Source organism: Balaenoptera physalus, assembly GCF_965194825.1.
Source record: "Balaenoptera physalus genome assembly, chromosome: 16".
Lineage (NCBI taxonomy): Eukaryota > Metazoa > Chordata > Mammalia > Artiodactyla > Balaenopteridae > Balaenoptera > Balaenoptera physalus.
In genome coordinates this window covers 84,428,007-84,547,444 of record NC_138898.1, presented here as the reverse complement: position 1 = coordinate 84,547,444, position 119,438 = coordinate 84,428,007, and the positions used below count along the sequence as shown (strand labels likewise).

At 54.1% G+C, this 119,438-nt stretch overlaps 6 protein-coding genes across 9 annotated transcripts; 2 read left to right on the top strand and 4 right to left on the bottom strand.

Moving 5' to 3' along the window:
• Window positions 1-33,476: 33,476 nt before the first annotated feature.
• Window positions 33,477-44,331, top strand: ORAI2 (ORAI calcium release-activated calcium modulator 2). Of its 2 annotated transcripts, none has more exons than XM_082431245.1 (3): window positions 33,477-33,634; window positions 36,911-37,148; window positions 40,945-44,331. In XM_082431245.1, the coding sequence occupies exons 2-3, from the start codon at window positions 36,924-36,926 to the stop codon at window positions 41,482-41,484; spliced, it is 765 nt and encodes a 254-aa protein (XP_082287371.1). In that variant the 5' UTR covers window positions 33,477-33,634; window positions 36,911-36,923; the 3' UTR covers window positions 41,485-44,331. The 2 variants fall into 2 exon arrangements, with proteins under 2 accessions (XP_082287371.1, XP_082287370.1); XM_082431244.1 differs by having other exon boundaries at window positions 33,480-33,634; window positions 36,863-37,148.
• A 395-nt stretch (window positions 44,332-44,726) lies between these two features.
• On the bottom strand, window positions 44,727-52,120 carry ALKBH4 (alkB homolog 4, lysine demethylase). Of its 2 annotated transcripts, XM_082431246.1 has the most exons (4): window positions 51,871-52,120; window positions 48,995-49,192; window positions 47,749-47,790; window positions 44,727-45,670 (listed from the first exon to the last, which is right to left on the bottom strand). In XM_082431246.1, exons 1-4 carry the CDS (start codon window positions 51,991-51,993, stop codon window positions 45,083-45,085), a joined length of 951 nt encoding a protein of 316 aa, XP_082287372.1. In that variant the 5' UTR covers window positions 51,994-52,120; the 3' UTR covers window positions 44,727-45,082. The 2 variants fall into 2 exon arrangements, with proteins under 2 accessions (XP_082287372.1, XP_082287373.1); XM_082431247.1 differs by lacking the exon at window positions 47,749-47,790.
• A 37-nt stretch (window positions 52,121-52,157) lies between these two features.
• On the top strand, window positions 52,158-58,757 carry LRWD1 (leucine rich repeats and WD repeat domain containing 1). The gene is made up of 15 exons (XM_082431235.1): window positions 52,158-52,292; window positions 52,803-53,037; window positions 53,135-53,251; window positions 53,724-53,864; window positions 54,110-54,214; window positions 54,482-54,604; window positions 54,683-54,797; window positions 55,016-55,125; window positions 55,332-55,539; window positions 56,036-56,108; window positions 56,201-56,341; window positions 57,799-57,890; window positions 58,078-58,233; window positions 58,315-58,427; window positions 58,520-58,757. Exons 1-15 carry the CDS (start codon window positions 52,213-52,215, stop codon window positions 58,664-58,666), a joined length of 1,956 nt encoding a protein of 651 aa, XP_082287361.1. The 5' UTR covers window positions 52,158-52,212; the 3' UTR covers window positions 58,667-58,757.
• A 319-nt stretch (window positions 58,758-59,076) lies between these two features.
• On the bottom strand, window positions 59,077-63,123 carry POLR2J (RNA polymerase II subunit J). The gene is made up of 4 exons (XM_082431253.1): window positions 62,967-63,123; window positions 61,662-61,751; window positions 60,053-60,227; window positions 59,077-59,269 (listed from the first exon to the last, which is right to left on the bottom strand). The coding sequence occupies exons 1-4, from the start codon at window positions 63,017-63,019 to the stop codon at window positions 59,234-59,236; spliced, it is 354 nt and encodes a 117-aa protein (XP_082287379.1). The 5' UTR covers window positions 63,020-63,123; the 3' UTR covers window positions 59,077-59,233.
• Window positions 63,124-70,376: 7,253 nt separating this feature from the next.
• Window positions 70,377-93,581, bottom strand: RASA4B (RAS p21 protein activator 4B). Of its 2 annotated transcripts, none has more exons than XM_082431233.1 (21): window positions 93,381-93,581; window positions 88,482-88,568; window positions 86,967-87,080; window positions 86,405-86,466; window positions 84,823-84,952; window positions 82,845-82,926; window positions 82,137-82,268; window positions 81,810-81,901; window positions 80,378-80,495; window positions 79,976-80,126; window positions 79,595-79,659; window positions 79,169-79,281; window positions 78,728-78,920; window positions 78,361-78,498; window positions 77,626-77,770; window positions 77,251-77,420; window positions 75,453-75,590; window positions 74,142-74,277; window positions 72,167-72,287; window positions 70,755-70,819; window positions 70,377-70,630 (listed from the first exon to the last, which is right to left on the bottom strand). In XM_082431233.1, exons 1-21 carry the CDS (start codon window positions 93,443-93,445, stop codon window positions 70,509-70,511), a joined length of 2,439 nt encoding a protein of 812 aa, XP_082287359.1. In that variant the 5' UTR covers window positions 93,446-93,581; the 3' UTR covers window positions 70,377-70,508. The 2 variants fall into 2 exon arrangements, with proteins under 2 accessions (XP_082287359.1, XP_082287360.1); XM_082431234.1 differs by having other exon boundaries at window positions 88,512-88,568.
• Window positions 93,582-110,943: 17,362 nt separating this feature from the next.
• LOC309644903 (uroplakin-3b-like protein 1) lies at window positions 110,944-115,424 on the bottom strand (the record flags this gene model as incomplete). The annotated part of the gene is made up of 6 exons (XM_082429166.1): window positions 110,944-111,052; window positions 111,914-112,034; window positions 112,328-112,404; window positions 112,972-113,190; window positions 113,356-113,512; window positions 115,343-115,424. The coding sequence occupies 6 exons, from the start codon at window positions 115,422-115,424 to the stop codon at window positions 110,944-110,946; spliced, it is 765 nt and encodes a 254-aa protein (XP_082285292.1).
• Window positions 115,425-119,438: the final 4,014 nt, after the last annotated feature.

Here is a 119,438-nt window from a genome sequence, read left to right as displayed (position 1 = left end):
CTGACTGTACGTCTTGAAAGCCGCGTTTCTCTTTCATCGGGGACTGGCTGGTTAGTTTTGTGTCCGCCTATCTTTGAACTAACTGTTGGTTTCTTTCTCTCTCCCCAGAGTCAAAGTAAGAGTTATGACACACACTTGAGTGAGTCTCTCACACTGGAGGCACTCCCTGCCTCTGCCCAGTGCCCCTGGCCAAGAGCTCAGTGAGATACCAGAGCACATATGTGCTGGACAGGTGGGCAAATGACTAGACAAATGGGAGGGTGCCAGACTGGATCGTTGTTTTTACCTTTACTAGATGTCAGGAGATGATGTTCAGGAAGAAAATGTCCTCCAACGGTTTCTGATGATATTTAGGGGGTTATCAGTACCTTAGGTTGAATGACTCTTAGTATTTCTGGTAGCAACCAGAAACTTGGATCAGGTCACCCAACACTCAGCAACTAACGATGTACTTTCTATTATCACAACCCAGTTTATTGCAGGATGCCAAGCAAGGAGAACGGGCAGCTTGTGCTCAAAAGACCCAAACTCCCCAACGGCTTTCAGAGAAGGGCTTTTGAAGACTGAGGGAGAGGTCACAGGCTGGGCCATCAGCTCATACAATTCTGATTGGTTAATGGTGAATAATTGGGTGATGTTTAGGGAATCTCAGCCTTTTGGTTCCAACCAGTCTGGGGTCTACGTGCTGGTAGTCAGCATGCAGTTAACTTCTTTCACCTGGTGGGGGTCTTGATATCAGCAAAACAACTCAAGGGAATGGCTCAGGATACTATTTATAGCCCTTGAGGCACTAGAGGTCCTTGACTTTGTTTTATGGCTAAATTATTATTTTGCCTTAGTTGACTGCTTTCCTTTGTTTCTGCATTTTCTTACTTCTAATTAAATTTGCTCTTTGGAACTCAGGGAAGGCCTAGGAGGCTAAAACAGGGGACATTGGGCGGGGGGGTCTTTCTTTCTCTAGGAAGGCCCACAGGGTCCTGCTTGGTTTTAGTCAGCCTTTTTCTTTGATATACCTCAAGCCTGAGGGGAAGAGAGGCGGCAGCCTTTTTCAGGAGAGAGTCACTGACTTTTTTAATATATGTTTATTTATTTTTTATTTATTTATCTGCACTGGGTCTTAGTTGCAGCATGTGTGATCTAGTTCCCTGCATTGGGAGCACGGGGTCTTAGCCACTGGACCACCAGGGAAGTCCCGAGTCCCTGACTTTTCATTTTTAAAGAATTCTCAAGTTGCTTAGCATCAATATTTTGTATTATGAAAACATTACCTCTCTTTGCTTTGTCACAGCACCTGGACACACATTTGAAAATTAGTAGACATATTGCAATGAGGATAATGATCAAAATGCACCCCTGTAGTAAACCCCAGAAGTCTTCCTGTTACAGATGGCAGCCAGGAAAACAAGTTTCAGAGCGGGTCCTTTTTTATGTAAATTCTGTAAGTAGGATTTTGAATTAACTCTATTTATTTGTGTTTCAGCTTCTCCAGGGGTATGAACATATACATAGCAGGAGTTACTGGCCACTACACGTCTTTTTTGTTGTCAAAATACAATGTAAAGCAATTTTAGCATCTAGTACTCTTCTGCCTAAAGAATCCAGTGCCTTCTGCTGGGAGGCTACAGCTTGAGCTGTCTCGCTTGTTACCATTCCTAAAGAGAAAGGTTTCAAAGCAGCTGATAGTGTCCTTGAGTCTGATACAGTTCAGAAAGTTCAAGTTCTCAGTGATACAGGAATGTGTCTGAAACCATGTCCGTACTAGGCACCCAGATCCATTTGGGATGCCTGAACCACAGTTAATTCATTTTGATTTTTTAAATGCGTTCTTTAATGGTTAAAGCAGATGTACAATGTATGTTTGATGATAAACCAGAACGGCCTTACCTTATAAGCCAGAATGACTTCTCCATACCTCAATATGTGAAAGTTTCCTCCATCATTTTCCCCTTTTTGTTTGCAGATCTTTCAGTAGCAAGCAGTGATACACATCGTGAGTAGTTATTCAGCTTCACTGGAGAATTTCCTTTCTATCCTGAACATTGGAGTCAGAAGTATATTAGAAGTAAAACAAAAACTTTCCATTTTGATAGGGAGACACATTTGGTAAACAGTTCCGTTGAATTAGGATGGCTCTTAACAGACCTGGTCCAGATTCTCGGGTCAGCTGTCTACCACTGCTGTTGTCTTTTTCTCATGTGGGTGTTGTTTGTTTGAGGTCAGCAGTCCTTTCTTTCGACCAGTCCAGTACAGAAGCCCTTGAGTGGGAAATATTAATTCAAGAGTTAGTTTCTTTCAGTTTCACTGTGCGTGAGCTATTTAATACCTGATAAGGGCTCTTTCATTTAGGTTGGAGAGAGTCTTATAAGCAATGTCCTTTCCAGTATGTATAATCTCCTGGTTGTGGATCAGGGGGCATCTGATCTTCATCCAAAGATAGATTACTGATTACTGTGATCAGTTTCAGAAACAAGCTTAGAATATTCCTTTAATAACTTAATTAAAATACTTTACAATATAGCAACAAGGTCATCTTGGATGTAGATAATACAAAAACCTCAGTATATACAAAACCTCAGTATCCACAAAGGTACATTATCAAAACAATCTCTCCCTAATTTATCCTTATTTCTACCAAATTGGGCCAAATTAAGTCTAGTTTCAGTAAACAGCCTGATTTACCTACGTGTAACTGGTCGTATAGGCTCTTTTCAATTGGCTGTGCTAGAACTTTTCATAAGGAGTATCAATTGAACTTTTTAAAAACCTCTTGAGGCCAGGAAAATCATATCAATGACTTGCCATCAGATTTTGCCTGCAGTATCTGTAGATTTGAGAGAATTCCTCCCTTCTCAAGGTTCCTAAAATATCTCAATATTCCTGCTCCTGTCAGGAGGTGACCTTCCTTATTCAGCTGATAAAAGCTGTTGGGACTCTGAGTTTCCAACTCCTGGAGGGATCAGGTCAAGAGAAAAGATAAATGTTTCAATTCCACTTACAAAGGTAAAACTTACCAAGTTGTTATAAAGGGAAAGGTTTCCTTATGTCTAGAAAACAGACTAAAAGCCAGCAATGTTTCAGACAAAAACCATAAAACATAACCATATTCATTAGTTCACTCAGTACTATGTAACTAATACCTAATCTTGTTAACAGTTTTATGAAACAATCAGGGTTTCCATTAGAATTTCTTAACTAGTTCAGCAGTATGATCTGGAAGTTATCAGAATCTTTTACTTGCCAAAAATTCCTTTCTATGAATCTTAAGAAGATTTTGCAAAAGCATGAGTGAAATATCTGTGAATGACAAAAGACTTGAAAAGGCACAGTTAAGGATCTTCTTACAATGCAATTGACAAAGAAGCTTCACCAAGTTGCTGTGACATACAATATTTTAAGATAACTAGAATTAAGACTGATAACAATCCAGGACATATCCAAATTTTAGGAACTTCATATAATTTTTAGAACACTTAATGATGTTTACCCATACAGTATTACCTAAGAAGGTTTTATCACCACTCATTTGATAAGGCTTCTCATGTAATTTAACATACCAAATAATCTGAATTAGTTTAATATTAGTCTCAGATGCCTCAGGGGCCTTTGAAAGGTCCCAAATTAGAGGTCAAAAGAACTTCAGTTTAGAATTTGATTTGAGGAAGTTTGTCAAAAATAAAGTTTTACTGGGACTCCCCTGGTGGTCCAGTGGTAAAGAATCTGCCTTCCAATGCAGGGGACACGGGTTCGATCCCTGGTTAGGGAACTAAGATCCCGCGTGCTGCAACTATTGAGCTCACATGCCTCAACAAGAGAGCCCGCGTGCCACATACACAGCCCGCGCACTCTGGAGCCCGCATGCCACAACGAGAGAGAAACCCGAGCAGACCATGCGCCAAAACGAAAAAGATCCCATATTCCTCAACAAAGATGCCGCAACTAAGACCCAATGCAGCCAAAAATAAGGAAAATATAAATAATATTTAAAAACTAAAGTTTTACGAAAAGACAACTTACAGAATGGGAAAAAATATTTGCAAATGATGAGACTGGCAAGGGCATACAGCTCAATATCCAAAAAAACAACCCAATCAAAAAACGGGCAGAAGATTTAAATAGACATTTCTCGAAAGAAGACATACAGATGGCTGACAGCTACATGAAAAGATGTTCAGTATCACTAATTATTAGAGAAATGCAAATCAAAACTATAATGAGGTGTCACCTCACGCCAGTCACATTGGCTATCATCAAGAAGTCTACAGGGGGGCTTCCCTGGTGGCGCAGTGGTTGAGAGTCTGCCTGCTAACGCAGGGGACATGGGTTCGAGCCCTGGTCTGGGAAGATCCCACATGCCGCGGAGCAACTGGGCCCGTGAGCCATAACTGCTGAGCCTGTGCGTCTGGAGCCTGTGCTCCACAACAAGAGAGGCCATGATAGTGAGAGGCCCACGCACCGCGATGAAGAGTGGCCCCCACTTGCTGCAGCTAGAGGAAGCCCTCGCACAGAAACGAAGTCCCAACACAGCCCAAAAAATAAATAAATAATAATTAAAGGTGCTAAAAAATAAATAAATGTATTAATCTAAAAAAAAAAAGAAGTCTACAGGGACGTGCCTGGTAGTCCAGGGTTAAGACTCCATGTGCCCAATGCAGGGGACCCAGATTCCATCCTGGTCAGGGAACTAAGATCCCACATACCACAACTAAGCCCATGTGCCGCAACTACTGAGCCCATGCACTCTAGAGCCCGCATGCCACAACTAGAGAAGCCAGTGTGCCACAATGAAGAGCCCACAGAGCCATAATTTAATTAATTAATTTTTTAAAGTCTACAAATAATAAATGCTGGAGAGGGTGTGGAGGAAAAGGAACCCCCTTACACTGTTGGTAGGAATGTAAATTGGTGCAGCCACTATGGAGAACAGTGTGGAGTTCCTTCAAAGAGACTTAATAAGAGAGCATATGATCCGGTGATCTGGAGAAAGTAATTCAAAAAGATACACACACTCTAATGTTCATAGCAGCACTATTCACAATAGCCAAGACATGGAAATAACCTAAGTGTCCATTGACAGATGAATGAATGAAGATGATGTGGTATATATATACACAATGGAATATTAGCCATAAAAAAGAATGAGACAATGCCATTTGCAGCAACATGGATGGACCTAGAGATTATTATACTAAATGAAGGCAGAGAAAGACATATATGATATTGCTTATATGTGGAATCTAAAAAAACCCCACAAATGAACTTATTTTACAAACAGACTCACAAACAGAGAACACAAACTTATGGTTACCAAAAGAGAAATGGAGTGGGGGGATACATTAGGAGTTTGGGATTAAAATATATATACACTACTATATATAGTATATAAAATATATATACACTACTATCTACAATATAAAATAGATAACCAACAAGGACCTACTGTATAGTACAGGAAACTATACTCAATATCTTGTAATAGGGCCTCCCTGGTGGTGCAGTGGTTAAAGAATCCGCCTGCCAATGCAGGGGACACGGGTTCAAGCCCTGGTCCGGGAAGATCCCGCATGCCGCAGAGCAACTAAGCCCGTGCACCACAACTACTGAGCCTGCGCTCTAGAGCCCATGAGCCACAACTACTGAAGCCCATGAGCCACAACTACTGAAGTCTGTGCACCTAGAGCCCATGCTCCGCAACAAGAGAAGCCACCGCAATGAGAAGCCTGCACACCGCAATGAAGACTAGCCCCCGCTCACCACAACGAAGACCCAACGCAGCCAAGAATAAATAAAAATTAATTAAAATACCTTGTAATAACTATAATGAAAAAGAATCTAAGAATACGTATTCATACATATATTTGTATGTATACACACACGTATAACTGAATCACTTTGCTGTACACCTGAAACTAACACAGCATTGTAAATCAACTATATTTCCATAAAGCTTTTTTTAAATAAAGTTTTAAAACACTTGGTCAAGTAGAATCGTAAGTATTGGTGAAAGTATTCACTTAAGTGACAGTGAAGATTTCAAAGGCAAACACAGAAGGTTACAACAGATCACTTAAACAGTATTATTGGGAGTTCCCTGGTGGCCTAGTGGTTAGGATTCAGCACTGTCACTGCTGTGGCCCAGGCTCAATCCCTGGTCAGGGAACTGAGATCCCATAAGCCGCATGGTGCGGACAAAGTATTAAAAAATAATAAAAGACAGTCTTACTTAAAGCAGCTAAATATTCCAAGAAAACTTTCTCATAACAAAAAACCAAACTCCAGTCTTGTATCAGCTTAAATAAATAATTTTTAAAATAATTTTATTTTTGGCTGCATTGGGTCTTCGTTGCTGCGTGCAGGCTTTCTCTAGTTGCGGTGATGTGGGCTACTCTTCTTTGCAGTGCATGGGCTTCTCATTGCAGTTACTTCTCTTTGCAGAGCACAGGCTCTAGGAACATGGGCTTCAGTAGTTGTGGCTCACGGGCTCTAGAGCACGGGCTCAGTAGTTGTGGCACACAGGCTTAGTTGCTCCGTGGCATGTGGGATCTTCCTGGACCAGGGCTCAACCCCATGTCCCCTGCATGGGCAGGCGGATTCTTAACCACCACGCCACCAGGGAAGCCCTATCAGTTTACTTTTAATAACAAAATTAATTTACTTAGATTGAATTCACTCTAATCTTATCCAGTTCTGACCATGAACAAAACTTTTCTCAAGGTTCCTCTTCCACAACTTCCTATTTCCATATGAGTTTGTCCCTTATTCTTTCCCCATCCAGAAACAACCAGCTCTAGGACAAATCTACTCTTGAACAAAAATATCTCCATTTTTCATACCTTCTTGCCAACAACATATATCCTACTTTCTTTACATACTGAAATGTTTCCCTTATTTCTAGTAGTTTTTAATTACCTATTACAATTTTTAACCCTTAAAAACTTTAATCTCTAGCAAAAACCAAGAGGCAAACAACTGTGAAATGTTTATCATACCAGTATTTTCTGATTAGCAAACTTATGAACATCTTCTATAACATAAAAACACTTTCTCATAGCATAATTTCTTCAGTGTGGTACAAGACGTGTTGGTTTATTAGACATATCTCTTGTCCTCTTGTTAGAGAAAAACTAAATTAGGTAAACAAACTTGTTTAGCAAGTGTTCCAGTATTTCATCTTATTTAAAAATGATTTACACATTCAATTAATTTTCATCATTTTACCTTCATTTAGGAAAACTCAAGTTACCAAAAATCTGGAAAAATGAACAATTATTCCTAAAGAGTTCACCTAAAAGCTTTTATCCCATTTATCTCTATTACTTATGACAATATCATACCAAGTTAATCTTTTCTTGCTGACAAATTTTGCAGCAGGGATAATGAGAATTTATTGATTTTCAGTAAACCTAAGTACAATAAAAGTATTATACTTAATACTGATGACTCTAAAGACAGGTCTGTATTAAACCAAACTTAATGTCTGGTATTAAAGTTACTTTAATACTGAATATTCCCCCAGATCACATGAACTTGAAATTCATTTGGGTTAATTTCTGTTGTATTCCTGAGAATTTATATAAGCACCTAACTTCCTTTGAGCCAATCAATTAGAGCTCATTTACAAATTAATTTTTAAAGAGAGAACTAGAGATCTCATAGTTTCATTTTAAAACAGTCATGAATTAGACATCTAAAACACATTAATTTATAACAGTTGCAATAAGTTTACTTGAGTTTTAAAACGCTTCTTTTCCCACTTCCTCTCAGTTTTAGGTTCTACCAAGTAAGCTAAGACCATAGTCTCAGGCAATGTGAGCTGTGTTTGCATTTCAAGGAAATAAGAGTTATAACTTAACCTTTTACCTTTTACCTTTTACTTTTGCTCTCTCAGGGCCAGAATTTTGAAAACAATTTTTTTTGAATTTTATTTTTTTATACAGCAGGTTATTAGTTATCTATTGCATACATATTAGTGTATATATGTCAATCCCAATCTCCCAATTCATCCCACCACCATCCCCCTCAAAAAAAGAATTTTTTTTTTTAAATCAAGCCAGACTTCTCTAACTGCATATGCAAAAAAAAAAAAAAAAAAGTTTTGGGGCTTCCCTGGTGGCGCAGTGATTAAGAATCCGCCTGCCGATGCAGGAGACACGGGTTCAAGCCCTGCTCCGGGAAGATCCCACATGCCACAGAACAACTCAGCCCGTGCGCCACAACTACTGAGCCTGCGTTCTGGAGCCCACGAGCCACAGCTACTGAGCCCGTGTGCCACAACTACTGAAGCCCACACGCCTAGAGCCCATGCTCCCAACAAGAGCGGCCAACACAATGCGAAGCCTGCACGCCACAATGAAGAGTAACCCCCGCTCACCACAACCAGAGAAAAGCCCACGTGCAGCAACAAAGACCTAATGCAGCCAAAAATAAACTAAACTAAAATAAAATAATATATTTTTTAAAAAGTTTGAAATGTCAAGAGTTTTATCTTGGCCATTTTTCTCCAGTCTAAACATTCTGGCCATGTGGTATTATAACAGTCATCTTTCTTTTCATAGAAACATAGCTGAAGATTTCCCAGTTTTGTATAATACACCCCAGGGGACTAGAAGATGCAGTAGAGCTCTGATTTCCCAGTTTTTCATACAGCTGGTATTACCAGAAACAGATCAGAGCCAGGCAACCCAGTGCTCAGAGGCCTCTCAGGATCACAGTTCCCTAGCACAAGAATGGAAGATTTCCTACCTGTTGTTCCAGATAGGGGTACCAACGAGCCTTGGATGAACAGGGAGTTTCCCAATCACCGCAAGGGCAGTGTGGGATGGCTGAAGGATTCCTCAACCCAAAAGAGAAGACTCCAATTAAAGCAGCATTTTGGGGACTTCCCTGGTGGTCCAGTGGGTAAGACTCCGTGCTCCCAGTGCCGGGGCCCTGGGTTCGATCCCTGGTTGGGAACTAGATCCCCCACGCATGCTGCAACTAAGAGTCTGTGTGCCACAACTAAAGTTCCCGCAGGCCACAACAAAGACCTGGTGCAGCCAAAATAAATAAAATAAATATTTTTTTCAAAAAAGCATTTTGCTCAAAACCAGACCACCAAGTCCTATGCTTTCTCCCACCCCACCCCCCAAAGGAAAAATTCCATTCAAGGCAACCCAGTAGGGAAGAATGTCCTGGTGTGGTCACACGCAAGGTTCCACTACTTACCAGACATCCCACAGACCAGAAGCAGAGCCTTGTTTCCTTCACCATGGAATTGAAAGTGCCATGGGTCAGTGACACCAAGTCAGCAGTAAGCACTCAGCACCGTCCCTGAGACAAAGGTGCTCAGACAGCTGCTGTACAGGATCTGAGAGCTGCAACCAGCCAGGGGCCTATGTGCCACAGGCAAGACACCCCCACTCCGGATGGGAATTCCATCTGGGTCACCAAAATTGTTACTGAACTAAGCCAATCTACTGATACCTAGTTGTGGTGAAGGAAAGTCAGTATTTATTGAAGGGCACCAAGCAAGGAGAAAGGGCAGCTCGTGCCCAAAAGACCCAAACTCCCTGATGGCTTTCAGAGAAGGTTTTTTAAAAAACAGTGTGAGGGGAAAGGTCACAGGTGGGTAATCAGCTCCTGTACAATTCTCTGGTTGGTGATGAGATAAACAGGATGATGTTTTGAGAATCTCAGTTATCAACCTTCTGGTTCCAACTGGTCTGGGGTCTATGTGCTGGTGGTCAGCATGCAGTTAACTTCCTCCACCTGGTGGGGGTTTAGTTTCTGCAAAACAACTCAAGGGTATGGCTCAGGACATTATCTGTATCCCTTGAGGAGGAACTAAAGGTTCTCGACGTTGTTTTATGGCTAAACTATTATTTTGTCTTGCTTGACTGGTTTCCTTTGTTTCTGCATTTTCTCAATCTGATTAGATTTGCTCTTTGGAAAAGCGAATGCTCCTACACTGTTGGTGGGAATGTAAGTTGGTGCAGCCACTGTGGAAAACAGCATGGAGGTTCCTCAGAAAACTAAAAACTAGAATTACCATATATGTGAGGGACTTCCCTGGCAGTCCAGTGGTTACGACTCTGCACTTCCACTGCCGGGGGCACAGGTTCAACCCCTGGTCAGGGAACTAAGATCCCACATAGCACAACTAAGCCCATGTGCCGCAACTACTGAGCCCACGCGCTCTAGAGCCCATGCACTCTAAAGCCCGCGTGCCACAACTAGAGAAGCCAGTGCCCCGCAATGAAGAGCCCGCAGAGCAATAATTTAATTAATTAATTTTTAAAGGCTACAAATAATAAATGCTGGAGAGGGTGTGGAGAAAAAGGAACCCCCTTACACCGTTGGTAGGAATGTAAATTGGTGCAGCCACTATGGAGAACAGTATGGAGGTTCCTTAAAAGAGACTAAATAATAGAGTTACCATATGATCCGGTGATCTGGAGAAAGTAATTCAAAAAGATACACACACTCTAATGTTAATAGCAGCACTATTCACAATAGCCAAGACATGGAAATAACCTAAGTGTCCATTGACAGATGAATGGATAAAGATGATGTGGTATATATATACACAGTGGAATATTTGCTGTAAAAAATAATGAGACAATGTCATTTGCAGCAACATGGATGGACCTAGAGATTATTATACTAAATGAAGGCACAGAAAGACAAACATATGATATTGCTTATATGTGGAATCTAAAAAAATCCCACAAATGAACTTATTTTACAAATACACAAACATAGAAAACAAACTTATGGTTACCAAAGGGGAAATGGAGTGGGGGGATACATTAGGAGTTTGGGATTAAAATATATACACTACTAGGTATAATATAAAATAGATAACCAACAAGGACCTACTGTATAGTACAGGGAACTATACTCAATATCTTGTAATAGGGCTTCCCTACTGGCGCAGTGGTGAAGAATCCGCCTGCCAATGCAGGGGACACGGGTTCAAGCCCTGGTCCGGGAAGATCCCACATGCCGCAGAGCAACTAAGCCCATGCACCACAACTACTGAGCCTGCACTCTAGAGCCCACGAGCCACAACTAGTGAAGTCCGCGCACCTAGACCCCATTCTCTGCAACAAGAGAAGCCACCACAATGAAAAGCCTGTGCAGCGCAATGAAGAGTAGCCCCCGGTCACCACAATGAAGACCCAATGCAGCCAAAAATAAATAAATACAATTAATTAATTAATTAATTAAAATACCTTGTAATAACTATAATGGAAAAGAATCTAAAAAAGAATACACATGTATTCATACATATATTTGTATATATACACACCACATATATAACTGAAACACTTTGCTGTACACCTGAAACTAACACAGCATTGTAAATCAACTATACTTCAATAAAGTTTTTTTAAATAAAGTTTTAAAATACTTCGTCAAGTAGAATCATAAGTACTGTGAAAGTATTCACTTAACTAAAGTGACAGTGAAGATTTCAAAGGCAAATACAGAAGGTTACAACAGATCACTTAAACAGTCTTATTGGGAGTTCCCTGGTGGCCTAGTGGTTAGGATTCAGCACTGTCACTGCTGTGGCCCGGGCTCAATCCCTGGTCAGGGAACTGAGATCCCATAGGCCGCATGGTGCGGACAAAATATTTAAAAATAATAAAAGTAAGTCTTACTTAAAGCAGCTCAATAGTCCAAGAAAACTTTCTCATAACAAAAAACCAAACTCCAGTCTTGTATCAGTTTAAATAAATAAAATACTTTTTAAAATAAATGTATTTTTGGCTGCATTGGGTCTTTGCTGCTGCGTGAAGGCTTTCTCTAGTTGCGGCGATGGGGGACTACTCTTCGTTGTGCTGCATGGGCTTCTCATTGCAGTTACTTCTCGTTGCAGAGCACAGGCTCTAGGCACAGGGGCTTCAGTAGTTGTGGCTCACGGGCTGAGCAGTTGTGGCTCATGGGCTCTAGAGCACAGGCTCACTAGTTGCGGCACACAGGCTTAGTTGCTCCGCGGCATGTGGGCTCTTCCTGGACCAGGGCTCGAACCCGTGTCCCCTGCATTGGCAGGCGGATTCTTAACCACCATGCCACCAGGGAAGCCCTATCAGCTTACCTTTAATAACAACATTAATTTACTTAGATTGAATTCAATCTAATCTTATCCAGTTCTGACCATGAACAAAATTCTTTTGTCAAGGTTCCTCTTCCACAACTTCCTGTATCCACATGAGTTTGTCCCTTATTCTTTCCCCATCCAGAAACAACCAGCTCTAGGACAAATCTACACTTGAACAAAAATATCTCCATTTTTCATACCTTCTTGCCAACAACATATATCCTACTTTCTTTACATACTGAAATGTTTCCCTTATTTCTAGTAGTTTTTAATTACCTATCACATAGGAGCACCTCAATACATAAGGCAACTGCTAACAGCTATAAAAGGAAATCGACAGTAACACAATACTAGTGGGGGACTTTAACACCTCACTTACACCAATGGACAGATCATCCAAAATGAAAATAAATAAGGAAACAGAAGCTTTAAATGACACAATAGACCAGATAGATTTAATTGATATTTATAGGACATTCCATCCACAAACAGCAGATTACACTTTCTTCTCAAGGGCGCACGGAACATTCTCCAGGATAGATCACATCTTGGGTCACAAATCACGCCTCAGTAAATTTAAGAAAACTGAAATCATATCAAGCATCTTTTCCGACCACAACGCTATGAGATTAGAAATGAATTACAGGGGAAAAAATTAAAAAAAAAAAAAAACACATGGAGGCTAAACAATACATTACTAAATAACCAAGAGATCACTGAAGAAATCAAAGAGGAAATCAAAAAGTACCTAGAGACAAATGACAATGAAAACACGACGACCCAAAACCTATGGGATGCAGCAAAAGCAGTTCTAAGAGGGAAGTTTATAGCTATACAAACCTACCTCAAGAAACAAGAAAAATCTCAAGTAAACAATCTAACCTTACACCTACAGGAACTAGAGAAAGAAGAACAAACAAAACCCAAAGTTAGCAGAAGGAAAGAAATCATAAAGGTCAGAGCAGAAATAAATGAAATAGAAACAAAGAAAACAATAGCAAAGATCAATAAAACTAAAAGCTGGTTTCTTTGAGAAGATAAACAAAATTGATAAGCCATTAGCCAGACTCATCAAGAAAAAGAGGGAGAGGACTCAAATCAATAAAATTAGAAATGAAAAAGGAGAAGTTACAACAGACACTGCAGAAATACAAAGCATCCTAAGAGACCAATACAAGCAACTCTATGCCAATAAAATGGACAACCTGGAAGAAATGGACAAATTCTTAGAAAGGTATAACCTTCCAAGACTGAACCAGGAAGAAATAGAAGATATGAACAGACCAATCACAAGTAATGAAATTGAAACTGTGATTAAAAATCCTCCAACAAACAAAAGTCCAGGACCAGATGGCTTCACAGGTGAATTCTATCAAACATTTAGAGAACAGCTAACACCCATCCTTCTCAAACTCTTCCAAAGAATTGCAGAGGAAGGAACACTCCCAAACTCGTTCTATGAGGCCACCATCACCCTGATACCAAAACCAGACAAAGACACTACAAAAAAAGAAAATTACAGACCAATATCACTGATGAATATAGATACAAAAATCCTCAACAAAATACTAGCAAACAGAATCCAACAACACATTAAATGGATCATACACCATGATCAAGTGGGATTTACCCCAGGGATGCAAGGATTCTTCAATATATGCAAATCAATCACTGTGATACACCATATTAACAAATGGAAGAATAAAAGCCATATGATCATCTCAATAGATGCAGAAAAAGCTTTTGACAAAATTCAACACCCATTTATGACAAAAACTCTCCAGAAGGTGGGCAGAGAGGGAACCTACCTCAACATAATAAAGGCCATATAGGACAAACCCACAGCAAACATCATTCTCAATGGTGAAAAACTGAAACCATTTCCTCTAAGATCAGGAATGACACAAGGATGTCCACTCTCACCACTATTATTCAACATAGTTTGGAAGTCCTAGCTACGGCAATCAGAAAAGAAAAAGAAATAAAAGGAATACAAATTGGAGAAGAAGAAGTAAAACTGTCACTGTTTGCAGATGACATGATACTATACATAGAGAATCCTAAAAATGCCACCAGAAAACTACTACAGCTAATCAATGAATTTGGTAAAGTTGCAGGATACAAAATTAATGCACAGAAATCTCTTGTGGGCTTCCCTGGTGGCGCAGTGGTTGAGAATCTGCCTGCTAATGCAGGGGACACGTGTTCGAGCCCTGATCTGGGAAGATCCCACATGCCGCGGAGCAACTAGGCCCGTGAGCCACAACTACTGAGCCTGCGCGTCTGGAGCCTGTGCTCCACAACAAGAGAGGCCGCGATAGTGAGAGGCCCGCGCACCACAATGAAGAGTGGCCCCCGCTTGCCACAACTAGAGTAAGCCCTCGCACAGAAACGAAGACCCAACACAGCCAAAAATAAATAAATAAATAAGTAGATTAAAAAAAAAAAAAGGAAATCTCTTGCATTCCTATATACTAATGATGAAAAATCTGAAAGAAATTATGGAAACGCTCCCATTTACCACTGAAACAAAAAGAATAAAATACCTAGGAATAAACCTACCTAGGGAAACAAAAGACCTGTATGCAGAAAACTGTAAGACACTGATGAAAGAAATTAAAGATGATACCAACAGATGGAGAGACGTACCATGTTCTTGGATTGGAAGAATCAATATTGGGAAAATGACTATACTACCCAAAGCAATCTACAGATTCAATGCAATCCCTATCAAATTACCAATGGCATTTTTTACGGAACTAGAACAAATCATCTCAAAATTTATATGGAGACACAAAAGACTCCGAATAGCCAAAGCAGTCTTGAGGGGAAAAAACGGAGCTGGAGGAATCAGACTCCCTGACTTCAGACTATACTACAAAGCTACAGTAATCAAGACAATATGGTACTGGCACAAAAACAGAAACATAGATCAATGGAACAAGATAGAAAGCCCAGAAGATAAACCCACGCACCTATGGTCAACTAATCTATGACAAAGGAGGCAAAGAGATACAGTGGAGAAAAGACAGTCTCTTCAATAAGTGGTGCTGGGAAAACTGGACAGCGTCGTGTAAAAGAATGAAATTAGAACACTCCCTAACACCATACACAAAAATAAACTCAAAATGGATTCAAGACCTAAATGTAAGACCGGACACTGTAAAACTCTTAGAGGAAAACATAGGAAGAACACTCTTTGACATAAATCACAGCAAGATCTTTTTTGATCCACCTCCTAGAGTAATGGAAATAAAAACAAAAATAAACAAATGGGACCTAATGAAACTTCAAAGCGTTTGCACAGCAAAGGAAACCATAAACAAGACGAAAAGACAACCCTCAGAATGGGAGAAAATATTTGCAAACGAATCAACGGACAAAGGATTCATCTCCAAAATATATAAACAGCTCATGCAGCTCAATATTAAAGAAACAAACAACCCAATCCAAAATTGGGCAGAAGACCTAAATAGACATTTCTCCAAAGAAGACATACAGATGGCCAAGAAGCACATGAAAAGCTGCTCAGCATCACTAATTATTAGAGAAATGCAAATCAAAACTACAATGAGGTATTACCTCACACCAGTTAGAATGGGCATCATCAGAAAATCTACAAACAACAAATGCTGGAGAGGGTGTGGAGAAAAGGGAACCCTCTTGCACTGTCGCTGGGAATGTAAATTGATACAGCCACTATGGAGAACCGTATGGAGGTTCCTTAAAAAACTAAAAATAGAATTACCATATGATCCAGCAATCCCACTACTGGGCATATACCCAGAGAAAACCGTAATTCAAAAAGACACATGCGGGCTTCCCTGGTGGCGCAGTGGTTGAGAATCTGCCTGCCAATGCAGGGGACACGGGTTCGAGCCCCGGTCTGGGAAGATCCCACATGCCGCGGAGCAACTAAGCCCGTGAGCCACAACTACGGAGCCTGCGCGTCTGAAGCCTGTGCTCCGCAACGGGAGAGGCCACGATAGTGAGAGGCCCGCGCACCGCGATGAAGAGTGGCCCCCGCTTGCCGCAACTGGAGAAGGCCCTCACACAGAGACGAAGACCCAACACAGCCAAAAATAAATAAATTAATTAAAAAAAAAAATAGTAAAAAAAAAAAAAAAAAAGACACATGCACCCCAATGTTCACTGCAGCACTACTTACAGTAGCCAGGTCATGGAAGCAACCTAAATGCCCATCGACAGACGAATGGATAAAGAAGGTGTGGTACATATATACAATGGAATATTACTCAGCCATAAAATGGAAAGAAATTGAGACATTTGTTGAGACGTGGATGGATCTAGAGACTGTCATACAGAGTGAAGTAAGTCAGAAAGAGAAAAACAAATATCGTATATTAATGCATGTATGAGGAACCTAGAAAAATGGTACAGATGAACGGGTTTGCAGGGCAGAAGTTCAGACACAGATGTAGAGAACAAACGTATACACACCAAGGGGGCAATACCACGGTGGGGTGGGGATGGTGGTGCGCTGAATTGGGCAATTGGGATTGACATGTATACACTGATGTGTATAAAACTGATGACTAATAATAATCTGCAGTATAAAAAAAAAAAAACCAACAACTAATACTAAACTTTCTTTGGGTCATTTGTATGGAAATATGTTAATATAAATGTTTCAGACATTACATGAAATTTCTAAAAATCTTATATGTTCTGGTATAATGTTATAAGTCATAATTCTAGTTATTACTTTAAAATGTATATCTCAGAAATAACTAAAAGAAAAAAACCATAATGGAAGAGAATATTAAAAAAGAATGTGTATATATATATATATATATATATATATGAATCACTTTGCTGTACAGCAGTAATTAACACAGCATTGTAAATCAACTATATTTCAATAGTTTTTTTTAAGTAAAGTTTTAAAATACTTGGTCAAGTAGAATCGTAAGTATTATGAAAGTATTCACTTAACTAAAGTGATAGTGAAGATTTCAAAGGCAAACACAGAAGGTTACAACAGATCACTTAAACAGTCTTACTGGGAGTTCCCTGGTGGCCTAGTGGTTAGGATTCAGCACTGTCACTGCTGTGGCCCGGGCTCAATCCCTGGTCAGGGAACTGAGATCCCATAAGCCGCGTGGTGCGGACAAAATATTAAAAAATAATAAAAGAAAGTCTTACTTAAAGCAGCTCAATATTCCAAGAAAACCTTCTCATAACAGAAAACCAAACTCCAGTCTTGTATCAGCTTAAATAAATAAAATACTTTTTTAAAATAAATTTATTTTTGGCTGCATTTGGTCTTCGTTGCTGTGTGCAGGCTTTCTCTAGTTGCGGCAATAGTGGGTTACTCTTCATTGCGGTGTATGGGCTTCTCATTGCAGTGGCTTCTCATTGCAGAGCATGGGTGTCTCACTGCAGTGGCTTCTCGTTGCAGAGCACGGGCTCTAGGCACATGGGCTTCAGTAGTTGTGGCTCACGGGCTCAGTAGTTGTGGCTCACGGGCTCTAGAGCACAGGCTCAGTAGTTGTGGCACACAGGCTTAGCTGCTCCATGGCATGTGGGATCTTCCTGGACCAGGGCTCGAACCCGTGTCCCCTGCATTGGCAGGCGGATTCTTAACCACCATGCCACCAGGGAAGCCCTATCAGCTTACTTCTAATAAGAAAATTAATTTACTTAGATTGAATTCAATCTAATCTTATCCAGTTCTGATCATGAACAAAACTCTTTTCTCAAGGTTCCTCTTCCACAACGTCCTATGAGTTCCATATGAGTTTGTCCCTTATTCTTTCCCCATCCAGAAACAACCAGCTCTAGGACAAATCTACTCTTGAACAAAAGTATCTCCATTTTTCATATCTTCTTGCCAACAACATATATCCTACTTTCTTTACATACTGAAATGTTTCCCTTATTTCTAGTAGTTTTTAATTACCTATCACAATTTTTAACCCTTAAAAACTTTAATCTCTGGCAAAAACCAAGAGGCAAGCAACTGTGAAATGTTTATCATACCAGCATTTTCTGATTAGCAAACTTAGGAACATCTTCTAAAACCTAAAAACACTTTCACATAGCATAATTTCTTCAATGTGGTACAAGACATGTTTGGGTTTATTAGACATATCTTTTGTCCTCTTGTTAGAGAAAAACTAAATTAGGTAAACAGACTTGTTTAGCAAGTGTTCCAGTATTTCATCTTATTTAAAAATGATTTAGACATTCAATTAATTTTCATCATTTTACCTTCATTTAGGAAAACTCAAGTTACCAAAAATCTGGAAAAACAAACAATTATTCCTAAAGAGTTCACCTAAAAGCTTTTATCCCATTTATCTCTATTACTTATGACAATATCATACCAAGTTAATCTTTTCTTGCTGACAGATTTTGCAGCAGGGATAATGAGAATTTATTGATTTTCAGTAAACCTAAGTACAATAAAAGTATTATACTTAATACTGATGACTCTAAAGACAGGTCTGTATTAAACCAAACTTAATGTCTGGTATTAAAGTTACTTTAATACTGAATATTCCCCCAGATCACATGAACTTGAAGTTCATTTGGGTTAATTTCTGTTGTATTCCTGAGAATTTATATAAGCACCTAATTTCCTTTGAGCCAATCAATTAGAGCTCATTTACAAATTAATTTTTAAAGACAGAACTAGAGATCTCATAGTTTCATTTTAAAACAGTCATGAATTAGATGTCTAAAACACATTAATTTATAACAGTTGGAATAAGTTTACTTGAGTTTTAAAACGCTTCTTTTCCCATTTCCTCTCAGTTTCAGGTTCTACCAAGTAAGCTAAGACCATAGTCTCAGACAATGTGAGCTGTGTTTGCACTTCAAGGAAATAAGAGTTATAACTTAACCTTTTACCTAGGAGTACTTTTGCTCTCTCAGGGCCAGAATTTTGAAAAGAAGGTTTTTTTGAATTTTATTTTTTTTATACAGTGGGTTATTAGTTATCTGTTGTACACATATTAGTGTATATATGTCAATCCCAATCTCCCAATTCATCCCACCACCATCCCCCCCAAAAAAAGAATTTTTTTTTTTAAATCAAGCCAGACTTCTCTAACTGCATATGCAAAAAAAAAAAAAAACAAAAAAAAGGTTTTGGGGCTTCCCTGGTGGCGCAGTGATTAAGAATCCGCCTGCCGATGCAGGAGACACGGGTTCGAGCCCTGGTCCGGGAAGATCCCACATGCCACAGAACAACTAAGTCTGTGCGCCACAACTACTGAGCCTGTGTTCTGGAGACCACGAGCCACAGCTACTGAGCCCGTGTGCCACAGCTACTGAAGCCCACGCACCTAGAGCCCATGCTCCCAACAAGAGAGGCAGTATATATACATTGTATGTATGTATGTGTATACACATACATACATACAATGGAATACTATTCAGCCATTAAAAAGAATGAAATAATGCCATTTGCAGCAACATGGATGGACCTAGAGATTATCATACTAAGTGAAGGAAGTCAGAAAGCCAAATACCATATGATACCACTTATATCTGGAATCTAAAATATGACACAAAGAAACCTATCCATGAAACAGAATCACGGACATAGAGAACAGACTGGTGGTTGGGCTAAGTGGGGGGTTGGGGGAGGGATGGAGTGGGAGGTTGGGGTTAGGGGATGTATTATATACAGGATGGATAAACACCAAGGTCCTACTGTATAGCACAGGGAACTATATTCAATATCCTATGATAAACCATAATGGAAGAAAATATTAAAGAAGAATGTATAGGGCTGCCCTGGTGGCGCAGTGGTTGAGAATCTGCCTGCCAATGCAGGGGACACCGGTTCGAGCCCTGGTCTGGGAAGATCCCACATGCCGCGGAGCAGCTGGGCCCGTGAGCTACAATTACTGAGCCTGCGCGTCTGGAGCCTGTGCTCCGCAACAAGAGAGGCTGCGATAGTGAGAGGCCCGCGTACCGCAATGAAGAGTGGCCCCCGCTTGCCACAACTAGAGAAAGCCCTTGCACAGAAACGAAGACCCAACACAACCATAAAAATAATTAAAAAAAAAAAAAGAATGTATATACATAAGTGAATCACTTTGCTGTACAGCAGTAATTAACACAACATTGTAAATCAACTATACTTCAATAAAATTTGAAAAATAATTTTAAAAATTAAAAAATACAATTTTGGAGACAAAAAAAATACTTGCTCTTTGGAACTCAGGGAAGGCCTAGGAGACTAAAGCTTTTCTACACACAAGAGGTGGGAGACGGGGGTGTGTCTGTCCCCAGGAACACCCCCCCAGGGTCCTGCTCAATTTCATTTCTTCAGGGTATTATTTGTTTAGGAAAAGGGAACAATTAAATGTCAGTGAGAAGGGAGAGACACTCACTGGCTTAAAAAAAAAAAAAAAAAGATTGGGGGAGAATCTAAGTAATGCCCTTGTGACTGTTACCAAACCAGGATCATTTTGCCCAACATGCAGCAAGCCAAAACGCTGAGATGCCAGGGTTTGCAGCAAAAAGAGGGTTTATTCACAAGGCAGCCAAGCAAGGAGACACAAGTCTCAGATTCACCTCCTGGAAGGCAAGGGACTCCAGGTGTTTATGGAATAAAGAAGCAAGGCAGTCTGAGGTGTGGGGGCAGTGAGGATGGGTAATTGGAAAAAGCTGCGGTGACTGTCATTCTGCACAGGTGTAACTAAGCTACAGACCTCTGCACATGCAAAAATGGAGGTGCTTAGCATGATCTGAGGGTTACCCTTTGATGTCAAAAGGTCACCAAGTGGACACGTGGGCAGGCCCCGTTGGAGGGTCAGTGGTTCTACCCAGTCTTAACCAGATCAGCTCAAACTAGACACAGCTGACTCCAAGCTCCTAGAAAGCAACTGGGACAAACATTGTTTAGGCTACATGCTGCTTGGAGGACATGCAAGTCTCAAAATGAATGACCTTGATTAGTGAAGGCAGATGAAATGGATTAGACTGATAATTACCCAGTTTTACCACCACCCCACCATCTTTTGATTATTCCTCAATCTCGAGGGAAGAGGGGGCCATGACTGATTTGGCTATTTCCTGCTGATAAGAGGCATAGGGCTAACACAGCACTGTATTCAATGAATCAACTATACTCCAATTAAAAAAAAAAAAAAAAGCATAGGGCTAACAAAAGCTTCAGGAATGCAACTGTTTTGTGCTCACTTGAAAACATTCTCTTGTTCCCAGTTTCAAGTTAGCACTTTGATCCCAATAAACAGATACCACCTATGTGCCAGCTGTCATAGGCCCAAGATTGATAATTGAAACGGCAGACAAAGATGTACCCTGAAGGGGCACACACTGTTAAAATTTAGGCTTTTTTTTTTAGGGATTTTATCTAGGACACGGTCAAGCCAGGGATCAGTGTCCTACCTTTTACATATTGGAGAGTCCCAATCATTATCAGTTTGGCTGAAACACTTAAATATGGAAGGAACACAGGCTGGGGAAAAATAAGTATGTTTTCTATCCTCACCTAATATAACCTTGACAAGGGTAGACTGCAGTCTTTTTTTTTTTTTTTTTTTTTTTTTTTAAATCGGAGGTCCCAAGGACCAAATTTCATCTTAGACAAGGAAAAACAGGACAGGAAATTCTGTTGATTAGCCTAATCTGATATGTTACAGTGAAGTTAGGGACAGTCAAAAAATTAATGACAGGGCTTCCCTGGTGGCGCAGTGGTTAAGAATCCACCTGCCAATGCAGGGGACACGGGTTCGTGCCCCGGTCTGGGAAGATCCCACATGCCGTGGAGCAACTAGGCCCGTGAGCCACAACTACTGAGCCTGCGTGTCTGGAGCCTGTGCTCCGCAACAAGAGAGGTCGCGATAGTGAGAGGCCTGCGCACCGCAATGAAGAGTGGGCCCCGCTTGCCACAACTAGAGAAAGCCCTTGCACAGAAATGAAGACCCAACAGAGCCAAAAATAAATAATAAATAAAATTTTTAAAAAATAAAAGAATTCCTTTAAAAAAAACAACAAAAAAACTGTATTCTGGTCTCAGGTGTCCTTTGCTTTACTGGCAATCAGAATGATACCATCCACATGCTGGAACAGGGCTCCCTTGTTTAGTTGAAGGGCCTTCAAATATTTTGCCAGGATTTCTACAAACATCATGGGGGAATTTTTAAGTCCCTGAGGACTTACTGTCCAGCAATACTGTTGTTTAACTCTTGTATCTAGATCTTCCCATTAAAAGCAAACAATTCTTGGGATTCAAATCTCAAGGGTATGCAAAACAAACAAACAAACAAACCCCCAAACATCCTTCAGATCCAGTACAGTAAACCAACAAAAATCTCTGGTGAGCAGTAGTGAGGAGAGTGTATGGATTAGAGACTCCTGGATGAGTATCTTCCACAATTCGATTAATTGCTTTTAAGTAATGCACAAACCAATATTCCTCTCTACCTGGTTCTAGACCGGTAAAACTGGAGTATAAGGTGACTCGCAGGGACGCATTACATCATATTCGAGGAAGGCTGTTAGCAGGGGATGAATTCCATGCTTTGCCTGCTCCTTTACTGGGTACTGCATTAAGTTTGGAGTTTTTGCCCCAGGGCAGAGCCTCACCTGTACAGGTGTAGCTGTCTTTGCTTTTCCCGGCCTCCCATCTGCCCATACCTCTGGACTCACCTTCTGCAGTACCTCTTCCAGAATGGCTGCCGGCTGTTCTCTTTGAGGTCGGAGCAGTAGACCCTGCGATGTACAAGCCAGCTCTGGCGGAACTTTGGGTGTCCACTCCTCCAGGTGCAAAGGTAACCTTGGCATTTACTTTAGTTAGTAAATCTCATCCCGGAAGGGGACTGGGGCATTCAGGCTTGTACAGAAAGCTATACTTCAGGTGGGTCCTGCTCTATCTGAGAGTCTAGCAGCTGGAGAAAAGGCTTTTTCAAGGTTTCTCTGGACACCCCAGTTGCTAACATAAGACTCAGAAGAAAATTTAGTAAGTCTTGTATTTTAAACCGAGTAAGTGGCCCCCTGCCATAGTCACCCAGGGCTCCATGTGGGAGATATGGAGACACTCGGGATTTAAAGGAGCCTCTGGGCCCTGTCTTTCTTGGTCACTGTCTTTCTCAGTTAACTCTGGCACCTGATGTGCCACCTGTTTACCTTCTTCAAGAGTCTTACTTAGGATGTCCCTCCTGTTTGCAATATGCACATTGGCGGGATCCCACCATCAGATGCCCTGTTACCTTTGGCCGAGTCCCTCGTGGGGGTCCTTCGTTTGGTCCAGCTCTTCCCTCTGCTAAGGCAGCCGCCAGCAGAGCGGTCAGCTGTCTCATTCTCCAGTGTCCCCTTTTCTCCTGAACCTGCTCCCTGCCATTAGAAACTTTAAAGGCAATTTCAACAAGTTGAGACAAAGACATCCCTAAAGTCCCTCCCAGCTTTGCAGTTTCTTCTGTATGCTGGGAGCACTGATCAAGAAGTCGTATTAACCATCCTTAAATTCTTTGGCGCCTCAGGGTCTCTATCTGTATATTGCCTATAAGCTTTAAAGACCCTTTCTAGAAATTCTGAAGGATCCTCATTCAGTTTCCGTCTTACCTCCTGTACTTTACTGAGGCTTCGCTGTCTTGGCGCCCCTCTTCGTAAGCCTGCAGGAACGCAGTCTCCATGATGCTTAAGTTTTAGCCCATCTCCAGCATTCACAGTCCAATTAGGATCCACTGTTGGTACAGCTACGCTCGCAGCCGCCCATAGGGGGTTGCCAGGGGTTTCTGTATGAAGCCGATCTGCCTCCTCAGCACCACTCAACATTCTTCTGAAGTGAGGAGGGTATTTATTCAATGTTGAACATCTGCCCAAGTTGGGCTGTGGGTTGCAAATACCGATGAAAAAAGATTTTCCATTCTCTTCGGGTCATCTCTGGAAGGCGGCATACTGTTCTTCCAAGGAAATAAATCCGAAGTTGCAAAGGGGGGATGGACCCAGAGCCACCCCATCAGCTGCCCAGTCCCGGTGTCCACACCCCATCGGGGACTTACCTGAATGGATATTGCCCTGCCTGAGTATGGGTAGCTCCCTGGCCAAATCCAGTGCCCTGGAGGGTATGAGCGGGGAGACCATGCCTATTTCTCCATCCTCAGAGACTAGGAGGGCGCCCTCCACCCCAAGCGGGAGGCTGTGGCTCAGGCACCAGCAACGAAGGAGCGGCGGCGCCATCATATGGGGGCGGGGGAGGAGCAGTCGGAGTGTCCAACTGAACCCACAGCAAGTCCCCCTCCTCCTGAATCAAGCAGAACAGGTTTCTTTGCCTTCCCTTCCTGTTGGGCCGTCATCTTCTCTGCACATGGTTTTTTCTGATACAATAACATAAAGGACTGTACATAAGGTATTTCATCCCATTTTTCTTCCCATTTACAAAATAAATCTAGTTGCAAAAGTGTATTGTAACCTAAGGATTCATTTTTAGGCCATTATGCTCCAGAGCCTAAAGGATATCGTGGCACAAACAAACCAGACCAAAAACAAGACTGAACCCAGCACCCTGGGCCTCCAACCCAGGTATAGAGCACCTGAGCAGCTGGAACCTTTTATATTTTCTACCAAAATCCTGCCAGGTGGGCCTCCACCCTCCATGCCCTCCCCACCCCCCAATCTGGACGGGAATGCCAAACAACCTAGGCACAGGTGTGTTACTCACCCAAAAGACGTCTTCCAAACCCAAAACCGTTTCTTTGCTGCAAAACAAAACTAGGCGCCGAAGGCCCACAGCGTCTCACTGAGGAAATCCGGGGCACAGTCCCCGGAACAAAAGGACGAGGCAGCTGCTTGGACTCAAAATACCAGCAAGGGGCCGACCAGCCACGGGCAAGAGGTCCGTCCGGACTCACCCCTGGCCGGCTCACCATATTTGTCACCGAACCTTTTGCCTGACGTGCAGCAGGCCAAATCGCTGAGACGCCGAGGCTTGCAGCAGAGAGGGTTTAGTTCACAAGGCAGCCACGCGGGGAGACAGAAGAGCAAGGCTCAGACCTACCTCCCCAAAGGCAAGATGCTCGGGGTATATTATGGGATGACCAATAAAGCAGCAGGGTGGTCCGAGGGGTGGGGAGAGTGGGGATAGGTGATTGGGAAAAGGCGTGGTCATCGTCATCCTGAGCAGGTGTGGCTCAGCTACAGGCCTCTGCACCTTCAAAACTGGAGGCGTGGGAATTCCCTGGCGGTCCAGCGGTTAGGACTCCGCGCTTCCACTGCAGGAGGCACGGGTCCCATCCCTGGTCGGAGAACTAAGATCCTGCAAGCCGCGTGGCGTGGCCAAAGAGGCGCTCAGCACGATCTGAGGGTGGCTCTCTGACGTCAAAAGGTCACCCATGTGGAGGGTCAGTGGTCCTATCCAGTCTTAACCAGCTCAGCTCAAACTAGACACAGCTGACTCCAAGCTCCTGGAAAACAACTCCGGGAAACATCTTTATTGTGTAGGCTCTGTGCTGCTTGGAGGACTGCAAGTCTTAAATGACCTTGATTAGTGAAGGCAGGTGAACTGGGTTTGACCAATAATCACCCAGCAAGGAAGTGTTAGGGCTGCCACATGAACCCAGCCAGTATGACTGCAGAGTCCATCCTCCGGGTCCCAGCCCCACAGGGCTGTGCCGCTTCAGGGAGAGGCATGCGGAGCCCAAACCTGGCAGGGAGGGTGCCAGACAGAAGGCCGTTCCTTTAATGAGCCCCCTGTGTGTTGTGTGCGTGTGTTCGCATAATAATATAATAATGTGTCATAATATCTAATAGTTTTAAATACAGTCGCTACTGATGGTCCACCGGTTCTATTTTTGTGAATTGGCCTATTCACTCAATTTTATTCGTAACCCCAAAATCAATACTCCTGGTGCTTTTGCTGCCGTTTGCATGCGCAAAGTAGCAAAATTTTGAGTTGCCCGATGCACGTGTTCCCGGCTGAGGCCAAACGAGGCGACACTCGGCCTTCTTGTTTTAGCTCAAACCTACTTAATCGCAGGCCTTTTTTGCATTTTTGAGCTTTTTCTTGATGATTTTGCCATTTAAACAAAATGGCCCCCAGGCATCGTGCGGAAAGCTCCAGCTAGTGTTTCTAAGCACACGGAGGTTGGGGTGTGTCTTAGAGCAGCTTCGCTCAGGCCTGAGTCATGATGCTGTGAGTTCAACACTAGTGAATCAGTCATGTATACTAATGAAAGTGTCTTGAAACAAAAAACACACATAAAACAAGGCTGTATGTTGATTGGTTGACGTGGCCCGAGGCTCACGGAAACCTCGCCCTGTGTTTCCCCGGGCAGGAATGGTTCCGTGTCTGCTAATCCGGTGTCTGCGGCCGCTTTATGGAACCTCACTGCCATGAACGAGAGTTAACCATGTGTGTGTTCGGAGAATGAGTGGACGCGGGTGTGCAGCCCTGCCATGACGGGGACAGATGTTCCCTAAGGCGAGGAATGGCACTTCAGAGCACAGTGTCTGGGGCTGTCAATCCTTTCCCTCACCCGGAGAAACAGGCACCAGTCCCAGGTGAATGTGGGATCACGGGGGGTCGCACAGGAACCCAGCACTCCCCTCCTCTCCTGAGATCTTATACTACCCTCGTCGAGTCGCTCTCCCACTTGCTAAAAGGCATTTTTTCGTGTCCTCCCTCCCCAGGCCTCTCCCTTTCCCCGCCCCCTGCGGTAACTGTTTCACAGAAGCACTTCATCCCGGGTCTCCTGGCCCCTTCCCATTCGGCAGCAAGCAGCCCGGTGCCTCCAACTGTGAAGCAACAGAAGAGAAGCCCTTGTCCCCATGCTCTCCTGCCACTGCCACCCCGCTCACCTCCTCCCCTTCTCGGCTAAACTCCCCCAGGGTTCTCTGCGTTTGCTTCCACCTCTTCGCTCTCATCCTTCTGCGAGCTTTCCTCCCCGTAACCCCACTGAAATCTTTCTAGTCTTGCCCAATCCGGCCCCTCGGGGACATTCTATTCAGTTTCCCACTCTTCTGTTAGCATTCCTAACAGCACTGCCTCCTGGCTTGCTTTCTGCCTTTCCCTTGCTTGCTTCCCTGCCGCTCAAACTCTGAATATTGGGGTGACCCAGAGCACAGTCTTCTATTGTCAATATGCAGGCCCCAGGAGATCATTTCTAATAGGTGGCTTTAAATACTAGCTTCACTGATGTCTTCTGAGTTTGTGGCTTCAGCTTCCTTTTGGAGCCCAGACTCGTGTCCACCCACCCACCCGATGTCTCCCCTTGGATATCTAATGAGCACCGTGAGCTCAGCATAAGAAAACCTTGATTTCACCCCCTAAGCACGTGCCTCCTCTATCTTCCCACCTTGGTGAATTGCACCACTTTCCACCCAGTTGCTTGAGCCCCTAACCTAGGAGTCAGGGTCACCGCTGGTTCCTGTTTTGCTCACCCCTTCCCCACGTCCATCCATCTCACTGGACCTGCTCACTCTCATGGTCTCTGCCTCGTTCACCCTAGTCCACACCACCAGCATCTCTAGCTTGGATGGATGCTGTAGCCTCTTTCTACTCATGCCCCGCTGAAACCAACTCCCCCAAAAACCAAGTGCTTCCGCCGAGTTTATGATTAACCTCTCTACCCAAAACTTTAAACCCTTTCTGTCCTGCTCCTGTTCCTCTCAAGATTGAGGAGAATCAAAGAAAAGGGGGGATTGAAGTCAATCAGGACCCTACAGGGCCCTCCTGGATACAAAAGCCTTTCCATGTCTCCTGTTTCTTGTTTGTAGAAAAAGGTTTTAGTCTCCTAGACTTTCCCTGAGTTCCAAAGAGCAGATTCAAGCAGTTACTAATTAGGGAAGTGAGGGAACACAGAGACAAAGGAAAGAGCAGACCCAAAAGGTCTTAAAGAAAACAGCAGGGTCTGAGAGGGAACTGAAAGTCTTAACCAGTCACATAGGCTCTAAGTAAATAATAAAACACCTCAACCATTACTTTTGCTCTCTCTGAGAGAGAAATTAAGGGATCACAAGACCATGACTTATTAGTTTGCTTTGCAGGAACACACAGGTTGATCACCAGTGACACATGGGGTCACAAGACAGATGAGTGCCAGGAGGTTGCAACTAAGGTCTTATCAGGAAGCTGAAATCACAAAGACCCTCTTTACCTTTTTTTTTTTTTTTTTGCCTTTAAAAACCTTGCGCCCCAGCCAGCCAGCAAGATGGATCTGAGACAAGCCTAGGTCTCTCATCTGCCAGGTTGGCACCTCCTGGACTAATTAACCTTTCTCTGCTCCAAACTCTGACGTTTCGGTTTGTTTGGGCCTCACTGCGTGTCAGGCACAACAACTTGAATTTGACAACACCCCACTCCCCAGCTTTGTCCTCCACAAAGCAGCCAGGGTGATCTTTTAAAAGCAGAAACCAGGAACTTCCCTGGCAGTCTAGTGGTTAAGACTTCCAATGCAGGGGGCACGGGTTCGATCCCTGGTCAGGGAACTAAGATCCCACATGCCTTGTGGCGTGGCCAAAAAAGAAAAAAAAAAAAAGCAAACCAGATCTTGCCATCCCTCTGGGTTAAGTCCCCAAGGGCTTCCCTCACACTTACAATAGGAGCTGAAGGCCTTCAATCCAGCCCCTGCCTGCTTCTCTCTCGTGCCGGGTCCCCTCCCTCCTTCTTGCTCCCCATGGCCCCACCCCGGGAAGCAGTTCCTGCCTCAGGAACACTGGCTCTGCCTCTTCCTCCCCCGTGGGGCTCAGCTTTCCACCCACCCACCCCATTTCATTTCTTCCACGGCCCCATCACTCGTTCCCCCGCCTGGGCCCCGCCATACTAGCAGCCCGCAGGCCCCCAGACTCAGCTGAGCTCGTGACAGTGAGGACTTGCTAGTCCCGTTCCTTGCTGACCCCTAGCGCCAGCACAGTGCTTGGGACGTAATAGGTGCTCAATAAATGTCACTGAGCAAATCTCAGTGACTGAGAGCAAGCCGGTAAGTCGTTCACACCTGAAAAACTGCTCCTACGGCAGGAAGGACCTACAAGTAGACACAGTTAGTCCCCTTCGCTGCCTTGATGCCCGCAGTGCAGCAGCAGCGGAGGAGCCTGCCTAAAAAATCCAGACCCCGGGGACTTCCCTGGTGGTCCAGTGGGTAAGACTCTGCGCTCCCAATGCAGGGGGCCGGGGTTTGGTCCCTGGATGGGGGAGAACTAGATCCCGCATGCCACAACTAAAGATCCCACGTGCTGCAACGAAGATCCTGTATGGTGCAACTCAAGACCCGGGGAAGCCAAATAAATAAATAAATAAATATTTTTTAAAAATCCAGACCCCGGACACGCCCCCGAGACTGACTCATTACAGTTCAGGCCCTAATTAGGCATTTTAAGCAGGTACCTCAGGGGATTCCACTATGGATCCCCTCCCCCTCCATACCTTGAGCAACACTGGTTTGGAGCATACAAAGTACCATCACTGTTTTGAAATTTCTGCTTTCAACATTTATCTTTTGGGGAAAAAAATAAATTGTGTTAGAGGAGTGATGTTCTATTGACTTTTGGAAATAGGAATGTAACTAAACCTGGTTTCCAGGCTGCGTGGAAGCAGAGCTGTGTGGGAACCATTTCTTTTGCCATCATCACTGGAAACAGGCATGTTTTCTTCTCCTCCTCTTTTGGAAGTTTGTTTACTGTTTGGCATACTTGACTAAAGTGAGCTACAATAACTATATATTAACCTAGTTCAGGAAGGAGAATACTCTTAGAAATTAACCTGGGGCAAGTCCTCAGGCGGTTTTCTTACTCCCTAGAATGTAGCAAACGTTTACTGAGCAGAACTCAGGGCTAAATCCAAGGGTTCCTCAGTGCACTTTGCTAGGTAACACAGCCCTCACCTTCAAGGAGCTCCAGATCTGGTCAGGGACACAGACGAGAGGAAGGTCAGTGCCACGTTGCACAGGGTGCTGCGTGGGCATGGGACCCAGGACTTCGGGACGAGGGGAGGGTAGCTCAGTGACGCAGACCAGGGATGAGGACAGCCTGAGTTAGAATAGAGACCAGGTGGTGCAGTGGTTAAGAATCCTCCTGCCAATGCAGGGGACACGGGTTCGAGCCCTGGTCCGGGAAGATCCCACATGCCGCGGAGCAACTAAGCCCATGCGCCACAACTACTGAGCCTGCGCTCTAGAGCCCGTGAGCCACAACTACTGAGCCCATGCGCCACAACTACTGAAGCCTGCGTGTCTGGAGCACGTGCTCCGCAACAAGAGAAGGCACCACAATGAGAAGCCCGCGCACCACAACGAAGAATAGCCCCCACTCTCTACAACTAGAGAAAGCCCGTACTCAGCAACGAAGACCCAACACAGCCAAAAATAAATAAATAAATTTATTTTTAAAAAAAGAATAGAGATGGGGGAGGGGGCAGGGGAGGGGGAAGGGAGGGGGAGGGGAGGGGAGGGGGCGGGGGAGGGGAGGGGGAGGGGAGGGGGCGGGGGAGGGGAGGGGGAGGGGAGGGGGAAGTGTGTGGAAGAGGGGGATGCAGGGGCAGGAGGGGGACGCAGGGGTGGGAGGGGGTATTTCAGAGACATGTAGGTGGGAGAATTCACAGGACTTGATGGGGAGGAGGGGAGTCAGGAATGACATCAGCTCTACAGTCACCAGTTGGGCGGGTGGTAGAACTCTCCCTGGGACAGGTGACCAGGAGGTGGAGCAGGTATGTGAGGGAAAGAGGAGGAATTCAGCTGAGGGCGTGGTGACGCTGGCGGGCCTTGGGACACGCCCTGCCAGGCTGGGAGGAGACCGGGGTTGTAGGTGATGATCTGGGAGCTCTCAGGCAAAACGGGGGTGGGTGAGACCACTCAGATAGAAATGTGGAGAGAGGGACCCAGACAGGACCCTGGGAAACAGCCGTATCTAGTGGACAGATGGCAGAGGAGAAGCCTGCACCGGGGAATGTCCGGTGGCCTCACCGGAGAAGGAAGGAGTGTTTCCAGATGGAAGGAGGGGGACCCGGTGACAGGGCAGTGGCCGAGACATCTGGACTTAGCAGCACAAAGGGCAGCAGACTGCAGATGGCTGAGGAGGAAACAAAGGAAGTGATGACAGCTCTCTGAGAAGTGGGGAGAGGTGTCAGTAGGAGAAGCCGAAAGGAGGCTGAGAGGGAGAAAAATAGGTGTCAGAGTCAGGGAAGAGATGGGGGACTGAGTGAGGAAGAAGCGTCCGAAAGTGGGATATTTGAATTTAAGCGCTCACACTGGGAATTCCCCGGCGGTCCAGTGATTAGGACTCGGAGTTTTCACTGCCGGGGCCTGGGTTCGATCCCTGGTCGGGGGAGTTCACAGAAGGTGACGATAATAAGGGCTAGGCCATAGGAGCGAATGGCCAAGGGGACAGAACTGCCGTGTCAGGGGACTGGATACACTGTCCATACCAGGTGCGAGGCCATCCTGGGGGAGAGAGGAAAACAGCAAGGACCACAGCATTCACTGAATGAGGGGGCGCGCGTGGATGAGGCAACTAGAAAGTGGCTGACCCCTGGGATATGCCTCCCAGAGTTGGTCTTTTTCAAATGTGGGGCAGCCGAGGCCTCGGGAGAGGAAGCGACTTGCCGAGAATGACAGCACCAACTGGAGCCCAGACATCCCGGCTGAGTGGCTGGTACCGTGGACCTGTACCTGAACCTTCTTGCCCTCTGTGTAGCCCCTACTCAACTACCTGGGCGCCTGAGGGGGGCCTGCAACTACTCGTTTTGTGATCATTAAATCTCTCTCCTTTCAACACAGTCACCACCCTTAATCTTCCAGGGTGGGGAAAGCCATTTTCTGGGTTTGGTTAGGAAACGAGCTCTGAACAGCCCTGGTAACTGACTTACCTTCTGCTTCTGCCCAGACATGCTGGATAAATGTGCTCAGGGGTGGGGGCATGGCTAACTGGCCCAGGAAGCTTTCTAAAGGATGTGCAGTCAGGGTTCAAGGGTGAGAACGCAAGTGAATGACTCTGCTGAAAGAATGTTCATCTATGAGGCAACTACTGCCGTTTACAAAGTGTTCAAAGTGTTTTCTTCCTGTTTTCCAGTCCACTTTTCCAGCTGCTTGAGGTGTGGAAGCCACACTATGCTTTCTGAGGACTTTGCTCCCTGAAATCCAGTGATCTCTTTCCTGTAGCCATGTGAGCGGGGCGGTAATCAGACCCTGGGATTTTCCTCCGCCCTTTGTTAGGGGGGTAACCCGGGGGAAACTGGCTTAGTCTGCTCTTTAAGTGTCCTCCTGGATTAAAAGGTATCATCCTGGCTCTCAGCAATGGCCCCTAAGATGCGTCTTGCAGTATAAATGGATTTGGCCTGGCATCTGCTAACGTTTACTCTTCCAATTGTCAGAAAACTTGGACTGGTTGCCACGAGTGGAATTTTTCTCTCTTTTTTCTTTCGTTTGGATAAATGTGTCACGGTCCAATGTTGTGACAGATGGAAAAATCCTATGTAGGGCACGCAGGAAGTACTCTGAGGGCCCGTGTGGCACGGTGGGTTGACAGGAACCCATCTCTCCTCTTAGTGAATTATTCACGTGTACTTCCCGAAAAGACCCTTCCTGTTTGAAGGTCTCGGTTGTAAAACCGGAGAGTTCACCATTCCCGGGGTGTCGGACGGAAGGAGCCCGAGGCACCGCAGAAACACTTTCTCCCCCAGCGCTCTGCCCACTGAGAACAGCTCTCGGCGCGCCAAGCATGCTGCACCCGGGTTAGGACCCGGCAGGTCTCGCTGGGCCTTTGGGTGAGGGTGCAGTCTGGGCGACCAGCTCCGGGGCGCGCTCTGCCTGGTGCCACCGTCCGCCAGGCAAACTCGGGCGTGGCCGCCCACATCTCCCCGAACAGAGCCTCCCTTACACCATTTCTCCCCACGCCCCCCCCCCCACACCCTGCAGTCTGATAACGGGATCCCACCCCACCACAGGGCCAGTGACCGGTCCCGGGCGTTCTCCGGGGCTCACCCTGGAAACCCGTGCTCCCACTCGGCGCTCAGACCCCCACACCCCGGGCCAAGCAGGGCTCACCCTGACCTGGACTTGCTGGCCAGACCCAGGGGGCAGAGAAAGCGCAGCCTCCCCGTTCTGTCGTCAGGGCCCAGGGCGCTCGTGCGGCCGGCGGGGCGGGAGAGCGAGGGATGCCCAGGCTTCCGGCTCTGCTCACCGCCGCGGCGCGGATCCCTGCTCACTGCTACCCGCGGCGCGCCCAGGGAGGAGGAAACATGAGCAACCTTTCGCGGGTTTTTGGCGCCCTGGCGGGAGCAGCATCCACGCCGCTGGGACCCCCCCCGGACCCCCCGGGAGGGCCTCGAGCCCCGCCCCTGCCGGCCCACAGTGTCACGTGGCCCACAGCGCCCCCCGCGGGCCGGTCACGTGACGGCGGCGCGCCGTTGCCTGGGCAGCGGCTGCGGCGGGCCGGCGGGGGCGGGGCAGCTGGCGGGGGCGGGGCCGGGGGACCCCGAGGGACGGGCGGAAGGAGGGTGGGGGCCGCGCTCTGCGCCCCGGCCGGGCCACAGGGCCACTGGGCCACAGGGCCACACGGCCACGCCAGCGCCGCCTGCCGCGAGCCCGAGCCGGAGCCGGGCCGGGCGGGCAGAGCAGCTCGGTGAGTGCTCGCCGCGGGGGGTCTGGCGGGGGACTGGCATTGCACCAGGAGACTCGACGGGGGAGGGGACCGGCTTCCTCCTGGGCAGGCCTGGGACGCGACGTCTGCGGGGTTGGGAGGCGGCCAGGTGACCCCAACTCCGCGGGCTCCCCGGGCAGGGCGCGGCGCCGAGAGGACTCAGGTCGCGGGTGCGGGCCGAATGCGGGTCCTGCGGCTGCTGGGGCTTCCTGAGGGGAAGGGACAGGGATGCAGGTGGACTCCTCTAGGAGACCCAGGGGAGCAGGAGGGGCTGGGCCCCCGCCCTGCACGGGTGTGACAAAAAGAGAGTCAGAAACAGGCGTTTCTGCGTGGCACTCGCCATTGCTCGTGCCCCAGATGTTTAAAGGAAGTTAAGGCAGGCAAACCCCGAAACCGAACGCCCGGAAATGTTTCCAACAGCCCCGCCAAAGAGAAGAGCTAATCTTTAGAGAGAGCATCACTGTTATGCTGCAAGACCTCTTTTCTCTGACTGCGCCTTATATGAAAACAGAACCAAAAAACACACAACGTTCAGCCAGGAGAGCATCCTTTGGAGCCTCTGCCACCTGACAGAAACGCAGGGCTCCATCTTGACCCACCCCACCCACTGCCTGAGCCCAGCCCTGGAGTGTGAGGCCCACGCTCTGCCCCTGGAGTGGGGGAGGCAGGGGGAGGAGGCCTGGCCCAGGGTAGGACGCTGGGGCTGGAAGGGGGAGGATGGTTCTGAATCCAGTCTGGGCTGCTCCCTCTGCAGGAAGTGGCTTCTCTGTCTTCAGGACCCACAGGCCTGCCTCAAGACCCAGGCTCCAAGCAGACAGACAGCCCTTCCTTCCCAAACCCTGCCACTCGAAGGATATCTGCAGGGCTGAGGCTGGCCTGGCTATTGCCCAGAGGCCACCATGGCCCAGAGACCACCGTCAGACCTCACTGCCCATGAAGCTCTCCACTTTCCAATTTGAGCTCACCTCTCGTTCACTGATGGTCCCTGTGCTTCCCTCTTCTTCACCCCATACATCCCTTTGGAGGCCACCAGGCCCTCCTGCCCCTCCCAGTCGGCCAAGCGTTTGAGCACACAGACCAGACTGAGCCTGAACTGTTCCCTCAGCAGCTCCTTCCAAGCCCCTGCATCCGGGCACCTCCAGAGCGTGCTTTCCAGGCTGCATGTGCTCCCTGCATCCTGCCTTCCACCCCCGTTTCCCTGACCCCCTCTGCAGCTGGCTTTCCTACCCTGCCTCTCAGAAGCTCCCACGTGGGCAGCATCTTGTCTTTGAGGGAGGGTCCCTCTTCGCCAATGCTACCTTCACTACCTATGTCCTTGTCCCTCTCCCGGCTCCCTAGCAGGGCCCCTCTCCCGGGTCAAGAGTCGAGGCAGCCAGCCCCTCCTGCACTCCCTCAGCCCTCACACCCCCTCCACTAAAGCAGCATTTCACTCACTGGATGAGAATCCCCCCGCCCTTATCTCACTCCCCCACTGCACATCCTCACCTTTCATCTTTGATCCTTGAGTACCAAATGCAGTCTTACCTTCGGGCTCAGGAAGCATTTATTGGATGCAGGATGGAGAGATGGATCCTCTGAGGGGGCAAAGCTTGTGCCTTTCACCCCGCCACACACTGGACAGTGTCTTCATCATACCTGTGGGCTCACTTCTGATACGTAGGGGGAGAACAAGAGAAAAAAATGTATTTCCAAATGATGCCATTCTAAATTATTTGGAGCCAGCCAATGGATTGGTTAGTGAACAACATTTCTCTGAATTCTCCCCAAGGGAAGGGACATTCCTGTGACTGAAGTGCTTGCAAGCAGTGCTGCTGGCTGCAGATGTGGACGGAGTGGGGGGGGGGTGACCAAGGTTCCCAAGTCGGCCCTCCTGTAAATGACCTAGTAATTGGCATCGCAGGCAGAAATAGAAGAGCACAGAACTGTTTCCTGGGGCCCTATTGGCTGGTAAAAACCGAGCCTCCACAGACTGGCGGAAGACAAAGAGGAAGGCACCCCAAAAGAGAGAGGCCTTCCCCACCTCTAGGACCTTCCCAGAGAATCCTTTTAGGGATTGGCATGGACAGATCAAGTGTGGGGCATTTCCTCAGCCACTGACCCTGGTGAACACGCCCTACTCCGCCCGCCCACCCCCCAGCCAGGCTCCCTGGAACCTGGGAACACTGATCTGTTTTGTAGTAGCCTTAAGAAGGCTTTCCATGGGGCCTATGCGGGCCTGAAGGTACAAGTTAATATCTGATGCCAAGTGAGCTGTGAGGTGCCTGTGCCCTTGAAGCCTGCCCTGCAGATTAATTCGAGCTGATCCCGCGGGCTGCTGCATGGGCCGGCCCCTTGGGCCACGCAAGACCGCCAGTCCCCTATTTGGATTAGTGGAGATTTGGGTTTAAATTCACAAATCTCGACAGATCAGCCCTTCTGATCTTCATCGTGTGTTATTGTCAAACCAGATGTCTACTGGGATACTCGAGGGGTCTCCAGCCTCCATTTCTCGGAACAAAAACAAAAAACCCCCACAAAAAAGCATGCTCACGTCAATTGGCCAATTCAGTTTTTCATTTTGCTAAAGGTTTCCATTGCAGCCTGGATGTGGCCTTAGTTATACAAACCAGGTACTTTCAGTGCGAACCGTGCTGATTAAAATCTAAGTTGGATTTGAGAAATTAGCGGCTGCTTGGAAATGTTGATTTCATGGTTGGCACCTGGCCGTTGGAAAGCAGTTCTGGTTCCACTCTCTTGTCTAAGAGCCCAGCAGGGTGGGGATGTCCCTAGGTGAAGATGAGCAGGTTGGAAAGGTCAGGTGTCACGCTCACATGGCAGGGTCAAATCCAGAAGCTTCGGTCCTAAAAGCTTCCGAAATGCTACAGCTCCCTACTCCCTGAAGATAGGTGCACCTCAGCGGAGTCCTTGGGTGCTTTTGGCCAACCTTGGCATTCCATTCACCCAAGAGCCACACTCAGCTGGAGCCTTTCTGAGCTCGGGATGGGAGGCCAGATTCCTGCTTTGTGGAGGAACACTGGATGCTGCGATGGTTCCTGGAGATGCACCCCTGCCCCTCCTTTCCTGCAGGTGGTCCCCACATTCCCGTGTGAGGACTGCCTCAGAGGCCAGGGCCCCATACTCGTGCACCCCTGGATCCCATGGCCCTGGCACAGGGTGTATACAATGGGCCCCCAGGGAAGGTTAAAGGAACTTGGATTCTGGCTTTTCCAGGCCCCGGGAACCCTCTGGGATGCCTGAGTGTATCTCTGCCGCCCGCAGCCTGGCTCCCACCATGAGCGCCGAGCTCAACGTACCTGTGGACCCCTCTACTCCCGCCTGCTCGGAGCCCGGCCACAAGGGCATGGATTACCGGGACTGGGTCCGCCGCAGCTACCTGGAACTGGTCACCTCCAACCACCACTCTGTGCAGGCCCTCTCCTGGAGGAAGCTCTACCTGAGCAGGGCCAAGCTGAAGGCCTCCAGCCGGACGTCCGCCCTCCTCTCGGGCTTTGCCATGGTGAGTGGAAACACATGGTGAGAAACACAGCCTGTGAAGTGGGCTTTTGCTAATTGAAATCCTGCGATGCTTCAGGGAGCAAAGCACTCCCTCCGGGTCCTGCTGACAGCCAGGATGGACCATTAGTAAGTCTCCACCCAGGTCTCACCTCCTCCAAGGGGACTGCTCTGGCCACTGGAGGGGTGGCCTGGGGCATCCAGGGGAGTCCCCAAGCCCCAGAGCCCTCAGAAAGCCCACTCTCACATTCACATACAGTATTTCCTTGGCAAGGAAGTTAGTGGGGTAATTAAAATAGCTTCAGGGTACAAGGTTGCCTGGGGAAAAGTCCCCACATCTGCACATCTCAGGCACCACCCAGAGTTTGGGAATTTGAGCAGAAACTGTGGCATGGGTTGCGTTTGCTCAATTTAGCCCAGCTGGGGACGCGGATGCTCCCTGAATGTGGTCTCTAGGGTGACGAAGCAGAGCCTCTGGCCTGATACCAGGCTGCCCGGCTGTGCTTTCCTTCTGAGTCATCCCCCAGGACAAGAGTCTGTCTGGGGAAAAACCGCGGGCCCTGAAAAAGGGCCACATCCCCTGTTGACTTCAAAGCCTGCAGACCTTCATCCCTTCAGGGGATTGTCCCAGAGAGTGGGGATGTCAGGATTCCGGATTCCCAGCGAGAACTGCGGCAGCCCCTCCTTTTCTTTCCCTGTTGTCTGCTCAGAGGTCCTATTGGGCTGGAAGCCATTTTTTTTTTAATGTAAAAACAATTGTTTTTGCATATCCCAGAGCCTCAGCTGTCAAATGGATACGCAGAAAATAAAAAGCTGTCCGAGCGAGGCAGTGCGGCCACTCCCATGACAAGGGCCTGCCCGTCATCGGCACGGGTCACCCGTGGAAAAATGAGACTTCATGTAGTCGGGGCGTGACTTCATACAGGGCAGGGCAGAGGTCACCAAATTTAGAGGGCAGTCAGTTTGAGTTTAGGTCTGTAGTTCAAAGCAAAGGCTTATTTAGGTCTTGCATTTTATTGTTTAAAACATAATTACAAAAGTGTACAATCATATGGGACATAACTTTGGCTCAAAATGATTTTCTTCCATCACATTAAAAGAGGAATATTTTCTCAAGCTTAACTTTAAGAAATAGCAAGAGAAGTTTAGACGTCACTATTAAAATTAGATCTTGTTTTCTACCCTCACAGTAGGGTATAATGCATAGTAACACTATGCATGTACTGCATTAAATTTTTCTGGCCTGTGTTTATTATTATATATTTTTTAACTTTGGAAAACTAACTAAGAAGTACTGCATGATGTAATGAAGTAGGACGGTTTCCTTTCTGTGCGGGGCCTGGGTCTCGGAAATCACTTCCCGTCTGCAGCTGTCCCTTGAGACCCCGGTCTTCCAAACACTTGGACTTCCAAAATTAGGGAAGAGTCGCTGTTTTTCCAACAAAATGCTCACCCAAGTTTGAAGGCTACAAAACCCCTCATTAAAATTTGAAAACAAGCCCTGTGAATAAAGCTGTAAAGCAAAGAGTGAATTCTGGAGGAGTAGTTTGAGACTTAATGGCAGCCTTCAGGGGCGTGAAGTGGCCTTAGAATGAGGACAGTGACCGTTGAATAATAATAATAATTCATTATTATTCATTCAATAATAATGAATTATTATAATAATTCATTTCTTCAGCATTTATGGAGTATCTCCTCTGTAGCAAGTGCTTCCTTAAGCCGCTGGGGATACATTTCAGAAGCCACACAGACCCCAGTAAATCAGATAATTATTCAGACTGCAGAGCAGCCCAGGAGAAAGAAGTGATGAATACAGATCGTCAGCTAGTATCAACATTTCCACTGTGGAAACTATAGCTGAATAAGGGCAGGGACATGGAAAAACGAACAGGCCGTTCTGTAGGTAGAGTTTCCTCTCCATATTATGTATTCCCTAATTAGAATTGCAAAGCTGTTCCTTTTTCCAGCAAGTGCTTATGCCTGACCTTAAGCTTATTTCTTCGTGTTTATCCTGCCCCTAACACAGAGAACCAGTGATCCAGGACCGCTTCATAAAAATCTTTGCATAAATACACTGAAAAATGGCCTTTGGCCTTTTCTCCTCTTGAGGTGGAACAAAACTGCTTTCCTTATAGGCCTTTGAATCATCTTTGTTTCTCATCTCTGCACCCTCTGAAGTTTACGACATCCTTTTTTGTTGGGCCATATCCTCTGTGGTCACAAGAGCCTACCCAGGCTAAAAGGGCACTGAGAAAGGACCACCCCTCCTCTCAGTAGTGTGGCTACTGTCTCTATGGAGCAATAATCACTGCTGAGTTTCTGTTCAGCTGTGGTCCACTAGGACTGGCATATCTTCTTTTTACCTACCAAATGTTCCATCTTCACTGAAGACGGAGTGAGAGGATGAGGTTCTCACTAAGAGGCAGTAGTTGCTAGAAGTTATGAAATCTTTCTTGTAAATTTTTTAAAACAGGGATGGCTCTGGGAGTTCCCTGGCGGTCCAATGGTCAGTGGTTGGGACTTGGCGCTTTCGCTGCTGTGGCCCCGGGGTTCAATCCCTGGTCGGGGAACTAAGATCCCGCAAGCCGTGCAGCACGGCCCAAAACAAAACCAACCAACAACAACAACAAAAAAGGGATGGCTCAGCTCTAGGAGACAAACAGCGTGAGTGGAAAAGCCTTCTGGCTTCTCTCTGCCTCCCTGCTCCCCCTTCCTTGACGGGTGTGGTTTCTTACCTTTGGGTGCCTGGGAGAAGGCCCTTGGTGAGCCTGGACTAAACCCTCCACTGGGGTTGGCCCACAGAGCTGGGGTGGGATGTGGGCTGCAGGGGAGTGGACTGGGTGTGACCTGGGGAAGCGTGGCAGGAGCCTGGCGCCCAGTCTGGACTTTGAAAGCCCCTTAGGGCTTGTGGTGAGCAGGTCCCAGCCTAAATAGACACTCACTGCTACAGAGATAAGCGGGGGCTTCTGGTCCTTCTGTGAGCCTTTTATTCCCTTTCATTTAAAAGTCGTTTTTATTTTTTCAAAGTTAGCACATGTGCAGTTTAAAATTAAGTACTGCAAACGGCTTGTAACAAACCCCAGCAGCCCTGCATTCCCACCCCTGGAGGCAGCCTCCCGCAGCCCCTCCGCCTCCACGTTTCTAATGACATTTGGGAATTGCTGCTTCTTGACTTACCCTTTTTAGATATTACCTGTTGGCCTCCTGCTCCTTTTGACTGCTGCTGCTGATTCAGCTGTTTTCCCAGCCCCGCCCCCTTCCCAGCTTCCCCTCCTCACCGTTGTTTTCACGTATATGACCATTCCCGGCCTTCAGAGAGGTGTCTGCTCCCTCCCGCTTTTGGTCTCAGCTGAGAGAGGCGCCCTGTGGCTTGTGTGAGGCCGTCCAGTGTACAGCTCTGACTCTAGGGACCATCAGGAGCCTCCATCATTACTTCTTTTTACCTCTTGAAAGGTCAGGTTTGTTTTTTTGAAAAACATCAATTGTTTTTGCAGCTAAGCTCCACTGCAGCCTGGCACTGATACTCAACAGCAAAGTCGCATGTTCCCAGGGAAGTGTGGCCTCTGCCCTGGGCCGGAGCCCGGCACCCCAATATACCTACGTTCTTGGCATCCAGGGTGCGATCACCGCCCCGCCCAGTGCTTCTCTGGCCTCTTCTGTACTTTTTAGATTTTCCCTTAGTGAGATCTTCTTTAGCTAATCAGAAAAAAAAAAAGAGTAAAGTTCAAAATATTTGATCAGCGAGGAGGGTGCCCTCTGCTCTGTGGGCGCCCCGACCCAGCGCGCCCTCTGCCTTGCAGGTGGCCATGGTGGAGGTGCAGCTGGAGACTCAGTACCAGTACCCGCGGCCGCTGCTCATCGCCTTCAGCGCGTGCACCACGGTGCTGGTGGCCGTGCACCTGTTCGCGCTGCTCATCAGCACGTGCATCCTGCCCAACGTGGAGGCCGTGAGCAACATCCACAACCTCAACTCCATCAGCGAGTCTCCGCACGAGCGCATGCACCCCTACATCGAGCTGGCCTGGGGCTTCTCCACCGTGCTGGGCATCCTGCTCTTCCTGGCCGAGGTGGTACTGCTCTGCTGGATCAAGTTCCTGCCCGTGGACGCGCGCCACCAGCCCGGCCCCCCACCTGGCCCCGGGGGCCACACGGGCTGGCAGGCCGCCCTGGTGTCCACCATCATCATGGTGCCCGTGGGCCTCATCTTCGTGGTCTTCACCATCCACTTCTACCGCTCGCTGGTGCGCCACAAAACCGAGCGGCACAATCGCGAGATCGAGGAGCTGCACAAGCTCAAAGTGCAGCTGGATGGGCACGAGCGCAGCCTGCAGGTGGTGTGAGCGCGCGCGCTCCTGGGCGGGGCCGATGCCGATGCCGTGTCCGCGGCCGCACCCGCGTCAGCTCAGCGTCCACGCCTCGCGTCAGGAGGGAACAGAACTCGCTTGCGGTATGGGGAATTTCAGAAATGCAAATTGCCAGCGAGGCTGCCGAGACACTGCCAGGCCGTTCAAGACCAAAGTTCTGCTCCTGTCTTCATGCTGTTAGACCTGGATCGTTTTCCTTCAGAAGATGGAAATCCTCAGTTAAACGGGAGACTGATGCTAAGCGCTCAGGGCAAAGAAAGGACGAGTCCCTGGCCCTGGGCACTTCCTGAGGCTGGAGGCCGGGCTCCGAGTAGCACCGGGTGGTCACGGGTCACCTCGGAGACCTGGAACGAGCCGCCAGCGGGGGCCGGGAGCCTGGCAGTGGCCTGGAGAGTCAGGGCAGCACCACGAGTTCAGGGAAGGGATTGCCCCGTGACTCCTGAGCTGGGCTGGTGGCAGCCGGGTGGCACGACTGATGGTACCACCCTGCTAAGATTAGACGGGGCACAGGCTTACAGCTTGGCCTGGTGCTTCCCTCCCTGCCCTGGAGGGAGCTGGGCGGCCTGGCTCGTGGGGGTGGGGAAGGCAGGCAGGAGCCCAGGGCACATGGCCCAGCAGGTGTGGTGGGCGCTCAGCAGGCGTCAGACTTGTCAGGCCCTGGGGGAGGCGTCCAAGGGCGGAGGCCGGTCTGTGGGCACCCACTGGAGGTGGCTGTTAACTGAGGGGTGCTCTGAGGCACACTGGGCTCAGATTCCCTCCCCTGCCAGCTGGATCCCTGGCCACACTGACCCAGCGAGGCCACCAGGCTGGGGAAAGGGCCCAAAGTCCAGAGGCCTCCGTCTCTCGGCCACAGACTGTCCCCTGAGCCGCCAGCTGACCCTCCGGGCTGTGGCTGCAGAAGGCAGGGGCACTCTCGCCCAGACATCCGAGCCCGCCCACCTCCCTGCTGCCTGTGGTCCCCAGCAGCGGGAGGGGGCAGCCGGGGGACTTCCTGTCTAGACAAGGCTGTGGCCGGGCCTGGTCTGTGGGCGGTAGCATCAGGGGCCAGCCCTGGCCAAACGTGGGTCCTGCTTATAATGACGGCAGGGAAGGCGAGACCCTGTGTAGTGCTTCTCTCCTGGGCCTCTTGGCTGCAAGCACAGGCCCAGCTCACACTTCTATGCAGCCATGCGCAGCACAGGTTCTGGTGTTTTTGAGAAGGGCGTCTGGTAGACCTGAGCCCATGTTCTTGGACCGAACACATACATGCTACAGCTCAGCTTACGTGTGAGCCTGCTGCGCCCTGGGCCGCTTTTAAGAACCACACTTACCACACTGGCCAGCAGCCACCAGAGAGTGGTGCCTTTTCTTTGGTTTCACAGTCACTGTACTTCATGCTCTGACGGCATTTCTGTCCACAGCCTGATATCTCTGTGGGGTCTGGGTTGCCTGTACCAAGAAGTGCGGGCAGGCCTGGCTGAGGTTTCTGGGGCTGTGACATCCTGTTGAGAACCTAAACCTTAACACGTAACTCTGAATGCTGAGAATTACCAGTGCAAGTCATGGCATTTACAGGGAGCCTGGACATCGTGTCTTGCTGGGCCGGAGAGCCCTGGCGCCTTCCAAAGGGCGTGTCCCTCGCATCCTCTGCAGACATCTGTCGTGACTTGCTTGCTCCCTAGCGCATGTCTCCTCTCCCAGAGCCTTGCTGAAAAGGCTCGTCTGGTGTAATGTGTTTGCTTTGCAAAAGAATGTCAGTGTCACTGCAAGACGGCCACTTTGTGTCCTGGCAGGGACTAGACGGGCTGGCTCCTCCCCACTGCTGGGAGGGGGCGGCAGCCCCTTCCTCTGGCCTCAGCCTTTTGAGAGGGGCCTTGTTGGGCTCACTTTGGCCACCTTCCTGGGCTATCTGGTGCCCCTGCCCCGTGTGCCAGACCCACGGAGTGCCGAGCTCCCCAGACTGTGGCGGGCACACTCTGGGTGTCAGCCAGGGGCCAGCTGTTACACCTGGCCCCTGGGCAGAGTTTTTCTAGCCCGGCCACATCAGGATCAGACACTAGGTGCCCAGTGACAGTGCCACATGGGTAGGAAAGATGCCACATAATCACGTTTTCGACACGGATTAGGAGAATAATGTTCTTGTGATTCCTTGTTCTTTCTTCCAGCAAGCTCTCCCAGCTCCAGCCTTTCTAGTTCCCAGAGGCATGGGGCAAACTGAATTTCTGTGAGAACAGAGATGACTGTGGGCCTGGGGACTGATGATCGGGGGGGGCACCCTCAGGACTGGAGAATAAGCTGCCATCTGGAGCTGCAGCAGGGCAGTCTGGGGAGGGGAGGGAAGCAAACTGCAGGCTAGAAATTTGGTTTCTGGAGGCTTAACCTGACTGTGAAGGGGCTTCCAAGTGCAGTGACCTTTCTGTGGTGAGTGAGAGGCACCACAGGCCGCCCCGGAGCCAGCGTGGGCTTGCCCTGTTTTCCTCTGAGCAGAGCCTTCCTGGTGCTCATAAAAACAAGTGCCCGCAGATACGCTGAGGCCCTTTCCAAAGTGGAACACGGTCTCCGTTTAGTACCTGACCACAAGTTTCAAAACTCAAGCGTTTCTATTTTAGACAAACTGCCAGGGCAGAATGTATTTCAGTGTCTTCTAGGAAGGTCTGTTGAGGATAAAACTGCCTAAGCCTGAACGGATCGAGGCTCATCTGCAGTCCTCACCTGTCTTGTGCCGATTAATTCCTTATGCATGACGCTGTGGAGACCACATGCGGTGTGCACACGCCCTGTCCTGTGTATGGATTTTTAAAACAGTTGCCCTGGACTGAACTGAATAAATAAGTACTTAAGTTATGAATTTCTCTGTGCTCTTGGTGGAACGCCGTGGAGAGAGGTGATGCTTGAAAGCCCCTCCCTGCCAACCACTGGTCACCAGTATTCCGTATCCCACACCCCACGGGGTCAAGCATGACCCTGGCAGAGTGCAAATCAGAAGCTGTCAGCAGCTCTGAAGTCTGAAACAGTAATAACCTCACATCTTCTACCCATCCTGTTCTCCAATCCAACACGCTCCCTAAATGAAGGGCCTGGGAGTTCCCTGGCGGTCCAGTGGTTAGGACTCGGCGCTTTCACTGCCGTGGGCCTGGGTTCAATCCCTTAGTCAGGGAACTAAGATCCTGCAAGCTGCGTGGCATGGCCAAAAGTAAATAAATAAAATAAAAAATAATAAATAAATGAAGGGCCTGCAGGCTGGGACATCGGGCAACCTTGTTAAGAGAGACAGATAAAGGAGAAAATGACCTGAAGTGGTACCAACGATTTTTAAGCTCAAAGTATGCCACTGCCCTCAAGCTGTGACAAATTAAACAACCCAGGCAAGTGGCCACGGCATAGGTCAAAGGGGACCAACTTGAGGCCCCTTCCCATCGAGCCAGCTCACGGACAGGGCTCGCGCTGCCAGGCACCAGGGTGTCAAGCGGTCTCCTCTTAAGACCTGAGAAAGACCCTCGGGCTGGGCGCCCCCTTCAGTGCCGGCTAATGGTCCACTGTGGAGCCAGCACCCCCGGCCAGGCCCAGCGCCAGCTCCCATCCCCGGGCAGGCGGCTCACGTGGGTCTCCCCTGAAAGGAGAGCGAGGTTTGCAGGAGCTCCTGCCCCAGTTCCCGCTGCCTCCCGCCGGGGCCAAACTCGGCAGACAGCTCCCTGAAGGTGGCGCTCACGCGGCGGGCCCCGATGTGCCTGCGGTGGATGGCGTGCTTCCACTGGTGCCGCGCGGCTCGCGTGAGCACGAGCAGAGCACGGCGGGGCAAGGGCACCGCCACCTCCACCTCCCGGCACGGGACAGACCTGCCGGGGGCCGGTGCGCCTTCCGCTGGGGCCTGCGGGAGGCCGGACGGGGCCAGGCAGAGCAGCAGGCTGCCGGGCGCCTCCCGGGACATGGACAGCACGGTGGGGGCCAGCAGGTTGAGGCTCACCAGCCGCTCCCCCCACAGCCAGCTGTCGTCCAGGTGCGGGTCGATGGCCGAGCCCCGCTCCGGGCAGTAGTCCAGGTTACACTGCTCCACAGGCCGGAAGTCCTCCAGGACGGGGTAGAGGCCCATTCTCCGCACCACCTCCCGGCTGAAGCTGGGGAGGCCCCGGAAGCCGGCGGTCTTCAGCTTCTGTTTCCGAAAGTTGACTTTGGGGCCGTAGTCCTGAAGGATGAGGACAAAAAGCAAGTGGGAAATTGTCTGAGTTTACAGAAATGGCATCACACGCCAGGGCTGAAGAATCCAATCACAGTGACCAAGACCAGCAAAGATTTCGGACTTCACGGAGCTGACATTCTGGCAGGAGGAGGCCGACACCAAGGAGATAAATATAAACAGCAAACATCAGATGGCGGTAAATGCTGAGGAGAAAAACAAAGCAGGGGAGGCGGATGTGAAGCATCGGGGGTATGTCTCAGCCCAGGTACCCCAGGAAGCAGAGCTAGAGACAAGAGGCCCATGCACGGGTGCTGTCCCCAGGACGTGGTGCTGGGGAGTTGGGAAGGAGGAGCCGAGCGAGGCAGGGCAGGCCAGCCCAAGGCAGCGTTACCCATCTGGTCAACACTGGGTACAACTGGGCTTCAGGACCACAAGGGAGAAGAGTCTCCACAGGGCCCAGCAGCGGCTCCACTCCTAGCCTCACACCCAAGAGAACTGAAAACACACGTCCACGCAGAAGTCTGTACTAGAATAGTCACAGCAGCACTATTCATGACAGCCAGAAAGTAGAAACAACCCAAGTGTCCACCAACGGATGAATGATGAACAAAGAGTGGTCCATCCATGCAGTGGAATAATATTCAGCCACGAAAAGCAATGCAGCACTGATACAGGCTGCGAAGTGACGGACCCTGAGAACATCACGCTCAGTGAAAGATGCCCGATACAAAGGCTCATATATTACATAATCCTAGTTATATGAACGTCCAGAAGAGGAAAATCCACAGAGACAGAAAGTAGATTAGTGCCTGCTGGGGAATGAGGGAATGCAGAGTGACGGGGAATGAGGGAATGCAGAGTGACTGGTAATGGGCACGCATCTCCTCTGGGGTGATGAGAATGTTCCAGAACTAGACAGTGGCGATGGTTGCACAACATTGTGGATACACTGAAAACCAAACCAGTGAATTATACACTTGTAATGGGTGGATTTTATGGTTGGTGGCTTCTATTGAAAAAACAAAACAAAAAAACCCTAGGGAGGGGGCTTCCCTGGTGGCGTAGTGGTTGAGAATCTGCCTGCTAATGCAGGGGACACGGGTTCGCACCCTGGTGTGGGAAGATCCCACATGCCATGGAGCAACTGGGCCCGTGAGCCACAACTACTGAGCCTGCGCGTCTGGAGCCTGTGCTCCGCAACAAGAGAGGCCACGATAGTGAGAGGCCCGCGCACCGTGATGAAGAGTGGCCCCCGCTTGCCACAACTAGAGAAAGCCCTAGCACAGAAACGAAGACCCAACATAGCAATCAATCAATCAATCAATAAATCTTTAAAAAAACAAAACAAAACAAGAAAACCCTGGGGAGGAGCCTTGTAGAACAGACCTCAGATCTGTGGCCTGAGGGATGAGAGGGGAGCATCTACCGCACTCCTGCTCCCTCGGGTCCCCGTCTAGTGGAGGGCGGCTCCATCTGCTGGTAGAGTCTTTCTCCTTCCCTGTTCCGCATGGCTCAGTGCCCGGGCCAGCCGGCTCCTGCGGGCCACCCCAACCCCTCGGCAGCAGCAGGCAGAAAGGCTGGGACAGGCGGGCCGCGGCCAGGAGACTCCGAGGAACACCCAGGAGGCGGGGGTGACTGCCGTGCGGACAGCAGACAGCAGACAGCAGCAGTGGAGACAAAGGGCGGGCTGGCGGCCAGTGCAGGGCCTTCTGGGGCATGGCGAGGCCTCGGCGTTTACGCTGAGGTGGGAGGCCTGGAGGGCCTGTCACAGAGCAGCGACTCGATCCGACCACATGTCGCTGGGATCACTTCCTCCCCACTGAAACCAACTGAGGAGGGCCGAGGGCTGCCCAGGAAGTGCTAGAGGCAGGTGGTGGCAGCGGCAGGGGGTGTGTGTTCTCAGATTCAGGATATGCTTTGAAGGAATACAGAGCTGACAGGAATTACCAATGAAAGAGAGGAACGTGGAAAGATCCAGGGTTTCTGGCCTGAGCAGGTGAAAGATGGAATTTGCCGAGATGGAGCCACGGCTCAGCTTAGGGATGCCAGGGCTGGAGATACGAGCGAGGGAGCCCCAAACTCACCGATGTGCGGGGCCGGGCCTCGCTGAGATCAGTAAGGAGTGTCTGGAGAAGGAAAAGGAGAGGCCTGAGGACTGAGCCCGAGAACCAGCCGCTGGCTTTAGACAGGAGGCGGGCGATGGAGGCAGTTTTTGAGTGGGTTAAGCGGGAGCAAGAAGAGAGGACCTGAAGAGAATGGAGAACTCTTCTGAGAAGTTCTGCTGCAGAGACGAGAGAGACAGCGCTTACTGGGAGGCCGGTGGGAAAGAGCCAGCCTTGCGGAGAGAAGGGGGCGAAGTGGGACAAGGAGTTCTGAGGAGGGGGCAGCAGCCAGCGCGCAGCTGGAGTGGGCTTGGGAAGAAGCCGGGCGCAGGCGAGAAGGGAACGTCTGTAGATGCACCTGTTTCCTCAGAGAGGCCCGGTCACCAGCGGGGAGTGAGGACGGGAAGGAGAGGTTTGGAAGGAGGGCAGCAAAGCGAACGACCTGCCGACCGGGAAGGGCCCGGCTCGGGACGGAGAGCCAGAGCCAGGGCGGCCGCCAGCAGCGGGGGAGGGTGCTGGACCCGACCAGGGCCGTGGGTGAGCAGAAAGAGCCTGCCCAAGTGAGAGGAGAAAGGGCGAGGGGCACCTGAGCAAGTGCCTGTACTAACTGGTCACAGGACTGCACATGGGTGGGGACACATGACAGGAGCGGGAGGGAATGTGGAAAGGTGGCCGATGGCTGGTTCGCAGGTCCTGGAGGGGGCGAGGATCGCTGGGGATGAGGAACAGAAAAGGGGAGGAGGGGACTGTGAAGCCCAGCAAAGGGAAGGTTCAGGATCTGGAGGCCCAAGTATCAGTGGGAAAAGGGGCGGGGAGATTAGAAACTGACGGGGAGAACTTTGGACAGGGGGGTAGGGGGATGGGGGGCAACTGGCAGCCTTCGAGAAACCCTCTGTGAGGGTCACCAGCACTAGGCCAGCTGGGGAGAGGGCAGAGAGAGCTGAGTGGCCGTCTGCCTTTGAGCCCTGCCTCATGGGAAGGTGAGCAGGCCATGCCCAGGCCCGTGGCCCTGCCCCTTCCCAACGCACCCCATTCAGCAGCCCTGCCCGCCCCCCCCCAACCCCGCCCCGGTCGGGGAGCTTGTCGCCTAATGGCTCTGGGGAGTGGTGGGAGGTGGCTGCAAAGGAAGGCCCTGAGAGGGAGGTGAGCAAAGGGGCTCTGGGGTCAGGAGGCCGGCAGGGCCCCATGGCGTAACTGCCCTCTCTGGCCCAGCACTGGCCCAGCCTACCTGCTTCCTCCGCCCGGACTGTGAGAGCTTCCAGGGGTCGCGGTCCATCAGCCGTACCATCTCAGCTTCTTCCGCCGGGGTCACAAAGTCCTCGATCAGCGTCACGCCTGGGAAGGGGAAGGCCCAGCCTTCAAAGTCAGACTCCTCGGCCCCCACAGCCCAGCCGGTGTCGGCGTAGTAAATGAACCGGTGTGTTTTCTGCAAAAGAAAGACAGGGGTGGGAATTCTCTGGCGGTCCAGCGGTTAGGATTCGGCGCTTTCACTGCGGGGGACCCAGGTTCGATCCCTGGTCAGGGAACTAATATCCTGCATGCCACTCGGTGCAGGAAAAAAAAAAAAAAAGACAGGGGACAGGGGTCCTGGAGCCACTGGAGCCCTTCCGCACGCCCCACCCAGCAGTGCACCCTCCCCTGCAGCACGTTGGGAGGCAGCTGGAGTCTAGAGGGAGGCGGGACCCCTGCCCAGGGCCGCCTCCTGGGAAAGGCCCTCAGCCCCTGCCTTTCTCACTTTCCCATATGTAAAAGGGAAAAGAGTACACAGAACCATTCTTTCATTCTCCATTTTACAGATGAGGTGACTGAGGCTCAGCAAAGTTAAGGAACTAGCCCGAGGCTGCACAGCTGGGGCGCAGCCTCCGAGGCCACACTGTCCCTGTGTCGCTGTGGGGCACTGTCTGCCCTCCCCAGGCTGGTGAGGGTTAAAGGGGAGGACTGTGTGAAGGCAGCCAGCCCTGACCAGGAGCTGGAGAAATCTGCTCCCCTAAAGCCGAGGCCACGGGCCTGCCCAGGAGGTGAGCAGCACATGCTGGGAGGCCAGAGGGAGAAGCCCTTTCCGGCCGCGGTGTGGGTGTCTCTGGGGCCTGCCCTACACTGTGGCAGCCACTGGCGCTGCCTGAGTGTCCCATCAAAAAAGAGCAAAACTGGGAGTTCCCTGGTGGTCTAGTGGTTAGGATTAGGTGCTTTCACCATCATGGCCTCGGTTCAATCCCTAGTCGGGGAACTGAGATCCTGCAAGCTGAGTGGCACGGCCCCATACATACATACGTACATAAAATTTGGGGGAAAAACCCCCACAAAAAACAGAACAGAACTTGCCCGTCACCCAGAGGAGTGCCAGGCTGACAACCTCCTGTGGCAGGGCCTTCAGGATCTGCCTCTGGTTCTGAGCAGAGGCCACCCTTCTCCTGGGCCTCCAGCCAGTGACCCAGCACAGGCCTGGCCATTTCTGCCCAACGTGGGACTGCCTACCAGGCCGTCTTTGCGCCGGAGCTTCCGGTTGGGTTGGCCAGGACTTTGTCAGATCTACAGGGCAGTCTGAGGTGCTCCCTGCCCAGTGAATTCTGCGTCCTCCCGCTTTATGTCCTACAGGCAGCGCCAGCACCCACACCCCAACCCTGAACCACCATGTCTCTGTCTCCTGGCACCCCACATGGGACACACGGAAAGTTAAGGAGTCATCCCGTACATTTCACTCGTCCCTCAGCCATCAGGCTGGGAAGATGCTACCCCCGCGGTGCCCTGAGCCTCCACGCCCACGGCCATGGGCACAGTTCAGACCTCTGGCAAGATCCGAAAAACTCTTTTTTAAGAAAGGTTTTAACTGTGGTCAAACATATACAACCACATATACGTTATACATAAAATTGATCCTCAGCCACGTTTTAAGTGCACATCTCAGTGTGTTAAGTATATCACATTGTTGTACAACCAATCTCCAGAACTTTCTCACCTTGCGAAACTAAATCTACCCATTAACACCTCTCCCCCTCCCTTCCCACCAACCGCTGGCACCCACCATTCTTTTCTGTCTCCGTGAATTTGACTACTTAGGATGCTTTACATAAGTGGAATCACACAGTATGTCTTCTGACTGGCTTATTTCACTCAGCATAACGTCCTCAGGGTTCATCTGTGTGGTAGCACATGCCAGACTTTCCTTTCTTCCTTTTTTAGGACTGAATAATATTCCACTGTACGGATGGACCACATTCTGTTCTTCCTTTTATCTGTCCGTGGACACTTGGGTTGCTTCCACTTTTTAGCTATTGTGAGTAACTCTGCTATGAACATGGGTGTACAAATATCTCTTCATGACCCTGCTTTCAATTCTTTTGGGTCCATATCCAGAAGTGGGATTGCTGGGTCATATGGTAGCTCTACATTTAATTTTCTGAGGAACCGCCACTGTTTTTCACAGGACCTTCTGAGCTTTTATCACGGACACTGTGACAGTTTCTTCACTGGCTTCCCAGCCTCCTTTCCTTCCTATCCACTCCTCCCCTTCCCAGGATCTTTCTAAAAATCACAGGTAACTTCCTTTAAAACCCTCAAGAGCTCGCCATGGCCCTCAGAACAAGTCCCGCCTGCCTTCCGTGGTCAGGCCCCACCGGCCTCATTTCCCTCACCTGAAGCATCATCCACCTTCCCCAGGCCTTGGCCCAGCTGGAAGGCCCTTGCCCCGCTCAAAGGCTCTGAGTCCTTTTTTGTTAATTCGTTGAAATGAGTTTCCTCCTTGCCCGTTTCCGTCCAAGGCCTTCTGGCGCCCTCTGCCCTGGTTTTCAGCACCCCCTACTCTCTCCGTGTCGTCTAACCACGGGCCCGTGAAGCTCCCAGCCCCAGACACGGGGGGGGCTACATTTGCTGTCAGACTCCCCCCAGGTTCCAGAGGTGAGCTGTGGTCGGACTGCACCCACGTCCCAGCCCCTTTCCCACTCCAGGCCCACTGTTCAAAGCCCTCATCTCCTCACCCCGCAACGCCCCCATCGCCAGGGCCGCTGACACGGTTTGATCCGGAGCCCGTCTTCACGGTCAACCCGGGCCTCAGTTTCCCCAGATGAAGAATGGAGTTGTGGGCGCGGCCCCTCTCTCAGCCCTCACCTGCAGGGGGTGCTGCCAGGGCGGGTCACCTCCGCGCTGCCGCTCGCAGATCAAACAGGTCCGGATACCCTTGCAGCCGCATTCCCGAAGGACCTCGGGGTCCTCCACCGCCGCAGCCGCCATCGCCGCGTCCTGGCAGCCAGGGCGCAGGCGCGGGGCCGCGGGCGCCGCTGGGAGTTGTAGTGCGCGTGCGCAGGGCACGAGGTCCGCGCGGCCGCTTCCTTCCGGTCGTCGCCGCCGACGGATTCGCGCTGCGCCACCTCCTGGAATCGGACAACAGCTGGCGCCAGCACCGGATTCCCGAGCCGCCGATCAGGTCCCCGCGGGCCGCGCCTCCTCGCCATGGGCCCCCTCTCGGCGCGGCTGCTGATCCAGCGGGGGCGACCCAAGACTGACCGGCTGGGGAAGATCCGGAGCCTGGAGTAAGGGCCGGGGCCACACCGCCCTCCACCAGGGCCTGGGTCGGCGGACGGTCGGGAAGAAAGCCTGGGACCCTTCCTCTCTCCCTGCCCGGCCCCGTTATCACCCTGTCGGTTCGACAGAGTCTTTAATCATTCGGGACAAACGCCGTTCTCTCGTTATGAGATGGGTCGGGTAGGCCCGGAGCGGCATTACCTCAGAAGAGGGTCCGGGCTGCTAGGGAGACAGTCTTGCGAAAAGAATATGGAACAACCTGTTGAGAGAATTACAGAGGACTGGGGAGCACAGAAAGCCCCCCTAGAGGATCAGGAAAAGCATCCTGGAGGAGGCCAGCTGCCCCAAGTTATAAAGTAGGGACAAGATTAAAGTAAGTGGGGGAATGTTGCAGATCGGCTATGCACGCAGGAGAAATGTCAGGTGCAAAAGCCGTCGGAGGCAACCTGGGCTGCCATGGGTGCGGGGTGGGAGACCTGCCTGCCCCCTGAGCCCGCCCTGTCTGCCCCTCTCCCCAGCCTGTCAGGGCTGGATCTGCTCTCAGAGCACTTGGACCCCAAGCTCCTGAGCCGCCTGAAGCAGCTGCAAGAGCTGGACCTCTCCAACAACCAACTGGAGACGCTGCCCGCCAACCTGGGCCTGTCCCACCTGCGCATCCTCCGCTGCGCCAACAACCAGTTGGGCGATGTCACTGTCCTGTGCCAGTTCCCACAGCTCGAGGAGCTCAGCCTGGAGGGCAACCCCTTTCTGACAGTAAGTGGGCGGCCCCGCATCCCGGGCCAGCACCCTGGGGGCTCGGGCTCAGCCACAGGCTGGGGTGACCCCGAGTCACTCTCCCCTCATCCCCCAGGTCAGTGACAACCTGAAAGTTTCCTTCCTCCTGCCCAAGCTCCGTAAGGTCAACGGCAAGGACGCTTCCTCCACTTGCTCTCAGGTGGAGAACCTGAACCGGGAGCTGACCAGCAGGGTAAGGGGCGGGGCGGTGTCTCCGGTGCTTGGGAGCAGTCGGGGGCCTTGAGGAGTGAGTGACAGAACTGGACATTTGGAGGACACCAAGGGGGGTTACAGGGGCTCTCTGTCCCAACCCCAAGTGGCCCTGAGCCCCTAGCCTGACCTGTTGCTTTGAGCTTGGCTGTGGCGCTTGGCCTCTTGTCCTTGGAGGTCCTGCCCTCCGCCTTGCAGGCAGGGCCTGGCAGGGGAGACTGGGACGTTTTCACGGTGACTTTACCCTGGGCCAGCTCCTCCCTTCAGGGGCTGTTTCTCCCTCTGTGTTGCTTGGGTTTGTGCAACCTGCAGCTGAGAAAGCTGTGATTTGGGGAGGCGTCCCAGAGGCGGTGAGGTTGAGACAGCTCTGGCCCTGAGATTAGAGGCAGAGGTGCCACAGAAGGTCCAGGAGAGCCGGGGTGGGCTGAGCCTGAATCTGGTCCCTCTTGTGCCAGGTCACAGCTCACTGGGAGAAGTTCGTGGCCACACTGAGCCCAGAGGAGGAGGCTGAGAAGGCCCAGGCAGACTTTGTGAGGTCTGCTGTCAGAGATGTCCGCTATGGGCCTGAGTCCCTCAGCGACTTCACCCAGTGGCGGGTATGTCCTCACCCCACTGTGCTGGGAGTCGCTTCTCCCAGCTCCTCCCTGGCTGCCAGAGCCTGAGCCGCCCTGGACGTCTCTGGCCATGAGGGGATGTGGGGAGTGGGCAGGTCAGGGAAGGAAGCCCTGTGGGCTGGAAGGACTCTTCCCCAACTCGGGAAGCACCCTCTGACTGGGCGTCTGGGGAGGGGCTGGAGGCCCCCAGGATGTGCTCAGCTTCCTGATGGCCTGGCCCCACCCAGGTGCGGATGATCTCTGAGGAGCTGGTGGCCTCTGGTGGGACTCAGGTGCATGAGGCAAACATCTCAGAGAGGCCCCCAAAAGCCACCGCTACCCAGGAGCCTAGGGTGAGTGGTTCCATGGGGTCCCCGGGGCTCCCAGGGCCTGCCCTGGCCCTTCCTGCCTAGGGAGGCATTAGGGAAGCGGGGCGTCCTGGCAGTGTGCCCAGGAGATGGCCTCCTATGCTCGAGCTGGTTCCCTCTGACCCTGGTACCCCTGGCCTCCCGTACCCATGGGAGGGTGCAGTCCAGCCTCTGATGGGGAGGAAGGAAGCCCTGGGCAGATGGGCGCATGGTCACCAGGCCCTCTGGTTGCCCCCACCCCCTCCTCCACAGGCCAGGCCAGTGGCCTCGAAGCGGCCAGGTGATGTCCCAGTCAACCTCTCTCCCAACAAGCGGGTGTGCACCTCCCCATTGGCCCAGGCGGAGGGCAGCCCCGTGGGCTCTGCTGACAGCCAGGTGAGCTAGCAAGGTGGCAGGGGGCATGTGATGGGAGCAAGGCCTGGGGGCAGCCATGACCCCCCTCTGCTCCCACAGACCGCCCTGCAGCTGGAGCCCCTGCACTTCCTGCAGTGCCACAGCAAGAACAACAGCCCTCGTGACCTAGAGACCCAGCTCTGGGCCTGCGCCTTCGAGCCAGCTTGGGACGAGGGTACATCCTTGGGGGGGCAGGCAGGGCGAGGGCCACAGGGAACAAGCAGAGCAAGCTTTCTGGGCATGGGGCCTGGGAATACCACTTGCAGGGGGCTGCCTGGGTGGACGGGGGAATCGGGAGGGACAGAGAGCTTAAAGCGTCCTCAGGGTCAGGAGGAGGGGCTGCAGTGGGGGACTTTACAGAGAACGTTTTCACCAGGCTTACCTCTCAAACAGGGCAGGCAGGGGCCACGTCCCAGACCGTGGCCACGTGTGGCGGGGAGGCCGTGTGTGTGATCGACTGCCAGACGGGCATCGTACTGCACAAGTACAAGGCGCCTAGTGAGGTGAGTGTTGGGGCCCCGCTCCTGCAGGGTGGCAGGCAGAGCCTTGGCTCCTGGGGGTAGGAGCACTGGGGTCGGGGGGCCGGACTCGGCCACCTACTCACCAGGTGACCTCTTTGATGCTGGGCTCCTGTTCCCGGGCCGGATCCTGCACGCGTGTGCACATGTGTAGTTCTGCCCCTCGGTGACCCCTCCCCTTCCCTCCCCAGGAGTTCTTCTCGGTGGCCTGGACAGCCCTGACAGTGGTCACACAGGCAGGCCACAAGAAGCGCTGGAGCGTGCTGGCAGCTGCAGGCCTGCGGGGCCTGGTCCGGCTGCTGCACGTGCGGGCCGGCTTCTGCTGCGGGCTCATCCGGGCCCACAAGAAGGCCATTGCCACTCTCTGCTTCAGCCCCACTCATGAGACCCACCTCTTCAGTAAGACCCTCGCCCCGAACCTCTGGGGCTCCCTTAGCACCCGTCCTGCAGCCTGACGCCTCAGGACTCCTTCCTGGGATGGCAGGGAGCTCCTGTGGCTGGCGGGTCTCATGCTGGCTGCCGAAGTCAGCACAGACCGGTAGGAACATCGAGGCTTCATGGACAACTGACCAGGCTTCAGATTCTGTCTCTTCCCCCAACCTGCTCTGTGGCTTTGGAGGTTTCTGACAACCTGGGCCACGTTTGTGACCTGGGTGGATCCCCTGGCCCTCTGGGTGTGATGAGGGTGTTATCTCAGCAGAGACCTGCGGGATGTGGCTGCCTGGCATGGGGAACGTAGGTTAGAGCAAGATAAGGATGGTAGGCCCTGGAGTCTTTCTCCCAGCCGTGGCCCTCCCTCCCTGCCTTGGGAGCGCGGTCTCAGCCTGGGATGCAGCCTGCAGGAGGGAGCAGGGCCTCCTCAGGGCCACCTCTCTCCTTCCCATCCCCCCCTCAGCGGCCTCCTATGACAAGCGGATCATCCTCTGGGACATCGGGGTGCCCAACCACGATTACGAGTTCCAGGCCAGGTGATGCTTTGAGGCAGGGCTTTGGGGGGTGGGCGTGGGGGTGGGCACACACCTGAGTCTGTGGCCTCACGCCCTCCCCTCACCTGCCGCAGCCAGCTGCTCACACTCGACACCGCCTCCATCGCCCTGCGCCTCTGCCCCGTCGCCTCCTGCCCGGATGCCTACTTGCTGGCCGGCTGCGAGGGCGGCTGCTGCTGCTGGGACGTGCGGCTGGACCAGCCTCAGAAGAGGAGGTGAGAACGGGCAGGGATGCCCTGGAAGCCAGTCCTCGGAGCCGGGCAGCCCCCAGTCCAGGTGTCTGACCCCAAGCACACCTGCTGCAGTGATGGCCGCACCATGCCCCCTGCCCTGGGCAGCCAGAGGCTGTTTTCACGAGCCTCCTCACAGGGCTGTCCTGTCCCCACCTCCTGCCCATCTCTTGAGGAAAGGTCCACTCCCTCTCTGGGCTTGATCACCTCATCACTTCCCAGGTCCTACCACTCACCAGCAGCGTGACCTTCCTCTGTCCAACATGATTTTGTCATCCACAAAGTGGGGGCAGTAACTCACATCCCAGGGCTAGTGGAGGACAATGGGATGGTGTCTGGGCCAGGAGAGGATCCAGAAGGGCCAGGTGGAGGCTTGTGGCTCCTCTGTATCACCTGGAAGGCCTGAGACAGTGCTCGGCAGGGGCCCCCTGGCCTTGTGGGGACCTCAGAGCCCGGTGGGGGAGACGGGCATTAAAACCCCACAAAGTGCGATTGACGTCAGCTACAAAGGAAGGAGAATAAAGTGCTCCGAGAGGAGCAGGGAGGCCAAGGGGACTCTGAGGTGACCAGTGGCGGATGGACAGGTCCTCAGGCTCATGCTCTCCGTGAGTCCCAAGGGAGTCAGGTGGGCAGAGGCAGGAAGGGTGCTCACACGGGGAAGTGCAAAGGGCCCGTGGCAGGGAGAGCCGGCCACAGCTTGGAGACCTGGACGGAGTGGCACAAGGTGAGGTGGCAAGGTTGCCTGGGCCAGGGGATACTGGCCCTGTGGGCCCTGGTGAGATCTTGAATTTTATCCTGAGCGCGGGGAATAGCGTGGGAAGGATTTTAGGGCAGGTGGCAGGAGGGAACTGTAGTGACCCCTCAGCACAGACCGTGGCGGTTGTCCAGCCAGGTGTTGGTGGCGTCTCCCTGCCACACCTGGGAGTCAAGCTCTGGGCCTGCCTCCTCCCTCCCTGCCTGGTCCCCAAGTCCTGTGGCGTCTCCCCCACGTCTCAGATGTGTCTGCTGCTCGTGGTTGGTACTCGGCTGCCTTTCTGGCTCCAGGACTCCGGGCAGCTGCTGGGTGGCCTCTCCAGTGTGACCGCACCCTCTCTCAGCTTGGAAACATTCAGCAGCCACTCCCCACTGTCCTCAGGGTCAGAGCAAACCCCTCCCCAGTCTCTGGGCCTAGAAGCGCCCACTCGGCCAGTGAACTGCTCACCTCACTCGGCCTCAGAGGTGCTGCCTCACTCCGGAGCCCTTCCTGCCCACGTCCCCGCGCCCCCTAAATTGCCACCGCCTGTGACTCGGCACACTCAGGTGCTGGCTCCCCCTTCCAGGGCCTGGAACCCAGGGAGGGCCCAGAGTAAGTGCCCAGCAGGTGTCTGAGTGAGCTAGCAGCCGTGTGTGTGCAGCTCTTCCTGCAGCCTTCCTGGCTGACCAGCAGTTCCGCTGCCCCACAGGGTGTGTGAAGTGGAGTTCGTCTTCCCCGAGGGCTCTGAGGCAACTGGGCGGAGAGTGGACGGGCTGGCGTTCGTGAACGAGGACGTCGTGGGTGAGCGAGCTTAGCTCGGGACAGTCTGGCTTCCTGGGACCCAGATGGGCCCTGGTCAGGCCTTCTGGGGTCACTTCTCCCTGGGCTGGGGTTTAGGTCCGAGGGCTTCGGAGGGGTCCCCCCCACTGTGGGACACGAGTCGCCCGGAGAGGGGCCCCCGGGCACAGTTCTTCATTCTCCCCGACAGCCTCCAAGGGGAGCAGCCTGGGCACCATCTGCCTGTGGAGCTGGAGCCAGACGTGGCAGGGCCGGGGCAGCCGGTCCACAGTGGCCGTCGTGGTCCTGGCCCGGCTGCAGTGGTCGCCCACCGAACTCGCCTACTTCTCACTCAGCACCTGTCCTGGTGAGTCACCTGCCGGCCGCCCCCAACCCTGCACCTCTGGGAGCTCCGCCCCACCTCAGATTCCCATCTCTGTGCCGGCAGATGAGGGGACGGTGCTCTGCGGGGACGAGGAGGGCAACGTGTGGATCTACGACGTCAGGCCCCTGGTGGCGCAGCGGCCCCCGCCGCCGGCCGCCCCGCAGGCCCCCACGCAGGTAGGCACGCGCTCTGCTGTCCCCGCCGGGGCTGGGGCTGCCCGGGGGCCCGCGTCAGGAAGCAGGAGCCCAGCGCCCTTTCTCCCCTCCAGATCCTTAAGTGGCCCCAGCCCCGGGCCCTGGGCCAGACAGTGAGCAGGACCATGGTGAACATGGTGGTGGCCGACCCCACCTTTACCTACCTCACGGCACTGACGGACTCCAACATCGTCGCCATCTGGAGGAGAAACCGGCCTTGACCGAGCGACGCAACTTATTCAGCTTTTGGGGTCGTGAGGGGGATCTTCTTATCGGTGACTATTTTTTATTAAAGTCGACTATGTAAGAGAAGCCTGGGGGGAGCTGTTTGGGGGCCCCACCGGGTGTCCCCCGCTGAGTGAGGCAGGCAGGCCCGGCAGCTGGGGCTCCTAGAGCAGGGACGCCTGGAAGCACGTGAGCTTTCAGTGCCTCCTGCTTGAGACGCCGCCGGGCAGCCCCAGGTTCCCGGGTTTTGTCCAGAATGAGTTTGTTCCTGCCACCCTCTCAGACAGTTCTATCCGGCTCTCTGGGCCAGTCCTGAAATGAGGCCCCCGAGTGGCTCCGGAACAGGTCCTCCACCTCCACTGGACTGCCCCAAGGCTGTGAAGTCACCTCTGCTTCAGCCCGCAGCTGGGTCTTTTCCTGCCACACTTTATTAGGAAGGTAAAACAGACTCTATGTACAGGGCACATCGGTGTCAGGGGTGAGGGACTTTCTACAAGGAGGCCCACGGCTGGAGGAAGTGCTTCTGTCCACCTGGTGCCTGGAGAAGGGCCGGGTGCAGCCCACTACTCGATTCCTTCTTGCTTGTCTTTGATGGCCACCTGAGGGACAGGAAGGAGGTGGCGCCCTGAGCTGGATTGGCTGGGTGAGGATGTTGGAAACGCAGCCGCAGCCTCCCTGACCAAGGGCTGCCAGGACCTTGGCCAGGGGCCCCAAACGGTTCCGGGCACTGGGTAGCCAGCACCCCAGGGACCCTCTAGCCAGCCCTACCCACCCCACCATGACTTCTCTGCAGCACAGGTCCTGCTGCCTGGGGTGGGAGGGAGTCGGGGGAGCAGAGGTGCTTGCTGGCGAGCCTGTGACTGACAGATTGAAAATCTGACAAGCCGTGGATCTTTCCCACTCTAAATTGTGTCTAGACTTTGAAGCCCCCTGCGTGAGCAGATGTGACCACACCCATCTGGCCTTCTTGATGGTGGTACCCCAGGATAAGATGAGCTGCCCCCTAGACAGACAAACCACCGGCCAGCCGGCACCACAGGGAAGAGGCTTGGAGGGACCGCCCCAGGCAGCAGGCCCCTCGCTTCCATGGGGACCACGAGAGCACAAAGGGCGACCCTGGGCACTGGGTGCGGTCCCACCCCTGGGTGCAGACAGCAGGCCCCAGGCCTCACCCCCATGACCCCTCAGCCCACACTTCCCGGACGCTGTGGTGTACACCCCTGTTCTGTCATCACCTCCGCCCAGCCCCCATTTCCCCCACCGAATCAATCAGAGGAAACAACCCGGGGATCGTCCTAGGTGTGGGCATGAGCACGCTGCAGCTGTGGCCACACAGGCTGGCGTCCAGACAGACCCCAGCCCCTCCGGCACATCCAGCTCACCCGGAATCGCTCTTCCAGCAGGGAGAGCTCGCTGATGAGGTCTGTGATGGCATTGGTGAAGGCCTCCTGGGGGCTGTAGTCCGGTGTGGTCTGCACGCGGATGATGATCTTGTGTTCCAAGGGGTGGGGGACTTTGTAGCCAGCAAACAGCACCTGTGGGTCCTTCAGCAGCTGCCTGAGACACAGGGATGGGCGGGGTGGGGGGGGGTGGTGAGCCTAGGGCCCTTGGGGCTCTGGCCCCTTGGGGCCTTCCAGGCCTTCTAACCAAGGGTCTTCCCGTTGGGTTGGGGCCTGTAAGCAAATGCAGCTGCTCTCGATCTTTAGTTTGTGTTGTGTGATGTCGTTGTCACCACCTCCCAGCCCCTGCAAAAATGTCCAAGTAAAATAGACTTGTGAAGAAGATACAGCACGTGGGGACTCCTCCCATACACACACCTTCATCCATGAGGGTCAACGACCCTACCTAGTAAACACGGGTTCCAGCAACCTCTTCCCTCAGGAGACGTCAGGGACCCTCAACGGCCCCAAAGAAACCTCCCTAGGCAGTAAAAATCCAGCTAGTGTTCAGGAAAAAAAAGCCCCATTCCCAGCCCCAAAAGAGCATCTGGCAAAGCAAATAAAGGCAGCAGGGGGAGAAGGCCCCAGGCTCTGAGCACTTAATGAAGTGAAAACGGAAATCCTCTGGGCAATGTGGGCTGGCAGCTGCCGTCCACACACATGGGGTCCTGGTCCGCGAGGCTATGGGGAAGTGAAGCCTGAATCGTGAGCTGTGCCCTGAGCGCCTGGGGGTTTTCTCCAGATCAGCTCCCTGAAGTGTGAGCGCTGGGGGGGTGTGGGGGCTGGCACAGGTGGGAACACTGGGCTTACACAGTGGGGGAGGGTGGGGGGCAGCAGGGCCCCAGGAGAGCCTGGGTGCACCACTGGCTTGGCGCCGGGCAGGAGGCAACCGCACAGAAGATGGGCAACTCCGCCCCCTACTTACACCAGAAGACCAGACAGGCTCCTGGCCACGGTCTCAAACATGCAAACCTAGGAAAGGCATGGCTTCACTGATGGCACTTTTCAGCAGCGAAATGACAAGTCTCTGGCCAATCCTATTGCTGGCCACCTACCAGGCCAGGACTTCACTGGTGCAAGTGCCCACCATCCAATATCAGGAACGCACCAGGGCACCGGATGACCACAGAGGCCCTCTCCCACCTCCTTCCCTTATTCTACTAAGTTACCATCTCTGGCACATACATTTTAGAATGCCAGGTGTCACTGAGGTCACTGTCACAAATGGGGACGGGGTGGGTGGCCAAAGCTGAATGCGTCTCCACGCTTGTGAGCACAGAGCCCCAAGCGGGCCTTCTTTCCGGCGGCTCGCTGCACATTCACTTCCTTTAGTCAGGTAACTGAGCCAACACAGAAAAGTGGCTACGTGAACAGATACTGGTCACTGTAATTTTGAAGAAAAGGTACTGGGATGTGTGAATTCCTACAGCCAGCACCAAGAAGGACTTCCTGGAGCTCAGAGAGACTTGAGAACATCTCCTGGAACTTGAGCTTGGCCTCTCAAAGAGCCCCCTTAAACATAACCCCCAAAAGCCTTTGACTTGGAACTTACGATTTAATGATGTTTCCTAGCGTATGGTCTTCCTTGTTGATGGTGAACAAACAGGCATTGGGTACCTTGGTGTCCTTGTTAATGGTGATCCTAAGGGAGAGGCAGAGGCAACAGATTGGTGGGGAGGGCCGGGGCTTCCCTCCTCCCCGGAGTCTAAATCCTGCCCTTCAAGGCAGGCTCAGGTCCCACCTCCTCCTGGAAGACTTTCCCATCTCTTCATCCCATAAAGTCCTCTGTGACTCAGAGTAGCACTGTGGCTATACCCCAAACCCAGCCACGCCTGGTTCTGTGGGACCCTCATCTCACCTCTGGATTACTCCTTCCTAAAGCAGAGCTTCTCAACCTTGGCACCACTGACATCTTAGGCCAGAAAATTCTTTTCTGTAGGGGGGCTGTCTGGTACACTGTGGGGTATTAGCAGTACCTCTACCACTAGATGCCAGCAGCATTCCCTTTATGACAACCAAAAATGTTTGCAGACATTGCCAAAGTCCTCTGGGAGGCAAAATGGCCCCCGGTTGAGAACCACCGCTCTCAAGGGTGACTGAAGTGGCTGGTAGGGGCTAGACCGCAGAGCAGAGCCCTGGATACCAGGCAGTTAAGAGAAGGAAAAGCCAGCGTTTAAGATGGTCTTCTTTGTGCTGAGCCCTGGACTAAGCGCTTTACATAAATTACCTAATTTAATCTCCCCTCAGAGTAAATTCTGTGATTTACTACAGTAATAAGCCCATTTTCCTTATTAATAAGATGAGGAGAGTGGGCCTCAGGCAGATTGTCACTTGCACAAAGGCACAGAGTTCTTAAGTGGGGGATCCAGGAGCCAAGCCCAGTCTATCTGAGCACTGGATTACATTTCCCTTCACCTGCAGGCAATGAGGAGTCACTGGAGGTTTTACACCGGCGAATGAAGATCCGGTGTGAGTCTCAGAGCCATCATTCTGGCTGCAGCAAAGAGGATAAAGGTGGCGGGCGGGAAGACGAGTGACGGGGGCTACCAGATCCCAGAGGAAAAGGACTTTGGAGCCAGACACACAGGGTTCGAATACAGCCCGGCCACTTTCCGTGCGCCTGGGAAAGTTACTTAACCTCTCTGAAGCTCGGTTTCCTCATCTGCAAAATGGGGAGACTCACCAACACCTAGGACTGTCTTAAGTTTGGCAGACTCAAGTGTGAAGCGCTCTGCGGAGCTCGAGCAAAACCTGCTTCTGTCCCCCCGGCAGAGGACGGGCAGAGAAGCCCCAGAATCTGCGGGCGCTGACGGTCGAGGGTCCGCGACCCTCTCCCACCCAGGCCGGTTCCACTTACTTCTTCTCGCCCTCGAAGAGCAAGAACGACTCGAAGGCGGGAGGCGCGTTCATCCTAGCGTCGCAGCAGCCTCCCAAACCTCAGTTGCAGCCGCCACCACCTCCAGAACTCGACCTATATAGCTCGACCACTTCCGGGTTAGAGGCTGCTTCCGGATTATGCCGGCAGTGCCAAACCCATGTGAGGATCGGCTCGTTGCCCTCTATCGGTCTGGAGGATCTTGCGCAGGCACGAGAAAAGCCTGCCCGAGGGAGAGGGAGGCTGGTGGCTCTGCGCATGCGTGAGTCGGGAAGGTCCTCTCTTGGGCTCACCTGCGGGCATGTTTTGACGCATGCTCCTAACGCTGGGGGCAGCTCTTTTGGTTCTGAGACATAATTTGTCTAGGCTAAGCCGGAACCCTGAGCTCTTCTCTCTGCTCCCTTTGCCCCTTGATCCCTCTTTGGAAATGTGCCCTTGGAATACATGGCAAGAGGCTCCTGAATGGAGAATGGAGCCTTGGGTTAGTGGGCAGGTGTGGCCAGCCGGGGCGGAAGAAGCCTCCCCTGGGCTAGACTGTTGTGTATGCATAATCCACCTGCCAAGGCAAGCTGCTACAAGACTCCTGGCTGGGTTGTTACTGGTTTACCAGGTGGGCTTGTAGCCTAGTGAGGTTCTTGTTAGGGGAGCAGTTGGGTGAGGGCCGGGGAGGCGGCAAGTGTATGCTGGTGGGGACAAAAAAATGTTGCCTGCCATTTCAGTAAACAAAGAATTGCCGCCATCAAGCCATCAGCCCCTGACGGTGTGCCCTGAGGGGAATTCACGATGGAGAAAAACAGGATACTGGCCCTAGATAGTTAAGATGCATATCTAGGAATCATTTCAATGCCCAGATTCTTTCATCTTCCCGAAGAAAACTGCTGAAATCATTAACTTGAGATGTCTGTCTTTTGTGATTAGCGGTAATCTTTTGATGCTTGACTACATGTGTTTTGTTTGTTTTTCAGCAAAAAACTCCTGTGTATCCTGGCTCCTCCCTTACCGCTTTGGAACAGTTCCTCAGAGCAATCTGAGAGGCTGTCTCCCAGGCTATTGTCCTCAGTAAGGTCCCCCATGCAGGAACTTCCCTGGTGGTCCAGTGGTTAAGACTCTGAGCTTCCACAGGGGGCACAGGTTTGATCGATCCCTGGTCGGGGAAGTTCTGCATGCCGCTCAGTGCGGCCAAAAACCCCCAGAAAACAAACAAAAAACCACCCCCACGACTCGCAGGAATTCCCTGGCCGTCCAGTGGTTAGGACTCGGCGCTTTCATTGCCGGGGCCCAGGTTCGATCCCTGGTCGGGGAACTAGAATCCCACAAGCCACGTGGCACGGCCAGAAACCCAAAAAATCATGCATAAGGCGCTTCCCTGGTGGCGCAGTGAATAAGAATCCGCCTGCCAGTGCAGGGGACACGGGTTCGAGCCCTGGTCCGGGAAGATCCCACATGCCGCGCAGCAACTAAGCCCGTGCGCCACAACTGCTGAGCCTGCGCTCTAGAGCCCGCGAGGCACAACTACTGAGCCCACATGCCTAGAGCCCGCGCTCCGCTACACGAGAAGCCACCGCAATGAGAAGCCCGCGCAGCGCAGCAAAGAGGAGCCCCCGCTCGCGGCAACTGGAGAAAGCCCGCGCGCAGCAACGAAGACCCAACACAGCCAAAAAAATGAATAAATAAAATTTAAAAAATATTAAAAAAAAATCCCCCACAACTCGCAACTTTTAGGTTGTGCATTTTTGTTTTGTTTTCAGTCAACACAGGTATGAGAGGAACTTGAAGGGATAAGTGTATGAGTGGGTTTTGGTTGGTTGCAGACTACAGCTTAGCATAAAAGTCCCACCTGAGCGGTTTGAAGCAACAGGGGCTGGGGTCTCAGATTAGCTACTGAAGCCCTAACAGCTTTCCAGCTGTTTCTTCAAGGCTGGGAAACAGCTGAGGAGCCCCCAAGGAAATCTGGAGCTTCCCCCATCACTTCCCGGGAAGGACTCTTTCCTACTTAAGCTTTGAGACCTGGGGTGAGAAAATGTCATTTGCTGGAGGCCCACACCAACCTTGACTCTCCAGGCCAAGTGGGTGGGGGCCTCTTTAACTGCAGAGGAATAGAAGGCAATGACAGTAATGATGCCCCTTCACCCATCTGAGTCATCCTGGGAAAGTTTGGGCCAAGGATGCTACTGAGAAATAAAATATTGCCTGCCATGTCAGTAAACAAAAGATGTCGCAGCCGTCAGCGACTGCAGCCCTGCCCCCAACGTGAGCCCTGAGGGAACTCGGGAAGGAAACAAAGAGTACCTGCCAGCTAGCCATCATCAGACTGCAGCCACCCCCAAGGGCGCAGCTTGATGAAACTCAGGATGTGAAAACACGGGATACTGGCCCCAGATAGCTGAGGTACATATCAAAGGAATGATTTCGGTGAGCCCAGACTCTTACATCTTCCCATACAAAGAAAAGCGCTAAATTCCTTAACTTGAGATATCTGGTTTTCTTTAACAGTAATCTCTTGATGTTCAGACTACCTGCCCTTTGTTGCAAAACTCCTATATATCCTGGCTCCCCCTCACCTCCTCAGAGCAGTTTTCTCGGGGTTACTTAAGATGCTGCCTCCCCAGCTTGAAGTCCTCAGTATGTCCACCGAATAAAACGTAACTCTCAACCTTTAGGTTGTGCATTTCTTTTTTCAGTTGACACTACTGAGAAAGGAAGGGGGCAGGGCACAAACTTTAAAAGAATGACATAGCCTCTGAGGACATAAAGTGGTTAGAACTGATTAGGCCCAAGATGGCGAAGAATCTACTTCCAGTAGAACTTGAGCCTCATTATACGCTCATTGCGATACATCAGCATATGCTAAATGACACACCCACAGGCACCGTGACAGCTCTAAGGCTGATCATAAAAGGCCAAAAAGTGGGTCACAACTCCTGGAAATCTCTGCCCCTTCCCCAAAATAGTTGGAATAATCCTCCCACTCATTAGCCTATGAAATTCCCCTCCCCCTAAAAACTAACAACCCCATACCCTGGGGCCTCTTGCCTTCTGAGTTGGCCCACACTCAGTCTATGGAATGTGTATCTCCCTGAATAAACCTGCTTTCCCTTGGCTTGCTCTTGAATTCTTTCCTGCAAGAAGCCAAGAACCCATACTTGGCGACCCGTCCCAGGGACTCACCTGAGACCTGAGACCTGACAATCCTCTTGTGCCCCACTTTTTCTTGCAACACTACCATTGCCAGGATTGCAGGGACCTGGCGGTGATGAGGCTGGCCTGGCCTTAACTGGGCTACGGGACAGGATGGGGAGAGGATTTTAACTCAGAAGGGGCTTCCCTCCCGGCCACTGTGTAAGTCTGTCCTCTCTAGGGAGCTCTGGTCACACTTGCCCTTTGATTCTCTGACCAACGTGAGATGCTGAGCTCCAGAAGTTGTCAGCCCCCCAAAGAGTTTTCAGCAGCTCAATTTTGGTGTGCCCCAAGAGGAGTCCAAATGACCATTCCCATCTTCTCCTTAGTCTAAGGGAGACAGGCCTGCCTGGCACCACCGTGGAAGGGGCGGCTAGAACATAGGGTGCTAAGAAACAATTTCCAACCTTGGAAATAAGGGGAAGGGGGAGTGTGTGGCATATCCCAACAATGCCATACTGGAGCACTGCTGAACAGGCCTGACCAGGGGCTATTTAAATATCTAGGGCAGGGCTTCCCTGGTGGTGCAGTGGTTAAGAATCCGCCTGCCAATGCAGGGGACGTGGGTTTGAGCCCTGGTCCGGGAAGATCCCACGTGCCGTGGGGCAACTAAGCCCGCGTGCCGCAACTACTGAAACCCATGTGCCTAGAACCTGTGCTCCACAACAAGAGAAGCCAGCACACCACAAAGAAGAGTAGCCCCCCCGCCGCCCCCCGGCTCATGGCAACTAGAGAAAAGTCCGCACACAGCAACGAAGACCCAATGCAGCCAAAAATAAATAAAATGAATAAATAAAAAATTTTTTAAAAAGCATACATTAAAAAAAAAAAAAAGCAGGGGTTTTAGAAATAAATAAATAAATATCTAGGGCAGAGATCGTCAAAATGTGAGGGCTCCGGGACCAAATCAAGCCTGCCACCTGTTTTTGTATTTAAGGTTGCATTGGAATATGCCATGCCCATTGGTTTCCTCATTGCCTGTGGCTGCTTTTGTGCTACAAGAGTAATGGTGACCGAAACCTGCATGCCTGGGCCTTTGCCGAAAAAGTTTGCCAATCCCTAATCTTGGGGAATGGACCTGTGTTTGACTTTTTTTTTTTTTTAATAATTTATTTTTTAAAATTATTTTTTATTTATTTATTTTTGGCTGCGTTGGGTCTTCGTTGCTGCGCGGGCTTTCTCTAGTTGTGGCGAGTGGGGGCTACTCTTCATTGCGATGCGTGGGCCTCTCACTGCAGTGGCCTCTCTTGTTGTGCAGTACGGGCTCTAGGCGCGTGGGCTTCAGGAGTTGTGGCTCATGGGCTCTAGAGCGCAGGCTCAGTAGTTGTGGCACACGGGCTTAGTTGCTCCGCAGCATGTGGGATCTTCCCGGACCAGGGATTGAACCCGTGTCCCCTGCATTGGCAGGCGGATTCTTAACCACTGTGCCACCAGGGAAGCCTCATTCTATATTTTTGAAACAGGAGGGAAGGAGGCAGGGCACAACCTTTGAAAGAATGACATAGCCCAAGGACATGATATAAACTGATTAGAACCCAATGGGTCCAAGATGGCGGGCAAGTCGACTTTTTCCACTAGACCTTGAACCTCAGTATACACTCACATCAGCAAGCTAAATGACACACCCACAGGTGCCATGACAGTTCCAAGACCAACCATAAAGATCAAAAAGTGGGTAGTGGTCCAACTCCTGGAAATCCCTACCCCTTCCTAAAATAGCTGGAATACTCCTCTCACTTATTAGCCTATGAAATTACCCACCCCTATAAAAACTGACAACCTCATACCCTGGTGCCTTTCTCACCTTCTGAGATGGCCCACACTCTGTCTCTGGAGTGTGTTTCTCTCTAAATAAATCCACTTCTTACCTATCACTTTGTCTCTTACTGAATTCTTTCTGCGATGAGACATCAAGAACCTGAGCGTCATTAAGTCCTGAAACCAGGTGTGTGCTCTCAGTTGGAAGACTGTGGGTCTTGGCAGGGTCCAAGTCCCAGCTGTGTGGGTTCAAGTCCAATCTGGGTTTTGGCCAGGTTCAAGTCCCGACATGTGGGTTCAAGTCCCAATCTGACGTGCACAGTTTCATTTTTATGAGTCACTTTTTAAAACATATTTGAAAATTCTACTTTGACAAGAATTTCCCAAGAGAAGGTTGGCGGGAACTTGCCCAGATTTCCTATGAGATGGGCCCAAAGGGTGAAAAAGGCACATACTATGTGAGCTGGGCCCGCTCAGGGCTTCCTGGGGTGCCTGCCCTGTATTGAATGCCAGCCGCCTGGGCTGTAGGCCTCTGAGGGCCCAATCAAACCCTCAAGACATCTGGGGCATCTGCCCCAGCCCCGGATGAATAACATGCCTGGTGATCCTGGGGGAGTGGTGGTGTGGAATCCCCGGGCAGGTGGAGGGGGTGACCTCCAGTACCTGCCTGTACTGAGGGCAGGCAGGAGTCTCTTCTGTCCCTCTCCTTTTTCCAGGTGGCTTCCAAAAAGAATGTGGCATCCTGGGTTGTAGGAAGCTCTGCCCGGAACCTGCGTGGAGAACCTAGGGGTGTTGGTACCCACGGGAGAGGTGGGGGGCGGAGCCAGGCACTTACTCATTTGAACGCCCCTCTGGCTGCACTGGCCGTGCCCACATCGAGGTCCACTGGAGGAAAGGGTGGTGAGTGCTGCCAGTGGGCGGCTGCATGTGTGCCGTTAAAATCCACAGTTCTAATTGCTGCAGTCCCTGTAAGTGCACACCCAAGTGTACACCTCTTTTTCCCCTTCCCTCCCTGCCTTGGGGGTCAGGAGACCCAGGGTCCATACTTCCTGACCATGGGGTCCTTGAAACCCAAGAAGATCCAACAGGCAGGAGGACTGGTGTGAGGCCCTAAGGAAGTAGCCAGAGAAGCAGGGGTTGGTGACGGGGGCAGGGGGGAGCAGGCTCAGTCACCCTGGACCTGAGCCCTGGGCCAGGAAGGGTGAGGGGATGCCTAGCCCTGTGAAGAGGCTCATGAGGCCCATAGGATGGTAGCATCATGACCAAGAAGTGATGAACATCCAAGGGATTGGGTTGGTGGGCTGTCAAGGCTGTGACCAAGAGAAAAGGTCGATATGGCCCCCAAAGCCACGGGGTATAGGGGAGCGGGGCAGCCCCTTGCATCTGCAGCCCCCTTTGCTTTTCTATGCTATCCCTCAAAGAATCCAGCATGCAGCCTGCCCAGATGGTCCTGCCCCAGACTCTGGCTAGTCAGCTGGGTCAAGGGTCCTGCCTGTGACCCGGGCCCTTGGGGACTGTCCCAGGTCTGGGATTCACAGGTGAGGCTCTGAGCTTGGTTGAATGAGAGTTTTAAGAATGTGCTGGAAGACCCTGTCCCTTCCCTGTTTTGTTAATTATGTTGAAAGTTACTGTGTAGCTAGGGATGGATTGGGAAGAGAGCAGGGAGGTGATGACCGGAGGAAGCCTTGCTTGGGACGAGGGGGTTGGCATAAGGGCCACTGCCAGGGCCAGGCCATGTGGTTTGAGGTTCTGAACCTGCCCCCACTTGCAGTCTTCAGGACACTTGGAGGAAGGGCCTCTTTGGGGGCTGCCAGGAGGGGCCAGCTGGTGAGACACATCAGGCTCTGTAGCCTGTGGGAGATGGATGAGTGGGACCCAGGGGTGTGGCAGGGACAGCAGGTGGGAGGAGAAAGGAAGTCCCCAGGACAGGGGGAAACAGAGAAGGGGCAGTGGGGATGCACAGAGACTGTGCTGGCGGCCCGGTGCTTGGCCACCCCCACCAGCAGCTGACCCCCATCACGAGATCCCAGAGCCTCCACAGTCACAGCAGGTTTATTGTCGGCAACAGAGCACCACGATGCTCTCCCGGGGAGCACAGCTGTGGCCACGAGGGGAGCAGGTGGGGTGGTGGTCGGGAGCAAAGGGGGTGCTGAGGTCCAGGCCTGGTCTCCTGAGCCCCGTGTTCCCTCCTGCCTCTCTGGGTCCAAGAAGCATCAGTCCATCTGGGTGTGGACCACCCTAGGGGTGGTTTCTGGCTGGGTCTTCCCTGGGCAGGAGAGGAGGGACCCTGGGGAGTCTGGGCTAGTGGCAGCGATGGCTGTGGGGCTGGCGGGGAGCAGCCAGGCCTCACAGAGGAGCAGGAGCCCCCGAAGTCCCCTGGAGATGTCAGGTGGGTGACGACAGGCCAAAGCCATATCAGCCCTGGATTTCCGGACTCCCTGGGACCCTGGGCCCCTGGCTCCCCCAGCTCACTCAGCCCAGGAGAGACCCAGGCCCTGCACCCCAACGAGAGGGACTGAGGTGAAAAGCTGAGAGTGCACGGGGGTCTCCCAGCACCTGGCAGGGCTCAGCACGGAGTGTGGGGCGGCCTCACGTCTGCAGCTCCAGGACGTGGCTGGGCTCCAAGGGTGGGGAGCCAGCTGGGCTGGACCTATGGGCCTCTCGGAGGTCCTGCAGTACCTGGAGCAGCTGGGCCAGTGGGTCCTCGGGGGCTGGAGGCAGATGCGGGACGAGGGCAGAGCAGGCAGGGTCGTGCCTGTCTGGAAGGCCGGAGGCCCCTGGGAGGGAGGCCCCACCCACCATCCCTGAAAGGGGGCTCAGGTGGGAAGCACCTACCTCCTCCGGGGCCCGGGAGCACAGGGCCTGCCTCCGGGTCCGCACTCAGCTGTCGGTGCTTCTCCCTGTGGGGGAGGACAGGATGTGAGGGCTCCTGGTGCACTCGCCCAGAAGGCTGGGTGACCCAGGGTGGGCCTCCTGAGCTGGAGCGGGCGCCTGCGGGCAGGGGGCTGTTTCAATGTACAGGAAGAAATGTGGACCCAGGTCTCGGCCCCTGGTCACCTCCCGCTTCCCCCCGTCCAGCCTCCTCCTCTGGTCCCCCCTCATCCTCCAGCTTGGCAAAGGTGGATCAACGGAAGGCACTTTGGAAACCAAGCGTGAACCGGGTCACTTCTGTTTCAGAGGGCCCTTGGGGAGAGATTCAAGCGGGGCCTGAAAATCCCCTAGTGTTACCTGGCCATGGAGTGAGTTTCATTCTTATGGGAACAGGAGACAGGGACATTTTAACCACGGCTCCTACCCAGGGTTCACCAAAGGTCCCCGGGTCGCTCAGATACAATCCTCTGTGCGCTTACACGGAGGGGCGGTGAGCAGCCTTGCGGACCCTGTGCTTGAAGCTCCTTATTTAGGAATTCTACTGGCTCAGCCCTTTGACCATCTCCCTGATCTATTTTGGATAAAACAGATCAAACTCCTCCTCCTCAGTTGCCTTCTAGGCCATAGGGGGTCGCTCTGATCCCTTACCCCTCTGCTCATGTGCTTATTCCACTTTTACTGTAGGAGGATAAACCTGTGTCGTTTAAGCCACCAAGCGTATGGTAACGTGCTACAGTAGCCACAGGAGATGAACCCTAGAAGAGCTGGTGAGGCAGCGAGGAGGATGCCCGGCACCCCTCCAGGCCCTGGGGGCAGGGGTGTGGGAGAGAAAGCTGCCCCCATGCGAACAGACTCAGGGAAGCAGTGCTCTTAGGGAGCGATGGATTGCTTTAACATATCCCCATGCTGAACCGCCCCCACCAGAGGTTCTGAGTCAGTGGGGTAGGGCCCAGGCATCCTGTTTTTAAAAAGCGTTCTGTGTTTTCTAAGCTGGAGCCAGGGCTGAGAACCACTGAATTAAGCGGGTTGGCTGAGGGCAATCCTGGTGCTCTGAGGGCACCAAGGGAGGGCTGGGCAGATGAGGGGGCCGGGTCAGCCGGGGGGCACGGAGCAGCTACAGCCCGACCCTGGGCTTCCACAGCCCTTGGGACCTTCATCCTAAAATGAGCCAGCCTCGTGCTGCAGAGATCCAGGTGCCCTCCCAGGTGTGGCTGCCATAGGCACGAAGGTGCAGAGCCTGATTACGAGGGAAGAGACCAGCCACTGCGGAGGGGCCCTGAGCCCGAATCCCGGCTCCAGCCCCCGCCTGGCATATCCCCTGGGGCTGCCCAGGCCCTGCTGCGTGGGACTCGCTGCCCCTGCACAGGCCTCCTCACCGCAGTGTGGCCTCCACACCCAGCAGGTGCCGGTAGATGAGCTGAGCCTCCAGGTCATGGTCGAGAGGGTCATTCCACTCCTGCAGGGTCACCCGGGACCGCGTCTTGTCGCAACCCAGATCTGGGGGCAGAGAGAGGACAGAGTTACAGGCAGGCACTGTGAGCGCTTATGTCCAACTTCCTGGAAGGCAGATGAGGAAACCGAGGCCTAGAGAGGGCAAGGGATGCACTCAGGGGCCCCCAGGGCGGAGCTGGGCTGGGGGCACAGCCGGGAAGTCTGGCCCAGGGCCTGCCTGTGGCTCCCCACACTTCCAGGGGGCAGCCTCTCATCTCTCTCGGGTTCAGCTCCTGAGCCATGACTGCAGGACGTGGGAGTTGTGCAGGATACAACTTAGGGAGCTGGACCACTTTCTGGAAGATTCCTGCCTGGAAGGAAGCAGGGAGCAGCCTGGAACTGTAAGATCATGGTGAGGGGAGCCGGGGTTTTGTGCCTTGGAATAAGCCGGCCCTGCCACGTGCTGCTTTACAACCTTGGCAGAGACACCTGCATTTGCTAAGTCTCGGTTTCCTGCTCCACAAAATACGGCTGCCCAGCCCTGCCTCGTAGCGCCCTGGGGAGCCCCACTGTACCAATGACAAGGGTTACTGTCACAAGGTTACGGCCAGAGGCTGCAGGTCAGGCCAACCAGCCAGGGACGCCCTCGTAACAAGCTGCCACTGCTCAACCTCAGAGCCAGGGCTGGGCTACAGCAGGTGGGCCAGCTTCCGAGGGCCTGGACCCCACCGGGCTCGAGGGTCGGCCTGGCCTGCAGGCCAGGGGCTCCAAGTGCTGAGTCTCCTCTGTGACTGGGGAGCAAGAATTTTGTAGAGCAAAGGGGACTTCCCTGGTGGCGCAGTGGTTAAGAATCTGCCTGCCAATGCAGGGGACACGGGTTCGAGCCCTGGTCCGGGAAGATCCCACATGCCGTGGGGCAACGAAGCCCGTGCATCACAACTACTGAGCCTGCGTTCTAGAGCCCGCGAGCCACAACTACTGAGCTCGTGTGCCACAACTACTGAAGCCCGTGCACCTAGAGCCCGTGCTCCACAACAAGAGAAGCCACCGCAGTGAGAAGCCCGAGCAACGCAACGAAGAGCTCGCCGCAACTAGAAAACACCTGCGTGTAGCAACGAACACCCGACGCAGCCAAAAATAAATAAATTTATTTAAAAAAAAATTTTTTTTTCTAAAGCAGGTAGTGATAAGGAAGGAAGATCTTGAGCATTCTAGAACTTTACTGTCCAAGAGGGTAGCCACTAGCCACTTGAGACCATTCATATTAAAATTAATTGAAATTAAAATAAATTCAAAACTCAGTTCCTCGGCTGCACTAGCTACATCACAAGTGTTCAATAACCACATGTTCAGGGCTGGCACATGCACAGTATTGGACTGTACAGATACACACCATTTCCATCATCACTGAAAGTTCTAGGAGAAGCTTCTCTCTGTCATCCCTCCAGTACCCAAGGCCCAGGGTGCCCCCAACTCACAGCTCCAGTATCAGGCTGCCAGTGTGGAAATATGCAAATTAGGGGGCTGTCTTCAGCCCTCATTAGCAAAGAATTCCTAAAGTGTGCTCCTTCGAACACTGGTTCTGCAAGAAACTCATTCACTGGGCCAGAAAAGTGATCCCTGGCAAAGGAATTTGGGAAGTGCTGGGCTGGCTAAATGGTGTCAGATATGGGATTCTAACTCATTTTCAGGCCTCCTCCAGGGCCTCTGAGGTACCCACATGCATCACATACATCAAGTGGCATTTCCCAAACCACCTGGTCACGGGACCCTTTCTGTCCAGAGCAACTGCGGGGCCTGGTTGGCCTCAGGTGAGTGCCCACAGGTGCCCAGGTGGCTCCCCGCCAGGTCAGCGAGGAGGGGCTCCAGGGACCTGTCGGGGACAGATGCAGTGCCATGAGGCCCTGGTCTCCATCCCACCTGTCTTGTCCCTCTGGTGGCAGCAGCTCCACTTGTCCCCACGGAAGACTCCAGGGTGGTAGGAGCCTAGCAGGCCGGTGTTGTTGATGCTGACCTTCCGCAGTGCAGACAGCCACTGGTTCAGCTCGTTCACACACTACAGGGGGCATGGGGGGCGGGCACTGATGAGAGGTCACCTCCTCCGGGAAGCTCTCCATCCTTGAAGCTGCCCTATCTCTCAGAACTACACAGTCCCTGCTAGCCCGCTCGGCAGCTTTGGGTGAATTAGGAAAGGCTGCCCTTTCTCCAGACGGATGCAGCCCGCACCCGGCACGTGGCTTGGTGAGCAGACCGTGGGCTGGATTTCAGCCACCACTGGCCCCCTCGGCCATGCCCTTGGGCAGTCCACAACTTGCCAACTATATGTGGTGGCTCTGCTGTCACCAGTTTTTCCCTGTGGCTCTAGACTCTGACCCAACAGGGAGTCCTTAGAGGTGGGGCCCGTGGGATGGGTCTGTGACCTCTCACCCCTGTGCCCAGGACAGTCACTGCGGGGAACAAAGCACGCCCCCTCCCACTTCACCTTCCTCCTTGCTCAATGTCCCTGCTCAAATGCTGCCTATCAGAGGCCCTCCCTGAGCATCGCTCCTGCTGCACCCTCACTTTGTCCCCTCCCTGTCTCAGTCTCCACTGGTTCCCGTTTGACATTTTAAATATTTATTTATGGGTCCATCTTCTCCCCTGGGATGGAAGCTCCACGAGGGCAAGGACGCTGTTTTGTCTGCCGCTGTAACCCCACCACTTATAATAGTGCCTGGAACCCAGAAGGTGCTCAATAAATATTTTTTAGATGAATGAATGAATGAATGAATGAATGAGTGAATGAATGGATTAATACATGAACAGAGGAGAAAGGGACTTGAGAGTGTGCACCCAGAGCCACACACTCGCATAAGTGTGATTGTTATGTGTGGATACACACACACACACAGAAACACACAAGCAGCAACTCAGATACTTGGAAATACACTTTCCAAAAACATGCACAATGTGAAGCTTCAAGACATGGGGACACACCAGTCCACGCACCAGACCACACCCAGACCTACGTGTGGGTGCCGAGGCAGGGCCACGCAGAGACATGGGCATGGCCTCCCAGGCACCCAGACCCCAGGAGACACACACGCCACACTCACATCAGATTTCACACCCCTGCTGTGCCTGATGCGGCCGACAAGGGGGTGGGAGGCTCACTCGATCCTCATTCCAGCCCACCCAGGCATTCTCCCACAGTACCCCGATTTGCAGGTGGCCCCTCGGCACGGCCCACACCTTGCACTGCAGGTAGGCGGTCTGGGACCTGCCCGTGTCGTCCGTGTAGATGACCTGCATGACGTGGGAGCTGCCGAAGCTCTTCTCCTCCACCTTCTCTGCTGCCCGGATGTGGGCAAGCTTGATGAGGGTGCTTTTCTGGGGGAGAGGGGGAACAGGGGAAAGGAGGCTCAGGGTCCTAGCCAGGGTCACTCCACTTCCCATCTCTGGGCCTCAGTCTCCCCTTCTGCAGCATCAGGGGTTGGCGTGGGGGATCCAGCGTGCCTACCCTCCCAGGAGCCTACTCTGAGAGTGCCCTCAGCCGGGACAGAGCGCAGACAGATGTGCCTGGCCTCTGTGGGCTCCCAGCAGTCCTGGGAGGTCTCAGCTTTAGCAAAGTGCCAGGAAACCCAGCTTTCTGGGGCTGGAAAGCACTGCCTGCTGTGGACCAGGCCCTGTGCCTTTGCAGTTATTTTCCCAACTCACCTTTGTTCTCCCAGGCCCTAAAAGTCACATCCCACCTCCTGGACCCTGCCCCACTCCTGCCATCATCGAATTTGATGAGATACAAATGGGACAGGCAGAAGCTCTGGACCTAAAACATCTATGACCCTGAGGAACTCCCAACCTGCTAAAGCTGAATCTACGCTGCCAGCGCCCAGACGCTGTTCTCCTTGCTTCTGGAACTCACCAGGGCCCTTCATCATCCGAATGACCAGTCCCCACGGCCCTCAGGCATCCAAGCTCACCACCCCTGCTGGCCTCAGGGACAAGCAGAGAGGGGCAGTGCCAACTCTTGGGAGGAGTGGGGAAACCTGGAGGGGAGCCCTGAGGACCCGTGTCTGAGCCGTCTCTGGGTGGGGCTTCCCAAAGAACAGAAGGGACAGCCCAGAGGAGGATGTGCTGCGTGCACTGGGGTGTCCGCTGGAGAAGAGGCAGAAAGGAGGCAGTGGTGCGGGCGGTGCTGCACGGGGGGATACACGGGGGTGCCCAGAGGATGGCACAGCTCCGTGCCAAGGAGCGGAAAGGGGCCCAGAGGAGGGTGGGTAGGCAGGCTTTGCCCAGGGAACCCGAGGGCCGGGCAGCTGCCCAGAGTGAAAGAAGCTGGAAAGTGGGAGGCCTGGGCTGAGGGGTCACCTGAGCTCCTTCACTCCCTCTGCTCCCACCCCAAACTGCACAGGGCTGGTTGGGCATTCCTGGAGACCATCCCCCAGATCCTGGCTGACTGGGGGTTAGGTTGGCCCTGCTAGGGGGTCAACAGGTCCATCCAGGAAGTATGTGCTCAGTGCTTTTTGGGAGAAAAGTGCTCAGGAGAGGCCAGCCCAGGGGACGTAGTGTCTTCAGTAATACCATTGGTCTAGATCCTGCTCTGTGCCAGGCTCTGAACCCTTAGAGAGCTCATCTCATCTAATTCTCAACAACTTGGTAAGTAGGGACCATTATCTCCAATTTACAGGCCAAGACACCAAGGCTCAGAGAAGTTGACACACTTCCTCTAGGTGCACAGGGCAGGAACCCAGGACGCCTCTCAGCCCCTCTCTGCTTCCCTGAGCTCCCAGTGCCCCACCTTCCTCATGCACCTGACCTAGAAGCCAGGGCTAGACACTGCAGCCGCTGCCCACACCAGGACCCCCTGAACAGAGGACCTTCTTTCTCATGGGTCTTAAGTGACCTTGTGGCTGACACCAGGAGCCTGCATCTGCCTGGCTTTCTTCTCTGACCCCGGTGGACCCTGGGATGGGCTCCGAGGAAGCGATAGGTGCCTTGAGGGTGTTATAACCCCTCAGAGCCCTACTTGCCCTCATCCTTCCTTACCCACCTTGGAGCTGGGTGTCTTGGCAAAGCTGAGGGCCTCCGTGGTGAGGGAGAAGTGGAGCTTCTTAAAGGAGGAGGACATGAGGGGGCCCTTGCCCTTGGTCCTGTGTATGAAGAGTGGCCCCTCCTTCACTGGCGGCGCCTGCAAGCTCAGGGCCCGCTGCAGGTCCAGCTCTGTAGGCCAGGGAGGGAAGGCGACAAGTGAGCCCCCTGGAGGGGAAGGAGGGGCGGACCGAGGGCGGGGCCGGGGGCGGAGCAAACTTCAACAGCAGGCTGTGGGTGGAGCTGCGAGAGGCACTGAAGGCGGCGAGGCCATGGGACGGGGGCGGGGCAAACGTGATCGGCGGGTGAGGGCGGGGCCGCACCGGGAAGCGCTCACCCTCTTTCTCCTGGATGTCTACCAACTTGGTGATGAAGTCCTTCAGCTGGGCCACGCCCTGACGCACCGTGGGCTGCAGCGGTTCCATCCAAGCCTCCTTAGCCCTGGAAGCTGGTGTGTCCATGTTGCCCACGTTCTGGACCGCCTGGGGGTTGACAGCAAGAAAGGCCAGGCTCTGCTGGGTCAGAGGCCGGGCCACTGCCGCTCCCCCCACCCCCACCCAGTCTGTACTACTCCCACTGTAGAAATGGAGGTTGAGATGGCACAGGCTCTGCTCACGGGCCTACTCTATCCCCACTGGGGGTCAGGGGTGAATGGATCACAGCTTGAGACCTTTCGGGGACTTACAGTTGAGACTACTTGGGCCCAACCTAGTGACCTTCCTCTGAAGATTTAACAACAGATTCCGCTCCACTGGGTACCCTGGCCCCAACCTGGTGCCAAACAGATAAGTGCAGCCTGGGAGTGAGTAGATCTGGGGCTTAGAAGACTCCAATTCACCCCTGACAGGCTGTGAGGCCTTGGGCGACCTCCTGCTGTGGACCTGTTCCCTTATCCATGAGACTGGGTGACCATGAGAAAGCTCTGTAACTGTGAAGTGCAGCGCCACATGAGGGTACCGCGGGCCTGCCACAAGGCTTTCCTGGAGCCAGTGGGGAACACACGGCAGTCCAGGCAAGGACCCCTGTTCAGCAGCCAGCTGGGCACCTCCCGCCAGTGTCCAAAGTCCCGGACCTTGGCCAGCAGGAGCAGGGTGCGGCTGGTGCGGGCGTCTGCGTGCCGCTCCCGCAGGTGGAAGAGCTTGGGCGCCATGATGGCAGGAGAGATGAAGCGCAGGCACAGGAAGCTGGTGACGGCGATGAAGGGCACGTTCTGGAGGGGTGCGCGAGAGTTGGGGGCTGGACTCCCCTAGGCCTGGGCTCTGACAGCCCCTTTCCCTTTGGCGCTGTCCCCACCTCTCCGCATCACCTTCCCACCCCCGGCCCCGGCCCCGCCCTCGGCTTCTAACCATCAGGCCCTTCCTACCACATCTTGGGGCTCCACCACTTCTTTTCCCCCCAACTTTCTCCCCTCCGCCCAGCCCCACCGGCACAGGGCGAACCTCGTCCTGGGCGCTGGAGAAGCGCTCGCGCACGCGCCGGAAGAGCTGGCGGAAGGTGGCGCGGACCACGGCGGGGCATGCGCGAACCGAACGACTGAGCGAGCTCAACAGCGCCCCCAAGTGGGCGCGCAGCGTCTGCGCGCTCTGCTCCAGCACCTCAGCTTCGGTCTGCGGGCGGTGCAGCCCGGAGCACCTGAGTGAGCCCGGGGCAGACCCGCAGAAAGGTCGAGGTCAGCGCTTGCACTCATGACTCGGACAGGGGCACCCGGAGACACAGGCGTAGAAAGACATCAGCCAAGACACGGACACAGAGACCACGCCCAGGTGGGCAGTGCAGACGAAAGGTAGACCAGGCAGAAAGAGCTCTAAACACACACTTTGAAGAAAGGGCCTGACCCCCGGCCCCCCCACCGCGCCTTCAGGGATCACCCCTGGCCTCACCCTACATCCTTGACCTCCACCTTGCTGGGGTCCAGCTCCACGTACTTCTTCTCCTCAAACACCCTGTCAATGATGGGGCCCAGGACGCCGTGCAGATACCGCATTCCAGCCACCTGGGGGCCACCGCGAGCCGCATTGGTCCCGACTCCCACCTCCAGCTGCCCGCCATCTTCCTCGCAGCTGGCCTCCCAGCCACCTCGGGCATCTATCCACCCAGGAGAGAGCCAGGCACACAGGGGAAGGCGGCTCAACAAACTGCAGCTACATGAATGAATGAATGAATGAATGAGTGAATGAAAGTCTTATCCTTAAAGAGCCCTGGACGGGAGACAGAAGAGTCAAGTTTAAGTTTCAACTCTGTCTTTTAGCCTCTCTGAACCTGTCTCCTCATCTATAAAACAAAGACAATATACTATGCAAACTCACCTTCAGAAAAGACTCCATGGACTTGGAGGCCAGAGAATTGCTCCGAAACAGGGTGTTGGCCTCACCTACAAGCAGAGGTTCCCATGGGTAGGGGGTTGGCACAGGGACAAGGCTTTGGGGAGGAGGATGGAGGACCTTGGGGCTGGGGGCTCTGTGCTGGATGCTCAGTAAAGAGCCTCCTGGCCACCTCCCAACCCAGCACCCCACCTCTGCCTTTTGCTCTTTCCTTTGCCTCCTAATCTGACCCTTCTCCCTCCTTAATCGGACCCATCAGCCTCCTACAGGAGGACTTTGAGATTTCTCTCCTCCCAGCATCCCTGGAGTCCTGGGCTCTTGTCCCCCACCATGCCCTCAGACGGGCCATTCCCTCCCAGGCCTCACTGGTGCGACCCAGCTCCAGCTGAAAGAGCAGGTCCAGGAAGTCTTTGGCCAGTCCCTGCCCAAGGAAGAGCTTGAGCAGGGTGGTGGCCACGTCCTGGCGGCATTCCGTGCTTGTCGTCTCCTCGATGAGTAGGATCAGCTGCCCTGGGCTCTGCGGGAGGCAGCAAGGAGAGGTGGGGCTGCAGGACGCACAGGGGAAGCCAAACCTTTCACTCTGAGGACCGCAGAGGACCATGGGGAAGGGGGGGCACTTTCCCAAGGGACGGAGGGGCCCTGGGCACTGGCTGGTTCTTTACCATCCTGACAACTCAGATCTCTGCCCTTCAGAGTGGGTTTAGAAGGACAGGGAGGACACACCGACTGTCCCTGGACCCTCCCACCTTCCCCCAGGGGCCCCCTCACCTGGGTGCCCAGCTTCACCTCACGGCAGAGCAGCTGCACCAGGGGCTGGTAGCAGCCGGAGGGCAGCACCATCTCGTCCCGCAGCCGCACCTCCAGCTGCAAGGAGCCCAGGTTGCCCCTGGAACGGGCAGCCTGTGACCTCTCCACCAGGGACCCAGGCTGCCCGGGGCCGTGCCCCCTTCCCCACTGCCTCCGTTTTCCCTGCAGTCTCTCCGCACGTGCCCTCCACCTTGGTTCCCTGCACTGCCTCTCCTCCCATTTTTTGCCTGGGCTGTTCTCTCTGTTTGGAAAGCTTTTCCTGCCTCCGTCCTCAGGGGAACTCCATCCGTCTTCAAGGCCTGGCTCCCCGCCACCTCTACACTCCTGTGGACTCCAGGCTTCACCCATGTGGACTCCCCAGCCTTGAGCCTGTCAACTCCCAGAGAATAGCTCCCGCATGTATATATTTTACACTGGAAGCCAATCAAATCCCCAAGCTTCAAAACAACCTGCCAGGGGAAACTGAGGCTCAAACAGGGTAAGCACCTTGCCCCATTAGACCTAACTTCCAAGCTCCCTTGCTCTGACCCTTCTAGGGGAGGCCGATGACCGAGACTTGACAGTCTCTACAGCCCCCCGCTGCCCGCAGCACAGCACGGCTAAGTGACACATGGCTTCTAGAAGCCATCAAGTCCACCGTGGCTGGTTCTGTGGAAATGCCTTGGAGCTGGACACAGGCGTGCGCCCAGCCTCTGCCCTGTTGAGGGTGGGGATGGGGGGGGGTGGTCTGGGGCCTCCTGTGGAGAGACAGAGCTGAAGCATCCGAGGTGGGGGACACTGCTGGTCCTCCACTTCCGGGCTAAGTAGTGGGCAAAGAGGCCAGAGGGCTTCCTTGATAGGGCTGCCAGATTTACCAAAATAAAAATACAAGACACTCAGATAAATTGAGTATTTTTAATGTAAGTTTGTCTCAGATATTGGATGGACATACACTAAAAAATTATTCAAGGTTTATCTGAAATTCAGTTTTACTGAATATCCTGTATTTTATCTGGCAATCCTATTCCTGGAAAGTTGGGAGGAGCTCTGGCTCAGGGAAACTGACTCAGAGCTCTGGGGACTTGAACACTGGTCTGAGGTCTGCAGAGAAACCCTTAAAGGGAAAGTATCTGAAGGCTTGTTCTAGAATCTGCCAGAAGACAGAACGCAGGAGACGTGTATTGCCTTGGAGCTCTGAGGACAGGGCTGAGTCCAGGACTGTGAGAAGGGGGACGAGGCGGGATCTGGCCAGATGGAGAAGGATGCTGGCCTGGTGGGCGAGGGCCACAAGAAACCTGGGGCGGCATCACCCACCCCTGACCAGCACACCTGTCTCCCTGCTGGCGCCAACGCTCTGCCTCCCGGGGCCCAGAGCCAGCCCTGCCAACCCTGCCACCGAGCCACAGGCACTCACTCTTCCCGCTGACTCTTGGACTGGTCGGGCTGCAGCTGGAACCAGCCCTCCTCCTGCTGGGCCGCCCGGAGTCTCTGGACATTGAACACCACCTGGGGGTGGGGCAGAGGCATTATGGGTCGGGGGGCATCCTGGGGCTGGGATCCTCAGGTCTCTTCCTTGCCAGCTACTGTTCTTTTAAGAGGGGGTACCTTCCGAGGGTCCCTGAGCAGCAGCGGCTGGCTCTGGGGAGTCCCGGGCCTCCTGGGGATGGCCGGACGGGATGGCCGGACGGGATGGCCGGGCGGGATGGAGGCCGGACGGGATGGAGGCCGGGCGGATGCTCACCTTGCCCAGGAAGTCATTGCGGCTGACAAGGTCCCAGTCCCAGGCCTCCACGCACAGCGCCTCCGCCGCCCCCTCCTCCAGCTCGAATTCAAACGTCTCGTTCCAGCGTGGGTAGCGTGACTTCTTCACGATCTGCTCAGAAAGGGGTCAGCGGGGGCGGGGCTGACGCCGTGGGGCTCCCCAGGCCCAGCCAAGGACAGACACCCCCCACACTGCACCTTCCCCGCAGGGGCCCTGATGCAGCTTCCTCTCCTCGGTCCGGGCAGAGGCCCCGAAATAGCAGAGGTAAAAACTTCCTGTCCAAACCCCTACTTGGTTCTCAAGTGGGGAAATTGAGGCCCAGAGTGGGTAAGGCACTTGTCCAAGGCCACACAGCAAAGTGGTAGCAGGTTGCACTGAGAACCCAGGTCTCGACGCCCTCCCCGCCGGGACTGAGCTCACCACCCTGGCTGTTCCCCAGAGGTGAGAAAAGTCGCGTGGGCAGCTGTTGGACTTTGCAGATTAACCCCAGGTGGGCTGTCTCGGCCCATCTGGGCCAGGAGTGAAAGGCGGCTGAGGCCACAGGAGCTGGCACCAAAAGGGCTTGGACCCACTGTGCACTCTCGGAGAGGTGGCCCCACTTTTCTGAGCCTCCTCTGTAAGATTGCAGGCCCAACCTGACCTCCCAGGTGACCCCCCTGCCCCCTCCCGGTCCCCCAGCCTCCTCACCGAGGTCTCCTGTGTCCGGCCGTTGTAGCGCACTCGGACAAAGGGGTCAGATGCACCATTCCGGTCCTTGGGGGCTAGGTCCCTGTGAGGGAGGAGAGCATCCACTTGTCATCAAGTGTCCCCTGGGCTAACATCCCACCACTGTGGGGTAACCCCACGCCGGGCTGTAAAGGCCTGGGGTCATCCTGGGCCTGGCAAGCTGGGTGGCTGTCAGCTTTCCAGCCATTCCCACCGTGGTCACGCCATGGACCCCTGGGGCGGGGGCGTCCTCCAAGGCTCCTTCTGACTCGGCCGCTGCAGGTCGGCCGCTGCACCTCCTCTGGTGGGCGGGGCAGGCAAGGCAAGCTCAGCCGTGGGACAGCCCGGGCCCGGGGCGCCCCCCTCCCCCTCCCAGTTTCCAGGGCAACGGCCACCTCCCTGAGCCTCGGTTTCCGCATCAGTAAAATGGAGAAGATAATCCCTTGAATTGAGATGATGGGCTTCTAGAAGGCCTGTCCCCTCAATATCCCCCCTACTTGAGGGAGGCCTTGGTGAGCGGCCCTGACCACCATCCTGCCCTCTCTCCACAGACGGTCCTTTATGAAGCCCAAGGCTGGCCGCGGTGCCCCCAGCTTAGAACCCTCTGGAAGAACCACAAAGCCCAGCCCCGTTCCCTTCCCTGGAAATATTATTTTCTGCTCCTTTCCGTCTTTTCCATTTTATGCCTCTCGTGACTGCTTTTCTTTCCTCCTCAGAACTGTCTAATAAAATTCCAGAGTTTGGCCTTGAGAATCTGCCCAGGAGGAAATGTCCTGTCTGTTTCTGCCACAAAGGCAGCTCCTTACAGGGGTTGGAGCCAAGGAGCCTGGGGGATGAGTCCCCTCACACGCCAGACAGAGGGCTGACCGACCACTGCCCCCCACTCCCACCCAGGCACTTGCTAAGAGGAGGCCAGGCTGGCCCAGCCGTCGTGTCCCCGACAGTCTGGGCAGCGTGTGTGCACGTGTGTGCGTGTGTGCGAGTGTGCGTGAGCGTGTAAGCATGCGGGTTACAGAGAGCCCGGCCAGGGAGAGGCTGAGGAAGGAGGAAGTGGGTGAGCAGAGGCGTGGATGGCCCGCGAGGATGACAGAGCGTGAGGGACGTGACTGTGATTCTGCCCAAGGCCAGCCCTTTTCCAGCTGGCCGTGCCTCTTCCACATCCCGGCCCCAGGACAGACAATGAAGCCGGGGGAGCCATAGGCCTCATGTTCAGGAGGGAGGTCTTCCTCCCAGAGTGGCCAGCTACCCCGCGGCTCCTCCACAGGTGCCGGCCCGCTGGTGTGTTCCTTCAAGGGACGGCAGGAGGAGGCTGGGGCCCCCCGCCTGCTCCCACCCCAGAGGCAGGCAAGGAGCCGGAGGAGGGGGGTTGGAGCCAGACAGGAAGGTGCTTCTCATGGAGCGTGTGTGACTCACACTCGGACCCAGATGGGAGTGGAGCCTGCAGCTAAAAATACCCTGGTAGGGGTGGGGGGTTCCCTGTCACAGGTGACAGGCCCATCTTCCCACCCAAGTCACTGTCGCTCCTGGAGAGAACCCCGCCCCTCCCATCTGGAGGTTTTCAGCCACTCCTTCCACCCCCCCACCCCACCAAGGACTCCCGCCCACCTCACGAGTCGGGCCAAGTTCATATTGAAGTTAAAGCCAGGGGAAGCCCAGTCTTGGCACTGGGGCGGTATGATCAGGGTTCAGGGTCCCCTGTCGCCCATCACCCCCACTGCTCTAGGACGCCTGAATTTCCAGCATTAGAACATCATGCCTTCCCCTAAGAGACACAGCCTCCTGAGCGGGGTCATCTGGGAAACGTCTTCAGGTCAGAGAAGCCGGCCCCGTGTGCCCAACAGCCCGCTTTCCAGGGAGGAGGCATGGGGTGAGGAGGTGGAGTCGGGGGAGAGGAGGCCCAGCATGCACAGTGGGTTTCTCTAGTTTCGTGGGGCCCACTGCCCAGTCTCCCGGGGCTCACCTGGCCTCCAGCACAGAGCAGCGCAGCCGGCAGGCCCGGGTCCCCGGCACCACTTCCAGCCGCAGGTGGATCTCACCCTGCACCTCCTCATCAGGGTCGACCTCCGTCAGATGGGCCCATCCACTGAAACCTGAGGGGCCGCGGCTCAGCCAGGGCCCTGGCCCTTCTCTCTCAGCCCCGCCAGGCACCACGGGCCCCTACACAGTCCCCTCGGAAGCCTCTCAAGCTCCCGCGAGGCAGGGGCTGCTGTCCCCAGTGACAGGTGGGGAAACTGAGGTTCAGAAGCTGAACAACAGTGGTTAAAAGAGCCTGGGTCGGGCTTCCCTGGTGGCGCAGTGGTTGAGAATCTGCCTGCCAATGCAGGGGACATGGGTTCGAGCCCCGGTCTGGGAAGATCCCACATGCCGTGGAGCAACTGGGCCCGTGAGCCACAACTACTGAGCCTGCGCGTCTGGAGCCTGTGCTCCGCAACAAGATAGGCCGCGATAGTGAGAGGCCCGCGCACCGTGATGAAGAGTGGCCCCCACTTGCCACAACTAGAGGAAGCCCTCGCACAGAAACGAAGACCCAACACAGCCAAAAATAAATAAATAAAATTAAAAAAAAAAAGAGCCTGGGTCAAAGTCCAAGTCCTCACTATTGTGCCATGCTGCATTTGGTGGCCCTGACCCTGACCCATACTGGGACCGGCCTCTCTGCCTCAGTTTCCTCATCTTAAAACGGGGGGAGAGTGGCTCTCGCCCAGGGGTGCTGGGAGGAGGGCCTAAGCCCAGATGGGGGTGCGACGAGGGAATGGCATCATTAGGGCCACTGGCCCCCAAGGGGCTGGCTGGGGCCACAGGCAGGACAGGCCTCAGGCCTGGCAGGGGCCAAGAGGCTCCGTGAGTCAGCAGACGCCCCCGCCCCCAGGCCTGCCCCAGCCTCACAGACGGGAGCAGGTGTGTGCCGGGGAGGCCCCTTGAGAGTCACAGGGGCTCCGGCCAGCAGAGCCGGAAGCATCTCAGAGCTCCTGGTCTGAACCTGCATTGGCAGATGGGGACTCAGTCCAGGGGAGGCAGCACCAGGTCACACGGTTAGGCTGGGGCAGGGCTGACCCCTCCAAACAATGTCCGCATCCCCAGAATCCTCCAAGGCGCTCTCCAGCCTAGCCCCGCTCCAGGCCGACCCCTCAGGCTTAGGACACTAGGACTCAGGCTGAGGGGACCCCATGGGGTACAGAGCCAGCCAGATTGGGAGGAGGGGTTCCCACACCTTGGCCATGCAGCATAAAGAGGCCCCTTCCTCTGCCTCCAGAGGCCTCAGATCCCACCACTAGCAGCCTCTCTTTGCCCTGGGGGGATGTGGTCCCAACTGAGGGCGGGGACAGAATGGGGCACAGAGGCCGGAGTGCAGGAGTTAGAGAGGGCCACAGGCCCTTCTGGGGAGGGTAGAAATGGCTTTTCCTGAGCATGGGGGCCTGAAGGAGCCCGGAAGAAGGGTCTCAGAGTGGAGGATGGGCCGGGGACTGGGCAGACCAGTGGGGGGACAGGGGAGGGAGGCCAGGGGAGGAGAAGCAGGAGTGGGCTCCCTCCCGGGATCTTACCCTTAGGGTGAGTAGCCAGGGTGTCCCTGGTAAGGCAGACCTTCCCGATGACGTCGTCCCGGCTGGAGGGTGGAGAGGGAGCCAGAGCTGGGCGGGGCTCGGTGCGGAGCCCAGGACCCCCTCCCGCGCAGTTCAGGGCCCCTGGCGGGAGCAGGGAGACTAACACTCCAGTCACTTATAGGAGCCCACGGAGCCGGACCCATGACCCTTCTGTAGGCCCTCTCATGGGCGTGGGATATGTTTCCGCACGTGGACTGACACGCATGCCCACAAACATGCCAAGCTCTTCCCTCCGGGGGCCTGTTTCCTAGCTTGCATCCCCGTGCACGTGCACACGCCCAGTGCATGTGCACACGCGTGATGTGGTGGGAGCACAATGAATCCACACACACATACACAGACACCGCACATCCAAACCCTGCACCTTCCGGATCCCCCCGGGCTCCCCCTCCCTCCAGGCTGGAAAGAGGATGCCGTGACCAGCAGTCCCAGCAGTGAAATGGGCCAGAGAGGGACAGGTGGCGGGGTCTGGGCCCCAGCTGAGGACTGGGGTTCCACCCACCTGAGGGCATCCTCGTCCATGACGTAGAAGGCCACCGAGTGGAAGGTGGGCGGCAGGTGCACCTGATACTCCTCGCCCCAGAAGGGGCACAGGGTCTTCCACACAGTGGCTGTCCTGCAAGAGGGGACCCTCGGCACTTGCCTGGGCCGCCCGCAGGCCCCGGGCTGGGACAAGGCGGGGCTGTGTGGCTTGAGCCCACCTTTCCCCACATCTGCCTCCATTCCCGGGAAAAACTGCTCTGCTAGGTCCCGGACCCACCGTCCATCACCAATCATTCCCTCCTGACCTTCCTCTCTGCCCTGGGTGGGGCACAGGCTGCATCTATCAGGCCATTTTCCATTTGGGGAAACTGAGACCAGAGTTGGCAGTAGCTGGCCTCAGGTCACACAGCAGGACAGTGGCAGAGCCAGGACCAAAGCCTCCCCCTGGCTCCTGATGCTGAACAGACTCACTGAGGGTAGAGGCAGGGGGATGGCCAAGTTGACTCTGGAGACAGAGAGTCCTCCTGGGGGCCCTGAGAGCCAAGGTCTGGGTCCTGACCCACAGAGGTCCTGTATGGGCAAAGCCTCACCCAGTTCTGGCCGAACTCCCCAGGACAGAACCTTCAACACATAGGGCTCAGCAGGGTATGTGGGTGTGGGGAAGCTGAAACTCCCCAAGGACCCAGATGAAGGCTCCAGGGATCTCCTTCACCCCAACCAGTTCTTGGACAGGTCACTTGAACTCTGGGGCCTTGGTTTCCCTGTCTGTCATTGAGACAATCAGAGCATGCATCTCTCCCCCCTCATGGTGTCCATGCTCAGGAGAGAATCTGGAAAGAGGCGTTTGCAGTGAGAAGAACTGTGAGTCTGGCAGCCTTGGCTATCCATCAGCAGTGCACACCCAGATGGGCAGAAGAGCTGAGCGGCTTTGGCCATGAACTTGGAGGCAAAGGCCTGGGTGAGAGAGGGGACCAAACAGCAAAGACCCTGCCCAGAATCATGGAGCCCATGGAGAAAGGGATGCCCGGGGGAAGTGGCCCTTCTGGGCAAGTTACTTCTTCTGTAAACGGGATGTGACGCTATCGTACGGAGCTCACTGGAAGTATTAAACGGGCTGGAAAAGGTTCCTCACAGGGCCTGGCGGAGACCACATCCCCTAAGTGACAGCGGTTGTTACTAGTCATCATCTGTCCCTTCTGCGGGTTGTAAAGGTTGTAAAGAGCAACAGAGCCGGTGAGAGGCCCTTGGCTGAGCACCCAGCCCAGTCTAGATAACCACTCCATGGGCGTTAAGGTCAGTAATTAGCAAGACGTGTGGGTCTTTCTTACCTCCTAGCAGGCTGTTAGGGCCCGATGGGCTCCAGGGAATCAGATGCTCCAAGCCCTCGCCACGCAAATCTCCACGCAAATTTCACACACACACACACACACACACACACACACACACACACACACACACACACACACACACACACCCCGCCAGATGTGTGAGCTGGAGCGGGCCGGGGGAATGGCGAGCAGCCCATCTCACTCACCCTCGGGTGGGGGCGGGGCGAGGGCGGTACCTTATGATGGGCTCGTTGTCCACCTTCACGATGCAGTAGGGGTCGCTGCTGCCCGTGCTGCAAGAGAGGGGCGGGGAGGGGCTGACTGATGGGGCGGCCGGCCGTGGGCACCCCTCCTTCCTCCTCCAGGGGCTCCCAGTGACCCCAGGAAAAAGACAGTCAAGGCTGAGGCACCAGGTCCTGGGCTGAGACCCAAAGAATCCTCAGGCAGGAAAGTGTACCTCCAGCCTCGGTCTGGGAGGGGGCTGGTGAGGCAGAGGCAGGATCGTGCACCAAGGCTCCCCTGCCCGCTGCTCCTCCAGCTCGGGAAAGGGTGCTTCTCCTTCCTGCCGCCTCCCACAGCCCACCCCCCTGCCCCGCCTCAATCAGGGAAGACAGAAACAGCAGTCACAAAAGCCTACCCTCAACCAAGTCAGCCCCTCACTCTCTCCTCTCAGACTTGGTTCCTCCCGTTCCTCCCGCCTGGACTGCCTTCCCACTCCTCCCGAGACCCCTCCTCAGTCCCCTTCACTAAGAGCCCTCTCCTGTCCCAGAGGCCTGGAGTAAGGTCTCCCCTGCCATCCCACCGCCAGCCCCCTCCCTGGCACGTTTCCCTCCATCCCAGCGCTGCTAGTGATGTACTGTCACCAGCTGCCTCCCCTACCTGTCTATGAGCTACCTGAGAGTGGGGACCACTTCTGTGTTGACAGGGCTTGGCACAAGACGGGGTCCCGTGAGTGTTTATTGGATGAATGAATGAATGAATGAATGAACGAACGAATAAAACCCTCGGCCTCAAGCTCCCAGCCATCTGGAAAAGAAAGAATGGGCCAGGCAACCCAGGACCGCTTGGTTCCTCCTGTCTCTGTTGGTGGGGAATTGATTCCTGGGGTTGAGGGCAGCCCTGGCCAGGCCCAGGGCCACTACTGGGCAAGAAGTGGGGGCGGCCTGTCTTCAGAAGTGCCCTTCAGGCCTGGTGTCCATAAAAAGGAAGTGTTTTTGCATGTTGGAGGTTGGGGAATTCCAAGCCCAGCTTCCCTTCTCAAAAGGGGATCTTCCGGCAGAGGAAGCTACTAGAGACAAACATCTCCAAAGGCTCTCCTGACACTGATGCGAAATGTCTCCTAAGACTTGGTCCCCCCCTCACCGTAGAGTGGGACCTGTAATGCCAGCTCACAGGGTAGGTTCCCTGGGTCCCTGGCATGATGTGAGGCCCAGCCCGTGGGAGGTGTTTAGTAAATGTTAGCACTGCCCTGGACTCCTCCTTCTTCCGTCTGTAACCCTCTCCCCCATCATTCAAGAGCCCTTTCCTCCAGAGAGCCCCTTGGGAACATCCCAGCTTGCTTCCCACCGCCTCAAAGCCAGGGGACTCCGGGCCTCAAGCAATCAGGGCCCTGTGCACCGCGGGAGCTGGGCTGGGTGGCCTGGCCCAGGAGCTGCATGTGTAACTTGGAGCAAGGAGGGAGAGGTCAGGGTGGGCTGAGACCTCAATGGCTTCCCCCCACCACAAGGCCTCCTCTGCCTCCAGGTCTGGGACCTCCTGGCAGCCCCAGGGGCGAGGAATCTCTTGCTTTTCCCTGTAAGCCCAGCACTGCCCACTGCTCAGCTCAACGAATGAATCCCTACTGAACAGTGAGGTTTGGGGCTCCTGTTGCAGGCGGGGTCACTGGGGTGGGCAGAGGCCTGCGGGCAGGAACAGACCTAGCGTGCAGGGCAGCCATGAGCTGGGTGGCTGGATCAGAGGGGCGGAAGGGGGCAGGGTCAAGAGTGGGCTGAGGCCAGATTTAAGGACCTGAGCCCAACTATGGCCCCTGGCCAGTTGTTGGGACTTGGGCCTTCTGCCCTGATGAGGTCCTTGGGCTGGTCCCCTCTCCCACTTCTCTTTCTCCAAGCCACTCACAGCCGCTGCTGGCCCAGCCTGGCTCCTTGTGGGGCCTCTATATTTAGGGCCTTGGCAGTTTCCAGGCTGTGGAACGGGGAGGATCAGGGTAAACCCCGAAATAGTCCCGGGCCCGTCCCCAGGGCCACTGGGCGTGGGAGCCAGTTGGCCACTGGTCACCATGAGACTCATCTCCTGTATGGCTGACCCAGGCCCCCAAGGATGGGAGGAAGCATGACAGAAGCAGATGGGCTCTGGAAGCTGTTGGTGATGGGGTACACAGCTGTGCTCTGTGCCCTTAAGGGGACTCAAAACCCATGAGTGGAAGTGGCCGGGAGGCCGGTGGTCACTGTGTGATGACGCCCTTCCTCAGAACTGTCTCAGTCAAGATGGGTCACCATGGATGAAAGTGAACTCCCCATCCTCAGAAGCATGCAAGTCCCAGCTGGAAGGGATGCTGCTCGGGAGACAAGCTGGGACTGATGAGGCCCAGTGGGGCCGGCTCACCACCCCTTGTGCCTCCAGCACTTGGGGAGGGCCTCCTGTGACCTCCAAACCCCCGCCATGCCTAAGCCAAACGCTCTGCGTGGCATTTGCGAGGCTCGGTCCCCACTGAGCCCCCCTGGCAAGCTTGCAACCTGGGTCCAGCTAGGTTGGCCTGTCAGCAGCAGAGTGGGTTCGAATCCTGACTTCTCCCCCTACTGGCTGTGTGGCCTTGGCAAAGGACTTCCCCATCCTGAGCCTCGGTTTCCCCATCTACAAACGGAGCATATCTACCTTATAGGGTTAATAAGAGGATTAAATGGGAGGGTCCTGGACACATCTGAATCTCCCCTACTGTGGACCAGGCGTCCCTTAAGGGACCTGGCATGCCAAGACGAATGAGTCATGGTTCCTGACCTCAGAGTCACGTGGTGCAGGCAGCCCACGAAGGAGCAATTGCTACCAAGGGCTTCGTCCTAACTCCAGCTGACCCAAAGTGCTGGAAGGCATGGAACAGGGGCAAGGAACCCTGCCCAAGGGCACCAGGGAAAGTCCTGAAGAGGAGTAGAAGTTTGGAAGAGGTCCTAAAGGGTGAATAGGAGTTTTCCGGTGAGCCCTGAAGGGGAGTCCTTGAAGGCAGAAGACTCACACATGGGCAAAAGCAGGGCTGTGAAGGCCAGTAGCCCAAATGTGAGGGGCTGAGGTGGCGGAGTTTCACAGCTGGATTTAAGAGATGGTTGACGGGTCAGAGCTGCACACACCAGCCTCTATGGGGAAGGCAGAGGAAAGGAGGTAGGGGGAGGTGAGGAGGCAGGAGGGCAGGGCAAGGAAAGAGATTCTGGAGCCAGAGCCCTCAGAACTTGGTGGCCCCTCCCCTGGGGATGGAGGCACCTGGTGGAGTCCCTCAGCTGTGCAGAGGCAGGGCTGGGCAGGGAACCGGGCACCATGGCTCCCAGGTAGGCAGAGTCCACAGTTTCACCGCCCTAGGCTGGTGAAAGCCTAGAGTCAGGCACTAGGGCCAGAGCTGCAGGGATGGGGAGGGAGGCAACAGCTGGAGGGGCTGCTCCTCCCAGCCGCCACCAGCCACAGGAGGCCAAGCTGACCTAGATACCAGTGCCCCCGTGGGGGGTGCTTAGAGGCTGGGCCTGGAGGCTGAGACCCTTCTCAGAGCTCATCTGCCTTCCCACCTCAGAGACCACATTCCCAGCTCCCGCCCCAACTCCCCCGCACGCAGCAAAACCCACCTTGAGACAGCCCGCCCAGCACCCTCCCTCACCCATTGCCATGGCAACGGCTGAACCTGGCCTCATCAGGCCCAGGGGGCCTTGAACTGGAACTGCTCATGGCGCTGAGGGTGCTGGGAAACTCACAGGGGCCACTGTGCGCGCGAGGGAGATGCCCTTGCCCCGTCCTCCTGCACCCCACTCCCCAGTCCACCACCTCTCTGCATCCGGGAGCGCCCTGAGGAGCCCGGGGGTGGGGAGGCTGCCAGACTTTGGACCGTATGCTGCCTCCGGGCTCCCCCGCCCCCGCCCCCTCCTCTAGGCAGCCAGGCCCCTCAAGCTTCGTACTCTCCACCGCTCTTATCTGAGAGGGATTCCCACCTCCAGTTTACAGCAGGGAAACCGAGGCTTTGGGGACAGTGAGCTGCCTAAGGCTCATACAAGGGAGTCAGTGATGGGACCGGACTGCTCAGCTCTGGCACCTATTGAGGAGGGTGGGACCGGGGCTTCGGAAACCTCCTCAGATCTGGCCAGGGCCCAGGGAAGGTCCTAGGTGTCAGTGCTTGTTAGGAGCCCTAGACTCAAGCCCTTGCTCCGCCACTTGGAGCCAGCATTTCACATCTCTGAGCCTCGGTTTCCATATCTGTAAAACGGAATGGTGAGAACGACCTTGCTGGGTGGTTGTGAGGATTAAAGGCAACGGCTCAGGTAAAGCCGAGGGTACAAGAGCAGCTACGACCCAGCCCCCCCATCCTGCACCGGTCCCAGCCTCCGGACCTAAGGTCCACTCTTCAGGCCAGCCCCTCCCTTCCCAAATGCACAGCAGGAAGCCCCAGGACAGCCCGTGCACACTCCCAGGTGCTAAGGGTTCCAGAACTACTGAGGAAGACCCCTCGTTTCTAGGGGGGGCACCCCACACCCTCCAGCCACACCCCGAACCGCCCCCCCCCGGCAGTGCATGGAGACAACTCCTTTTCGATGTCTCCCCCACGCCCAGCTCCTGTCCTATCAAAGTCCCTTCCCCTCTTGAGCCGCCGTTCTCTCCCTCCCTATTCACTAAGGTCCCTTACAGATCCCCGCCCCCTCCCCAGACCCCGGCCCTTCCCTGTCACCCCCTGTCCGGTGCTCGCAGCAAATCTCACTGTCCCCATTTCCCTGCCAGTCTCCCACTGCAGCCACACTCGCCACACCCTCACCACTGCTCTATTTGTGGGCGGGCCGTGTGGACCCCAGAAAGGTCAGGCAGGCATAAGGGGCAGCGCCCCTCCCCGGAAAGTTGGGGTTCCCTCCTCCGGCCGTGCTCACATATCCTTGGCGGGCAGGTTCTTTCCCTCCACGATGCGGATGAACAGCGAGCTGCGCTTGGCCATCGTGGGTCCGCGACGCGGGGTCCTGGCCCGGGGGGAGCCGGACGCCAGGGTCCAGGGCAGCGGCCGGCAATCGGGCGGGCGCTGGACTGGGCGCAGGGGGGGCGGGCCCCGCTGGGCCTGGTAGGTAAGCGCGTGGGCGGAGGAATCGCTCCCACTTCATTCACCCCGCCCCCGCCCCATGTGAGGGGGGGGGGAAAAACACAGCGCCCGGGCGGACCAATCGGAAGCCGGGGCTCCCCGGGGGTGGGCGGGGCAGGCCCGAGCCGCGGCGCTCATTGGGCACCTGGGGCGGTTTAGGGGAGGGGTCTGCGCTGAGGGGTTGGGGAGCGCAGGCTGGAGCTGAGGGGCGATGGGCGCCCCTCTAGACTAGTGGAGCCGTAGGGCCCCCGGTGACTTGCGCCACGGGTCCTTGTGGGCGGAGGGCGTGGTCCGAGTGCCTGTACCCAGGCGCTCAAGGGCTGTGAGCCCGAGTGTGCTCTGGGACGCGTGAGCAAGTGCGGGGATGCGTGGGTGGGGTCGTGAGAGGAGGATAGCCCTGGCCACCTGAGGCTGACGCTTGGAGGCCCTGCAAAGGTGTAAATTGAATGAATGAATAATCGGATGAACTTAGTAAACAATAGGAGTGTCTGTGTTAGAGTTGCGTGGACCCAGAAGGAGGTGAAGCAGGACAGCTCAGAGATTTGGGGGATCCAGAGGTGCGGGGGCCAGTCTGAAAGACCTGGATTATTTGGGTGAACCTGCTTGCGAGGAGGGAGCTTTCTCAGTCATCACCTCATTTACGGCTTTTACATCCCCTCAGTGGGAACCTGGATGAGGCGCTCAGGTTCACAGAGGGGAAATTACTTGCTGGAGGTCACACAGCTCTCCCCTGGCAGGGCTAGGCCTGGCTTCCCCAGAACTCCGTGACTGAGGGCCTTGCCACAGGGGGCACGATCTTTCTCCCCGACTCGGTGTCTAGAGCTGAGTTTCTAGAATTGTCCCCCTTCCCAGATCTAGAGGTCACAGTCCGGGGCTGGCACAGCAACGACTGGCCCTGGGCAGCTGGCTCCCGGTGAAGGCACTGCCCCAAGCGTGACTGCAGACTTGGGTCCTAGCCCCAGCCCCACTACTCCCTTGCTGGGTGACGCTGGGTGGCTCCCTGAACCTCTCCGAGCTGGTTCCATTTCATCACCTGCAAAGAGGGAGCAGTGGCACCTGCCCAAAACACCCAGGACACACTTCGTGTCAGAGTGCCTAGCAGGTTCTATTTCCTGTCACATTTTGTTTTCTTTTCCTATTTTGTTATTTATACACTACATGCATGCTTTTCCAGATTCAGAAGGTATTGAAGGTTTACAATGCCTTCAGTGACAAGTCAGTCTCGCTTCTCTCCCAGCCGCTCCCCTCCCCTGCGGCAGCCACTATTCCTGATCCCTTGTGCATCCTTCTGGACACAGTCTCTGCCTACAGCGCATCAGCAGACATGTGGTTTGTGTTTTTTTCTTTCATACACAAATAGTAGCTTAGTGGTTACACTGAGAGTTTCACTTATTTTATCTTGGAGAGCCGTGCATATCTGTACACAAAAAACACCCTTGGTCTCTTTGCCGCTTGCCCAGTTTTCTGTTGTGTGGAGGTACCATCCATCATCTCTTTGATGTCCCCTGTTCGTGGGTGAGCAGGTTGCCGCCATCATTTGCTTTCACCGAACAATAGCATGGCTCACACGTCATTTTGCACGTGAGCAAATGTAACCAAGGATAAATTCCTAGAAATGGAATCCCTAGGTCAGAAGACATGTGTGGGCGGGACTTCCGTAGGATTTGCCAAATTTCCTGCTGCAGTGGTGGTTTCAGTGTACACAGCCATCAACATACAGGAGAGTGCCAGCTCCCCTGTGTCCTCGCTAGCACGCTAATTATCAATCTGTGATCTTTGGCTAAGTGATCAGTAGGAAAATAATGGTTTCTCAGTGTACTTAGGGCTATTTTTTCAGGTGGTTTATCAAGGCCCTTATCAGTCATCCTCAGTTACTGAGATTTGCCCCCTCTGCCTGTTCATCCTTCAGGCATGTGCCCCCATCCCTGGGTTTGGGCGAGGCCCCCTGGGGAGTGAGAAGAAGTTTGTTGGCTTCTTGGTAAATTGGGGGCTCACTCCCCACCACCGTGGGCTGTACTGAGGCCTGGTTGGTGGGTGGTGGGCAGGGAGGGCCTCTGCCAGATCTAGTGTTTGGGTGTTGCTGCAAGGTATTCTCTTCGGGGCTTCCCTGGTGATGCAGTGGTTAAGAACACACCTGCCAGTGCAGGGGACACGGGTTCCATCCCTGATCCGGGAAGATCCCACATGCCACAGAGCAACTAAGCCTGCATGCCACAACTACTGAGCCCGCGTGCCACAACTACTGAGCCCGTGTGCCTAAAGCCCGTGCTCCGCAACAAGAGAAGCCACTGCAATGAGATGCCCCACGCAGCGCAACAAGAGTAGCCCCCGCTTGCCGCAACTAGAGAAAGCCCACGCAGAGCAACAAAGACCCAACACAGCCAAAAATAAATAAATAAAATAAATTAATTTAAAAAAAAAATATTCTCTTCACTGAGCTGGGAGACACACCCCAAAGCCAAGCCAGGGAAGCCCAGGCTAGGCTTCTTTTGTCTGCTTCAGGACCCAGTCCTTGCTTACCTCCAGTGCTGGGGAGCTTACCCCCTCTAAAGGCAGCTCTGTCCATTGTCAAACTAGTCCAATTGTGAGCAAGGCCTGGACCCACAACCCCTGAGCTGCCAGAGCGGTCCTTGGGGCCTAAACCATGGCTGTTCTCCCCAGAGCCTTCAGCCTACTCAGCTCCAAGCCAGGCTCCCCTCCCCCCTATGAATTCTAGACCCACGCTGACCTGGTCATCGTCCCCCAGAAACCTCCACTTTGTCACGAGCCTTTCTGGAGTATAGCTTCCAGAGTGGAGCTGGGCCTCCCTTCTGTGCTTTGTGCTCCACAGAGCAGACATGAACAGATCAAACCCTCCCTTCTTCTGGGCACTAGATCTTTAATGAAGCTACCCACAATCCCCTTAGCTTTCGGGGGCCGCACTTCCCAGATTTCTGGTTCGAAACAACAGAAACCAGTTCGGACTAATTTAAGTAGAAAGGGGTTCATTAGAGGCTGTTGAGTGTGTCATGGATTCTCCCGGAAAGCCAGAGAACCAGGCCCAAAGGCCACACCCAGCGAGGGACAACGCCCCAAATCACATGCCCGAAGCGGCTTGGTGCGGACACCCCCACCGACGCCCTGGCCAGACCCCTCATCTCATGCCGACTCTGGACGCCAGGTGCTGCCACCACAGCTGTTACCCAGCCGCACCCCCTGCATCTCCACGAGGGTGACAGTAGTCCCTGCAGGGTCTTGAACTTCTCCATGCTGCACCCCAGATGACATCCCTTTAGCACCCACTAGATGCCCCCTGGACTCTGGGCGCCCATGGTTTTCTCATTTGGTTCTCATGACAACCTGTGAGTAGGTGCTGTGATCCCTTTTTTTCCCGGTGGTTCCCGTGGTGCCCGGCATCCTGCATCACTCCACTTCAGAAGAAAGGGAGGAGGCTCCGTGGGGGCTGCCGGGAGGGCCTCAGGCTGCTGTCCACCCCGACCCCATCCCCACTGACACGCGAGGCCCTTTCCTCTGCACTGCCTGGTCCCTGGCCCAGTGTCCTCAGAGCACAGCCTCTGAGCACGGGGACTCCTGGGGCAGAATGGGGTCTACACAGAGGATTCAGCCAGGGAGGCAAGCCGAGCTTCCAGCACTTTCCCAGAAACCAGTCTCTGGGGAGGGGGTGAGTCAGAGGGTGGGACGGGGAGGGGAGCTCAGCCTGGCTCCACCATCAGTCCAGACCCTCCATCTGTGGGGGGGCTACAGAGGGGATCCCTTTCCTAAGCGGACCACTGCTCTCATTTCCTATTTCCCTCATTCATTCATTCATTCATTCATTCATCTGCTTATGTAGTCAGCATTCAAGGACTGGTGCTGGGTGCTGGGGATCCATGGGAAAACCAACTGCCTTCAAGGGGTTCACAGCCTGAAGGGAAGAGATGGACATCAAAGGGCAGGTAAGTGCTACAGCAGAGAAATGAATGAGGAATACGGAGGAGGGAGGGGGCCCAGGATCTTCAAAGAGGAAGTGACATTTGAGCTGGCTTTCAAAGGATGCACAGGTGTGCATGATGTGGTCCAGGTGGGAAGGGGATGCTCCCAGTGGAGGGGGCAGCCTGAGCAAAAGTGTGCGGGAGTGATGAAGGCTGGGGTGTTCTGGAAACGTCCAAGAGGGAGGTGTCAGAGGCCTATGGTACCTGAGCCTGCAAGGGCAGATGAGAACCAGCCAACGAAGGGTCTTGACTGCTGGGAGGGAGCTCGGATGTTCTCCTGGGCAGGGTTTGGAGCAGAAAAGTGACGTGGATGGACTTGGGTGCTGGAAATTCAGTGGGTTGACATTTTGAAATGTTAGCATGTGGGTCTCCTTCCCACCCTGAACTTCCTGTGCCCCTAACCCACGTCATTTGAATCGAGTATCCCTGCCCACATATTTTTAGGGACCTACAAAATGTTTCAATTTCTTTTAGAATCAGAAGGAAGAATGAATAGGAATGAATATGTAACAATGAATCCAGCCTGGATTGCATCCATCTCTATACCAAAGTGGTCGTAAAATATAAGTTTTAAGATCTTGACCCACACTAGCAAAAGTGCCTAAGCCTCGTGAAAGTCTTAGTGCTCCTGGCACAGGACAGGAGGCAGCTCTTGAGTTTCGAAGCATGTCTATGAAATTCACGGCAAATCAGTAGCATAGAAAGAAAAAAGTGTTTGAATTGCAGAGTCTGGGTTTTTGAGCATCAGAGGAGACTTGGAAGGGCCGGGAGGACCAGCTACCCCTCCAGCCTCTGCCAGGGATGGGGAAAGAGGCTTAGACAAAGGTGATCCCCCTGGGTGCTACCCCAGGGAGGGGGTCGGATCCGAATTGGCTGAGATGAGAAATGAGGGTCTGATCAAGATTACACTGAGAGATAGGAAATTAAATTTTTATTTCTGGATCTCCTGCATGCCTTGCCCATCACACAGGACTATTTTTGGAGCTGCATCAGCCAGGGCTCCACTCCACACCCCAATAAACATTTTAAAATGCACCCAGTGGGGTGTGTGTGTGGGGAAATGAGGGGTGGTCCAAAGGTACAAACTTCCAGTTATAAGATAAATAAGTCCTGGGGAGGTCATGTATAGTGACTACGCTGTATTGTATGTTTGAAAGTTGCGAAGAGAGTAGATCTTAAAAGTTCTCCTCACAAGAAAAAACTTGCAACTATATGTGGTGACGGATGTAAACTATTGTGATGATCATTTCCCAGTCCATACCTATATCAAATCATTAACCTACAACAAATGTTGAGTGTCAATGATATCTCAGTAAAACTGGAAAATAAATTTTAAAAAAGGCACCCATACCATGTTCCTCAAAAGAGTAAAGATAGGATTATCATATAATCCAGCAATCCCACTTCTGGGTATATTTCCAAAAGAAGTGAAAACAGGGGTTTTCACACCCTTGTTCATTGCAGCTTTTTTTCACAGTAGTCAAGAGATAGAAGCGGGGCTTCCCTGGTGGCGCAGTGGTTAAGAAACCTCCTGCCAACGCAGGGAACACGGGTTCGAGCCCTGGTCCAGGAAGATCCCACATGCTGCAGAGCAACTAAGCCCGTCCACCACAACTACCGAGTCTGCGCTCTAGAGCCCGCAAGCCACAACTACTGAAGCCCACGTGCCAAGAGCCCGTGCTCCGCAACAAGAGAAGCCACTGCAGTGAGAAGCCCGTGCACCACATTGAAGAGTAGCCCCCGCTCACTACAACTAGAGAAAGCCCGTGCGCAACAACAAAGACCCAACGCAGCCAAAAATAAATAAATAATAAAAAAAAAAAAAAAGAGAGAGCTAGAAGCCATCTAAGTGTCCACTGATGGATAAATGGATAAAGATAATGTGGTCTATACACATACAGTGGAATATAATTCAGCCTTTAAAAAGGAAGAAATCCGGACACCTGCTACAACAGGGATGAACCTTGGGGACATTATGCTAAGTGAAATAAACCGGTCACAAAAGACAAATGCTATACAATTTTACTGATATGCGATGTCTAGTGCAGTCAGACTCAGAAATAGAAAGTAGAACGGTGGTTGCCAGGGTTCGAGCCTCAGGGAGGGAGAATGGGGGGTTGTCGTTTAATGGGTATAGAGTTTCTGTTTTGCAAGATGATAAACTTCGGAAGACTGGTTGCACAACAATCTGAATGTACTTAGCAGTACTGAGCTGTGCCCCTCGAAATGGTTAAGGTGATACATTTTATGTTACATGTTTTTTGTTTTCTTTTTTACCACAATCAAAAAAATGCAAATATGCCCCAACTTTATATGCATTTCTGTGGCTGTAAAAATATTTGAAAATAATTTTATAGTTTAGCTTTGGAAGCTCTTTGGATTCCAGGAACTCATTTGATTTGCTGCTGGCCTTGATTTCTCCACAAACATAGTGCGTTCTTAGGAATCTTGGGGATTCTTCCAAAGTGAGAGAATGTAATGTGACCTACAAATTGTTTTCAAGCACAGTGACATGTCTTAAAATGCTAAATTTAACAATGGATGAAACTGACATTTAGAAGAAATTTAAGTAAACATTTACTATTTTAAAATTTGGAGGTTTTTTTGTATTTTGGAGCCAGTGCCCTTCCCCTTCCCCAGACTTCAAGGATTGTAATGAGCTGGAGGCCCGTTGCCCACAGGGCCTCCCGGGGAAGCTGTCCCTGCCCAGAGGAAAGGCCTTCTCATGTCGCCCTTCTGTCCTCCCCCCTCCCAATGCCAAGTCTCCGCCGGGACCTAAGAGAGGACTTCTGGGAGGAGACAGGACCCAGGAGAATAGGGCAGCGCAGGCATTGCTGTAAGTTAGAGAGAAAGCCAGAGACAGTGGATCATAGGGAGGAGCAGGGCGGGGGGAGGGAGCTGGGTGCAGGTGCTGAGGGGGGCAAGGGCACCCCCACACACAGGGGTCAGAGGGGCCCAGCTATGGACCCACAGAGGCTGAGTGCAGAGCTCTAGACCGAGCCCGGGGCCACGGGGGGAGCCCTGCCTGGCAGGCTCCAGGCCGAGTGACAGCGGTGTGCCAAGAGGTCTGGACCGGCCAGTTGTGAGATGCCTGGAGGGGGCCGGCTAAGAGTCATTCACAGGCCGGTCAGGTTCTGTTCCCAGCTTCCCCCTGCCAGGCCAATCTCGACACCCCCGCCTGCCCCATTTAGTCAGAGAGCATTAAATACAAGTTTAAAACCGAGGCCCACAGTAAAGCATGTGGGCCCTGGAGCCAGACCACCGAGTTCAAATCCTGGCTCCACTACTACAATAAGACCTGCTGTGTGACTGTGGGCAAGTAACTCAGCCTTTCTGAGCCTCATTTGCCTAATCTGTAAAGTGGGGCAATGGTAGCGGGGCACCTCATAGCGTGGCTATGAGTAGAGCTCGCTGATGTCAGCAGAGCTCAGGAGGCACTTTTCTGTGCTGAGAACTTCGGGAACATCCTCTCACTAGTCCTAGCAGGAGCCAGGGGCTGTTCCCATCATCCTCCTTTTACGGACGAGGAAGCCACAGACCGAGCGCCTACTGTGTGCGGGCCGTGCCTCATCGTCCTTGATCCTCACCGCAACTCCGGGACAAAGAGCTGCTGTTACGTCTGCTTTGTAGACAAGTTGCTGCAAAGGCATTTTGACAAAGTCACCCACTCCTACCATGGCCCCCAATCTCCCTGGGAGGACAGAGAAACAGGTGGAGAAAAACAGAAGCAGAGAGACAGACAGACAGGAAGTCAGAAAGAGAAAATACAGAGACAGAGAGAACGTTCTAGACCCTGACTGAGCTGGGGGCAGAGCGAAGTGGAATGTTGCTCCCTGCCAGTTCTCCCCAGGGACCCCTTGTGCAGGGGCCGGGGAGAGGCTGCAGGTCCCTCGGGGCAACCCAAGGTGGCCCAGAGTGGTCTTGGGCCGAAGCCTAGGTGGGCAGGGCAGGCACACAGCTGCTGACCGGTGTCCCTGAGGTGCCCTGTGGGCATGGGGGTCCCAACAGTGGCCGAGCAGGGCTGCCAGGAGGAGCTCGGAGGTCCCCTTTCTCTGAGGCCTCCCCAGAGCTGCAGTCACTTAAGCCCCTCAGCCCCAGCCCCTGTGGGTGAAAACTGCCCCTTCCCAAAGTGGAAAAATGAGGCAAGGCAAGTGGAAAACCAAGAGTCTTGGGTTTTGAAAGATGAAGGTTGGGAATCCAGAGTCTTGGGGCCAGATCTCTACCCCAGCCTCTCGGAGCAACCAAGGGCACCCCCTTTCCATGGAGGGTAGACATGTTCCGAGTGGACTTCCTGGAAGAGGTGGCACCAGGCTGGACTTGAAGGATCAGGGCTGGGGCTGGGAGGTGTGGGCACAGGGGCCAGGCACAGCTCTCAGGGCACCCCCTGAGCAGAGATGGCCCAGGGCTGGGGGGCACGGCATGATTCTGAGGAGACCCTGAGCTCCAGAACCCTGGCTGAGCCTCTGCCAGCTCCCAGGGGAGAAGCATGACTATGGGCAGGACAGGGGACTCGGCATGGGGCCAGCACAGCAGGAGCCAGAACATAAACTTGTCGTGGCTTCTGGCGCCACCGCCTCCCTGCTCCAGCTCTGGACAGGCCCTGGCTGGGCTGACAGACACCAGGAGCCCTGGAGCCACGGTGAGGTGGGGGGGTGGGCGGCTGGCGGAGGAGGGTGGGACAGGATGGGGAGGCGGCTCCTGGAGGGCTGCAGCACAGCCTTCACCCCTGCTCAAAGGGCTCTCCACCGCCACCACGTCAGCTTCTCCACTTTCACAGCTTCCGGTGCTCTGCGGGTGTTACCGAGTCCGAGTTCGTACTGCTCACTGCAGGGCAGGCCAATAAATCAAGAGATGAGTTGCTGGGGCAAGGAATAGCGACTTTATTCCAGAAGCCAGCAGACTGAGAAGATGGTAGACTCGTGTCCCAAGGAACCATCTTCCCCAAGTTAGAAATCAGGCTTCTTTTATACTAAAAGGGAAGGAGGTGAAGTCCTGGTTCCCGCCAGACTCCGGAGGGGATGTGTTAATTTCTTCCTTCCTGCAGTCATCCACAGGTGGGCCTGGTCAGGATGTTCCCCGTGAGCTAATCAAAGGTATTTTAGCTTAACGCTCATTACCTGGGAGGCAGGGTTCGCAGAGATGGGCCATTATGTATAATATAAGCGTAAAGGCAATATCTCTTTAGTGATTAACTTGTAATAGAATACAAAGGTCCTTTCCTATTACCTGGGCACTTGGGACCCTGGCCTCTGGGCGCCCTTCAGCCCTCAGCTCACCGGGGTCCCCCTGCCCTACCCGCCCTCAGCAGGACCTCCACTGTCCCTCCTGGCATCCCCGGGACCTTCTGTGTGACTGTCCCCTCCCTCCCCTGCTGGTCTCCACCCATGTCTCTCTGGCCTGTGCCTGAGTGGGGGGCGGCCAGGCTGACGGTGTGCTCCGTGCAGAAGGACCAGCCTCCCAGGGCAGCAGACAGCTCCCCACCCCCCAAGCTCCCCAGGGGCAGAGGCCTCTGTCTGTTCCCTGCTGTGGCCACGGTGGCACACAGTGACAGATACTTGCTGAATAAACATGGACTCCTTTTCTTACAGTAAAACACACATTTTTTTTTAAATTTATTTTTGGCTGCGTAGGGTCTTCGTTGCTGCGCCCGAGGTCTTTCTCCAGTTGTGGCAAGCGGGGGCTACTCTTTGTTGCGGTGTGCAGGCTTCTCATTGCAGTGGCTTCTCTTGTTGCGGAGCACGGGCTCTAGGTGCGCGGGCTTCAGTAGTTGTGCTGCACGGGCTCTAGAGCGCAGCCTCAGTAGTTGTGGTGCACAAGCTTAGTTGCTCCACGGCATGTGGGATCTTCCCGGACCAGGGCTCGAACCCGTGTCCCCTGCATTGGCAAGCGGATTCTTAACCACTGTACCACCAGGGAAGCCCAAACACACACATCTTAAGTGAACAGCTTGATGGATTTTACACAGGTATACACCTGGGTAACCGCCACCCAGATGGAGATCTAGAACATTATTTATTTATTTATTTATGGCTGTGTTGGGTCTTCGTTTCTGCGCATAGGCTTTCTCCAGTTGCGGCAAGCCGGGGCCACTCTTCATCACGGTGCGCGGGCCTCTCACTATCGTGGCCTCTCTTGTTGCGGAGCACAGGCCCCAGACGCGCAGGCTCAGTAATTGTGGCTCACGGGCCTAGTCGCTCCGCGGCATGTGGGATCTTCCCAGACCAGGGCTCGAACCCGTGTCCCCTGCATTAGCAGGCAGATTCTCAACCACTGCGCCACCAGGGAAGCCCGAGATCTAGAACATTTGCAGCCTCCAGCAGACTTTCTCGTGCCCCAGTCCAGGGACAACCTCTACCCCAGCTTGATCACCCCTGGTTAGTCTTGCCTGGTTCTGATCTCCCTACGGATGGGATCACACAGTGCAGATTCCTCCGCGTCAGGCTTCTCTCAGTGTAATAAAGTCCAGGACAGTCACCCACGTGGTTGCCTGGGTCAACTCTCCACACTTCACCATTGCTGAATAGTATTCCACAGTGCAGATGGAGCTCCCACAATGCCCTTTGCCCATGGACGGACCTCTGTACTGTGTCCAGTTTGGGCCTGTTATGAATAAGGCTGCCATGAGCATTCTTAGATATGACTTCTGGACAAGAGCGCAAGTTTCTCTCTATGGAGGAAATACCATGAGCAGAACTGCTGGGTCCTAGGGGGACATGAGAACACTGAGTCCTAAGCAGGTAAGTTCTTGCTGTCCCTCTGTGGGCATGTCACACCTGTCCCCACCCTCTCCGCAGTGGACCCACCGTGTTGCACCGCCCAATAGCAGAAACTCTAGATCCTTTGGTCTTAGTTGGGAGAGCTGGACAGCTGTCCTGACCTCACTCCTGCCATCCCTGTGGGCCCAGGGGCCCCTTTCACAGCGGAAGGGCCCACTGGGTTGGTCAGCAAGGAGAGAGCCCTCTCCCCTAAGAGGGCACAGAACTTTCTTCCTGCAGGCTGGGAATGCTTCCCATGGCACTTCGGGACTGCCTACTTGGGGTCTGTCCCTCTGTCTTGGCCACCTTGTTCCCATAGGACAGGGGGCTGTGGTCAAGCTGTTCCTGTCCCTGGTGCCCAGCACGCAGCCCGGGCAGGACGACAGGCAGCCGGGGATGCACAGAAAGGTGGGATGGGCGAGAACAGCCTGAGATAAATGTCCCCACCTTGGGGACTGAGCCTGGAGGTATAGGCTCGAGGTCCAGTCCGCCTGCAGCTTGTAACTCGCTGGGGCTTTGCTGTGGGCTTGGCGTCCCTCCGGGGTCCAGGTGGCATTGAGAACCTTCACCCCCTCCCTTCCCTTCACCCCGCCAGCTGCGCCTTAGACTTCAAGCAGCCCAGCTGGGGACAACCACAGCCATATCGGCCGCGCTCCCCAGGCCCCAGGCGTCCACCTCCCAAACAGCCCAGGCTGGAGCAGGTCCATGGTGGGAAGAGAAGGGGTCTCCTGCCCTGTCGAGGCAGAGAAGGCCTCCGGTCAATGTCTCTGACGTCCTCAGAGAGTTCTCAGGGGCCTGGTGGCCGGGCAGAAGGGCCAAGCTGTGGCCCTGGGACAGCGGGCGCTCAGGCTCCGTGAGCTGAGGTGCTGCCGCCTGCCCTGCCCTTGGCCCTCAGCCCAGATCCAGGTTCCTCTCTTCCCAGAACTTCATCCCCCGAGTGGTGTTACGTGCTTCTCCCTCATTAACCTCCGGAACCTTCCAGAAAGAAGTGGAAATGCCCGGCCTCATCCTCCCACTGAGGAAGCTTGGGGCGGGGGGTGGGGAGAAGGACGGGGGACCACCCTGGCTGCTGCCCAGATCAGAGGCAGGGTTGGGGAGCTGGCCACCCCTGCCTTCCCACCAGGGGCCCTGCAGCCCCCTCTCCTCCCCTCCAGTGGAGTTCTGAGACCCCTCCGTGTCCACCCCAGCTGGATTCCCATCCTGTGTTTTCTACCCTGGTGGCACCTACCACAACCCCCATTTCTTCATCTGTAAAGTGAGGCTAACCATGGGATCGCCCCAAGGATTTGGGGGTTCACGCACGTGAATTGTTCAGGCCAGTTCCTGGCGCCCAGTAGGTGCTGGACAAGGATCACCCCTCCTGAGTCCCTGTGCCCTCTGCGCGTGGCCTTCGCTCTCTTGGGCCGGAGTGACTGGGTGGGGTGCAGCGATTGAGGAAGCGGGGGGTCTGAGTACCCCGGTCTCTGTTCCCGCCGTTCCCCATCTGTCTCTCTCAGTCCCTTCATCCCACGAGGGATGGATGGAGAGGCAGGCTCGTGGGCAGCCAGGAGATATTCTTGGAGTCCTTGAGATTCAGAGGGGAAAAAAACCTTGTGTCCCCCAGGGAGCTTAGGCTGATGGGGTCGGACCCGGAAGCAGCCCACCCCCCAGACTCCAGATGAGCTGATTCCTTCCTCTCCCGGGCCTCATAGCCTCTCCTGCCTGCCTGGCTTCCAGCACCGCCTAGGTCTTCAGACTCTTCTGTGTGAGCCAGCATTCCCAGGAGAGCCCCAGATCCATGCCAAAGAGGGGGTGCAAACACACACTTGTGGGGAAGAGGGGGCAGAACAGTCCACTGGGGCCACCTGGGCTCCTGCGCAGGGGACAACCGGGTGTCTGGAGAGGAGCCAGGGCATGGAGATGGGCAGCCTGGAGGCTGCAAAGGGCATTGGGGGAGGGGCCCGGGGTGACCCCCCTCTGTACCTGCCGGTTGGGGTGATGGGCTGTGAACCGTCCCCATCCCTGACACACATAGTCTTCCTCCCTCATCTTTCTGCTTCACTTTTGCCCTTTTCCCTTTCTGAGCCCAAACCTGGAACAGGAGCCAGTTTTCTGATTTTATCTTCATTTATTTATGTTTACTGGGAAACGGTTGTGTCCACCTCTGGGCCAGCTCGACGGTTTTCCCCCAGGGAGTGAGAGAGTTCCCATGGCTTGTCAGAGTTAAAAATAGAGACAAAAGAAGTAGTCAGAGGCAGAGAAACCTAAGAGGGGAGGATACAGAGAGAGAGAGAGAGAGAGCGCCAGAAAAACAGGCAGAAAGGCAGCAGGATACAGCAGGCCCTCTGCCCCCATCTGTTTGTCCAGTTATCAGGTTGACAGCAGGTGACATGTGGTGCCACTTCATGGCTCAAGGCCATTGTCCCTGAGTCTGTTGTCCTCAGGTTTGTGCGCCTGAGAGCTGGAGGGCTGAGTGGGTTGATGTGCCGCACCCCGTGGTCAGTGTCACCCCACCAGCCCCTGCTCCCGGCAGCAGTGTCAGCGCTCTCCGTCCCATGATGGCCCCCTTGTTATCTCTGTGCAAGTCTGCCTCTCACTGATGCAGTCCTTGAGGACCAACACTGATGTCAGTGGCTGTCCCCTGAGTGTGGGAATGAATGAATGAATGAGTGAATGAATGAACACGGAGGGACTGAGTGACCTGAGGTCCCTACCGCTCATCTCTTCCATCCTTTTCATGGATGAGAAAATTGAGGAGGGTCAGACAGGATGTCAGGGCTGGGGCCCGGATACGGACCCTCCTAGGGCCCTGGCAGCTCCGTGGCGCTGCCCCGCACAGCTCTCCCTGAGAGCAGCTCCCACGACACGGCTCCGGAGCCGAGGCTCCCTCTCTGCCCCATAGGGATCACCATCAGCAGCTCTATGGGGCCAGCCACCCTGGCTCGGGCCTTCCCTTCCAGCCAGTCCTGGACTCCCAGGCCCCAGAAGAGCCCAGGGAAGCAAGCCCAGGCACAGCTGAGGTTCCACGGGGAGCCTGGGTTGGTTGGGCGTGTGGCACCCCACCAGCCCCGGGCTGGGCTCTGAGCTCAGCACTGGGCATGTCCCAGGGAGCTGGCTTAAACTTTGTGGCCAGGGTGTGCCTGTCACAGAAAGTGGAGCACGTCCCCTGTGGGGGCCTGTGGTCCAGGACAGAGGTTGATCGGGGTCTTCTCCAGAACTCAACTCGGGGGCTGGAGGACCAGGGAACCAGGAGGGGGTTTGGGGCTGGGGGCAGCTCTAGGTTTGGCTGTGGGGTAACGTGGTGGCCTGAAGGCCCTCGGGGATATCCGGTCAGAAGCAGCCAGGATTGCTGTCCTCCACGACTCAGGGGTCAGCTCCTGCAGAGCCCCCTCTGCACGCCCAACCCTGGCCTCAGGCAGCCCTCCATCTGGGACAGGACTCTGTGGTCCCTTTCTCCAGTCTGGAGCCCACAGAGGTGGGGAAAGATCTGATTCCACAGGAGCAGCACAAAGGCGGCCTGTGCCCCCTCTGTGATGTTGTGATATAATAAGTAATACATATTTGGTCTTTGTCCCGGCTTCTGGCACAGAGCTCTTAAAACCCTTGGAATTTTCTGAGTGCTGGTGTGAGAGGAGCATCTTTTGTTATCCATAAGGAGCCCCTTTCAACCATGCCTGAGTTTATGCTCATAAGGTGACTCTGGGTGGGCCCCTAGATAGCTTTTTTTTTTTTTTAAATTTTTTTGGCTGCACCACGCAGCTTGCAGGATCTTAGTTCCCTGACTAGGGATCGAACCCGAGCCCTTGGCAGTGAAAGCATGGCGTCCTAACCACTGGACCACCAGGGAATTCCCCCTAGGTAGCTTTAGGGCGGAACCAACCATGTGACTAAAGGGCTGGAATTTTCAGCCCTATCCCCCCCACTCCTCCTAAGCAACCTCCAGGGAGGGCACTTGGGCTGGTTCAATCATCAATGGCCAAGGATTTAATCAATTGTGCCTATGTCATGGAACCTCCATAAAGACCCTAGACAATGGGGTTTGGAGAACTTCCGGGTTGATGAACACACAGAGGTGCTGGGAGGTGGTGCACCCAGAGAGGGCATGGAAGCTCAGCACCCCTCCCCCCATGCCTCGCCCTATGCGTCTCTTCTAGTTGCCTGTTCCTGAGTTGTATCCTTTATAATAATCCAGTAATAGTAAGTGAACTGTTTTCCTGAGTTCTGTGAGCCGTTCTAGTAAATTATGGAATCTGAGGAGGGGGTCATGGGAATAAGCTATTTGTAACCAAGTTGAATAGACGTGTGGGCACCCCATACTTATTCCTGGCATCTAGGTGGGGGTGATCTTGTGGGACTGAGCCCTTTACCTATGGGGTCTGCACTAACTCCAGGGAGTTAGTGTCAGAATTGAATTCAACTGTAGGACACCCAGTTGGTGTCCAGAGAGTTGGAGAATTGGTTGGTGTGAGAAAAACCCACCCATTTGAGGAGTTCCCTGGTGGCCTAGTGGTTAGGATTCGGCACTGTCACTGCTGTGGCCCGGGTTCAATCCCTGGTCAGGGAACTGAGACCCTGAAAGCCACTTGGCATGGCCGAAATAAAAATAAAAAACAAACAGAAAAACCCCACACATTTGGTGTCAGAAGTGCTGTGAGTAAAAAACAGATCATAGTACCCTCTGAGGCCATTCTTGGCCCCTCTCTGTCCTGCTCTGGACCCAGGTCCAGCTGGCACATGGACCACACCGTCCAGACCCCCTGCCCTCTTGCTTCTGGTTAGGTGTGGTCAGCACGCGATCAGAAGGCCAGAGGAGAAAGGCCGGGGTATTTAGTCCCCCGGCTCCCTCTACCTACAGCCCCCTGCTCCTGCCAGGCAGGCCCTTGCCCATGGCTCCAGCTCACTGGCTCTGGAAACACCACCAGCCCTTCAGGGACAGGAGTGCTTATGGCCCCATCGGTGCCCTGGGTCCCCTTAATATGCTGCCCACACTTTTGTAAATGCTTTCAATTGCCCCATTAGACAGCATGCCATCTGTTTCCTGCCAGGGTCCGACCCATACTGGGTGCTGGTGGAGCGCAGGGCCTTAGAGTTACCCAGTTCAACCTTCGCTTTTACATTAAGGGGAAAACAGGCCCAGAGAGAGTAAGTGATCTGTCCAAGGTCACCCAGCCCCAGGGTCGGGGCTCATGGCTGCTCTGGAAAGGCTGTGGAGAGATCAAGGCCTAACTGGGCAGAGGCTGGAATTCTGTGTGCCCCCCTCCCCTCCCTGCCCCTCCCAGGCTGGTCATGTGACCATTTCCTCCACAGCAAGAGCCAAATGTGTGTGTACCGGCTTAATAAACCCATTAGAGCCATTTGCACCACCCAGACACAGGCACCTGGGCATGCAGCCAGAGCCCTCCTTCCCTGCCCCATGCCCCAGAGGGTGAGGCCCTTCACGTAGCAAGGGGCATCCCCTGGCCTCCTTGTGGTCCCTCACCCCACCCTCCAGCTGTCCCCAACCTGCCCACCCAGCAGTCACCGTGGTTTCCAGGCCTTTGTACACGCTGTTGCTCCTGCCTGGGTCCCCTTCCCAGGTCTACCTGCCACAGTGCAGCCCCTTCTCCAAGGCCACGCCTGCTCAGGAAGCCTCCTCCGGCTCTCAAACCTCTGCACTCCCTCTATCCCTTGTGCTGGCTGGTTTCCCCTCCTCTCCCACACAGCGGTGTGTGACTTGAGGACAGAACCTTGCTGGGTCACCTTGGCCCCAGGGGGGCCTGGCCTGGAGTGGAGTGGATGATGACAGGTGCTTGGTGCCCTGCGTTAGGTTTGGGGCCCGAGTCTGAGCCCAGGCACCTCCAGGAGCTGCAGCTTCTCACACACTTCCACGCCCCCACCCTGGAGTGAGCACAGAAGTCGGGGTGAAGCCTAGAAGCTCTAAGTCCTCCAGCCAGGAGGAGAGGCCAGCTGCAGGGAGACCACAAAGGGGGGGTCGGGGGACTTCCCCGGTGGTCTGGTGGTTAAGACTCCGCACTCCCAATGTAGGGAGCCCTGATTCGATCGTGGGTCAGGAAACTAGATCCCGCATGCAGCAACTAAGCCCGCACGCAGAAACGAAGATCCCGCGTGCCGCCAACTGAGACCCGGTGCAGCCAAATACATAAATAAATAAATAAATATTAAAAAAAAAAGAAGAGGAGGTGGGGTGGGGGGGGATGGCAGCAAGTGCCAGACACGCAGGGCAGGTGAGCATGATCACCTCTTTGGTTTAGCCTCATCGGGCCCAGTGGGACCACTGGAATCATCCTCACTTTACAGACAGGGCCATTGAGGCCAGAAGAGAGGCTTGCTCTGCCCCAATGGCTCAGCTGGCCCAGGACCCTGGGCTTCACCCCCGGTTGCTGTGTCCTCCCAAGAGGAGCTGGGGACAGGGATGCAGGGAGACTGCCCAGGTGTACAATGACACAGCCATTCAGAGGGCTGTCCCCAATAATGGGGACATTTATTTCTGACAGGGACAGGCCCAAGCTTTGGACTAAGGACACCCTCCCCCTCTTCCTTATTTGGAAACACTCTCTCCCAGGGCTCTGAAGCAGCAGGGCGAGCCCCCAGCCCATGCTCTGCAGCGTGGACCAGGGGCGAGGCAGAGGGGCAGATGGGGGCCCCTTGGAGCCTCTCAGAAGCCCCCCTCGGCTGAAGGGCTGAACATGTGGTGGGTGTTATATCTCCTCATGCACACCAGCTCCCCTGGGCCAGAGATGGACGTGCTCCCACAGGTGTCATAGCTGGGGGGGAGGGGGGAGGGGGGAGGGGAGGAGAGACGGAGAGAATGAAGAATATAGGGCCTGATGGAAATCTGATCGCTATTGCCTAGAGCTTGGAGCGCTATTCCTCTAAACCTCACAAATCCAGCTCTGTCTCCTGCCCTTTGTCATCACCCCACCGCAACGCTCCCCTCCTCCACTCCCCACACCCAGGATGCTTCTAAAGCATCACCTGCCTGTTTCCCCTGATCACAACTGGCCCCTGGCTCTCTCTGGCCTTCAGCATACAGCCCATTTCCTCAGCTGGGAATCAAGGCCCAGGCCTTCCTGGCAACTCTTCTGCCCCCAGACCCTCCCCACCTGCTTCCCTCCCCCTCCTCTCCAAATCCTCGTCAGGGACCAGATGTCCCTTTCCTCCAGGAAGCCTGGTGGACACCCCCTCCCCACCAGGCCCCAGATGAAGCCTTGAGCGCTCAAGTCAAAGCTCAGCGCTTAGATTAAAAGCAATTCACCACCACCTGCTTGTCTTCCACCTGGAGCATCTGCTCTGCGCGCCCACTCGCAATTCCAGCTCTTGCCACCAGGGGGCAGATGGCGCACACTGAGAAAATGTGGCCCCCCCACCCCCGCTAATGCCTCAGCAGGTGTCAGGCAGAGGGACAAGAGAGGGAGGGGTTAATGCACACACACCCCCACCTAGAGGTTCTAGAACCTTGGGGATCCCTTGATCAATAAATGTTACCCCTGTTCGGCCTTCAGGGAAGACCCTTCCAGCAGAACAAGCTGGGCTGGGGGCCTGGGCTGGGGCGTGGGGAAGGGATAGAGGTGGCCCAGGACAGGGACTCCAGCCCTCCCAGGGCAGTCCCGACCCTGTCCACTTACCAGGTGTAGATGAGCCGGGTGAGGAGGGCGGTGAGGAGGATGGCCGGCAGGACCGACAGGATGGCAACAATGGCCACGGTGCCCGCGCTCTGGGGCCCTGGGGCAGCCTGGAGTGCCTCGGCTGACGGTGTGAGGGGGGCCCCACAGGCAGGTGGGGTGAGAAGGAGGCAAGCGATCTGACCTGAGAGGGGGGACCTGGAACAGCCTCCAGACCAACCACCTCTCACCCCAGTCCAAGGGGGGCGGGGCATGCGGGCGGCCTGGGGAGGGGCACCTGCAGACAGCAGGATGGTAATGGTGGCTCTGACTGACTGGGGGCTGGCCCATTCCTCCCCACCCACCCCCAGTCCTCAGGAGTCCCCAGGTCCCTGGGCCCCCAGCCCTGGTGTTTGACCTGCACACCTGGCCCCATACCTTGCTGCAGGCGGGTCTCACTGGACCACTCTGTCTCAGCCATGGGTCCCCTGTCTCTCACCACCAGAAACTTCACTCTGAACAGGAGACCCAGCATTGGGGGTGGGGGGGCCCCCAGGACCTGAAACCCTCCAACCCTGGTGCCTGTCAGTCTGTCCCCCTGACTCCCAGGGCCTGGGGGAAACAGCCTAGAGCTAAAAGCACAGTCTTAGAGTCCACCGGAAGGGGCTCCATCCCAGCTGTGACATGTCTCAGCTGTGTGGCCTTGGGTGCATCCCTTGCCTTCTCTGGGACCCTTAGTGTCCTCACTTGGGAAATGTGTGTGGAGCAGACTAGATGCCTCAGCACAGAACATCAGTGAATCAAGCCCTGAATGAGGCGAGATGGGGCCAGGGCCCACCATTCTGCCTGGATGGGGAGACTCCACCCACATGGTCCCGATGGCCCACGGGGGCGGGGGCTCAAGTTGGGGGCCCTCTGCTCAAGAAGACGGAAGAATTCACCGCGGACTCCCTGGCCCCAGCCCCCGCCTCCTAATGGCAGAACTGGAGCCAGGAACCCGGGCACTCAGCTGGGAGCCACCCAGGCTCAGGTCTGGACACAGGCAGGAGCCCTCTCACCCCAGCCCGGGGCTGGCCGCTCACCGGTAGGGGCCCGGGCCCGGCAGGGGGTGGTTGCAGCCCCTTGTCATCGGGGAGCAGCGGGTATCGTTGCCGACGTGGAGGACCCGGAGCTGGTTGCCGGGCTGGCCACCCGGGTAGAGTGCTCGGTTGGCCCTCAGTGTGACGTAGTAGCCCGTCTGGGGGAAGTTGGCAGGGACCGGGGTGTCCTCCACCCTCTGTGGGGCAGTGAAATTCTGGTGGCTGAGGGTGGCACCGAGGGTCAGAAGGTGGGGGATGCATGGGCTCTACCCCATCCCACCAGGCCGGACAGCCTCTGGCCACATCCCCGGCAGCACCTACCCCTGCTCCCTTCAGGCCCGCCTGCCCATTTCACAGAGAGGAAAGCGAGGCCTGCCCCGGCAGCACCCACCATTGCTGTGGGCCAACACCAGCCAGATGGCGTCAAAGTCGGAGATGTTAAGGTGACTGAACTGGCCCCGCGGCTGCTCCAGTGTGAAGGTGGACTGGGTGAGTCTCCCTGCCAGGGTGGCGCTTGAGAACTGGGGCACATAGCTGATGCGCTCTGGGGCCGGTGCGGGCAGAGAGAAGAGGCTCAACAGGATGACCAAGTCCCCAGCGCCTAGTCGGGGGGTGGGGGGGGGACGGGCTCATGGCCCTGGAAGCCCCAGTCAGTGGGAGGAGTTAGGGCTTTTCCTGGGAGCTCTGGTCAGGCATTAATCAGGAGTGCTCCTTGCCACTTCCGTGTCCAGCCCCTGGCCCCTGCCTTTGGGAGCCTATCAGGGGTGGGCACAAGCCGAAAATAGGGCCGAAAACTCCACCGGCAGAGGCAGATGGTGCTAAAAGCCTCCATTTTTCAAGCTGCAGATGCATGTGGCTTAGTTACACCTGTGCAGAACTACAATTACCACACCTTTCTCCAATCACCCTTCCCCACGGTCCCCACGTCTCAGGCCGCCCTGCTTCTTTATTCTTCATCCCCAAAACACCCGAAGCCCCTTGCCTTGGGGAAGACAGATCCGAGACTAGTTCTCCTCCTCCCTTGGCTGCCCTGAGAGTTAACCCTCTCCTTGCTGCAATCCTCTGCATCCCAGCGTTTGGCTTGCTACAACGCTGTGCGCTGTGTGTGGGAGGTCGGGGGGAGGCTTGCCCCCCTGCGTCACCGGGGTCTCAGTGATGGGCAGGGCCTGGGGAAGGAGGGCAGGTAGAGGCACAGGAGACCCTTCCCCAGCTGCATGCACGGTTCTTCTTGGGGAGGCGTCTTAGGTCCTGCTGGAGTGACACTCAGATTTGGGGGAGCCTGAGCCCAAGCCCAAACCCTAGGCTGGACTCTTGACAGAGCCCAGTGACCTTGAGCTCTGACACTCTCCAGGCCTCAGTTTACCCACCTCTCAAGTCCCCCCCCCCCAGCTCCATCCACACGGTCCAGGTTGGTTTGCTTGATGAGAGGAATGAATGGCTTGGTGGTGGGGAGGGTGACACAGGAAGACCCTAGGCCCAGAGGTGGGCCTCGAGGAAGTGTCCTGGCTCAGATCCTAGGGCGGCCTCTCCTCCCCACCCAGTGCTCTGCACCTCCCACCCCGCCCCAAGGCTCCCTCCCCTTAGAGAACTTGTCCCTCTCTCAGCCCCTCACAGCCCTGTCTAGCCTTGCTGCTCTGCTTGGAGGGCTTGGACCCCTAACTCCTCTCCAGGCCCCCTGAGGTGTCCCTCAGCCCCAGATACTGGAGAGCAGAAGAAAGATGAGGTGGGCTTTATGGAAGTCTCCAGAACCCTCTCCCTCTTTCAGTTCAGTTCAGTGCAATTCATTTCCATTTAATTCAGCTCAACCCCAAAGGTTCAGGGCTAGAACCCTCCTCTCTCAGAGCTCCTGGCGCTAACGCTGAGGCCCAGGGCACACGGCATACAGCAGGTACTTAATATTTGCTTAAAAGAGAGGAAAGACACGGAGCAGCAGAGATGGGGGATGGGGGCTGTGTCTCTAAGTCCCTCCAGTTTGACAGCCTGACAGTGAACAATGCCTGTAGACCCCCTTGGAGAGCTTCTTTTGGGGTAAGCGTTACCCTTGAAGACTTCTTTAAACCTCTCCTCGGGGACGGGGACGAGGAGGAGGGGGAGGAGGGGAAGGAGGGAGCCCTTTGGTGAGAATCGGGCTCAGGAGGCACGGAGATGAGAAGCCCAAAGAGAGGAAGGAAGCATTCCTTGCTCCCAATCTTGGGGCGGTGGGTAGGGGGACAGGTGTCTGTCTTGTGACCTCTTCTGGTGGGCTGTCTCCCCTGACCCACCTGGGACCCAGTCCCCAGACTCGGGGCTCAGGACGCGGCCGGGGGAGGTGGGGTCTGTCTTCCTGAAGCCTGAAGCACAGTGGGCACCCCTGCCCTGCCCGACCCTCACTCACCCAGACTCATCCCCGGATGGAGGCGGGTCAGCAGCAGCAACAGTGCCATCAGAAGAGAAGACTGTCCCCCCCTGAGCCTCATGGCCAGGCCAAGCGTCCAACTGTCTGTCTGTCCGAGGGTCTGTCTGCAGCATCCAGAGCCCCAGAGGCTCCGCTGTGCGTGCTGGGCTGGGGGAGGCTGCTTCTGGCACCTCCTGTTGCCCCTCCCACGTGCCCCCTTTCTCCCAGACAACTGGTTGGACAGGCTTAGGGGCTGAATCTGCTGGCCCCAAGGATTTGGCATTGCACGGGAGGGGTCTGAAGAGGAAAACTGCACCCCGCCCCCGCTCCAGGAGGGCCTGGCTAGGGAGGGGCCACGGAAAGAGGAGCCAGCCCTGGGGTCCAGGCAGCCCCAGGGACGGTCCTGCCGCGCCTTGTGGAATCTCCTCGTCCAAACAGTCCCCCAACCTGGCAACCACGGCTCCCCACGGCCCGTCTCTGCAGAAGGGAGTTATTCTCATTTCTCAGACGAGGCATAGAGCGGGGAAGGGGGCTTGTCCAAGATCACCCAGCCAGCAGGGCCAGACCCAGAACTGGAGGATCACCTCCCAAGGCAAGCCTAGGGGCACTCCCTCCCTGCTGTCCCCCTACCGCCTGGCCCCGGAAGGGGGCTCCCCAACATCACCCTCCCTCCTCTCCTTAGCCCGGTGACCTGCCCTCTCTCCTTCCTCCATCTCTGGCCACTGCCAGGGCAGGGCAATGCCTCCTCGAGACAGAAGGTGCCCGGATGGGGCCCAGGGCCGGTGGGCAGAGCGTGTACCGACCACCTCTCACCTGGACCGGAGCAGCAGCCCCTCAGGGGGGTCCCCTGCCCCAAGCACCAGCCCCCACCTCCGCCAGCCCAGCTCCATACCTGACTGGAGCCACCCTCCTAAAACTCAAACTCCTTTGGGGAGCACTTAAAATTCTTTTTAAACAATTAATTATAAATATTTGTTAGTTATTAAAACGCATTTAATTTATATCTCTATATAATCAAATATATAATCTATTTGATTACCAGCCCACCTGCATTATCTTCCTTTCCCAATACACTTAAACTGTGCAAATTGTTTATTGCAGTGAACTTCAAAAAAGGAAAATATTCCTACCCACACTATGTAATTACCTAGTAGGTTTTTTGTGACCAACTCTTTACTCGGACGAGCTAGTTCCAGACTTTTCAAGATTGAATATTACTGTATTTCACCAGTGATTGACTCAGCCCCAAAGGAACTGGGGGCCAAAAGCAGAGCGAAAAACTCGGGAAGGCAGACGAGGTCGGGGGAGTTCAGGTGTACGCCTGGAGAGCCTCAACCAAAAGGCCACTGAGGGACTTCCCTGGTGGTCCAGTGTTAAGAATCCGCCTTGCAATGCAGGGGAGCTAAGATCCCACGTGCACCGCATCGAAGAGCCCGCACACCGCAACAAAAAAGATCCCGCGTGCCCAACGCAACCAAAAAATAAATAAATAAATATTTAAAAACAAACAAACAAAAAAACAGAATAAAACCAAAGGCCGCTGGGACCCCTCTTCTAAGGCTTCTCACCTCTCAGGTGGCTCAGGCCAGGCTCTTCCCGGAGGGCCCTCGCTGCCTTGCAGTACCCAGCGAACTCTTGTCCTTCAGTCCTACCTACCCCAGGGACTGGCACCACTAGAAACTGTCCCCTGGTTGGCTTTGGTGGCTCCCCTAATGTCCTCCCAGCACCTGGCATGGGCCTCCATCTTACAATTATTGCAATAAAATGTATTATCAAGTGCACCCCTGTGCACACCTGGCCCTCCTCCCGCTGGAAGCTCCTCAAGGCAGGAACCGCCCCTCCTTCCTCACGGGGTGGCAGGGAGGAGAGGGTGGGCTCGCAGGGGCCGGCACAGGGCCGTCCACAAAGCAGCCACTTCAGCGTGCTGGCAGTTACGTGGATGGGCTTGAGATGCAGGTCATCCTGCGATCAACGTTTAGTCATGGGACACGGAGGTCGCACGGGTAGAATTTTAAGCAGGTGTGTGGGCCTCTGAGACAGCAGGACCAGTGCTCCTGGACCCAGATGTGGAAGAGAGGGGGACACGAGCAGGTCCAGCTGGGGCCCAGCCGGCAAATCCCAGTCAGACCCAGCCCTGGAAAGGCTTCTTTATCTCACCAGCCTGTTATTACAGAAATGGTCACACCTAGGAGAGTTGAAAGTATATAGTACAAAGAATGCCCATACATATAGCCTCCACCCAGATTCAACAACTGTTAACATTTTGCTATATTTGCTCTCAAGCCTCTCCCTCCCATATATGTATATATTTACTATATATACACACACACACTATGTTACTCTCTCTATATCAATATATACTTATACGTATATATAATATATACATATATGTATATATAATACATATACTTATATGTAAATATAATATGTATACTTACAAAACATATGTAAATATAATATATACTTATAATACACATATTTTTTAATATAATGTTTATTGATAAGTATATAGATTTACTTTTTTCCCCTCTTTTTGTCTTTTGAAAGGCAGTTGAAAGCAGACATCATAACATGGGGAGAGCTTCATCCTTCTGAAAGTACATTCTTGCCCATCGACTTATCTCAGATCCCCAGAAGCGGGCAGGGCAGGCACGATTATTAATCTCATTATACAGATGAGAAAACCAGGCCCCCACAGGGAGAGGAACTTTCTCAGCCCCGTGGATGGTCAGTGGCAGGGCTGGAAATCAACCCTTGGTCTTCTAATACCCAGGCAGGACTCTCTCTCTTTCCCCTTTTCATCTGTGTTTAATTGGGAGGCCTTGCAGGAGCAAAGGATTATGTTTCCTTCTCAGTTTTTGTGGCACCCTTCATTTCTGCTCTGCACAAGGTCCTGCTTTTATTTTTTAATTTTTTCTCTTCGTGCCCATCTCTATCCCACTCCTGCCCTCCCCGCCCAGGCAGCCAGTCTCCTCAGTTTGGTATGCGTCCTTGTATCTGTTACCTATGGCTACTCTGATATATATTATAGTCTTTGTCTGTGGTAGCAGCCCACAGCTCCTAAAGGAGCATCCTTTGTTCCCTGAAATAGCTCCAGGGTGATAAAGGTGAAATGCGAGTTTTTTTGCTTTTTATAACAAGCCCCTTTCAAGCACACCTGAGTTTATGTTGATGTGGTGACTCTGGAAATCCCCTAGATAACCACAGGAAGGGGGCGGCTGGTTGCCATGGGAACCAGCCACGTGATTAGAGGGTTAGAACTTTCAGCTGCATCCCCCCCTACCTCTGGGAAGGGGAGAGGGGCTGGAGGTTAGATTAATCATCAACGGCCAATGGGTTAATCAATCATGCCTGCTTAACGAAGCCTCCAAAAAAAACCCCAATACTGAAAAAAACCTAAAATACTGAAAAATCAGTCCTTTCCCTACTGATTTGAAATGCTATTTTTAATCACACACCACAGATGTAGGCAATCCTCAGTACCCCCTCTCAGCTTGATCTGGGACAAGTTCCCATGGGTACCAGGGGTGTCCATATCTACAGCCCACTTGGGGCCCCAGCTGGCTCCATTTGTCCCCCCAGGCCCAGGTATGAGGGCTACTTCCCAGACCCACAGGGCTTGAGGAGTCCCTCCTGGTCCTGCATTCAACCAGGGCTGCTGCAGGTGGCCTAGTGTGAAGAGAGTGGGGCCAGGATGCCCAGAGGGGCCAGGAAGGGCTGGCGGTGGTGGTGAGTGGGACATACCAAGCCCTGGGGAATAGTCTATTCCCAAGGACCTACCTGGCTGTGTACCTTTGGGGTGACTCATGGGACAGGGTGGGGTTCCGAACAACCCCCCCCCACACACACACACAGAGCAGCCAGGAAATGCTCCCAAAGGCCCACCTGGCCCTGTGTTACCAAACAAGGCCCCAGCTCCATGGCAACCATCACACCTTGCCCCGAGGAGGCACAGGGAGAAGCTCTGGGCTCCCCCTCCCCAGCAGAGCGAGACACCAGATCTGCAGCCTGGGGTTTCAGGCAGAGAGGGAGAGTGCAGGTGACCTAGTCCCTTCCCCTGCCACCAGCTTGACCTCGGGGCCACTCACCAGACCCT

Coding starts and splice junctions, on each gene's coding strand:
- ALKBH4 (XM_082431246.1), bottom strand. CDS start 51,993: ATGGCGGCTGCGGCGGTGGAGGACCCCGAGGTCCTTCGGGAATGCGGC. Junction 47,791..48,994: donor AGTCCGGGCGGAGGAAGCAG/GTAGGCTGGGCC, acceptor TTCCTTCTCCAG/ACACTCCTTACTGATCTCAG. Junction 45,671..47,748: donor AGGCCCGGCCCCGCACATCG/GTGAGTTTGGGG, acceptor CTCATCCTTCAG/GACTACGGCCCCAAAGTCAA.
- RASA4B (XM_082431233.1), bottom strand. CDS start 93,445: ATGGCCAAGCGCAGCTCGCTGTTCATCCGCATCGTGGAGGGAAAGAAC. Junction 77,771..78,360: donor CCCTGCTCCTGCTGGCCAAG/GTCCGGGACTTT, acceptor GTCAACCCCCAG/GCGGTCCAGAACGTGGGCAA. Junction 74,278..75,452: donor CCGCCTACCTGCAGTGCAAG/GTGTGGGCCGTG, acceptor TGCCCCCTGTAG/TGTGTGAACGAGCTGAACCA.
- LRWD1 (XM_082431235.1), top strand. CDS start 52,213: ATGGGCCCCCTCTCGGCGCGGCTGCTGATCCAGCGGGGGCGACCCAAG. Junction 53,038..53,134: donor AGGGCAACCCCTTTCTGACA/GTAAGTGGGCGG, acceptor CTCATCCCCCAG/GTCAGTGACAACCTGAAAGT. Junction 55,540..56,035: donor TCATGAGACCCACCTCTTCA/GTAAGACCCTCG, acceptor TCCCCCCCTCAG/CGGCCTCCTATGACAAGCGG.
- ORAI2 (XM_082431244.1), top strand. CDS start 36,882: ATGCCTGAGTGTATCTCTGCCGCCCGCAGCCTGGCTCCCACCATGAGC. Junction 37,149..40,944: donor TCCTCTCGGGCTTTGCCATG/GTGAGTGGAAAC, acceptor TCTGCCTTGCAG/GTGGCCATGGTGGAGGTGCA.
- POLR2J (XM_082431253.1), bottom strand. CDS start 63,019: ATGAACGCGCCTCCCGCCTTCGAGTCGTTCTTGCTCTTCGAGGGCGAG. Junction 61,752..62,966: donor CTCTTCGAGGGCGAGAAGAA/GTAAGTGGAACC, acceptor CCTCTCCCTTAG/GATCACCATTAACAAGGACA. Junction 59,270..60,052: donor TGCTGGAAGAGCGATTCCGG/GTGAGCTGGATG, acceptor CCTGTCCCTCAG/GTGGCCATCAAAGACAAGCA.